Source organism: Actinia tenebrosa, unplaced genomic scaffold, assembly GCF_029948245.1.
Source record: "Actinia tenebrosa isolate PJP-AT-01 unplaced genomic scaffold, QUT_ActTen_1.0 PGA_scaffold3__52_contigs__length_22856419, whole genome shotgun sequence".
NCBI classification, from domain to species: domain Eukaryota; kingdom Metazoa; phylum Cnidaria; class Anthozoa; order Actiniaria; family Actiniidae; genus Actinia; species Actinia tenebrosa.
Window position 1 is genome coordinate 2,220,419 of NW_028292580.1, and position 118,078 is coordinate 2,338,496.

Sequence of the window (118,078 nt, forward strand, 5' to 3'; positions counted from 1 at the left end):
TAGAAAACCATCAAAGAAGAGGTCTTACCTGCGATACCTGAGAATATGACAATAAACTTATTAAAAGCCGCTCGGTCTAGCAGCGCAGCATTGGTCTGAGCTATTATATATGGCGAATGAACAACCCCTACGTAACTGGAGTAGATTGCGTTTTATACGACTTACACAGGCGAGAAAAATACACCCAAGCATCTTGGGTTGATGTCACGGGCATGTCCGTGGGATCTGAACTACTCAGGAAAGAAGCTGATAATATGCAGTATTTGCATTGGTACGGCGAGTGATGCAAAACGTAGGAGTTCGTTTCTTGCGACGACAATGGAGTATTACAGCCATGCGCGCGAAGATTAACAACAGAGAGCCTACACATTTCTCGGTAGAGCCGCCCGACACCAGCACCGAAAATCTCTCGGTTTGGACTTTTCACGTGGTTGCTGATTGCCATGGGAAGGTAAAGTTGCAAATACGCGTAGATGACACGGCGTCGGCGTGCATAAATAGCATAGAAGATCAAAGAGATCGACCTTATAATCACGCGACCATCAGCACTCTTACAGTGTAAGCCTGTGAGAATCTGTGATTCTTAAATTATATGAATCCGCATTAAGTGAAACGCATTACGTTCACTACTTAGACGTAAAGGAGTACGCAAGGCATGAGTGGTTTGATATGGGAATGTGGGTTGAAGTTGGAGGTCCTGCGTTAGTCATTTGCACCATTAGCATTAACACGGGAGTGAGCGCGAATGTGGGGTTTAGGCTTGTCGATGAGAATGACGAGCCTTTGCCCCCCCTATCGAACTTCCCCGAACAGCAGAAGAGCGGCCCACTTTTCGATGGAGCCAAACAAATTTAGCGGAGAAGATCTGACGCCGGTCACGTTTCATATGGTAATTAATTGTAAATATGCTAAGTTACAAATTATTCCTGATGACGGTAGCAACGATGGGTCGACGCCGGGCAGCGCAAGGATAAACAGCATTGGCGTGGGTAGCAATATTATCGATGCGGTTTGGAGTCATAAACCCATTTCCACTATGAGCGTGCTGCCGCTAGCCCCAAATTATCAGGGCGGCGCAAATACTATCTTTCATCATCCTCAATCAAGGACGCGGAAAGAGCGCAGCAATTCTAAGGACAGGAAATCCAAGGTCCCTTCATCGACCTAGCTTCTTCAGGAGTACCCCCCCAATAGCGACAACCAAGATCCAAATGTTATTCCCCACGAACTTCAACAGTTCTCCGCCAGCCCTAAGTGCCAAGGAAACAACCGAACCCAGCAGCCCAGGCAAGCCGGCTGCCATCTTTTTTCCCAAGTCCGTCAGCCCATTGCCTAATTTCTTTACGCCCGCGCCTGTAGCCTTAAGCGCGGATAGGATAACTCCTACTACGCTTGAAATAGCGACCGTAAACGCCAGCGGAACGCCATACTTCAAAAGGGCTCTTTTTACCTTTTCCTTGGTGGTAAGCCCCAGCTCCTTTTCCAGGTTTTCCTTTTGCGCCTGTAATTCCGCAAGGTGTACCTGAAGGGTTTCTGATTCCCTTTGAGCTGCCTCCCTTTCCTCTTCGGGACGAGTCTGGTCGTTGATTATTTCCTGCTGCCGCTCTATTTGCCCCTCCAGGTCTTCGATGGCCTGATCTCTTTGCCGGATTTGTTCTTCCTTAGTGTTAATTTCGGCAACCAACTGCCGCCGTTCCTCTAAAGAGCCGGTTATGGTGATATGCAAGTTTTTAGCTTCTTCCTTGCTCATATCCAGGTCTTTTAGAGCAAGATTGAAGGCGTGTCGGGCTTGGTCTCTTTCGTCTAAAGCCGTTTCAGCTTCTCGCCTGAATTGCAGTATGACCTCGTTCTTGCCCTTGGTTTCTTTCTTGTGAGCATCGGTTAGCTGCCGTATTTGTTTTTCGTAATTTGCTTCCTTTTCCTTCAACGTTTCTTGTAGTTCCTCGGCGTGTTTTTCTAGTGCGACCCTTTCATTCAGGGCTCCCAACCTTTCTAACGCACTTCTGGTAGCTAGTTGAAAGCCTCTTAATCTTGCCACGTTAACCTTGACCGAGCCATTTTCGTCAAAGAGGACTTGTGGTTTGGTCCAACGGTTTTTGTCGGGATATCTCATGTCTTGAACGCTTATGAGGACTTTGTTTCCGCGTTCTGTGAGCCTTACGTCGTCGGCCTCGAAGTGGGAATAGCGCTGCGTTAGCTCTTGCGTTGCCCACTCTACGGTTTCCCGCGCGGTTGCTCCCTGCTCACCCATGTTTCGAAGTTCTATGTACTCGGGGGCGGACTTACCCGGGTTCTTTTCGTGCCACATGCGATTCAAGGAGGTCTTGAAGCTTTTCCACCTACTGCCGTACGTGTTTTCTAGGGCCATGTCGTAGATTAGGGGGTCGGTTTCCGCGCCTTTAGTCCATGCGTCGTATTCTTCGTCGTTAATGTCGACTTGACCTTCTTCGGTAAGGGGATCGAAATCCGTTCCTTCTACTTCCATTATATATGATAAGCTCAAAGTTAAACCCCAACATATTACCTAAGCAGGTTGGCGGACTGAAAGCAGAACGCACCTTTCACCGGGTCACCTTTACCCCCAGCAGCGCTAAACCTGGAGAAACGCTGTACGTAGGCGTGCCCCGCCTAACGGATAACCTAGTCTTAGTTCCTGGCACCTTGGCTTTAAGGTTCGACCTAGCGGTGCAGTCAAGCCCCACAGATGAAAGGATTATCGTTAACAACGTGGGTCGCAACATTGTTTCTAAGATGCGCGTAAAGTTCGCCGGGGAATCCTTGCTGGACTTAAATAGGTACGATCTGTATACCACGTACAAAGACTTATGGTTGACAGCCTTTGACCGCGCGCAAAGGATAGAACAAGGAATTGGTAGTGTCATCCTACGTAAGGTCCGCACACCTACGAAAACGCAACCTACTGACGGCAGCGGAGAAACCGCAGTGGCAGACGCAAAGCGAATAAAGACCGCCTATGGTAGTAAGTATGTCATACCGTTGGACTTTGAAGTGATTACGAATCACGGTGTGTATTACCCAAGACAGTTATCCGAGCTACAGTTTGAAGTAACCTTAGCAGATGCTAATAACATCATTGGTGGGCTAAGCACTGCACTTACCACAACAACCCCATACTCTATTACCAACTTAGAGCTGCAGTACGAAACGGTATACAGCGAAGAGCTGGCCCGTAGCGCTGGCATGGAATATAGCGCCGGAAAGGCATTCCTTTACGACCACGTAGTGATGTATAAGACATTTAGCTTCTTGGATAAGACGGATGAGGTTATCAACCAAAGCATTAACCTCCCCCGAAGAAGTCTCACGGGGTTGATGCTGGTGTTCGCCAAACCCTACGAGGCCGGTAAGCGCGACTCCGAAGCCTTTCATAACCCCAACATTACTAACGTCGGCGTGAATATCAACGGAGTCCCAAACAAGGTTTACTCCCAGGGGATAAAGCCCGCAGACGTGTACAGGGAGGCAAAGCGCAAGTTTGGCGACCAAATTAGCCCTGAGGAATTCTTTAATGATAAGTACGCGCTGTGGATTGATATGCGCACCATCAACGACGAATCTATGCACGGTCAGGGCTTACGTCTAGTAAATACGCAGGATGGCATAACATTGGAGATCAAGCGCACCAAAAACGCCAGTGCGGGCGACGGCGACAAAATAAACTGCTACGTTTTCGTGGTGTCTGACGCGCAACTGAGCGTAGAAATGAATCAGCTAAAGAGTGTTGCCTATTGATGGCCATAAAAAATATGCTATATATACAATGCTTCGCGTATTTCAAAACAACGAAACCAAACTGCAATGCATAGTGCAAGGCGAAACTTTGTACTTCAAAGCAAAGGAAGTGGCGCTAGCGCTGGGTTACGAGCGCCCAAAAGATGCAATTAAGGCGCATGTTCGCGATAAATACAAGGTAAAGCTTAGCGAACTTAGAGTGGAGGTGAATCGCCTCCCCTCTTATTCACAGCCTAATTCCCTGTATGTAACTGAATCTGGGTTGTATCAGTTGATATTTAGCTCTAAGATGCCAACGGCAGAGACATTCCAGGATTGGGTTTTAGAGGAAGTTCTCCCTACCCTCAGGAAAACAGGTAAGTATGAAATAGAAAGGCGCTTTGACGGTCCAAACAAGTTGGTATTCAAAATAGAAAATGAGTTTGACCTGCATAAAAAGGTAGTGGACTACATCCGCAGGTTTTACCCCCAAATGCTCATAGCCCCTGGTCTGGGTGAACTGCAGGATTCGGTTGGCAAACGTATAAAGTGCTGGCAGAAAGGATATCAACGCGGTCAACCCGACTTAATGATCTTGAATGCGCATACACATTACTGTGGATTCTGCATAGAGCTAAAGACCCCGAAAGGCAACGGCAGGTTATCTGAAGATCAGCAACTACTCTTACAGAGGTATGAAGAAAACGGCTATAAGGTGCTCGTAGGCAGCGACTACGACGAAATCTGCAGGGAGATCACTGCGTATGCTGAACACCTACGAATTCCCTGCAGGTGGTGTTGTAAGGTCTTTAAAACCTCGGAGACTTTGGCAACACACTTAAAGATATTTCATAGAATATATGGACAAGGATAAATTTAACGAGTTAAAGTTCATCCAAACACACTGGAAGGATTTAGGAATAGGGGAAATCTACGAGATAAAGAATTATGTGGTCTTCGAAGACTTGGACCGCCTGCGCTTGGTCTTAAAGAATAAAAAAAGAACATACACCCTTTGGGCGCCCGATAGGATAAGGTACGCCATCGAAGGGCAGGACGTTACCCATGTTATGAGTCATGGTAAAAAGGATGGCAGGTGGGTATTTGACGTAGTCAAGTATGAGCCTGAGAGTCCTCTGCATTCGTAAGGACGTCTGTTAAAGTCCGCTGCTCCGCAGAGCACCAATGCCCCACAAAGGATCCTTCGGAGAATACCCTGTCGCAATGAAGGCAGGTGTATTTTTTACGTGTTTTGGGAGTTGTAATGCAGTCGGCAGGTAGTTCGCAAGTAATACAGTCCATATATTGAAAGGGTAATTAGAATGCCTCCCAGAAAGGCAGCTGCGTAGGCTAGCATATAACATACCTCAAAAAAAGATGTCTGATAACGTTGACATCTAGGTTAAGTCTTTGTTAAGACACTGGGAACCTCGAAATAAAGACACCCAATAATGTTAACAATTAGGTTAGATCTTTGTTAAGGAATAACATACCTCAAAAAAAAGATGTCTGATAACGTTGACATCTAGGTTAGATCTTTGTTAAGACACCCGGAAGCTATTTCAAAGAGTGTCTTAGAATGTTAACAATTAGGTTAAGTAATTGTTAAGCAGTTGAAGATATGTTCTTCTTCTCTGACACAACCACAGCGATCACACTCCTGCCTCCAATACTCCCTTTTAGTCCACGGAACGCCTTCGGCGCGTTCAAAGGAGGGGAAAGTACGGACTATTTTCTTATGGTAATCTATGCGATTCCTTAAGTAATCCTCTTTATGCGGGCAGCGACTCATCAAATCCGCACATTGGTAGCAATCCACGCCTTCTAAGTCGTAGCTCCTAAAGTGGAACTTATAACTTAGTTCATGCGTTTTCCGGTGCGTTTGAAGACGTTGTCGACTACTAAGTATCTTATTGCAGAAACCACACTGCCTGGTCTGATCACGAACTCCTCTCTTTAAGTGTTGCTGCATTCCCAAAGGGAATTCCTTATTGCAGCCCTTGCAAAGTATGCAAATACGCTTGTCCTGATGTTGTCGCATCTTTTGAACAGTACTGAATTCCTTACCACAATCCTTACAAACTTTACTCAATTTCTTTGTGCAAACACCATTACGGACATGGTATTGTAGTCTTTGCTTGGAGCTAAACTTCTTTTTACACGCCGCGCAGTCCATCTATACATAACAGTACGATAACCACTATATAACATCTTAACAAAGATCTAACCTAATTGTTAACATTCTAAGACATCTTTATTTCGAGGTATGTTATTCCTTAACAAAGATCTAACCTAATTGTTAACATTCTAAGACATCTTTATTTCGAGGTATGTTATTCCTTAACAAAGATCTAACCTAATTGTTAACATTCTAAGACATCTTTATTTCGAGGTATGTTATTCCTTAACAAAGATCTAACCTAATTGTTAACATTCTAAGACATCTTTATTTCGAGGTATGTTATTCCTTAACAAAGATCTAACCTAATTGTTAACATTCTAAGACATCTTTATTTCGAGGTATGTTATTCCTTAACAAAGATCTAACCTAATTGTTAACATTCTAGGGTGCCTTTAATTCGAGGTATGTTATTCCTTAACAATTACTTAACCTAATTGTTAACATTCTAGGGTGCCTTTAATTCGAGGTATGTCATTCCTTAACAATTACTTAACCTAATTGTTAACATTCTAGGGGGGATATTGAATGAAGTCCTTAACGGACTCCTTAGCCCACGTCGCCATCGTCAACAAGGCGCCAAACCGTTCTGCACGCTTCAGACCGCACATTTCATCGTACAATTCCTGCACGCGCTCTTTTAACCGGTTTATCTCCTCCCTTTGCATTTCTATGGTGTCTTTTTTATCTTTTGCGTCGGCTACGATTCTTTGCATTGCTTCCACTGGTTCCATCTATATATGAACCCAGATCACATACCTTGTAACGCTCTGATAGTAGGACCCACCGGCTGTGGAAAGACACAATTTGTCGTGGAGCAGCTATTAGGACCCTTTAGATACCGCTTCGACTATATCGTGCTATTATGCCCCACCTACAGGAATAATGTTACCTGGGAAGGCATAGGCAGGAATGATGACGACTTCTTCGTAGATATCTTAGACCCCAACGAGTTATCCAGCCATCTTAAGTTCTGGCACAAGCAATTCCCTAAAGATACACAGACTTTACTCATATTGGATGACATTGCCTGTGGGGATGACGTAAAAAAGCGCACCTCCGAATTGGTGAAGCTTGCTTTCAGCGGTAGGCATGACAATATCAGCGTTTGGTTACTCTCGCAGCAGCTTACCAGCGTCTCTAAGCCCTTCAGGGAAAACATAGGCTCCCTGGTCGTATTTTATACTCCGAGCAAGTCAGACCTGGAAACCATCTTAAGCGACTACGGCGGTGAGATAAGCAAGGAACAGTTGCATGAATACATGCGGCATTTAAAGACGCATCAACATTCCAAGATGATCTTTTCTTTGAGGTTTCCTTATGACGTTAATGTATATGGAGATTGAGCAGCTCTTAGATGAAGTCCCCACGCAGTTAGATGAAAGTAACCTCAAGGAACAACTCAACATCCTTGTGTCTTCTGGGAAGTGTAAAGAAATGATAGGTAAGGAACTTACCCATGAGCAAGTTAACAAGTTGTCGGAAGAGGAGGTTAAGAAGTTCCATAAGAGGTACGAGGCTGCCCTTGCAAGTAAGACCACAGACGCCGTCGCAGACTCCGCTATCCGACTTGCAACTAAATTGCTTGGACTTGCACTGCCTATAGACGACGTGGAGCAACTGCGGAAGGACATAAGCGAGGACTATGTCATCGCCCAAGAACTTAAGATAACCTGCGGCTGGTTGTCTTTGAAGTGCGGTAAGTTAATGGCAGTCGCCTCTGCGGCACTTCACGTAGCTCAGCACGTCGACTTGAAGGAACTTACGGCCTCTTGGAAGGACTTCAAGAAGAACAGAGACGTTGAAAAGGTCTTCCAGGCAGCACTTACTGAGGTACCTGATCAAGTCGCCTCAAGTACCTAGTCAAGTCGTTGTCAAGTCACCTCAAGTACTTAGTCAAGTCGTCCTTAAGTCATTCTCAAGTACTTAGTCAAGTCGTTGTCAAGTCACCTCAAGTACTTAGTCAAGTCGTCCTTAAGTCATTCTCAAGTACTTAGTCAAGTCGTTGTCAAGTCATTGCCAAGTCATTGTCAAGTCGTCATCAAGTTACTTGTCAAGTCCTTCAAGTCCCTTAATATAAGATGAGTGACACCGAAGAACAACCAGAAAAGGCTCCCGTAGAAGATACCAAGATTACCAAGGCTAAATCTCCGGGCAGAGTCGCTGCCGGAAAGAAGCTCGCGGAGATGAATAAAAAGAACAAAGCAAAGAAGGAGGAAAAGGTGGAGGAAAGAGAAGAGGAATCCTTTATCAATCCTGGGTACGTCATTGGCGCGATAGGAATTGCTATAGCAGCAGGCAGCCTCTACTTACAATGGCGGGCTACGAAGCCAGAAGTAAAGTGGGAGGCCCCAACATATCGCGCACCTGTGGAGGTTAGAAAAAGCAAAATCCCTGAAATGGAGTAATAACCTTCTCGCTTTGTAATATAATGTCAACCGCGTTATTGAAAACTGTTGAAGAGGCAGCTATCATTACTTCCATCGTTGCGGGTATTGGTTGGGTAGGTAAGAAAGTGCTCAAAGAAGACTTTACTGAAGACCCAAGCAAGAGCTTCGCTAATTTTGCTAAAATGACCGCTGCCGTAGGCGGGGCTATCATGCTAAAGGATTACCTACGAAAGGAAAAGTACCTGCCTAATGTATAATGGTTAGCTTAGTCGCAGGTGGAGTCATTGCAGCTTTAGCATTCACTGGAGCTAATTATGGTGGTCAATATTTAGATAGATTAGTTAGAGGCGACCGCAGCGGAGATTTAGCCGCTGAGAGGAAGAGACACGATTTGGCGCTGGAGAAATATCAAAGGGACGTGGCAGCTTGGAATGAAAAAAGACAAGCTTACAGGGATTGGTTGGACAAGAACTACCAAGACAAAATGCAGGCGGATAAGAACTTTGAAAATACAGACTACGCCTTTAAGCTCTATGCGCAGGCGCACCCCGCGGCATTAACGGGGTTGAGAAAGCCTCAGTTTAAGAATTACTACCAGCCTTCTAAGAAACAAAAAGATAGTGAGTTGGTGTTCGTGGGAGTTGCAGGGCTGGCGGGAGGCGTGGCCTTGGCGTATCTAATATAATGATCGTCTTTTTGGAAAGCGACAAGAATAACTTTACCACTTGTCTGAATCCTCCCATCCGCGCGGAAAGGGTTCGGTTGGTTAGTTGCTCTTTGTACAATTCTTGGTATAATTTAATTAATGGCTTTGTCATCGGAACTTCCGGCACCAAACCAAAAATACCAGATTCCCATTACACCCCTATAACACTGGCTAAGGAGCTAGCAAAGCACGGATATACTCTTACCACAGGATTACCCCATGAAATGAAATTCAAGAAAAATAGTGGAAGCGCTAATTTAATGGGCAGTCCATTGGTAGAACTCCTAGGTCTTACTAGTACCACGATAAATAGCGGCAGTACATATGATGTGAAATGGAAAGTCGCATCCTCTTACGAAGTCTATTGCGACTTGGTTCATAGTTACAACAATGGAGAAAAGTCTTCTCTTATGTCCAAGTTTCTACCCAAAGGTAATCCATTTGACCCAGTAGAATACACTCCCATTTCTTTGGAATATGATTTGTCTAATTTGGTAGAAAGCATAAACATTACCATTAAAGTGGACGGAGAGACGGTGGATTTCAACGGACGCAAGATCAATCTTGTTTTGGAATTCATATAATGGGCCGCGTAGAGGACAAACTCAAAAGGATTTACTATGGGCCTGAAGGCTATTGGAAAGGAGCGTCGGCTATCAAGAAACTCGCGACCGCGGCCAGGGTATCAGAAGAAACGACTAAGAACTGGTTAAGAAAACAAACCCTCTGGCAGGTTTATCTTCCCGTGCCTAAGTACATTCCCAGGCCCAGCTTTACCGTAAATGCCCCCAATGAAGTTCATCAAGCGGATTTGCTTTTCTTGCCGCACGATAAGGTGAGAAAGAAGACCTATAGGTACGCTTTGACCGTAGTCGATATCGCAAGCAGATACAAGGACGCCGAACCTATAACCAGCAAGGATTCTGGGGAAGTCGCAGAAGCCCTAGGTAGGGTTTATAAGCGCGTCTTGAAATGGCCTAAGCTGCTGCAAGTGGATGCGGGGACGGAGTTTATGGGCGTGGTTACCAAGACCCTGAAAGACCACGACACTAAGATTAGAAGAGCTAAAGCAGAGTACCACAGGGGTCAGAGCATCGTCGAAAGATTCAATAAGACCTTGGCCGAGCGTCTCTTTGGGTACCAGTATTGGAAAGAGCTGGAAGATCCCTCCAAACGCAACAGGGAATGGACCCAGAGGCTCCCCCAGGTCGTCGCGGCTTTGAACAACGAGGCGGCCAGGGCTACGGGAATGAAACCCAAGGATGCTATAAAAAAGAAACACGGGGAACATAAGTCCTTCGTCAGAAGTTCGAGGGCAGTCTTCCCCCAGGAAAAAAGATTAGGCGATGTCACGGTTCGATATCTCTATGAGTCGGGTGAATTAGAAGGAGGATCCAAAAGAGCTACGGATCCTAATTGGTCTTTGGAAACTTATCAGATCCGAAGTGCGATAGCTAAGAAGGGCCAGCCCATCTTGTATTATCTTCATGATGGTCCCACGCGTGGGTTCGTCAAAGAAGAACTGCTTATCGTGTGATGTCCGAATGCTATCGTATGCACTCCGTCATCACACATCCATCGCTTACCGTCAAATGCAGACAGTGACACCTTCTCCTGCGTGACGTTATGTATCTGATGACCATAGCTGCGCAGGCTGTTCATCTTATGCCGCTGTTCCTTGCGTGTTCGTAATACGTTGAGGTAGGACTCGTGCGTAATGTCCTTCTTAACCACATACTTTTTTACGCCTTTAGCTTTCTTTTCTACGCCGTCTAACTTTAGCACGCTGTACATCTTTGGTTTCAGACCCACGTACTCTACTATGGGTTTTCCTAACATTTCGTCTTTCATCTTCCCAATTACCTTCTTATTCTTCGCAGAGTAAAGGAAGTGCTCCTTCGGGTAACCGCTGGTGTCGTACTCGTCTATGTCGGGGAGGCAGTCTTTGTAAACGTCTTCCGTTTGCACTTCTAGAATTAGCGAGTCGGTGTCTGTGTACAGGAGGCGACAGCGGTCTCCGTACTTTGGCTTAAGCTTATCGTAGTAGAACTCGTACATAAGCAGCTTCGATAGATCCAGCACCGTAAAGCCTGTGTAAACGGGCTTGTTTAGTAAGAGGTTTGCCCTTTTCATGTGAATCACGTAGAAGTTCAGCATTTCTACGTATCTAACGAAGCCTGGCTGTGACACGTATGCTTCTGCTTCCTCTTTGGTGCTGACTATTTTTACGCTTACGCGCTTGCGGATGTTCTCCATTGTCTTTCCGAACACGCTGTTGTTCATCAGTTTGAAGAGGTTTTTCTCGAAGTCATTTTTCGCTGCGGTACGCTTTTGCGTGTTAAAGTCAATGTAGGGGCGCATCCAGGGTTCCTGCGTGAATTTTAGGACTCTGTGGATCTTCTCTACGCGCATTCCGTGTCGCACGTAGAACTGCAGGTTGCGGTAATGTACCACATACTTCTTCTTATCCATCAGGTTCATAGTTAGTTTCCTGTACGGTTTGTAACCAGGGCACATTTGCTTTTGCAGCGGACTTAGCTGCTTAAATGGTATCTCTATCGCTTCTGGTGCTAAGGGGAACTCATTGTGTTCGTCGTGCAGGCGCTCTGGGTACTCCAGATCCACTTCTAAGACGTAACCCTTGTCTTCCTCCTTTCCTACCTGCATGTAGAAGTCTATCGGCTTCACTGGATCCCATTCGAAGTCTCTCACAGGTAGGTACTGTGACATTGCCCAACCATAAAGGTTATTCGCATCCAGGTAGTAAATGTATGTGGTTGGTTTCTCTGGGTCGTGCTCTACTAAGGGGTTGTTTGCGCGGGCGTAACGTCGGCTGGGTCCGCATACGCCGCCACGAATACCGTCTTCCATAAACCGATACATGTCGTATTCCGTTAGGAGATCCAACTGCGCATTTGTCTTCTTTAACAAAGCACTCCAGCTGAGCCCAGGAGCCGTGTAGAAATTAGCGGGATCCAATCCGTAATATTCCATAGCCATCTTTCTGAAGCTTTGGAAAACATCTGCAAGCAGCACTACGTCAGACCTTAGGTAGATGTCGTGGTAGTCACCCATGTTCTCACAGGAGTACTTTTCCCACACGTCTAACGCATGCTGGTACTCCTCATCCTTTATACCGGACTCGTTTAGGGTGCTGTAGAAGCGATCTTTGGGTGGTAGGGACTCTTTGAATCGATCCCAGGAGTCCATGTATTCGTATGGGTAGACTCCTTTCCTTTCCGCGCCGTATTGACTGGAAATGGGAAAGTTGGTGTTATACTTTACGAGGTTTGCTAAGGAGTCCGCCATAAACTGCTGCAAATCTAAGAACTTTAGCTTACCCACAGTTACGGACATGTAGCGCTCTTTGTTGTTGGGTATGCATTTGACGTCGGAGCCGTCTGTTCCTTGTAGTAGCAAATGGGAGTCGTAACCGCGGAGGTTGTGAAAGAACACCGGAATCTCCATGTCTGGATTTACTTTGAAGTTTATATTGCATTTCCAATGAGCCGCTCCTCTGTATTTACCCGTGATGTGGCAGTGATCCCTAACCTTATCCACATAGAAATCCTCAACAAATGCTTTGTGGCAGTGAATGCAGTGCGTGGAGGGCTTTCCCGGCTTCTCACCTTTCTTAGCATACTTCCCGCATTTAAAATGAGCTTCTCCTAGATACTTTCCATCTTCATCCCACGCTTTCTTGGCTCGTCTTCCAAACTGAAGAAGCGTATGTTGGCAAATGTGGCATTTTTTTGCCTTGTTAAAAGCCTCCTGGTTCTCTTTGGTAAATTCCATCTTCTTTGGACGTCTTAATTGTTCTCTTATCTCCCCCTCCTCTTCTCGCAATGCTTCTAGAAACTCATTAGCTGCGTTCTTACCTCGGTAAATCACAGGAGGGTTTGCTTTACCGTCTGATCTGACTACTATGTAACCAAAGGAGCAGATCTCGTGTAATCCCACCTTATTCGTGGCACCACTTTTCTGCTCTTCCTTAGTTATCAACGCTTCAAAGTCTGCATATATCACGTAAGGCACCTGCATCTGCTTTTGATGGTCTGAGTAGGATAGGTTCTTATCTGTAGGCATCTGGATCCGTTGCGCCACTTCTTCGACTCCGCGGCAGATCTCATCGTGTTTCTTTAGGGTATTTAAGGATGTAAATGACAGCAAGCAGCAGTCGCAGAAGTACTTTTTACCTTTGTGCTTAGTATGTCTGTAGAATAGTCTGCTAATGTGTTTAACCCATGAGTAGTGTCCGCCGTGGTAGAATAAATGTACGCGCTCTCCTTTACTTTTTGACAGAACTAACGGTACTATCGTCTGCTCTCTGACTCCGTAAACGTTAATTGCTAGATCGTTTATTTCCTCAAATATGGGGATGTCTATCAACTGCATGGGAAATTCCACACCATCCCACTCTAAATCATCTGTGGGATACTTACTTGTCCTACAGGGATCCTTCTCTGCTGGATACAGTGCAGACCTGATTGCCCACATAAAGCATCGATTGTCTTCATTCTTCACGTTTACAATAGCCTTCTTCCTTTCTACCCACGTTGGTAGCGGTACGTAACTCCCCCCTCGTATGGGTACGTACCTGGCTATACTTATCTCTATTCCTTCAACCTCCTCTACTGTCCAACCCGATCCTTCTTTCGTGTAGTTAGACAGCGACTCCATTATTGCTTCTAAGGCTTCACTGAGTGACCTATCCAGATTCGTGGATTCTAATATCACTAACGACTTTGATCGCAACATTGCTGTCGTCATTACCTCGTCTTTTGACAAACTTACTTCTACCATTATGCTCGCTTTCAGGGCTCCTAATTCTTCTATACCTTTTCGGAGAGTCCTTTTAACCTTCCTTTCTGACTGACGCCAAAACTGTCTAACGTCAATCTCACCGTTACCGGGTATTGACACCGTGCTGAAGTTGCTTTGGGATTCCATCTATATAATAGGAAATATTTTATACCTAATACCAAGCACTTTTTAAGTCGTCGTAGTCGTACTCACAGTCCTGACAATGCCAAAACAATTTAACCTTAGTCTCAAACTTCTTACCACATCCACAATCATAACTGCTCATACACTTCGTCTTCATTTTCAAATGCTTTTTCAAATCCGCTTCTTTCTTAAAAGTTCTCTTACATTCTTCGCACTCCATATATAGACTAACATATTTGCGCTGTTGCCCCCAACCACACTTGGAGTGGGTTGTTTCCGTAGGTGGATTTTTGACACGGGTCTTGCCCGTGTTCAGATTGCGCTGGAACCCCCATTCCCTATACTACTGCTGAAGACCCACGAGGTAAGAACACGTTCCCAGTTCCAACCTCTATTCGCCAACTTCCACCTAAATATAAACCAAATAAATATCCAAATCAACATATACGTATACTTACGACATTTGTTTCCTAATTTTCCTTGATGTTTCACCACAACATTGTAGTTCTTACCATTTTCCTCCCACATTTTCTCCTGTTTCATGAACGAACCTTCTACCTAATAACACAATAAAACCGTCAACACCACAACGGACTCTACATAATTTATTCCGCGCATTCCAACGTGCATTCCTCTACCTCTACAAGCTATACCCATGGGGGAGGGGGTTATCATGCACTTCAAACATGCTCCAATATTCCGTACTTTTCTTCTTTTTTTTTTATTTTCCGAATTTACCCTCTTTCTTTTTTTCTAATTTTCGTTCTCAACCACACATCTTTTCATATTCTTTCTTACATACCTCCGTGCAATCTCATTGATAACACCCTTCCTTCTGTATCTTCTCTACTTCTTACCATTTCTTGGTAACTCTTCTATAGCACTTGCGCCGAGAAGCCTAGAAACATAACGAGGGTCAAGTTTTAAGGTCTATCCATTTCTATTCATAACGGAAAACGCTCTTATTAATTCTTATGTTTAATAAATAACAAACGTGTGAAGTCTATTTTACAGTACTTTTTACCTCAAATTCACATTTCATTAATTTGTCCCCCATCACTTCCGTTAAGTCAATACTGCAATCCCTATTGATGTTTTAGGGTCCAGCTGGGTCTCCTTCGTTGTTTTAGCAGACTTGTTTCGGATCTGAAAACAGTGCGACTACCATGGTCTTGAATGCATCTACGCAAAGTTTTGGATACACCATCTAAATATCATAGTAAAACTGTTGTTCTGTAGGCTGGTTGGTCTTGTTGGCTGGCTGTTCTTGTTTTGATGACATCGCAAAACATTTTTGAGATATTTTTTTACAGCCTTTTTTCACGATATCGCTTGGCATGCTGACATTTTGCAGTGAAATATCCCAATTTGTGAAACAACGTTTTAGTCTGTTAAAAAAAGGTGAAACTACGCAAGCACCGTTTTCATAGGAGAAAATACGAATACATCAACTATCACAAACAATGGCTAGATAACAATCCTAAGTATGGCTTTCATTGTGGAAAGACTGCATCTTACATTTTAAGATAATAGATATGAATCTTGTGTTATGCGTTTCTTATCAATTTCAACGTTTTACTGTACCTTTTTACCGACTAAACATGATCATCAATCCATTCGTAGGAATGCTCGTACAGCCCTGCCTGAACGGTCACACCATCGTCTTCAGCGCGTCTCATTCATATTCCTCAAATTTGATCAGTTTTTTTAACTAAAAAAAAAAATTTTTATCCACTTCTTGATTGAATGCAAGTGCCGTACGGGAACATATTCGGCTCCAGGTTATGCCGTACAAAATACAGACAGCCGTATATTTTCCCGCCAAATATAGTAATAATACGGTCGCAGGTTTCGAGCAGGGCCCTACGCATTCGTACGTACGGCCCTGCTTACGCCATTTTCCCAAAGGTTTTTTTAACAGCGCGCACCCGGCCAATTACGGGTCATATTATCCATATATATATTTCAACATATATATATCTTTCTTTCTGTGACTACCTGCTGGGACAGAGAGTTACTTTATAAATGCCCGTGTATCAACAAACAAACTAAATAACAGAAATAACGTTTTTACGCATACATACCGTTTAATTCGTTCGTTTCTCACCCACAAGAATCAGTTCTAATGCCCACTGACTATCACTATTAAATAATATGGCGTAGTCTGTCATCTTTCCTGGCACTTTTAAAAGCCGCTAGAGCTTTAAGTGAAAACTCCCAAGAAAGACCGTGCGTTGTTGCCTGCTCCTTGAGGCCAATAAATTCGCCTAAATGCTGTTTCAATTTTGTCACAGAGGATTCTAAACCAAAGTCAATGAGTAATCCACTTCCGCGGCGCTCGAACGGAGCTTCCTCGTCCTTTCTATAATACCTAACAAAAACTTTAACAATTCCACCATTCATACCGACTGGCCAAAGCGTCCACCACATCGACGGAATAAATACATAACAGAGTATCAACTGGCACAAGGCAATATCTTGGTGAATGGCCTCAAAAGGCTTTTGAATAAAAAACAATCCATTTTTTTTTTTTTGTATCTATGAATGAAGAATAAACAGTTTTCATTTTTCTCGTCTACACCTACTTGCAATAAGGTTGTCATACAAGAATAGGACATTTGTAATTGAGTAAATTTGTGATTTAGTACATTTACCGATTAGGAATAAATTACTTGAATTCATTAGTAAGAAAAAGATAATTTTGGATGGCATGCAGATGAAGATGTTATTTCAAAGTTAAAACGAAAATGAATCAATAAAATATAAGATCAGTATTTGTTTTTTGTACGTTTCTGCTCGTGTTATATTGTGGCCATCATTCAGTACATAAATAATTACAATAAATAGAGGATATTACATGGGCGCGTGGAGATACGAATTTTATCTTCGAGTGTTGAAAACATCTCTCACCAGTGAACGCAGCGAACGAGTGAGAGATTTTCAACTCCAGAAGAGAAATTTCGTATCTCCAAGCGCTCACATAATATTCTGTTTATTTTTATATTTATCCAAAAAATCAAATCACCTTTTTATTATTATAACCAACTAATAGCTTAAATACGCAAGGTAACGATATTTTCACATGTGAAAATAACATGTTTTTTTCACATGTGAAAATATCAGTTTTTCGAAAAGGATAAATTTACGTATTTTATGGACAATTATATGATAAAACATAATAACAGTACTAAGATCATTTTCCTTTAGACTGGGAAAACTAACGTGACTAAACCTACGAATTCTAGCGCTGCCACGCGTTTCGATATGTTTGTAGTTAGTCTGGCGTCAGTGATAATTTTTTCCTAATCGCTAAATTTACTACATCACTAATTTACTAAATTACTAATGTTCTATGTGTATGACAACCTTCTTGCAAGTAGGTGTTTCTCAGTTATCAGCTACAAAAATACGGAATTCTCAGTTAACAGTTAACCCCATTCAGACCCCGAGTACTGTACATACAAACTATTTAGTATTCATCCAAGTCCACATGGACCCAGTACCAGAATTCATTGGAAATATTCCGCCGCTTATTCCACCAATATCTATTTCGACCAACAACCAACTTGGGACTTTCCCAGCGCGCTTCCCTAACACACAACACATCTATTTTTCTGACTTTCTGTTGGGATAACACATTGCAAGCCTTTTGTATCTTTTTACGTTTTTTTATTTGTTTTCGTTCACTATTTCGTCAATTATTTTATCTGGATCTTATCACTATTGGTAAATTGAGTGGCAACGGTACACTTAAAGATACTGCTTCGCTAAAGTACGGAATAATGAAGCTTTTCGGATGCTTTCAGCGTGGTCCAGAATATCCTGATTGTTAAAAATATTCAATTCCGCTTGACTTTTGGTTTCAATCTACAACAAGAAGAAATAACGTTCTAAGTACTATATTGTTATCTTAATGTAATATCCTAATAATTATTATTTCTTACTGATGGAGGAAAAAATCTTAAAACGGGCTAAATTCAAAAAATAACCACGCAGAAGTGCTATTTCTCAATGATCGGGTAAAATTGAAATGAACAAAATTGACTGACTGCGAGCTCACCTCAATGTATGCCTTCAGCTCCATACAGCATTCAACCATCTTCTTGAATATCTAATAAATAACGATCAATAACTATTTTAATAAGCATTACACATCAGCAAATGGCTGATATGCGTAATTCATATACAAAATACTAATTAAATAGGAATGCCAATATAGATGTAGTTCATACAATTTAAGCATTGTTATTTACTGAAGGCAACTATTAACTAAAACCTCTGGCCTGATTCAAGTCAGGTTACGGCAAATTCACTTCTTGAATTCCAATTCAGTGTAATAGCTTTTACGGAGATAGCAAAACAGAAGGAAATCCCTTGATTCAGTCGAGAGACCTAACACACTCTACTCGCATGTTATTCAGACACCGCGAACCAAGTCCAACACCCCAGAGGTTAGTGGCAAGTGTACTACCTCTACAACACTCTACACACTTGTGTGTCTAACACACTATACTCACATGTTATGCAGAGACCGGGAACCAAGTCCAACACCCCAGAGGTGAAAGGCAAGTGCACGTGTACTACCGCTACCACACTCTACACACGTCTGTCTACACATTTCTGTGTTTCTTTTTGAGGATCACAGCTTTGCCATTACGAACCGATATAAATTGCCAATGTTGTGTTTTTTAAATGCACTACTGCTTTATCAAACTGATGTAGTGCTAACTAAATAAACTTACTGACCTGAGTGTCCCAGACGGTCACTGGGATGGACGAATAAGACAGACACGATGAACATGCTCCAGCCTCAATGTAACATTTCAGGGCCGAGGAATAATTTTTGGAATCTGTAAAGAAAACATTAATAATGGTTATATTTCTATAACATGACTGCAGGTAGGTAGTCTTCAGTCCATGTTGGACTTCCTTTTTTGAGGTTGTTTAATGTTGTTAAATCGTTTACTGAAATCGTTGTACTTTATTGCTGAAATATAAAACGCACGTGCATGTCAATGTATTGTGATCTAACACTCTGGGAGCCGTAGAGCACGACATAATCAAGCGTCAAGACACGAGGCGTAGCCGAGTTTATCCAGTCTTGCTTTTAGCATGCTCTGCAGCTCCCTAAGTGTTCCTCTATCGCAGTAAGGCATAAGCAGCCGCGTTATATTGCTTTTATGACTAGTCCAATCCTTTTTTTGAGGTCCAATCCTTTTTTTGATATACATGAATGATGCTCAATTTCTCACAAAAACAATTCACTTATTGCTCTACGCTGATGATATGAATCTTCTATGCAACAATAAATGCCTTAGAAAAGCTACTAATATCCTAAACAAGGAGCTACTGTCATTAAATGATTGGTTTAAGGCCAATAAACTCACAGTCAATTTGTCAAAAACAAAATATTTCTTATTTGGAACGCAGCAACGGCTTAGAAATATCGTGGCTGGTGGTGTTCAAGGTCAGTTGTCCCTTAAAAATGGTCAAAATATTGATAACACGTCACATACTAAATTCTTAGGTGTACTTTTGGATGACAACCTTATACATAGAGTCCTCAAATTTCTTTTGTGTCAAGAAAAATTGCAAAATCAATTGGAATTCTCTATAAATGCAGACACTATCTTTCTCTTGAAGCTCTAATAAATCTTTATTATAGTTTCATATATCCGTATCTTTCTTATGGCACCTTGATTTGGGGTAGTAACTACAAATCAAGGATTAAACCCATTCACATTCTACAAAAATGAGCTCTCCGTGTAATTGCGTTTTCAAACTTCAGAACACCCAGCAGACCACTTTTTAAAAAACTTGACATCCTAAATATTTTTGAAATAACTAAATTTCAGCTCTGTCAACTAGCTTACAAACATTCAAACTCCAATCTACCAGATATTTTTGGTAACCTTTTTCAAGGTACAGATTTGATTCACAATTACAATACGCGGTCTAAATCAAATAAGAATCTATATGTCCCTCCAGTAAACCTGAATTATGGGAAGTTTTGTGTTAATTATGCAGCTGTCACAAGCTGGAATGATTTACCACATTATATAAAAACCAGTTCAACACATAAAGTCTTTAAAAATAAGCTTAAAAAACATCTGTTGCTTTAGAATTTTGATTCTATTTAGGTTTTGCTTCAATGTAACTTTATTTCCTACTTTAATTTAGTTCAAACTTCACTTTATTATATATAACTTTTTATGTGTATTGAATCTATTTTAATTTGCTACTTTCCCCCTTGTAACTTCTTATTTCAAAGTATTATATAGTTTCAAGGTGCAGAAATATTCTCTTAACCCTTTTGCGTTGTTTTCTTATGCTCCTCCCAGTTAATTTTTTTTAATACAGCTGTAGTGATGTAAAGTATAAAATTCTCATTCTGGGAAATAAAAAAACCTTGAAACCTTGAAACTAATTTTTGAAAGATTTTTCGCGACACAAATATCTAGCTATCAAGTGACCGATTTTGGTCATCCAATATGGCACCTCCAATCAATCATTCATTCCATTTCTTACGTGAAGATATAGAAATATAGATAAGTCATAGTGCTTGGGAACGAATTCCGGGCGAGAGACCCTTGGAATTAAATTCGGAAAAATTAATTTCCGATCTCGCTGGGAATCGAACCCACGACCTTCGGAATTGTACTACCGATGCTCTACCAGCTGAGCTAGACACAGGCAGCCCAAACAGGGTTCCTGTGTATGGTTTATAAGGGAATGTATGGGAGTTATGATTAAGGTCATGAAAATAAAATGTTTCACTCAACAATTTGCCTCTAAACTTGCTGCAGTTGTTGCTTTTTTTAGGTAGAGAAGAGCGGATTTCGAAAAAACCCACTAAACGGCCTAAAATCGCGCTGAAACGTCGCCAGAAGACTGAACAAAGTAAAAGCAACGACTGCAACAAGTTTTGAAGCAAATTGTTGAGTGAAACATTTTATTTTCGTAACTTTATCATAACTCCCATACATTCCCTTAGAAACCATACACAGGACCTTGTTTAGGCTGACTGTGAGCTAGAGGTCAGACCGATAGCAGGCCGGGGTGAAATAGATGTTAGGTCGCGGTAATTATGATGTAAAGATGAAAATATATGGACCGCGTAGCACTTATGAAATACATTTCTTAATTCTTTCTAGGGTGTCCGAGCAGGATGTACAGTAGCAAGGGTGTGCAGCTACCTTACATATAACAGGAACTTACCAAGATATATATCACCCAATGTTTGTAGCCACACGGCATTGTATGGGTAGGCTATAACAGCATGTTTGGTAGTGTGCAGCATGGCATGGTCTATCTGCTCAAAATTCACGCTACTTCGGCTAAAGCAAAAGTTAAAAATACTTTATAAATACGTATTAAAATGGCTATTACAATTATTGTTGCAGTGCGACACGCGAGGTTTGATTTTCGCCAACTATGCCTTGACAAAAACCGTCAATCAAAGAAGCGCAATAATAACAAATCTCGGGAATTTTTTAGATGGAATTAAATATTTTAAAGGAATAGACGATTTAAGTCTTTATTTCAGTCGACAATCTTCCTCAAGACATTTTTTTGCTGTTTCTTCTTTGATTCATTGAAGGTAGTTGAAATGGTAATCGGCTACCGAAACATCAATTCCAAATATAGCACATAGCAACCAACTTGAATAACTATTGTTCTGCAGTGACTAGCCTCTGTACCCTAATGCTTGTTAGAACGCTTTTGTTTCCAGATGAACACAAGGCTAGTCAGTTATATAGTTATTCAAATTGGTCGCCATATAGTTTTCAATCAGTGCATATAAGGGAATGACACGTGGTCTGAAATGGGAAAATATTGCGGCCATTGAAGGTGGAAGTTAGTCAGCCTTTGCACTTTTGATTGACTTACTTTGTGACAGACGTTGGCCAAAGGTAACCATGTGAGCTGAAGATTTCTCTGGCATTCTCTTGCCCTTCCTGTAATAGTAACACCAATTTTACCTTTTTCGTTTTGGGTTTCAGAACCAAAATCAGGTACGGTTATTTTTCCGCTTCCTTGACTACGTTTAAGAATTAGTAAATTTTGATTTATGCATGAAGAACAAAAAACACAAACACTTAACATATAAACACAAAGTACAAAAAACATCAAAAAATAAAATAAAATAAAGAAAAACAATAACAAACAAACTTCAACACCAAAACCAACAAATAACAACAGATGTTATGGTGGTCGCAGAAAAATAAAAAAGCGATCTAAGGCTAAGGGAGCATTTATTTCTTAGGAGGGGGTAATAACTGATGCTTGCCTTTGATAAATTGTGCAGCCTTACGAGACATGATACAACAACTGCTAAACAAGTCTCTTCCTGAAAAAGAAGAAAATGCTACATTTAAAATACAGTTTTAAAATCTTCAATTTCTTTGGATACCCTTAAAACCTCTCAGACAGATTTGGAATTAAGGTTTTGTTACCATTATTAAAAGGGTTTCAATAAAAAATCATTTCGTCAAATCCACATTTTTTATTGTTATTTCTACTGATAATAAATGCAAGTCACTCTACTGTTCAAGATATTATGACAATCATAGCATGATACAAAGGCTGTTCCAAATAACATGTTTGACAATTTTATTGAACCGAAAAAAGATCTATCAACATTTTCTAATAATTAATTGCTGAATTAGGATACATGTAGTCGCATGTGGTATTCCATTATATTATTTTACTCATGATCACTCTCTTAATTTTGATTGGGTGAAAACATAGATTCTTTTAAATAGCTCTTGATGTCGAAAAGATTAATCTATTATGCAAAAAAAAAAAAAATAAATAAATAAATAAATTGCAGGTAATATATATTCATCCTGTCAGGTTCACTCAAGGGCAGACAGACAGACAGACTTACCTGGATGTGGTCATCAAAATCTAGAAAGCTTGATCTGAAGGTATCAAAAAATTAATAGGCAAAATTAACAACTGATAAGTAACGCAAAAATATGTGTGTAGTGATAGATATCTACATTATTTGTAGCCCGGAAAAAAACCCCTCTCTGCTGATCTAAATCTGGGCATTGATATCTCACAGATCTTGTTCGTGTTTTTGGAGTGGAGTGAGCTTACACATTTAAAAACCTAATAAAACAAGCTATACTTCTGTGGACTAGAATACTAAAAGTTATATAAAAGTTAATTGATAGTGCATCATCTTTTTTTTTTTCACAATAAAACGAATGTGTCATACAGGCAAAAAGTATGCATGTGCAGTCTGGCAGTTATTGAATACTTACACACTCATATTGCTAGCCTCTCTCCTTATTGGGATTGTAGGTCTGCCATCTTGGGGTCTCTTGTGTTGTACAGTTGAGCTGAATATTCTGAGCACTAAGAGAGATCAGAACTGTCATTACTGAATAGCATGATTTATGTGTAGTGCTATCCCTCTTCAAAGCATGTGTGATTTCTTTTGAGAATAAGATTCTTTGTTAAAGGGAATGGAAAGTATTGAAAAGTGGGAAAATATCCATGTATCTTTTCTCAAAAAACAAGAAAAGAAAGAAATGATATTACAAGGAATGGCGCATGGTCTGGAGTGTGAAAACATTAGGTACAGGCCTAAATGATGCATTATCCTAAAGATAATAACAGAATGCAATCAAGTATAATTGAATGTCATTATTCTAACTGAAGCTCAATATTAGTTTTTTTTACTTATTTTTCTTTTCCTTTCTCTCTTTGATTTCGATTTTAAATAAATATTTGTATGGATGTATGGCGTTGTTATTTAAGTTTATTTAAAAAAATAAAAATTCAATAACATAAAAAATAAAGAATAAAGAAATAGAAGAAGGCCCAAGCTAAAAAGCTTTATTTATTGGGGTGCAACCACGTGACTGAATATCTTGTGTAATGAGATATTGATACACTAACTAACAATGAAACAGCCACCAGGTTGGTTGATCTAACTAGAGAATGTAATGAGAGATGCTTTGTTATCATCAACCAAGATGGCAGCTATGACATAACATGAACTTTAACAATAACGAACACACCGTAATCTTCTGATTCGCGAAGGCAATAGATCATTTGAAAACATTCGAATAAGAATAAGACTTTGAACAGGATTCTGGTGGTCATGGAATCAAGCCGTGATGATGGGAAAAGAGAATTTGAAGCATGGGTAAAGTATCTTGTGTGGGTGCTACCGCACCACATGAGTCAATCCCTTGACATATAAGTAACAGTGAAATGGTCTCCATGTACATAACAAGACATTCAAGCTAATGAGAAATGCTTTGTTATATCTTCAGCCAACATGGAGCTATGATGTAACATGCACCTCAATAATAGAATGTCAATCAAACATTATATACTATATAATATTATATAGTATATATGATCATAGTTTTTTTCCTTTTTTATATATACCCTATATCTATTTTATTGTAAAGCTTGATATTGTATATAATGCTTAATAAATTATTAATATTCTTATTCTTATCATTATTATTATTTTTAACAAACCTCCATCTCATAGTAGGCGTATGTATTTGCGCCACTGCTGAGGCTTCATAACAGACAGACAAGAGGCTGCCAGCAAAGAACCAAGCTGGAAAACAAAACAAAACAATAACATCAATCATCAATAATTATATCCCTTATTACTAACGAAGAGTGACTGCCGTTTACAGAAAGAATAGAATAACATTTGATGGTTGGAAAATATGTGGCAAATACACAAATGTTTTTACATTCCTGTGTTTAGCATTGCATTTGACTATTTTTCTTGATTTTCTCTGTATTTCCAGTAAATGCATGTACTAAACTTTTATTTATTGCAAGTCAACTTCACCTGCCATGTGTGCCACAAATGATCTGTCTCTAATTTGTGTGCCATGCATGGATGACTACATAAGACTAGATACTGATTACATTCTGATTGAATTAGCACATTCTTTTGGCAAATATTTCTTTTGTTATTAGCTTGTTGCCTTAAAACCAGCTTGTCCAACGGATCTCATTACTGATCCTGGCTTTATGTGTGCACACAACTGATAGTAACACTTCATGTCATAAACCCAATGTGAAGCCATGTTGATTTGATGGTAAACCTTATGTCAAAATTCAGCTTTCTATTACTAACTGTCCAACTAGTTTGTTAATACTAAATATAATGGACCTTGTGTCTTCAGGAGCTCAGGTTAAGTGAGTATGCCTGATGGGATTTTAATCCATAGCCAATATGCACTGTCAACAGTTCCTGTATTTTCTTGCTCTCTGTTATGTTTGGTGTTTGCTTTGTCAATTTTGCTGAGTGAGAAGTAGTAGACAGTCTATTATTCATGGGGGATGGTTGGGGGTTTAATGGGTTCCATCAAACAGTAATCAAATGAAAATACAGGGAGTGCTTGCAGTCCAATATAGGTAGAGGTAAGATAAAGTCAGATGAGAGGCAAAACCTCTCTTCTACTCTCCCTGGATGGAATGCAGGAAGGTTTTCACATACAGTTCTATAATCTATAGTAGTGGATTCTTCCGTGTCCATTTTCAGGTCTGACAGGAAGGTCAGGTCTTTGCTGTTTAATAGATATACCACTGCAACTCTTTCCATGTGAGGTAAGATATCTAGTTCTGTGGATAGAAACATTTTCAGTTGGTTTACTCCTCTAAATATCTTCTTCCCTCCCTTCTCCCTTTCTTTCAGTTTCTTTCTTCCTTTCTTCCTTCCTCCCTTCCTTTCTTTCTTTCTCTCTTTCTTTCTTTCTGTTTCTTTCTTCCTTTCTTTCTGTTTCTTTCTTTCTTTCTTTCTTCCTTCCTTTCTTTCTGTCTCTCTTTCTTTCTTTCTTCCTTCCTTCCCACTTAAATCAGGGTTTTATTACACCCCACAATATTTTTTATTCACTCTCATTTTTTCTTTCGGTCCTCCTTTTCTTCTCTCCTCATTTGTTGGAATTTTCAGCGGTGAGGTTGTGATTGGAGTCCCAGATGTACCAAACCTCAGGGTCTTTATAATAACTGAGGATAAGGTGCTGTCTTTGTAGATAAATCATCTACAAGTACTTATATTTTTAATTGGCACAGATGACAACTTTCAATGGCAGTCCTGTCTCTCCACACTTTATTAACTTACCAATATCAGAGGGACACAAAAGAACCACCAAGGCATAAAGAAACCCTGTCAGTGACCCCCCCTCAGTACCTTCACCTCATACTAACCACTTCTCATTATTGTACGTGCCTTTGGTCATATACACATAGAAAAGGGTCTATTTACAACTCATAAATCATTATCAAATGAATATGTATGACAGGGACTTACAATTACTGGTTTGATGAATGTATGACTTGACTTGATTAACCAAGTCTTCTTTTCTAAGAAATGAAATTATAGTGCATTGAACAAATATATGTCAAGATTCTTAAAGTCACTATTATATTGAATCTGAGAATCTGTAACATTTTACTCACTTGCTTTTGTTTTTCTTTAAGTTGATAACTAGAAGCTCTTGGTTGATCGCCATTTTAACCCTTTCAATGGCTGACACTGGTCCGGTATTGGTTGCGCCTAACCTTCCAATGGCATATTGCAATAGGGCCATAGATACTTCATATGCCTAGAAAAATATTTTGTTGTTCGTTTGTCAAATTCCTTGCAACAACAAGTGCAGGACCAATATCAGTGCAACTAATATAAGTCAGTCAATGTGTTGCCATGACATTAGTAAGGTAGCACAAAGTTTCCAAGTCACAAGATTATGGAATGTAATGGAAATGCCTCGCTAGTTGATTTTTAACAGAACCTACTTTGACAAGATGAAAAATTGTGCAATTCTTCACTCATGACTATAAAGAGCTATAATCATATTATTATGGTATGAGCTAGTTCCTACTTAGGGGTTAGTGATACACCCAGAACACATGACTATTAAGGGTATAATGAGCTAGTTCCTACTAAATAGGGTTAGTGATACACTCAAAACACATGACTATTAAGGGTATAATGAGCTAGTTCCTACTAAGTAGGGTTTGTGATACACCCAGAACACGACTATTAGTATAGGAAATTGCACGATCTCGAGTACAATTTGGAAATTAATACACACGAGTAATGTTTTGAAAGTTCTTATAATTGCATGAGCCTTTAGGCAAGTAATGTTTTGAAAGTTCTTATAATTGCATGAGCCTTTAGGCGAGTGCAATTAAAGAACTTTCAAAACATTACGAGTGTCTATTAATTCTAAATTGTACCAGAAGATCGTGCTATTTTTAGTTTATAGTTCACTCAACAAAATTTCAGTAAAAAATGCGAAGCGACGCTGTTCATCTTTGTCTATTTGGCGGCCGATTTTCAGTCCATCACGCAACTGAAATGCATAAAGAAGATTAGTTCTTACGGCTTTATAATTTTATTTATGTTTTTTAAAGTACAAAACGATAGAAAATAATTGTTTTGACATTGTTTTGGCCGTGTTGCCATAGTGACTTAATTCGGTACTCCTACGGAGTACAATTAACGCTATAATTGTACTCCTCTCGACCAATCAGAGTTGAGTAATTTTGTTGAGTGTACTATAAAGGGTATAATAAGCTAGTTCCTACTTAGGGGTTAGTGATACACCCACAACACATGACTATTAAGGGTATAATGAGCTAGTTCCTACTTAGGGGTTAGTGGTACACTGACAACACATGAATAGGTAACCGGTTGTTTCGCTACCACACACTTTCGCTACCATGAATATTAAGGGTATAATGAGCTAGTTCCTACTTGGGAGTTAGTTAGGGGTTAGTAAGCCATGCTTAGTTACATACAACATGCAGCTGTAAAGAGTTTTCCATAGCCATTACTACATCTTGATACCACTACTAACATTATCCTTTCACATGCTTTCAGTATAGTACTGAGTTCGACCCCTTTGACCTGCGCTGTAGTACTGAGTTTGACCCCTTTGGCCTGCGCCACTGCTGTACTTTGTGGTGGTGGTTAGTGATGACAAGTTTTTGTAGTTCCTTTTGTTCGCCTAACTAACACCATTATCTTGTGTGATGAAAGTACCTTTCAAACCTTTTTCTTTCTGTATATATAATATTGAAATTCATCCTGAAGTGTGATTGAATGTGAGGCTGGATGGGCAAAAATGTATTGTTCCAGCCAATACGGCTGCAGCATGAAAATGATCTTGAAGAGGATTCTTGTAGGAGTGGTATAAAGAATGAATATGGGAAATAATAATATTAAATCATATTTACATTATAACAATAATGCATCCTAAATGAAGAATGTTTCATGAAATTAATGCTTCATGCTTTACCTTCACTCTATGATATTAGTCATTATGTATAACTGTTATGGTCTGATGCCATAAAACTTATAAGTACCTTTTTTGAAGCACACTGCATGGTTTTGGAAAACATGATGTGTAATATTTCTTGTAGAAGAGGGTCTTGGATGTCATCAATGTACGCCTTGTATGTCATGCAGGTCAAATTCTGAAAAATCCAAAATAATGGTTTTACATCAGGTTTTACAACTATTGGAGTACATCCCTAATATGCTTTTTGTTTCCATGGAAACCTATAATTAGTACTAATGAGGTGGTTGGTTGGTGTGTTACCTGTAAGTGAACCCTTCTTGACGGCTGAATCTTGTGCAATTCCTCAACAATATAGTTGATCTCTTGTGGGTCAAAACTCAACCGGAGATTTTGCTGTAGGTAGCCACACTTTAGATCCTTGTCATCTGTATCAAACAGTTCCAAAAAAATGGACCCTTTCAGCATGGGCGTAGTGTTTCTCCATTCAGACAACATCATTCCCTAGAGTATCCTTTCTTTGTTTAACATTGAGAAGACACACGGATACGAATACAACTCAAGTTTGCAAATTATCTAATTCTCAAGAGAATGAGATTATCAATGAATAATGAAATCATAATAAATAATAACACATGGTCTGATAGAGAAAACATTATGCTCAAGCTGAAGGGGTCTATTAACAACATGACCAGCACAGCCCCTAACATCTGGAAACACTTAAGCTTTTGCTTTAGAGTAATGCACCACATGAAGTAGGCTGTGTTTGACATAAAAACCATAGTATTCCATAGCAAGGTGTGGAAATGTTATTGAAAAGCCGATAATGATGTTCAGTGACACCAATTGTAACGCAAAATGTCCGATTCCTCGCGTGCTATTTATAGAGCCTTTCACTTGTGATATATTTCTGGCTTATTACAACTCCTAACAAAAACTGCTAATTAAAATAAAACTAACTTTGGACGAAACACATGTCATGAAGATAACTAAAATGATAATTAAATATAAAATTTCAACTACAAATTAACTTAAGTTTTAACTAAGAGCCATACCACTTCTAAACATTGGGTAAGTATTGACTGAACTGTACTTCACTGGATTCACTTCCATCTTCTTGTCAACTTGGAATTATCATCAGCCTATTTCAAATAATATTTTGTGAAGAGTATAATTATAAGAAAATGGGTTTAAATTATGACTTTGAAATGCTTCCCAAGGGCGTAAAATAATACAATTTGCTATTTGCAACAAAATTTGTCAATCAAGTAATTTCCATGACTTTGTCAAAAGAATTTGTTTTAAAACACAATCATGTGCCTAAGAAGTGGCAGTATGAGATGCCTTGACTGACATCCAATAACACCTACTTTGTTGTCGTAACACCAAATTGTCTCGATGTGTAGACTCAGAGATTATCAATACCCACCCCCTCACCTAGCTCCCCCATGGAGGAATTTTGAATTTCAGAGGGATGGGGAGTCAGAGAAAGAACATAATTACAGTTTGTATGGAATGAAATGGGAATTTTCAGGGGTAGGGGTGGGGTCTTAAAAAATCCCCCATGGGGGAAAAGATAATTTCTGGAATGACACAATATCCATCACAATTTGAGTTGGATTGATTGGCATTGATGATTTTGGAATTTTTAGATGACAGCCTAGTATTATTGAAAAACACCAAATAAGAAAGTTTTCATACTAAAGTTAATAGAGTCACGCAAAATCTAAGGTTTGGGTTCTAATTATAAATGTTGCTATGCCAATTCAGTTTTTATCGAGCGTGCATGGGCTGAATTGAAATGTTCAATGTAACTGGATTGGTAAATACTTGCTTACCTTAAAATCACTAAGAAATATTTTAGCTTCAGAGTTTTGTGCTACTTTGAATCCATCTTCAAAACAGCTACACAACAAACTACAAATAAAGTATAGATTTAAAAAATCAACCCTCATCAGTGTTTACGCCCCTCATTGAAGGTTTTTGTTATCTTGGTAACCAAATAAAGTATATCAGGTGCGGATGTAAGGAGGGGCTGATGGGTTTCAGGCTGACTGGGGCAATCTTTCATGACCAAAATATCCAGAATTCCGGTAATATAATTTCTGGAAACCATAATTATTCTGACCATATTCCATATCAGTTTTGTTGGGATCATGTGCCCCTAGACCTTCTTTGGTTTTATTTGCATAGTCTGGTGTGTGAATTATCAAGGGTGTATTCACACTAGGCCGACAAAATTTGTTCAGCCCAAAATTGCTACCAAAGTTTGTGCCAACCAAAAATCTAGATTAATAATATTATATTTGTCCAAATGCAAATGCCCATCTTTTTTTTTTGTCTTTCAAAACCTATGAAAAATAAGTTATAAAAACAGTATGTTTTGATGCTTGTCCCAGATTTGGAGGCCTCTAGACAACAGCTTTAAATTTAATTTTTTTATTTGGTTGACTGGGATTTTTCCCAGCAGGATGATGGCAGAATTTTTAGTTAAACAAACAAAAATTGGTCTAGTATATTGTCTATTGCAGAATTTGTATGGCCCCCCTTTCTCAGATTCCAGGATTTGTCCCTACTAAGTAAGCTTTCAATAACTGGGCTAATATTTCCTTTACTTACCAAACAAATGACTTCAAGATCTGAAATATTGAATCCTTGTCCAGGGATTGCTTGAATGTGTTGGAATCCTTAATTTGTAATGTCTTCGCACACAACTGATAATGGAAGAAAAAATGCATTCTTGGCAAATAAATTAAGACTATATTATTTTACTAGAAGTCTATAATTCAATTGACCTAGTCCACATAGGAATAATATCATCCAATGTCAGATCACGTCATTCTCTTGAGAATAAGATTCTTTGTAATTGTTTAAGTTGTATCAATATTATTCATGACTGTGTTTTCTAATGCACAACAATTAAACAAAGAAATGATAGTAACTCTATACTAGAGAATGATATATGGTCGTGAATGGTATAACAGTGGTTCAGGTCTATTCCTCATGATCTCACTCCCTTGTTTCAGCTTCTCTCAACATTGAATGACCTTATTAAAACACAGCACTAATGTAAAAAAGGGACACTTTGTGCTTTATGGAAGACTAGCTACAAGTACCAGGGTCTGAAAGGATATTCCCAGGAGGAAGGAATAGATAAATTATAGCACAATGTCTGGGAAACTAGAAAAAAAATCTTATGTTATTTGGGATATTGGCAAGGGCCATGACTCGGAATTGCTGCAGAATTAAATATCCGGAATGTGGGATTTTGCTAGTTTGTGATTTACGGGAAATACCATGAAAACATTAATAAATAAAAACAAAATCATGCTCTTTAAATATGTTGAATGTGGGCAAGATGTTATGGGCCACAGGATTTTGGGGGAAAATAGGGAGTGATTAGGGATCAGGACCCCCCTTACAGACCCTGAAGTACCAGTATGTTGAAGGAACTACACTCAATTAGAACATTACCTTTACTTAACATTTCCTTAAGGTAAACAATAATAGTGCCTATGATGTCCAATAACAACACTTACTGACAAGATGCATTCAAGGTAATCTTTGGTGCTTGTCTTTAAGCCACTCCAAAAATCAGAGTCAGTCAGTTGACCCTCTAGAACTAGTCTTATAATATTACAGGCTTCAATCTGCTGTTGCAGGCTGCAGGCTGTGTGGAAACTCCAGTCTTGGCTTGGAACTACTATAATATTATCTAATCAGTGGTCACTGCTTAGATTCCCACAATGGAGTATTATTATGTATTAACCACAAACATTTGCTGCAATATACTAACAAGGAATGCATTTGGGCTCCCTGTGCATTTATTATCCCAACTATTTTAATTACATTCTCAACCCTGTAAAAACCTTTGATAACCCACCTTAAAGGATGAGGATTTATTATGTTGCACTTATTCCAGCAAAGAATTGCTGTGTTGTCTTTCCTCAGACATGGTATCTGTTGTATTATCTGTTGTATTGTCCAACAAACCAGAACAAGACATGTAATAGCCATGTAACATATCCTCTTGGACTGTATAACACGATGACCTACAACACTATATGGAATTAATAGTGCTCGCATGTCATTATTACACCATTAAATCTCTATCAGCTCCTTTGTGTTTGTTGTGACACAACAACATGAGATGAGAGGCAAACCAACAGACTACAGAAGACAAGAGAAGAATACAAGACAAGACGATAGTACAGTTATTTATTTATAACATTCAACTGCACACACGCAAAAAAAACTACACAATTTATTTGTTATGGTAAATAGAATTTATGTCACAGAGTAATTTTCTAGATCGAATTAGAAATATTTAGAAGTTGTTTTTTTTCAGAGGGAGGAAAACCGGAGATTTCAGAGAAAAACCCTGGAAGCAGGAGAGAACCAACAATCAACTTTACTCACATACAACGGATCCAAGAATTAAACCCAGGTCACATTGGTGAGAGGCGAGCGCTCTCACCGCTACATCACCCATGCTTCCAATGTGCTTCACATTATAAAGTGGATTAAATCTCTGCAGCTATTTGTGTTTAATGTGAAACAATGAGTCAGTGAGATGGCAAAACACAAGACATGACACAAAACAGCAATAGATAAATACCCAGTAAGAAATTTTTGCTTCCGCGATAAAAACTGTTAATTTTTATGTGAAACAACAAGGCAATGAGATGGCTAGATGAGACAAGAGACACACAACTACATAATATGTAAAAAAATTATTTTAATACGAAAACAAATGCTAAAACTCACACTGATTGCTACATGTATTATTTTATATTTTAATGCAGTTAATGTGACAAGACTGTGGCAAAAATAGGACAAGATGACATGTCATGATGCAACAAAAGATATCACAACACGAGACGACCTAAGATGAATCAACACTAAACACATGAGACAACAACACCCATCTATTGTTAATTTTACTTTTTTTAAGTGGGTTCAGCCACAGGAAAAGCTCAACCACCATACCAAACTATATCATTTTAAAATGCCTACCTTAGCTTCCTTGCAGTGCTGGAAAAGTTTGGCAGCTTTTCAAATTTTTCTTGGTATAAATATAAACTCCCCAGATCAAATGACACCTGAAATGAAAGCAATGGAGTGTTACGACTAAGTTTCAGGAGGGTAAAAATTTAATAATCAAAATGAAAAATAATAGTTTGAACTGAGAAAATGTGTTCAAGTGCTAGTGAAATTAAAATGTTCTTAATCCAATGAAAACCTTTAGCATCTTTGGTTTAGAATATGGATAAACCAGATAATCTCAAGGCAACTTTATAACAAAATTATTATATTTAAAGTCTGTTTATTCCATCATCCATATATTCACACAATATCTGTGTTTTACTGACTGAAACAGGGGTCTTGCTTGTGTTTCATGTGCTATACTGTATGTTTTGCTGGCTTCATTAGGCAAGCATTTGTTATACTCCCCCCCCACCCCACCCCCCAGTAGATTTTTGCCTCCTTCATGTTGTCGCTGTATTCGTGGTAAATGGGCTACACCTGTTAGGCAATCATTTGTTCTACTCCCCCCCCCCCCACCCCACCCCCCAGTAGATTTTTGCCTCCTTCATGTTGTCGCTGTATTCATGCTAAATGTGCTACACATGTATGTTTTGCCGGCTTCATTTTGCAAGCATCTGTTCTCCTCCCCCCGCCCCCCTCCCCAGATTTTTACCATCTTCATGTTGTCACTGTATTAATTTTATGCCAAATGTGCCTGAATTGTACATGTTGCAATGTGTGTATTTAAACCCTATTCATATCTGTTCTAGGATTTTAAACTGTGTGTAAAGGGATATTAAAACAGTTGTCATGATTGGCATTTAACTGCATAATTACAGTGGAAAATTAGGGGGCTTTCATTTATTAGCGCATGGAGGGGAGGGGTAAGAATGATTGTAGGCATGGTTACAATATTTTGAGAAAATGGTTGTCACCTTTTTAGGGGGGTTGAGAATTATAAGAGGGGCTATGCAATTGTAAGCAAAAACAAAAACCAAACAAAAATGCATGCAAAAGAAGTTAAGAAAAATGCACACAGTATCAAAGTATTGGCCATCTTCTCATTCTTTGTCAGTAGGATAACTGAATTACTACATGTTTGCCAGTGACATAGTTAAACTTGACGGACTAATAATAATCAGCATACCTGTGCCTTGATGTCTGCTAATCTCACTGTTTCTACTTCATCTAGTCTTTCTTTCTTTAATTTAATGTCCTTCCCATCAGGTTCAGGTTATCATTCTTGTCTTCAGTATCTGATTCTTTGGCAGGTGTTTCTGTTGTAGCAGTGTTCTGGTCTAATGGACAAGGCAACTCAAGGTCTTTTAGTAAGGTTCAGAGTATATCCTCAAGGATGGAAATGCAAGTGGAGAGTTGTTCTTTAAGCTAGAAAACAACATTAGAAATAATGGAGGTTACCATTAGCAGGGCTTCTGACAGGATGCGCGGGTGCGGATCCGCATAATTTGCCTTTTTCCGCACAATCGAACGATTTCCGCATAATCCGGCAAAATCCCGCATAATTCGTCAAAAATCTAAAGAAAACTTAATAATCAAGAAGAAATGTATTATAATGTTTTCTTATTTTGATGAAATTACGAACTTTTTATTGTTTACTTACCAAATTTCAAGCAATAAACAGCGTTTAAAACTGTATATTGAATCGTGTAATGAAAAGGAACAAGGCGTTCTTAGTTAAAAAAAATTGAAAGAGCCTGGTAACTAGCCTTGAATAAAACGTACTCTCTGATTGGCTAGAAGTCAAACAATAGCAGACATAGATAGCAAATGAGAGTTCTGGTTAAATACATGTATTCGCAGACAAGATTTTCGCGCGTAAAATAATATTTCTCTCGTATACATTTGACATGTAGCGACTTGCTAAAACATGCTCAAAATGGATAAATTAAATTAAATGCAATTACGTTACAATTGTTGGCTCTGGGCCATTTACATTTCCACAGCTGCATGAATTAGACCAAGTGTATCTGTGTTTGCGGAGAAATAGAAAAGTCTAAACCCTTCTATTTTCTTTCACCAGAGCCGCATTTTAATAGCACCCCGAGACAATTACATGTAGGCAAATGCGGAGTCTTTTGATGTCTAGAAACTGATTACGATCGTTAATCGTTACCATCGTAAACAAGTATATTTAAGCCTAGGGTTAGCTTAACTGGCACTGTGATGTTCAGTTTTAAAAATATAATATTTCAAAAGCAAATACATCATATATAAAATTGAAGAAATTAAAACGACTTAAATTATGCTATTTAAGGATTTTTGATTTTGTGGAGCGAGTTAATTTCCTATAAATAAGGCGTACATAATAGATAATCTATTTACTACGAATATGCAAACGATTGTTGTGCAAGGTGAGGTGAGGTGGTAAATAACGTTGAGATTTTTTGTTGAGCTTCAAAAACAGATCATAATTTAAGGTTTCGAAAAAAAACAACATTCAAAGCAATGTTTTGGAGAGAAGCATATCGAGAAGAATTGCATGTAGTGCGAAGAACATGGCGATTACACGTGTGGATTAAAAACCTGAGATAAACAAGACCAGTGTCAAATAAAGAAGCAAAATCAAGGTAAAACTGTAAATAATTGCGTAAAACTTTAGTTAAGCAAAGTTTGGAGTTAAATAAAGAAGCAAAATTTTTAAAAAACGTGTATAATCCTGTAAAAAAAATTCAGAAATTTTTTCGATCGTGACGTCATCCCGCATCCTATTCCGCATAATTTGCCATTTTCTCCGCATAATCCGGAAAAAAATCTCGCATAATTTCAATTTTTTTCCCGCATCCTGTCAGAAGCCCTGTTTGTTTAAGTTGTATCAATATTATTCATGATTGTGTCTTCTAATGCACAACAAATAAACAAAGAAATGATAGTAACTCTATACTAGAGAATGATATATATATGGTCTTGAATGGTATAACAGTAGTTCAGGTCTATTCCTCATGATCTCACACCCTTGTTTCAGCTTCTCTCAACATTGAATGACCTTATTAAAACACAGCACTAATGTAAAAAAGGGACACTAATTTGTGCTTTATGGAAGACTAGCTACAAGTACCAGGGTCTGAAAGGATATTCCCAGGAGGAAGGAATAAATAAATTATAGCACAGTGTCTGGGAAACTAGAAAAAAAATCTTGTTATTCGGGATGTTGGCAAGGGCCATGACTCGGAATTGCTGCAGAATTAAATATCCGGAATGTGGGATTTTGCTTTGTGATTTACAGGAAATACCATGAAAACATTAATAAATAAAAACAAAATCATGCTCTTTAAATATGTTGAATGTGGGCAAGATGTCATGGGCCACAGGATTTTGGGGGAAAATAGGGAGTGATTAGGGATCAGGACCCCCCTTACAGACCCTGAAGTACCAGTATGTTGAAGGAACTACACTCAATTAGAACATTACCTTTACTTAACATTTCCTTCAGGTCAACAATAATAGTGCCTATGATGTCCAATAACAACACTTACTGACAAGATGCATTCAAGGTAATCTTTGGTGCTTGTCTTTAAGCCACTCCAAAAATCAGAGTCAGTCAGTTGACCCTCTAGAACTAGTCTTATAATATTACAGGCTTCAATCTGCTGCTGCAGGCTGCCAGAGTGTTCTTTTTCTAGTGATTTTCTGTAATCCATGGGAAGTTCTTATTGTATGTTATCAGTGATGAGAAGCTGCAAGAGGTCCTTCAAATGAAGAAAGAAAATCTTACACTAGCTATTAAAACGGGCAACAATTTCACATTAAAGAATAATATAATAATGCTGCAATACTAGTAGTACTACTTAATTTAAATTGTATATTGATGATGATAATGATGATGATTATGATTGCAGATTCTCATAATTATAATACTGTATCACTAAAAAAGATACACAATGATAATGAAAATAATTATAATTATAACAACAATGGACATTTTAGTGATTTTAATGATAGCAATATAATAATGAAAATGATAGCAAACATTCAAGATACATACAGTATAATAGCAAAAATTAAGGAAAGTAAAGATATATAATAGTGCAAGGGTTCAGGATTGTAATGACACCATTACTAACAAGCCACTGAGATAAAATGAAAAAATAATTTATAAAGAAAAAAGATAATGGAGTCATGATGACCTTTGCTCTATTAAAGGTTAGTATTGATTGAACTAAAACTCAGTTTTAAATAAGAACAGAAAACAAAAAGAAAGATAGATGAAAATATAATCTCAAAAGTTCTAAAAAACTCATAAAAGGAAACAGTTATTGTGAACAATCCTGAACAATCCGCACCGTACGGTAAGGTGTCGGTAAGTTGTCAGGAAGGTGTCGGTGAGTGGTTGGTAAGTGGTTGGCCAACCGCTTACTGACACCTTATGGTATAGTATGGTGTGGATTGTTCACAATAGTCAAAAGAAACAATACTAAAAAGTAAAAAGTATAGTTTTGCTATGTGTGGAAACTCCAGTCTTGGCTTAACGCTGATACATGAAAATGAAATAAGAAAATTACCTAATACATAGCATATATATATACCTATAATATATTTGGAATCAAACACTCATGTACTATTAGTATAAGGTGCCAAATAAAATTGTATTGTATTGTATATTGTATTGTACTAACCACAGAGTACACCCCTCTCCCCCTAGCAGTATCATGCAGGGTAAAGTTATCAGAAACCTAATATACTGCTCAAACTCACCAGCAACAATATATAATAAGAGCCATGGCAGATTTTTCATTGAGTTCCTTGAGTGATACCAATCCATTCTTCACCTTTAATTAAAGACATTTAATTAACATTTGAATATCTCCAGGGTATGTATCGCTACAGCTTTGGCTTTTGACATGTACTATATACAGTACATACATGATATATCCAACACTACATGTAAGTCCTTTTCCAGCTAAAAATATCCTTGGATGCATCAAAGAGAAACAAGGGAACTGGCAGTCTTAAGTGGTTGTTTCGATACCTCAAATGCATTCCTTCCATAAATTTGGTATCCTTCTGAAGGAGTTGGTCATGTATGACATGTTTAGATAAGTACTAAAGGGAGTGGTTTGTTGGGTTTCTCCATGTGTGCCGAACTGGGCTTGTAATGTATCCCTCCTCAATTCAAAAACCACTGTAATGTAATACCATAAGCTGCTAATTTTAAAAGTTTACAAGTTATCTATTAACTTTGATTTATACCCTTCACTGATAGAATACAACATTTTTTCACATGAATTACATGATCCCTACTTACATTTTGGTATAATGGTGTTTGAAGCTTTAATAGTTCATTGAAAAACAGGTTTTGCCAGTGCAATGACAAACTAGAAAAAAGAAGCTCACACTCATATACTGTAATATATTGAGGCAAGGACAAGTATGTCAATTAATGCATTTAAGAATGAGTGGGTAGGTGGTGATCGTTGGATGGATTAATCACTGGATAGAAGAAGGATGCCAATAAATATCATTGGGATAAAGAGTAATAGCTTTATTTAACGCTAATTGGGCTTTGAACAACTGGGCCCTGCTATATTACAGCGCCTTTCATAATCACCAAATTTGGTGCCAGCCCAAAACATGGATTTTGGCTTCTGTCAATCAAACTCATGGAAACAAACTGAATGAAATCTAAGCGGATAGAACAAATACGAATACTTATGATCTATATCTATAGCTAAACCAGAGCTAACCAGCAAAAAGGGGAAGCACAGTCTGTAGTTTTCAAGTCTTGTGGTGATTTCATCAGCTTTTTGAGGCTGTAAAAAGAGAAAAATGCTATAGTTCAGATTCAAATGCTGCATTTTTTACAACTTGCCAAAACATAACAGCACATATCTATAGAACTCAACATTTAAATAGTTATTAAATTTAAAAAACCTACCTCCACTGAATAATACTGCTTGCTTGAATACAACTTGAACCTTCATTTTTAATTCTTGTCAATATACCCAGGGTTTTTTCGTTTGATGTCTTCGATTTTACTTCAGCAGAGGCATTATTTTGAGTAAACATATTTGCTCTCATCTCAAAAACTTGTCATGAGATCTTTTGTTTTAAGAGCTTTGAAGGCTATTTTATCTTCTAACAAATAGTTTTTTCTTCATTACAAATCAACCAAGGAAGGTTTCTTTGCAAAAATGAGCGAAAAAACTTTTGATTTCCTGCCTTTTTGCTTTCTAATGCCAACAGCCAATCAATGATCGTGTTTCGTCATGTGACCAAGAAAAATCTGCTGACTAATGAAGCGAACAGCATATTCAAAATGGTGGTGAGGGTTGTGGTTGTTTTTTCTCGCAAAAGAAGGGGAAAAATCAAAAAGTCAGCCAAAACAAGGTATTAATTTAATTTTATAGTTAAGCTTTCAATGTGTTATGTCCATTTTCTAAAATTTAAAAAATTATCAACGCTTTATCAGAATGAAACTTACTAGTAAAAGTTTTAAAAGTTTTTCTTTCAAAAGTTTTTTTTCGACACTGAAGCAGCAAGACATCAGCTAAGCACATTATTATTAAAAATAATAATAAAGCAAATACAACATGTTTGAGCATTAGATTTCACTTGGAGGATTTCAGGAACAGGAGAATAAGTTTCTGGCAGACAGCACCATCTGATAAATGTCATGCATTCTTCAGGTTAATTTATTCAATTTTATAAAAATGTATTGTCATTATTGCTAATAAATGTTTTAGCTTGTAGTTGTGATCAATTGCAAACCCGGAAATTATTGGGATATATAAGCGGTATTGTTGGAATTGAAGCAACCCACCCCATATCTGCAGAGTGTTAGTACACCTGTAAGTTTTAAAAAGTCAAAATTGCATTTAAATTATATATTCCATTTAATGTTCACTTCAGTCCATCATGAAATATTAACACTGGGTAGAGACAACAAAGTCTTTATCCTCTTTTAGTAGCATCAGCCAAAATTTCCATTCCAAAAATCAACTTTTAAATTCCAATTGGAATTCAGTGGATGAAGAGCCACATCTGTGGAAAATGCTACTGTTATCCTTAAGTAGGATTGTAAGCAGGATCGTGCATCCTATGTGAGATCTTTTAAGGATTTTTTATAAAGTAACTTTTATAATGTCAAGTTAAATTTACTGTAGCTGTTCATTAGTGTCATAAGGATGATCATAGTGCCTTCAAAATATGCTGAGGAAAATTAGAATTATATAAAGGCATTTCAGCTGTTTTCGCAGATTTTTCACAGGTATATCTGTTTCAACGAGTTTTTATCTTGCTGAAATTCACAGGTTTTTCACAGGTTTCTGTTTCAACAAGTTTTTATCATGCCCAAATTCACAGGTGTTTCACAGGTTTCTGTTTCAACGAGTTTTTATCATGCCCAAATTCACAGGTTTCTGTTTCAATGAGTTTTTATCATGCCCAAATTCACAGGTTTTTCACAGGTTTCTGTTTCAATGAGTTTTTATCATGCCCAAATTTACATGTTTTTCACAGGTTTCTCCACAGAAAATAAAATTCACAGGTTTTTCCCACACAGGTTTAAAATGTTCACAGGTTTTTCACAGGTTTCAAAACTTAAGATTTTTCCAAGAATCGACATGAAATCGGCCGTGTAAAATTTGCAGGTTTTTTCACAGGTCACTTTGATGTTACCTGTGTTTTCACAGGATTTTCACAGGATTTTCACATGTTCTCAGCCAGTAGTATACAGTGCCTACAGTAATTGCCAGTGTGTGCTGTTGTGGTGTGCTTCACAGGGAATAAATCCATAAATCAAATCATAAGTCATTGCTGAATGGATGTATTTATTAGGGGACGGGTATGTAAAGTCCTGACTTTCTTAGCCTCTCAGAGGAGGAGGACTGTCTTTTATTAGTCAAGAGTACATAGAAGTCTAAGAGTGTTGCAGGGTGTGACAGCTGAAGTGCATTACCTTCAATTCCCAACCCCTTCATGATAATTTGTAACTGCTAAACCATCTTAATATCTTGTCATGATTACTGTACCTGGTGTATTTGCTCAGCTGTACAATCTTTCGTGAATGTTGGCTGCATAAACGGGTAAAGATTGAAAACAAAAGCTTAATTCATTTGTCCAGAAGATGAAAATTGTATAATGCAACTATTTATTTTACATGACAAAAACATACCTCATTGCTTAACAACTTTTCGAGTTCTTTAAAACAATCACTGACGTAGTCATTTATAGCATTGTAAACTGTGAAAAACAGAAAAAAGTTAGTTTCAAACCATTTAGTTTAAGATTATCGATTTGAAGGCACAACATAGCTGCTTCGTTTAATTCAATATCTTACCATCCACGAAGGATTTGGGCGTAAAACCAAACAATTGTGTTTCATACTTATAATTCTTGTCTTCTTCAAGATTATAAGCCATGTTCTACCTCAAGAGATTGCAGTTTAAGAGAGAAAAACAATCAACAGGTTGTCAAGCTTCTAGTCTCCCGCCATAAATCCAAATGCAGCATGCCGCAAAGCACTGAGTGGGGGAGGGGTAAGATACGATACTGTTTTATTTTGTAGGTAAACAAATAACAAGAAAGTTCAACAAAAATTGGTCAATAAGGAGTAAAAGTCTTCGTCAAAATGATTTTGATGCAATAAACGTTTAAGTGAAGACTATAATGATTTTTTGGAGCAAAAATCGACCATCGTTAAATCAAACTTCCCCTCCCCCTCCCCTACGAATGCTGTGTATTATCGTGTCAGCGGCTTGTCTTAGTAGCTTGTTGAACACGTTCAACACTTTCTTCTTCTCTTTTCGACATAAAGAACGGACCAAGTCAACTTGATCACAAGGTTAGTACCTTGCTACTTCCTACACGAAAAGTCTTGCTGTGCTTTGAGTTTAGTTTTGTATAGAAATTAGCTATACTTGAGTTTGTTTGCGAGTTATGACAGAACTAACAGAACTGGACATAAGAAAACTTAGTAGGATCTTATTTAGTTCTTTTGGTTTGTTTTTTGAGGTCCTTATATTTGTTACAAACTATTTTGGAGCTGTAGATTATGTATAGCACTAAATTAGTAGAATCCTTACAGTATGAATCTCATGTTTTATGCGATCCAGAAATCCATCCTACAGAACAGAATCTGTTCGAACGACTTCAGTTGGGACTCAGGTTAAACGTGTGTGCTAAAATATATACCACGTTTTAATCATCATCTATTATTTCATGTCTTATTAATCTGCGATACTTTCTTCAGTGTAATAATTCTGGTTATTATTACTGCTAGCTGGTGACGGAGAATCATCGAACCACCTGTTGCTATGCTAACCACAGTATAATCTTGAACTATTGTTTTAGAATATGAATAACTGTATCTTCTTCGTGTTTGCACATTCATAAAACTTGGCTGCTTATCCACCTTGTGAAAAGATATCGTTGGTTTCTTATTTACAAGAAAATAATTAAAACATAAAGCAAATAAATAAACTCGTTTGGTTTGGTGTACATATAGGGAGTTTAACACTACACCTCTATCTTCAGGCTGCATGATGGTCAGGTGATGTTGCTGTAGATGGATATTAATGGATACTAGCCTTCATTCGACATTAGGAATACCCTACAACTCTGAGAACAATATGCCCATACCAGAAGAAATCAAATCACAATCATATAAGTTTAACCCCGTAACACCTGATGTATCACCTCCACAACCACCAGGCAGAATGTCGCAGTTATCTACACCAAGAAACCAACAGGTATTCATTTTAATAATCTAGAAATATGAATAGTAAGAACACTTTTGATAACCATGCAACCCAGACTATCTCCAGACGCACCATTCATCAAATTTACAATGGTCTTAAAAGTATAGCTGTGTGGAGGTTACAAAATCATGAAAAGCACTATCATGCAATGATTTTTCATTATTTTCTGTGTGTTTTCCCCCTAGAATTTTTTAGATTCAAGAGCTTTTGGCGACATCAGCAATGTAACAAGTATGGATATCCATGAAATGGAAAATGTTGGCAATCATTTACAGAATATGCTAAAAACCTCAAAAGATTTGATTATTGACAGAGATTATGAACCAAATGTTCATACAGGATCAGCTGATCAGAAAGATGTGCCAAGAGATGGTGCTGAAAATCATTCCATGTCAAGTGTTGATACTGCTGCTTTCTTTCAGAAGATGTTGCCAAATTCATCACCTCTTGAAGAACTAAAAGTGAGTAACCGGATAATGGCTGCCTCTAGATCTGTTGCTAATAGGCCTTTTCCAACAAACAGTAACATGCTGATTTATGACTTTGATAACAAATCAATTCAGCTCAAGGTCCCCTGGGGCAGGCTCTGCTGAATGGCAAACAAACTTTAAACTGCTTCATATCTTGAAATTGAAAGTATCTTTTAAGGGGAAAAAGTATGCTTGAAAAGGTTTTGGATACCTCATTTATTTAGTAATCCAGCAAAAAATCATTAAATAAAGGAAGTCCATTTTTTTTTGCCATCCAGTAACAATCATTATTTTTCAAGCAAAAGAAAGCTAGCTACCATTATGGACTATCAAAATCATCATAATTATTTTTCAGGTTCACTTAGAATTTGGTGATCAATCAAGAGGAGCACATGCAAAAGATGACACTTCACAGACATCTCACAGCAGCATACGACATGCATCTGATGTTCGAAAACAAGTTGCACATCCCCAACACCCAACATCAGGTGCTAACAAAAGCTTGATGTTGGAGAATACTCTCCTGAGGGAACATCTTGACGGAGAGAGGTCTAGAAGGAAGGTAATGTTAGTTACTAGATAATATGCTGATTTTTTTAAAGAATTGATCTTAGTCTATCAATAAATTAGAAAAGGCTAATAATAAGATATTGTATAGTTGTGGGGTACCTGTGATGGTCTTCTGCAATACATAACCACAAACAATAGCACTTATTATGCCCAGCATTATTCTAAATTAGGGTACAACAAAGTGAGAGTATCATGTCAAGCTTGTAATATTAATTTCAAGAAAAACTATGTACTAAGATATATTGAGTTTGTTTTATAGGATAATTTGTAGCTCATGCTTGAAAGTGTATTTCATGTCTTACTTAAAACAGTGCTCAATTTAAAAATGTACTTCTCCATTTAAAAATGTACCTTTAAAAACCATTACCTACCACTGTGGGATTATCCCACATCAGAACCTTTCAGAATTTTATTAAGTATAATAATTGATTTTTAGGTATGCGGACCTATCGCACTTATAGACTAATCACTGGATTGCCAAGTAATATGATATATCACTACAGTAAATGGGGGACATAAAAGAACCTGTTGAATTGTTCGTGTAAGAGTATAGGGGATTGTCTCCCAGTTTAACAGCCTATCCCAATTTGGAGGCATAATATCAATGTACTAATAATTCACACTCATGATTGTAAGCTGCATGGCTGCGCCTTAATATGCAGACCGTAAAGTGGACCCTCCTCTGGTTATGAATGTAAAGAGCATTGAGATATTTGAAATGTGCTATAGAAGTACCCCATTATTATATTATTATTATTTGTTATTATTATTATTATTATTATTATTATCTATACGTCGTAAATATCTAATTTAAATTATTATTATTATTTTTAATATTAAAAATTATCACCATTTTATTATTATTATTATTATTATTATTATTATTGTTATTATTATTATTATTATTATTATTATATCACACTTGCTAGATAAACCTGCAGATTGTCCCATCTGGAAAGTAATAAGTAACCTGATACTCACAATCTGTTGGATAGACTCACAGTATAGCAAATCATGACCCATGTTTGGTTGTTGACTTTTTCAGCCATTTCATGTCAAGTCAAGCATTTCAACACAAACTGGCTAACACTTCCCTATGAAATGTACCTTACCAATCTTTTAGTGGAATCCACAATTTTTTTAGATTGTTGGCTTCTATGTTGTTCTATGTTCTGCTTCATTTACTTTTAAAAGGGGTTTTGTCAAATGATGTACATAGTGTTTTTAGTTTAATAGTGTGTGTTCTGTTTATGGCTCTTAATTTTTATCATTTACTAGCTTTCATTACTTGTGGTGCTTCACTTACTTCATGTGCTTGACTTGCTTGTGGTGCTTGACTTGTTTGTGGTGCTTGACTTCACTTACTTGAGGTGCTTCACTTACTTGAGGTGCTTCACTTACTTGAGGTGCTTACAATTACTTGAGGTGCTTCACTTATTTGAGGTGCTTCACTTACTTGAGGTGCTTCACTTACTTGAGGTGCTTCACTTACTTCAGGTGCTTCACTTACTTGAGGTGCTTCACTTCAGGTGCTTGACTTAGTTAATTCCCATGGGTGAAATCATAAATTCATAAATTGAATGGTCCATCTAGCTTGGTATTAGGATGGTGTGTGATGGGTTTTCGGGAGTGCCCTTTCTTAGATAGTTTATACCATAGAACCAATCATATTCCTCAAAGTTTCACATGCCACACTGGTCGCTGCCAATATAGCCACCAAAACCAAAACAAGAGGAAAAGAAAATGAATATGGCACTGTATAATACTTGTGATTTTGTTTTATAATCTTTGTTATAAAAACTATTTAGCGCATGGAAACATTTGATTTGACGCATGAAAAAAACCATAACATTGTGTTTTTAAACTGAATAAAATCAAAATTCGAAGATTTGAAAACCAACATGTCATAGAGTAGCGTCAAAGTTTTCAGACAAAAATTAACATCAGCAGTGATTAACTCCAAAATAAACTATTATATATTTAGAAAATATAAAATATATATAGCACCTCTAGTAAGTGAAGCACCTGAAGTAAGTGAAGCACCTGAAGTAAGTGAAGCACCTGAAGTAAGTGAAGCACCTCAAGTAAGTGAAGCACCTCTAGTAAGTGGAGCACCTCTAGTAAGTGGAGCACCTGAAGTAAGTGAAGCACCTCAAGTAAGTGAAGCACCTCAAGTAAGTGAAGCACCTCAAGTAAGTGAAGCACCTGAAGTAAGTGAAGCACCTGAAGTAAGTGAAGCACCTGAAGTAAGTGAAGCACCTGAAGTAAGTGAAGCACCTCAAGTAAGTGAAGCACCTGAAGTAAGTGAAGCACCTCAAGTAAGTGAAGCACCTGAAGTAAGTGAAGCACCTCAAGTAAGTGAAGCACCTCAAGCAACGAAAGCACCTCAAGGAAGGCAAGCATCCCAAGTAATTAAAGCACAACAAACATACCAAGCAACAAAAGAACAAGTTTTAAAACAAGGAAATCAAGGCAAGGGCACTAGGACACCGAATGTGGTTGGATTTCTATAGGTTTTTTTCCTTTCGATTATTTGAATTAAATTAAACATACATGTATATACTTGTTTACTGATCTTGCGTCCGTGTTCCTTCGGTGTTATAATGCAGACGTTTTCATTCCAAAGGTCAAACAGTTTGAATAGCCGATGAGCGTTACTTCTTTAACGGCCGTTCCGTACGGGGCTCTGTTTGTACCAAAGACAACAACGCGACCGCACGATGCTCCTTACGTCAGTAATATCCAACCGTTCATAGTTATGGTTAATCAAATTCACCTTAAGTTCAAGGTGAATTTCATTAACCATATTAACTATGGACGGTTGAATGAAGTAGTAACTTAGTAGCAGCAGCATAGCCTGTAATGTAACACTAGATTACTCAGCTGCTGATATTTCATCTTATAATGGACCTATGACAATATCCATGTTCACCAATCATGGATCTCCTGAATGAGGTGCCATGAAAAGTTGAACCTACATATTTTTAAGCTTTCAAGTCAACTTAATTGCCATCAAATACTTTTTCCTATCGTATCTTTAAAAGTTTCTGAAGGAACTCTTTCTAGGGATACTAGAGTGACCAGAGATTGACATTGCATAGCACATTCCTTGGTTGATGAGGTCTATATAGTAATTTGATTTCAAACTAGCTCAAACAATCCAAATAGACGTACCAACCTTTGAAAAGTTGAACCTGCATATTTCCAAGACGTTTTTCTCAAAATTGATGTATATATATATTATGAAGAATGTTGGGTTTCCTGAGATCTCTAATATTATCTTTTCTTGAACATTCACAGCATTGTGAGCAGCAGATTCAAGAATTACATACAAAGGTAATGTAGAGTTATATTTCGTTTTGCTGTTATTGAGATCATAATAACAACACTGCATACTGTAGTTCCATTATTTATCTGTATTATTTACAACTTTGCTTTTTCTGACAAAAATATAATTTCAGTTACTTGAGATTCACCAAGATTTGGCTGTTTTAGTATCATCAGAAAGAAAAAAGGATGTGATGATAGAACAACTTGACAAGGTTCGTAGTACACATATAACAAGTACTGATTGATGCCAGGATATACAATACACACTACCATTTGCCGACCATTTGCCATGGTGTTTATAAATTGTTTGAATAATGGCTACTGACAGTGTTTACACATTAGAGGAAAGATACACACTTCTGGGATTATGATGATGACTCAAAACCCAAGAGGAACACTTGGCTACACCTTGTGTTCCTAGTAAGCAGTTGCATCTCTTGAGCAGTGCAAAGAGACATGCAGTAAAAAATTATTATATTAAGTAGCTATCTTATATTATTTGAGTCAAGACCAAAAGTATTTATGGGAAGCATGGGTGGTTTCGCAGTGAGAGCCATCATGTGACCTGGCTTCAATGCCATGTGATCAAAGTTTTGCTTGTTGGTTCTCTTCTGTCCTTGAAGGGTTTTTCTGTAGGTTCTCCAGTTTTGCAGAAGAAGAGCCACTCTTTGGAACTACTGGGCCCAGTTGTTCAAAGCCTGATTAGTGCTAATCCTGGGTTAACTCTTAATAAGACCTATAGAGTTAATCCTGGATTAGCGCTAATCCAGCTTTGAACAACCCAGCCCAGTTAACTCCCATTAAGTATTAAATTGTTCATTCATAGAACAACTGTATTTTTTTAATGACAGACACTAGCTAAAGTAGTTGAGGGATGGAAAAGACATGAGCAAGAAAATTTGCTCATGGCCAGCACATTAAAACCAGAGAGAGAGGTGCAGGAACAGTCTCACAAGAAGCAGCAAGAGGTATGATTTACCTGAGAAAATAACACATATTTCAATCTCGAGTCTAAACAAACCAATAAGGAAAGCACATTGATTAATACGTTGTTGCTGACGTTTTGCTTGCAGCACACCACAGGGAAAAAGTAATTGCTAACTTAGATTTCAATTCCAAAAGTTTTGAAACTTTGCCATATATATAAAGGGCCACAGTTGTATTTTGTTTTTGTTGTGGTTTTGAGAATTTTAAAGGGGAAACGATGTCACAAATTTGGAAACAAATTTTCAATTTCACATAGTGATAAATGTGAATTGTGAATAGTTTTGCTAGTTTCTAAAAAAAAAAAAAAAATTTCTTTCAAATGTTATACAAAATTGCTTTTAATAGATTCTGCTTCAGTTTGAGAAAGAGTTGGCACAAAGGGCCACTGAGGCAGAGAAAGAAAAACAATTAGTGGTGAGTTAAGTGCACTTGACATATCCTTCCATGGTTTTCCAGCCACCCACACACCCACCTACCTATACAACCTTGAATTCAATCCACCAAACCACCTATCTATCCATTCATTCATTCAATCCACCCACCCTACTATCCATTCATTCAATCCATCCATCCATCCACCCACCTATCCATTCATTTATTCCATCTGTCCAACCAACTGTCCTGTCCAATCCATTCAATTTATCCACTCACCCATCCATTCATTCAGACAATCCACCAACCACCCACCAATCCATTCGTCCACTTGCCTACAGCTGTATCCATTCACTCAATTAAGGACGTTCATGGCAAAAGATCCCATTGTCAGTTTTTTTTAAACTTTGCTTAATGAAAGTACATCATGCTAAAAGTAAAATAAGTAAGTAAAAAGAGGGGGTCCCAACTTCGTTTAGCCATCAGAATACATGGAAGTTCACCCTTTTTTACAGTGAAAACCTTTTCGTCTATCCATTCATTCCATCCATCCATCCAGCATGATCCATCCATCCATCCAGCATGACCCATCCATCCAGCATGACCCATCCATCCAGCATGACCCATCCATCCAGCATGACCCATCCATCCAGCATGACCCATCCATCCAGCATGACCCATCCATCCAGCATGACCCATCCATCCAGCATGATCCTTCCATCCAGCATGATCCATCCATCCAGCATGACCCATCTATCCAGCATGATCCATCCATCCAGCATGATCCATCCATCCAGCATGATCCATCCATTCAGCATGATCCACAATTCAATGTCATATTGGTAAAATGTAATGACTTTTTATACTACTTTGGTTTTGCTAAGATTGAACAACAAAAAGAAGAAAGAGAGCAACTGCTCCAGGTCCTCACAAAGGAGAAAAACAAGGTTAAACAGATGGACGAAGAAAAGATGGCCATTATAAAAGAAAAAGAACAGGCGCAACAAAAATATATGGAAGCACAAATGAGAATCAATGAGGTGGGAAAATATATGAATGTATCACCAATATTCAAAAACATTTGGTTATAAGACAGTAATGTTATAGTAATAGTGAAAATTTTGTGAATAATGCAAATGAAAGTAATACTTAGGAGAATGTCTTAAGTAATACTGTCTTAATGAAAATGGGAAAAGGGATAGCAATAATATTATTAATACAGTAGAAGAAATCCTTGAAGACCCACTTTGTGATAATAAATGATAGCAGATGGTCAGATTATCCATCCTTCCTGCGCCACAGTATAACAGTTGATCAGGTATTAGTGATGGTAATTAACATTGTGCCAGCGAGTTTTATTTTAATATCTTGGTGAACCAATTTTTCAGCTCTCAGAAAGAAATAGCAAAGCACAATCAGAGTTGACATGTCTAAAAGAAAAATTTTCAAGCTCTGTAAGTGAGGAAAAGGTGAATAAGCAATAAATAGCATTTTCCATATATTATCATCTTGCATGGTTTGTTTGAGTATAACTTAAATTAAATTGTTAATGTTCTGAGACAATGTTTACCTTCTTTCTATTGTGGCAGTCCAACATGGAGTGTAAATTTAAACCATTCTTCCTTTAATATTTCAGAAAAGAATTCAAGAAGAAAGAAAAGTAGTAAAGGTAATGTTCACAAATTAAAATTATTTTTTTCTTCAAAAGCTATTAGAATGAGACTAAAAAGACAAAGTGACTATGCCTAATGTTCTTCATCTACTTTGCTTGGAACTCCAAAGATGCCATATCAGTACTGGAGAAGGACATTCAAAGACTTGGGATGGATCTTGATACAACAGTTACTGTTAGAGAAAAGGTGCATGCAAATTAATCATGCACTAATCAAAGTTAAGCCCCAAGAATATTTCCCTTCCCTGAGGAAGCAGTTATTTTCAAATTAATGACCCAAGTTTAATTTTCAAAACAACTGTTTAAAAGTTTTGAAAACAAGAAATGTCTTTATCTAATAGTATATAAATTATTGTGTTTGAATAGGAGAGTTTGAAAATGGAGATGAATCTCATGCAAGCAAGATACGAAGCAAGTAAGGCTAAAGAAGATTATGAAAGACAAGCAGAGTTAGAAAGACAGGTAAATCAATACCTGAATGTCTGATTCGTGTGATCTACAGTCTGAAATACTTTGGTAGGTGTTCATCTTGTTCTTCTGGTTGAATCACAGGTTACACAGAAACTAGAAGAACTTCAGAAACAAATGACAAAATCAGAAAAAAATTGAGAGACAATCATACACAGCAGGTTAATAGCTGGTTACTATGAACCAAAACAGTACTATTCTCCCTGCTAAACCTGTTGAGAAAACCATCAGAAATCTTGCTCCATGTTTATATTGTTTTTACTTACTTGTCAATTAACAGATTCAAGAGGTAAATAACAAACACAAGGAAGAGATGAGACAACAACTAGAAACATTTCATGAGGTAAACTGAATATGGAGGAAAATGCAATTGACATTCATTTGATACAATGCTGAGTTCTTGTAGAAACTTTTTATTCATCCTAAACCCTCTATTTTTTTAGGAAATAAAAAAAAAAGATATCAAACTAAAAACAGCTGCAACGGAATATGAAGAGAGGTAGAGATCATGCAGATCACTTGAAACTTCCTTGAGATAAGGGTATTTGTTTCTACTCTCATTCTTACTCCTGGGATTTCAAACTTTTTTAAAGGCTGACAGATGCTCAAGATAAGATAGCAGCACTTTCCAACCAAAGACAGCAACTGGAAAACGAAAGGTATTGTTGAGAATGTTGGTGGCGACACAGGTTTTCCTGCACAGGAATATTTACTCATCCCTTCCCACCAAAACAAATCATAAACCCCTCCCCCTTGCAACACAGACATAAAGACACTGAAAAATCATTGATACATTTTTTGAGAGTAATCCCACAGCTGAATATATATGCATGGCACATGGGTTCTCAGCATTATTGTATGATTTTAACTTTCTTCCCTCTATTTTAGGCACAATCTTACCATTCGTATGCATCAAATGATGCAAACTCATTTTGATGAAGCTCTTCGTCTCTTGACAGCAAACAAGTCTCCAGCAAAGGCAGATATTAAGGTAGTGAGAATAACAAGATAGATACGAAAACACCCTGTTTTGTCTATAAGTTCCTGCCATTGATGACTGTTAATTGTGATTCTAGGTTGAGTCCATGCTCAAGACAAATATCCAAGGAGGAACTTCAAAATGGCAACACCAAGCAGTCTCCCTCCTCAGTCTTCACTAACCCAATAAACAAGTACCCAGTAACAGACACCAGCAGCTCTATTCAGCCCATCACAGACTATAGCTCTAGGCACAAGGATCCCAAGATGAACCAATACTCCCTCCTCAGTCTTCACTAACCCAATAAACAAGTACCCAGTAACAGACACCAGCAGCTCTATTCAGCCCATCACAGACTATAGCTCTAGGCACAAGGATCCCAAGATGAACCAATACCCCGCTCATCGTGGGCCAGCTAAACACAGGATGCCCAGTACCAATTACCACTCCACTGAAGACATGTCAACCGTCATAAATCAACAGCATACACAGCAGTTCCTACACAGTGACCCAAAACACTATTCCACTGAGACAACATCAATGAAAACACCTTGTTCTCCTGGTTACCAGGTTAATAAAGGGTCATATCCAGAGAATGTTATGTTCTCAGATAGTTTCCTGGAGGGTGGGGTAGGTGTTGGTGGGACAGAGGTCAATACACCAGGATTCATTTTTGTACCCTTGAAGGCTGTTCAAGATACAGATAGTGTAATAAGTGGCCTCCATGAGTCTCCTGGCTCAGGTCATGGTACTTATGGCAGAAGCACTTTCCAAGATATGGGCTATCAACAGAAGGTATGATAAACGGAAGCAAACATTCATTACTTGTTTAAAATGAGATCATGCTGAATTAGTTGTTGGCCTAGGAGGGTTATGAAGTAACTTCTGATTAGACAATTTGATTGCAGAGTCAAGTGCTAATTAGTTGTCTATTGGCTGCTTATTATTAATTGAAATAAATAAGAACCTCTGTTTGCATATAGACATTTGAATTTTAATGTATATGGAAAATCCAGATACTGTTAAGTTTAGAAAAGTTCAAAGTAATATTGTTATGTTGATCATGACTATAGTGGAAGACATAACCATGATTATTTATTTTCTCCATTCCAAGGTAATATCAAGTGGTGGTAGTAATGTTACACTACTAGAGCAAGACCTGGATGAAAGTCAGTTGACAGTTACCTCACCTGAGATTTTACAGAAAAAACGGTAAGACAGATAGACTGCCCTGTTTTACTCCTCATCTCTTTTGTTCTTTTTTCATACAAACATGACATTTGCATTCAATGATATGCATGACATTTGTATTCATTGATAGGCATGCCATTTGCATTCATTGATAGGCATGACATTTGCATTCATTGATAGGCATGACATTTGCATTCATTGATAGGCATGCCATTTGCATTCATTGATAAGCATGACATTTGCATTCATTGATAGGCATGCCATTTGCATTCATTGATAGGCATGACATTTGCATTCATTGGTAGGCATGACATTTGCATTCATTTATAGGCATGCCATTTGCAATTATTAATAGACTTGACATTTGCGTTTGACAGGCATGAAATTTCAATAAAACTCCAAGAACAAGAACAGAGCCAAGCAGAACTAAATCATGATGACAACATGGTAAGTACATTAAACATTATGCACCATTTTCACTTAATCTTAAACTGATCCAAAATTAAGTATCTAATTGGATTTACCACTGCAACATAATGGATGGAAGCCTAGTAACAGGTTTTGCAACCCATTTGATAGGGCTACTGATAATCGAAGAAAGTTGATGAATTTGCAAAAAAGTTAGGAAAATCTGGGTGAGAAAAACAGAGAGAAAACCCTTGAATCAAGGAACCAACAAACATCTCTGCTTACATGCAATACAAAGTCCAGCGAGAATCAAACCAGATCACCTTGGTGAGAGATGAGTGCTCTCACTGCTACTCCATCTGTACTTCCCTGAATTAATTGATGTTAAAGTAATATTCTTCATCTTATCAATTCCTTTTGCTTCCTGCAATAAGCTTTTGAAGAGATCACCAGGTCATCCAGTAGGTGAGGTGGGTGCTTAATTATCTTCAAAACATTATTTTATTATGGCCATGATAAATTGAAGCCTAAAATTCTATTTTATTCTTGCAATCAGGATATAGAGGTTTTATCATCTGGACTCATGGCTACCTCAAGTTCTGTTCAAGGTAAACTTGTATATTACTGTCAAACCATGTCAAGCGTGGACACATAGAGGTCATTAATGACTCGGGTTCTTGGTTTCATTATTCCATTTTAACATTCATCATTGAAAATGAATCTTCAAAGCCTTCTAGCATATACAATAGCCAATCATATATGCAGCTGAAATGCAAGAGCAATTTCTTGTGCAAGGAATATGTAATATTAATGACTTACCTTCTATTTCCACTATAAACAAGAGCCTAGAGTGCAAACAATATAACCGTGAAACTTTAGTAATACTAAATAGCACAATTTCATGCAAATTCCATTGTTTTCTATTGCTTAACAAGCACTATTTTGTACTGTTTAGTAATTAGTGTTTCACAGATTAATTGTTTGCACTCTATGAGCCAAGCTAATCAAATTTCAAAACTATTATTATTATTTTAGTATTGAAGATTCGTTTTCAATAATGAATGTTTGAATTGAATAATGAAATCAAGAATCCAAAGTCATTAGCATCATGTGTTCACGGTTGTGCTGCGAAGCGAGTTTTATGTATGTATGTGGTGTCTCTGGAGATTGATTGGGTGTTTAAGAGCAGACCATGCGGCTGGATCGAGAATCAGAAGCTCGTAGTGATTTTTTAGCGGCAAACATTCTAAGGGGAATATAGCGAAGATTTATTGTGAAGCACCCTTCTCACAAGCTGGTCTGAGCCAACATCAGAATCAGAAGCTCGTAGTGATTTTTTAGCGGCAAACATTCTAAGGGGAATATAGCGAAGTTTTATTGTGAAGCACCCTACTCACAAGCTGGTCTGAGCCAACATAACTCAGAGAAACTAAAGTGATTAACAAAGAGGATTGTTACATTTGGCGCCGGTAAGGGACTTCAACTGTAAAGTACTATCGGAAACGTCTTGGACTTCGCCGAACGTTAGGTCGTGGTCCTTAGAAGACGTTGCCTTCAAGATAAGCCGCTTTAAGAGCCACCACAGATCAAAATTGGAATTGCAGGATATAATTGAATTCCTACAGAATCCTTAGGATATAGAGGAACTTTAAACGCGAGTTATGAACAGTAGTAGTATCAGCGTCACAAAAGAAGATCTGCTGTTCTACTTTGGACAGTCCCTGTTGTATTAAATCTCTCCAAGTCGAAAGAACTAAATCGATTTTTTGGAGAAACCTATACTAAAGCGCAAGCTGACAAAAGAAAAGAAATTATCTGAACGTCCTGAACTTGGGTCTATCAAAGTAAAGAAGCTGTGGCCGTTTGAAGTAAACCTCTGGATATCTGATAAAGTTCCGAAGTTATTATTGAGATTTATCTTGAAAAGCAGCCACAAAAGTAATCTTTGGATACCTGATAAGTATACGTAAAGAAAAGTTGCACAAGAAAAAACAGTTACACAAGATTGAACAGTTAAACCAAGTTTGAAGAAGTTTGTTTAAAAAAAACCTCAATTTATTGTAAAAGAACTAGTAGCTAAGTATTTATCTATTCATATTACATTTAATTTGTTTTTGTTTTATTTTTCTGTACAATCATCGTTTACTTGCCATTTGGACAACCGAATTTGAAATGTTAACATCTTTAAGTTTAAGTTAAGTCTGATAATTAGTTAAGTCTTTAATTAGCTGCTATGCTATATTGTTTCATTAGTCACCTTAATATTGAACATTATCATATCTTACTCTTATTATATGGATTAGTATTAGAGCAAGTGATATATAATAAATTCAAGAAATATCAAATTAAGTTATATTTTTCAAGGTAAGAAGGGACATTTTATCTTATGTGCGTTGATTGGCATCGGATTGGCCTGCCGCCACTGCACCTCTGGTTTGCTTTCTTTGCCTCTTGTTCTGCTCTTGAACACGATAAAGGAGGGAGCTGTCTGTGTTGTAGATGTTTTTGTATGGGAAAAGATAACCGAGTTTCACGTCGGTAAGTATAAACATGTTTTTGTTAATAATATCAGGGCGTAATATTAAATATCCCACACATAATATGGCTGAGCGTAGTGAATTTGACGAGAACAAGATTACTCATATAGCTGAGGCCGTTATGGCTCTCAGACAGTCAGGATTGTTTTCAGTACAGGCAATAGATCACGATAATCAAGGAAATCCATTTGATTTTCGTTTTTCAAATGACCTAATAAGCACTCAGTACCAAATGACGCCAACGCCAACACGTGTCTATACCGCCAGTCAGAATCAGACGGCATCCGGAACCACCAGGCTCCTGCCTCCAACGAGCTTTACCTTACCGGAAACGTATGCAGTAAATGGAGTGAATACTTCCACGCCACGGAACGGGAAAAATCAAAAAGACGACCTTCCCGTGAAGCCAACTAATACTGACATAAAGCCCCTTGTACTCCGCCAAACCCCTAGAATCTCGAACTTCACAGGCGAAACCTCTAAAGGTGATTTGGGTTTCGAGGCTTGGATGTTCGAAGTAAAATGCCTGATAAAAGACAAAGTGTATCACGAGGACTTGCTGCTTCAAAGCGTTCGTCGGACTTTGAAGGGAGAGGCAAGTCGTCTTGCTATGCATCTCGGTGAGGATGCTACCTTAAAGGAGATCCTGCAGAAACTCGAGATGGTTTATGGCATAGTGGAAAGTGGTACAACCTTGCTTCAGCAATTTTATAATTCCAAGCAGGAAACAGGTGAGACGGTCGCAGCGTATGGGTGCAGACTGGAGGACATACTAAGTAAGGCGATCAAGCGAGGAGCTGTAGATAGGATGCAAGCCTATGAAATGCTAAGAAGTAAGATATGGACGGGACTCAGAGACGAAAGAGTAAGAAACGTAAGTATGAAAGTATTCGTGATTTCGACATACTCAGAGCCGAACTGAGGGCCGTGGAACAAGAGATAAAAGAACTGGAGCGTGTGCGCACAAAGTTCCCACGAGAACAAAAGACACCATATATGTAACAGACAAAAGCTGAAAGCTTAAAGATGACGAGTACAGATGTAAATGTAGAGAACAGTGCCATAACCGAGTTAACAAGAAAGGTACGAGCGTTAGAAACTAAAGTAAAAGAACTTCCAGACAACACAAAGTTACTCAACAAGATTCTACAAAAGGTTGAGAATTTGGAGAAAAGTAGTGGACGTGAGAAAAAGTCGCACAAGTCTACGTTAAACTCCGAAAGACCTCTGCCAAGGGACAGTTTGTAGGTCCAGGTAAGTGTAGAGGTCCCACAATGCCTGAACTGCTAGGAGACATAAACGTAAGTTTGTCGTATGTAGAGAATGTACCCTGTCTGGCGTTAGTTGACAGTGGTTCGCAAATTTCCACTGTCAGTGAAAATTTCTTTGATGAATTACTTAGGCCGCGTTGTCCTTAGGCCGCATTGTCCATAGGCCGCATTGCCCTTTGCAGCACCTAGATAGTATACTAAAGATTGAGGGGGGCAGGAGGCCAAGATGTGCCATATCTGGGTTGTATCGAAGCTGAAATATCATTTCCGGATCAGAGTAGTGGAGTCGTCGAGGGTATCCAGACGTTACTTCCAGTTATCCCGAAAACAACATTTAATAAGCAAGTGTCATTGGTCATAGGGACAAACCTAATTAAACACTGTAAGCAAAGATGTATAGATAAACATGGAATAAGTTACATTCGTCAAGCAAAGCCTGACTTGGCTTGGAGACTGGTCTATCAGTACCTGACGCAACAGAGCAAAAAAAAAAACAAAACAGAAAAGCATTCAGGAGAAACAAGGTAAGAACAGGTGGGGATCCGCAAGTTATTAAAGCTAACGAGACCAGCATAATCTGGACAACATTCAAAACTGAGAAGATCGGCGCGTCTCTCTCCACCTTGATAGAAGCTGGGGACGATGAGTTATTTTCTCCATTAGAAATTATTCCAGCTTTGGTTGAAGTGAGAATGGATGGAGGAATGAAAAGACTTCCTGTCAAAGTGCATAATTCATCGTCTAAAGATGTGACAATTCCATCTAAGGCATTTTGGCACATTTGGAGCAAGTAAACGTAGTCGACAGTTCCGAGGGTCTTATTAGGGCTAAGGAGACACAGAGCCAGATTTTGAGTTTCATTTCCACGATTCACCCATGGACGAGCATCAAAAAGAGAAAGCTCTTGAACTCTTGAACTTGAAAAAGTGGGAATCCAGGGTGTTCGCTACGGGCTTTAATGACTTGGGATGTACTTCTGCTGTAAAGCATAGGATTGAGCTTACTGACAATGCTCCATACCACCCGCGCAATATGACGAAGTCCGTCGGAATGTGGTGTCGTACGAGATTCGTACAGCCCCTGGTCTTCACCTGTGGTTTTGGTGCGAAAGAAAGATGGAAGCCTGAGATTCTGTATAGACTACCGCAAGCTTAACTCCCGAACTGTAAAAGACGCATATTCTTTACCTAGCGTAGATGAAGCCTTGGGTACTGAGCGGGTACTGACAAATTGAAGTGGAAGAAGAGGATAAACCGAAAACCGCTTTCACGGTAGGTCCATTGGTTTTTTTTGAATGCAAACGGATGGCATTGGGGCTGACGAATGCCCCTGGCACGTTTCAACGATTGATGGATCATTGCATGTCCTTAACTTCAAGAAATGTGTTGTTTACATTGACGACATAGTAGTTTATGCCAAAACATTTGAAGAACACCTTGAAAGATTAGAAGATGTATTTGCTCAGGCTTGAGCAGTATGGTTTGAAACTGAAATCCTCAAAGTGCTCATTTTTCCGTAAAGTATTTAGGTCAGGTGATTTCCGCAACAGGTATAGAAACTGATCCAGAAAAAATCGAAGCTATCAAGACCTGGCCGAAACCACAGAACCTTAAGGAATTGAGGACATTCATTGGATTTGCTGGTTACTACCGTAAGTTTGTGCCAAACTATGCAAGGTTGGTTAAACCTTTAAATGATCTTGTGACGCGGTTGTTGCAGTCTCCCTCCAGCAAGAGTGGTAAAGCCGGCAAAGTCTTTACTATTTGGCCTGAAGAATGCTAGCAAGCATTTGAGAATATAGTGAACATGTTGTCATCACCTCCTGTTCTTAGTTATCCAGACTTTAGCAAGTCATTTGTTTTGAATACAGATACTAGTGGAAATGGATTAGGAGTGACCCTTAGCCAATTGGACGGTGGTAATGAGAAGATAATTGCCTATGCAAGTAGAGCCTTGAGGAAGTCTGAACAAAGGTGTCCCGAGCATAAGCTCGAATTCCTGTGTCTGAAATGGGCTATAATCGAAATATTTCATGACTACCTGTATTGTAATATGTTCACAGTCCATACTGATAATAACCCGTTGACCTACGTCACGACCACCGCGAAACTGGACGCCACTGGGCACCGATGGTTAGCGGCATTGGCCACATATAACTTTGACATTGTGTACCGCTCCGGGAAAATGAATGTAGATGCGGATGCTTTGTCGCGGAAACCGCACGAAGACACGCATGTTATCATTACCGATGCCATCAGAGCCATCTCTCAGTCTCTATCCTTTAGAAGTGAGGTTCCATATATTGAAAGCTATCTTACTAACATTGATGCTGACGCTACAAAAGATGTTGGCGTATGCTATCAGCCCCAGACTACAATGCCTCCTTTGAGTGATGAGGATCTTCGTTTCATGGTGCAGAGTGATAGAGTTCTGGGAAGGGTAAAAGCTTATCTTGAATTAGGAAAAAAGCCATCCAGAAGAGAAACGAGAAACGAAGAGAAAGAAGTATTGAAGATACTCAAGTTCTGGGATAAACTCGTTCTTGACAAAGGCGTACTCTATAGACGTGGGAGATCAGGTTCTCAGGGGGAACAGGTACTCCAGTTGCTGATACCAATGAAGTTAAAAGAAAAAGCCCTTACTGGGATACATGATGAAGTAGGACACTTTTCGACCGAATGAGCTTTAGATTTGGCTAGGATGAGGTTCTATTGGCCTGGAATAGCCAATGATGTCGAGAACTGGATTAAGTCCTGCGTTCCACGTAAAATCCCAGAGCCACAAAGTGCTGCGCCTTCGGTTACCATGACGACGACAGATCCTTTAGAGCTGGTATGTATGGATTTTCTCAAATTAGAAAGAAGCAGAGGAGGATACGAAAACGTTTTGGTCACCACGGATCATTTCACCAGATATGCCCAAGCAGTGCCTACCTTAAATCAGACGGCAAAGACAACAGCTAAAGTTTTGTTCAATTCTTTCATCGTGCACTATGGATTCCCAGCTCGAATCCATAGTGATCAATAAAGAAACTTCGAATCAGAATTGTGTGGTATCGCAAATGTTTCAAAAACCAGAACAACATCTTATCATCCTATAGGAAATGGTATGTGTGAACGCTTTAATCGAACACTTCTTCAGATGTTAGGGACCCTGGATCAAGAGAAGAAGTCAAACTGGAAAGATTACGTGGCACCTGCTGTGCACGCGTATAATGCAAGCAAGCATTCCAGCACCGGCGTGTCGCCATTCTTCCTTATGTTCGGACGCCATCCTAGGTTGCCAATAGATGTTTACTTTCGCCATGACCCAAATGGATTTCAAGTCAAAAAACGATCTAACTTTATAGAAGATCTGAAAGAGCGTTTGCGCTATGTTTATAAACTTGCTCAGGATAAGGCAAACGTTTCAGCCAGGCACCAGAAAAGGACATATGACAGTCGCAAACCCCCCTCAAGTACACCTAGACCTGGTGACAAAGGTCTCGTGAAAAACGTGACCCCTAAAGGAAAGCTTGACAATCTTTGGGAAGAAAACATTTTCGTCGTGACAGAAAAACCTAATGAAGATATCTCGGTATATCATGTTTAGCGTGAGGACGGAATAGGGCGGAAAAGAACTTTACACAGAAAACCTACTTCTTCGTTGTCCTTCTGGATTACGTGTCCAAGAAAAGAAGACGAAACCCCAGAAACGCTCACATACAAATAAACCGAAACACAACAAACGACCCATGAGATCTGAAACCATTGAATCTAGTGATGAGGATCTCGAAGAAGATCGTCCGAAAAGACCCAAACGAAATAGACGAAGACCTGCCTGGATGTCGGATTCAAAATAAATATTTGATTCTGGGCGCAAGGGTAGGTCCAACCATAATACTAATTTTTGTATCATGGGTCATAATATTTCTTGACGAAAAGAAAAGGTAAGGAAGCTACTTTCTTCTCATTGGTCAGTCGTTAGTTTAAAAAAAGGGAAAGGTGTAGCGAAGCGAGCTTTATGTATGTATGGGGTGTCTCTGGGGATTGATTGGGTGTTTAAGAGCAGACCATGCGGCTGGATCGAGGATCAGAAGCTCGTAGTGAATTGTTAGCGGCAAACATTCTGAGGGAATATAGCGAAGTTTTATTATGAAGCACCCTACTCACAAACTGGTCTGAGCCAACATAACTCAGAGAAACTAAAGTAATTAACAAAGAGGATTGTTACACGTGAGGTGGTTTGACTGTAATTGAAAAAGATGATGTTTGGATTCAAAATAAATAGCTACTGTTCCCAGCAGACCGAGGCAGTCGTCCTTTTTTTATCGCGTTCGTAGCTTCTTTTATGTGATCCAGAAGTACATTTCAAATCGACCACTTGATGCCAATGTTGTAAGTAAGCAGCAGTTAGGTGGACTCGCGAAGCGCCGACAATGCCAAAAATCACAAGTCGAAAAACCCCACCCCCCCTGGGGTTTTTGGGGGTCGGTAACCCGCCCTACAGGGGGTCTTGCGCGATCGGCCGACACGCGAAATGTGCCTAACTGCTGCTCTGTTGGGGTCGCAAACGGAGGTAAAAATATCTTATAAATATACGATGCATGAATGTAAGAAGTTTGTTAACGACTTTTGCATAATTTGTCTAAGACCTAAAGTTATCGTACCTAAGCCAGAACCCTTTTGGTGTTGTGGTAAAAAAATGCAGATAGAAGACGACACGTCAGCACAGTGTTACGAGTGTGGTAAGAATATTCGTAATGCCGTACCAAATGCTACCAAAGAGCAGTATTACGCCAATGGAGGTCGTACGAAGACCCCATATAAGAGAATAAGATACTTCCGAGACTGGATGAGTCATATCCAAGGTTTACATCCGATATATTTAGACACGCAGAAAATCATAGACCACTTAGAAGAGCCAACCCCACAAAGTCTACGAAAGACATTGAAAAAATTAAAGCTAGGGAAATATTACAAAGCTATTCCCTATCTTTTGTCTGAAATTACCGGTAGGCGTATTCCTCATGTCCCAGATATGCAAAGGGCCGAGTGGTTATTCTGTCGGCTGGATAAGGATATTCCTTATTACCCCGACGTAATTTACGAAATAGACCCCAACCACCCCCTATTAGGATGGATTCCGAGAAGATGAAATGTGTAGATGAAATCCCGTCGCGCTCTTTTCGAAGCAGATGTCTACTGAGCGAGCTTTCTTTGGAGCTCCTCTTTTGCCTCCTGGTAGATCTTTTTGCGAGATTCCTCGGAAAGATCTTTCACTATGGTTTTTTTATTACCTGACTTTAACTCCCCGTATTTCTTTTCCTCCGCGAGGATCAAAGAAAACTCCGCGTCGTCTATGCGGCGGTCCCGCAGAGCCTGAGACACCAAGTCGGCGATGGTGTTAGCCTTTGCTCTTGCTAGGGCTATGTGTGTGTCGTGCTTGGATATCTTACCGGACAATTGCTTCATAATGCCTGTCGTAACAGCGGAAACGATGCCGCAGACGGCCCCAACGCTGGCCAAAGGAACGCCAACGACTATTCCAGGTCCGGTAAGCGAAGTAGCAACGCCAGTGCCTGTTAACGCCACGGACATGGAGCCGGAAGTTATCGCGATTTTATGTAGTATGCTTCGGGCTCTGGCGTACTTTTTCCTGACCTCTTCGTAGTGTTTCGCTTGCCCTTCCAAGTAAGCCAGGATTAAGTTTGCTTTGTTGAGCCTAAAGTTTTCAGCGTTTAATTCGTTAGGACCTGTATCCTTAGTGGTAGCGTGATAATTGGGAACATCTGGGTACAACTGAGGTGCTGAAGGTATAACATCCATTATATACTAATGTACGACGCTTTTGGGGATGATATTGAGGAGCAGCCACATCACGACAACCGGGATTATGCCAACTGGGGAGCATTTAGGAAGATGTTTCCGCATGCAGACCCTAGTAAGTTCGAAAGAAGACCCGATGGGATTTACTATGAAGGCTCCAGAATGTACAGCAATGCGGACTTGGAGCCAAAGAACCCAAAACCCGAGCATAAAGAAAGGCAGCCTAATTTTCCAGAGAATTTATTACCGGCAACGGAGGATTACCCATTTTACGATAACAAAGGTGGCGCAAATGACTTTGCTAAGATGGTTACCTCCTTAGAAATCCCCGTGGGCCCTACGACTTTCAAAATAAAAGTCAGAGACATCTTTAGAGAAACTGCCATGAAACATACCTCAGGGAAAGAATCCAGAGAATGGTTATCAGGTCCCAACATGCGGTATTGGCCGCAGCAGTTAAACTTTGCTGTCTGGGCTGCTACTAAAGGATGCGGTATAGCCGCGGACATGTTCCATATTCCTTTCCTGCGATTTCATGTTGCTTTTACTATTCGTAGGATATTGTTTGAGTTAGGAGCACCGCTTCCTAGTGACACTATCTTTAAGCCGAAGGATAACAAATATGACAAAGTCGCATGGGAGCGATTAAGGAATGAGTTTAAGCTTACCAACCCTGATTTTCGCAACAAAGAGGGTGCCGCCCATGGTTTAGGAGAGACTTACACCTATGCTTCGTATGTTGGCGCCAGCATAGAAACGCCGGGTATGGGGTATCCTAGCAGATGGGAATTCTCCGACTTAGGGGGTAAAGCGTCAAAAGGTGACTTGATTTACTTCATAGAAAGCAAAGAGAAATATCCTTGGGCGCCTTTCTTTGCCGCAAAGGGCATTGGACTGAAAAACCTAGCAAGGATTAACCGCAGCATTGAAGCCTTTGTTTACTGCATTCTAGGGGCCCAGGTTAGCACTCGCAGCCCCATCGTAGATGCCTCCGGGGCGTCGCAGGAAACCCAACAAGTATTCCTCGTCCTCTTTGAAAGCGCTGTTATTGAGAATGTGATTTCTAAGTCAGTTCAAAGATATCAACTTGCGGTGCAGCAGTCTAAAGCGCGGCTGGATTACGCCCTATCACCGGGTTGTTGGCTAATGCCAAGTAATTTGGTCATCAACGCCGATTCCGTCGTGGGTTATAACAACAAGCTTCAACGAGCTACTAAGGACATGAAGTTTGGGGTGAACGACGTGAACTCTGACACTCTCAGGAACATTCCTCACTTCGTAGAGAAGCCAAAGAAGACGCACGTAGAAACCCCATCGAAGAAGCCACCAAAGAAACCAGTAAGAAAGGTTACCGAGAAATATGACCATGACTTATTAAAAGCCGGCTTAGCCGCCGCAAGCGTTGGTCTGAGTTATTATATATGGCGATGAACAACCCCTACGTAGCTGGAGTGGATTGCGTTTATACGACTTACACAGGCGAGAAAAAATACACCCAGGCATCTTGGGTGGACGTCACGGGCATGTCCGTGAATTTGAACTACTCGGGAAAGAAGTTAATCCTTTGTAGTATTTGCATTGGTACGGGCAGTCATGCCAACGTGGGCTTCAGGTTCCTGGATGAGAATGGCATACTGCAGCCCATGCGCGTAAAAGATAATAACAGGGAGCCCGTACATTTCTCCGTAGAGCCGACGGCGAATAGCGCTGAGAACTTGTCGGTTTGGACTTTCCACATGGTCGCCGATTGTCATGGGAAAGTGAAGCTACAAATAAGAGTAGACGACAGTGGAAGTGTTTGCGTGAATAGCATAGAGGATCAAAGAGATACGGCTTATAACCATTTAACCATTAGCACTCTTACGGCAATGAGTCTATAGGAGGGAATTTATTCCCTGAAATATATGAACCCACACATAAAGGAATATCGGTTTCTTCATGACTTTGAGGAGAGAAAGTACGAAGGTGATAATTGGTACGACGCCGGATTGTGGGTAAAGGTTGGGGGCTTAGGAATGATAATGTGTACTATTAGCATTAACACGGGGTGGAGTTGTAATGTCGGCTTTAGGATCGTGGACGAGGCCAATACCCCATTGACACCTCATAGGACGAAAGGCAATAGGCATTCAGTCCATTTTTCATTCGAACCTGATCCATTTAGCGCAGAAGATCTAACGCCCATAACTTTTCATATGATAGCTAATTGTCAATATGCAAAGCTTCAGGTTCGCCCCAGCGATGCCGCCAAGTCTGGCGCCAACCCCGGCATCCTCCGAATAAATGGTAAGCTCGAAACGGCTGTAGACGCTGCTTGGTGTCATAAGGCCATTAGCACCATAAGCGTCTTACCTTTAACACTAAATTATCAGCCCGGGGCTAATACCATATTTACTTATCCCCAGCCGAGAATGCCCAGGGCCCCCAATGAGAAGGACAAGAAACCATCTAAGAAGGCGGCGCCTGTCGGATAGGAGTTACCTCTTCATCTTCTTCAGGAGTACCACTCCAATAGCGACGACCAAGATCCAAATGTTATTCCCCACGAACTTCAACAGTTCGCCGCCGGTTCTAAGTACCAGGCTAAGAACGCTACCAAGCAGCCCAGGAAGACCGGCTGCCATCTTTTTTCCCAAGTCCGTCAGCCCACTGTCCAACTTGCTTACGCCCGCGCCCGTTGCCTTAAGCGTGCTAAGGATAACTCCTACTACGGTGCTAATAGCAACCGCAAATGCCAGCGGAATACCATACTTCACCAGAGCTCTTTTTATCTTTTCCTTGGTGGTAAGCCCCAGCTCCTTTTCCTTACCTTCTATTTGCGTTTGTAATTCCGCCAGTCTTTCCTGAAGGGTTTCTACTTCCTTTTGGGCTGCCTCCCTTTCTTCTTCAGGGCGAGTTTGATCTTCGATTATTACTCGCTGTCGATCTATTTCGTACTCCAAGTCTTCGACGGCCTGTCGAAGTTGCCGTATTTGTTCCTCCGCCACTGCCTTGTCCACCATTAATTGCCTTTCTCTGTCAACAGACTCCATTAATTCTTGTCCTAAGCGCTGTAGTTCCGTGTCTTTTCCCGCCGCTTCATTCAAAGCAGCCCTTAGCTGATTCCTTGCGTCGCTTTTTTCGTCCAACGCCTTAGAAAGTCTATTCCTAAAGTCTACGATTTCGTCTGCATGGCTTTTAGTAGTTAGTTCATTTTGTTTAATGAATTCGTCTTCCATTTCCTTAAATCTTTCTTCGAGGACGTCGTTTTCCAGCTCTAGATTCTGGAAAGACACCTTAAGAGCCGCCAAATCCTCACTTGCCCTTAAGAGGTCCTCGCGCTCCCTGGTGATTCGTTCTAAGTCGTTATTAACTGCCTCCGTTCGGCTAGTAATCTCGGCCAATTCTCGTTGCGCTTCCGCTAAATCATATGCAGAAGAGGCTTGCTCGGCAAGGCGTGCTGGTAAGGTCCGTATTTTATTTATCTTGGCCTCCAATTCCCGTTTTTGAGAGTTCAGCGTAGCAACTTCCTCTGTCTTGGTTTGGAGTGACTCACTTAGCGTTCCTACTTGCGCCCTTAATTCTTCGTATGTTCCATGGCCGCCTGCAAAGGCCGGTAATTTAGCTGCCGCCTTAAAGATCTTATTGAAATCCAGTCGCATTTCCTCCCTAGTCGAGCCTCGCTGCATGGTCAAGTTGGGCGTTCCCAGCGCATTTGTGACTCCTTTTGGAAGCTGGTTGTTAAGCAGGTGGGAATTCTTCCTTTGATACAGGTTGTGCCATTTTTCCCTACCCGATTCTCTAACTTGAACCTGCCCTTTGTCTCCTATTTGGATGTCTAAGAGAGCCAGGTTTAGGCTTGGGTATCGCTCCCTTAGGTCCTCGATGAGGTCCGCCATTAAGTCCGACCGCACGCCAAGGGATTCCATTTGTAAGTATTCTGGAATGGGCGTGTGGGGGTTCTTAGACCTAAATTTATCTCTCAAGGAACGCATAGCATCGCGGGCCCTCCTACCATACTTACTACTTAATTTCTCAAAGAGACTTCGCCCGTCTACGTTGTCATTAGGAAGTAAAGACTCGTATTCTTCATCGTTAATATCAACTTGGCCTTCTTCGGTAAGGGGGTCAAAATCCGTTCCTTCTACTTCCATTATATATGATAAGCTCAAAGTTAAACCCAAACGTATTGCCTAAGCAGGTTGGCGGGCTGAAAGCAGAACGCACCTTTCATCGGGTCACATTCACCCCCAGCAGCGCAAAGCCAGGGGAAACCCTGTACGTAGGCGTGCCCCGCCTAACGGATAACCTAGTATTGGTTCCTGGTACCTTGGCTTTAAGGTTTGACCTAGCAATACAACCAAGCACCAAGGACAAGCGCTATACCGTCAATAATGTGGGTAGGAACCTCGTCTCTAAGATGAGAATCAAGTTCGCCGGGGAATCCCTCTTAGACTTAAATAGGTACGATCTGTACACCACGTATAAGGATCTGTGGTTGACGGCCTTTGACCGTGCACAAAAGATAGAGCAGGGAATTGGAAGCGTTATTCTTCGTAAGCTTCGCAGCGATACTAACCCGGCGCCTACTGACTCCAGTGGAGCAACCGCAGTAGCAGACGCAACAAGGGTAAAGACCGCCTATGGTAGCAAGTACGTTATCCCTTTGGACTTTGAAGTAATTACGAACCATGGCGTGTATTACCCCAGACAGTTATCCGAGTTACAGTTTGAAGTAACCCTGGCGGACACTACGAACGTCATAGGAGGAATGGACAGCGCAATTAGCGGAGCCGTGGATCCCTATTCTATCACCAACTTAGAGCTACAGTACGAAACCGTGTACAGCGAAGAGCTGGCCCGTAGCGCTGGCATGGAATACAGCTCCGGGAAGGCATTCTTATACGACCACGTAGTGATGTATAAGACGTTCAGCTTCCTGGATAAGACGGATGAGGTTATCAACCAAAGCATTAACCTCCCCCGAAGAAGTCTCACGGGGTTAATGCTGGTGTTTGCCAAGCCCTATGAGGCCGGTAAGCGTGACTCCGAGGCCTTTCACAACCCCAACATTACTAACGTCGGCGTGAATATCAACGGCGTTCCAAACAAGGTCTACTCCCAGGGAATAAAGCCCGCAGACGTGTACAGGGAGGCAATGCGCAAGTTTGGCGACCAAATTAACCCTGAGGAATTCTTTAAGGACAAATATGCGCTGTGGATTGACATGCGCACCATTAACGACGAAGACCTACATGGCCAGGGTTTACGGTTGGTAAATACGCAGGATGGCATAACATTGGAGATCAAACGCACCAAGAACACCAGTGCCGGCGACAGCGACAAGATAAACTGCTACATCTTCGTCGTCTCAGACGCGCAACTGAGCGTGGAAATGAACCAACTTAAAAGTGTTGCATATTAAGGTTAAAATATTCCTTAGATATACGATGCTGCAAATATTTGAAAACAACGGTACGAAACTGCAATGCATAGTGCAAGGCGAAACTTTGTACTTTAAGGGAAAAGAGGTGGCAGCTGCATTAGGATATGAAAAAACGAGAAACGCAATCAGGGAGCACGTTTCTGAGAAATACCAGAAAAGGTCGAGTGAGTTAGGAAGGGCCCTAAAACAGGGCGCTTCTATGCACCCACATTCTGTGTTCATATCTGAGCCAGGTTTGTATGAACTGATATTTAGCTCTAAGTTACCCCAAGCCGTTAAGTTTCGCGATTGGGTCTTCGAAGAAGTCCTACCCGCGCTAAGGAAAACAGGTAAGTATGAAAGGCGGTTTGACGGTCCAAACAAGTTGGTATTCAAAATAGAAAATGAATTCGACCTACATAAGAAAGTCGTTGATTACATCCGCAAGTTTTACCCCCAAATGCTCATAGCACCCGGTCTAGGTGAACTGCAGGATTCAGACGGCAAACGTATAAAGTGCTGGCAGAAAGGATATCAACGCGGTCAACCCGACTTAATGATCTTGAATGCGCACACACATTACTGTGGATTCTGCATAGAGCTAAAGACCCCAAAAGGCAATGGCAGGTTATCTGAGGATCAGCAACTGCTCTTACAGAGGTATGAAGAAAACGGCTATAAGGTGCTCGTAAGCAGCGACTACGATGTCATTTGCAGGGAGATCACTGCGTATGCTGAACACCTACGAATTCCCTGCAGGTGGTGTTGTAAGGTCTTTAAAACCTCGGAGACTTTGGCAACACACTTAAAGATATTTCATAGAATATATGGACAAGGATAAATTTAACGAGTTAAAGTTTATACAAACGCACTGGAGGGATTTGCAGGTGGGGGAAATCTACGAGATAAAGAATTACGTGGTCCTCGAGGATTTAGACCGCCTGCGCTTGGTCTTAAAGAATAAAAAAAGAACATACACCCTTTGGGCGCCCGATAGGATAAGGTACGCCATTGAAGGGCAGGACGTTACCCATGTTATGAGTCATGGTAAAAAGGATGGCAGGTGGGTATTTGACGTGGTTAATTGGGAGCCTGAGAGTCCTCTGCATTCATAAGGACGTCTGCTAAAGTCCGCTGCTCCGCGGAGCACCAATGCCCCACAAAGGATCCTTCCAGGAATACCATGCCGCAATGAAGGCAAGTGTATTTTTTACGCGGTGGAGGAGTGGGCGTAATGCAGTCGGCTGGTAGTTCGCACGTAATACAGTCCATATATTGAAAGGGTGATTAGGAATCCTCCTAAGAAGGCTGCTGCGTAGGCTAGCATATATTGCAAGGCCTTTAAAGGGGGTCCTTATTTTTTCTTGTTGTTTTGTTGATGATACTTAACAAACACAAGAAAAATAAGAATGGGATTTGAGACTCTTTGCGCAAGTCGTACTTTACTACCTAGGAATATGAATCGACGTCTTTTGGGACACGAAAAGAGGCATAGACCTCTTTTGTTCTTAGTGCGCAACCTCCTTTAAAAGGGGTTCCTATTATTCTTGTTGTTTTGTTAAACGTTGATGATACTTAACAAACAACATAAAAAATAAAGTCGTATTTTGAGACTCTTTGCACAAGTCGTACTTTACTACATCTCTTGACGAAAAAAAAAGTAGTGACGATCCGCTCTTCTTTTAAAAGGGTTCTTATTCATTATCCTGCAACCTCCTTTAAAAGGGGTTCCTATTATTCTTGTTGATTTGTTGAGGTATTGTTGATCCCTAACAAAACAACATAAAAAATAAGATCAGGATTTGAGACTCTTTGCACAAACCCTATCTTACTATTTTAGGTCCCTTTCTAACTTCTACGGGCTTTCCTTGCCACCTCGTTACTGGCATGCCAAGCATCAAAGCGATCTAAGTACTCTTTAAAGCCGCCTTGACCGTCGTAGAGGCACTGCCAAATATGTTGGTCACTTCTTTGACAGCCGCAGCGCTCACAGTTGGCCTCCCAATATTCCCTATCCTCCCACCTTACGCCTTCTACGCGGTCAAACTCCATAAACGTTTCGTCTATTTCTTTCTTCCGGCGCGTTAACTTCCTTTGGGTTTCCTGCGGACAACATCGGGCGGCAACGTCACCGTGCTCCTCACATGCTACGCCCAGCAGATCGTAATTACCGTAGCATCTATGTCGGTGCCAGGCGTCGGTAACGTTCTCGTCGCAGCGCACGCATACATTCTTTAAACAAACCCTTTTATTACGATGGTACTCCAAAGCCTGCGCGCTGCTAAACTGCTTATCACAGTCTTCGCAAACGGTAACGTTGTTTACCTTCTTACTGCATACCCGTCTTTCGACGTGATATTGCAATCTTTGCTTGCTGCTGAACTCCCTTTCACATTGCTTACACTTCATTATAACTAAGTGTTATTTAAGCCTTATATGGGATACCGCATAAAGTCCTTAATGCTTTCTTTTGCCCAACCGGCCATCGTCAACAAGGCACCAAACCTTTCCGCGCGCTTCAGGCTGCACATTTCATCATACAATTCCTGCACGCGCTCCCGCAGCCGATCGATCTCCTCCCTTTGCATTTCTATGGTGTCTCTTTTATCTTTTGCGTCGGCGGCAATCCTTCTTACTGCTTCCACTGGGTCCATCGTATATATAATGGATCCGAACCATATTCCCTGCAATGCTCTGATAGTAGGACCCACCGGCTGCGGAAAGACCCAATTCGTAGTGGAGCAGCTATTAGGACCCTTTAGATACCGCTTCGACTACATAGTGTTATTATGCCCCACCTATGTGAATAACCGCACCTGGGAAGGCATAGGAGTGAAAGATGACGACTTCTTCGTGGATATCTTAGATCCTAATGAGTTATCCAGCCATTTGAAGTTTTGGCACAAGCAATTCCCCAAGAATACGCAAACCCTCCTTATACTGGACGACATCGCCTGTGGGGACGACGTAAAAAGACGCACTTCCGAATTAGTGAAGCTTGCCTTCAGCGGTAGGCACGACAATATCAGCGTTTGGTTGCTCTCGCAGCAGCTTACCAGCGTCTCTAAGCCTTTTAGGGAAAACATAGGCTCCCTGGTCGTATTTTATACTCCCAGTCGGAGTGATCTGGAAACCATCTTAAGCGACTACGGCGGTGAGATAAGTAAGGAACAGTTGCATGAATACATGCGGCATTTAAAGACGCACCAACATTCCAAAATGATCTTCTCTTTGAGGTTTCCGTATTCCATTAACATATATGGACATTGAGCAGTTGATAGATGAAGTCCCCACGCAGCTAGATGAAAGTAACCTCAAGGAACAACTTAACATCCTTGTGTCTTCTGGGAAGTGCAAAGAAATGATAGGCAAGGAACTTACCCATGAGCAGGTTAATAAGTTGTCAGAAGATGAAGTCAAGAAGTTCCATAAGAGGTATGAGGCCGCCCTTGCAAGTAAGACCACGGACGCCGTAGCAGACTCCGCTATCAAGCTGGCCACCAAACTCCTCGGACTTGCACTGCCCATAGACGACGTGGAGCAACTACAGAAGGACATAAGAGATGACTATGTCATATCCCAAGAACTTAAGATAACCTGCGGGTGGTTGTCTTTGAAGTGCGGTAAGTTAATGGCAGTCGCCTCTGCGGCTTTGCACGTAGCTCAGCATGTCGACTTGAAGGAACTTGCGGGCACCTTTGGTGCCTCTTGGAAGGACTTCAAGAAGGACAGAGAAGTCGAAAAGGTCTTCCAGGCAGCACTTACTGAGGTACCTGATCAAGTCGCCTCAAGTACTTAGTCAAGTCGTTGTCAAGTACTTAGTCAAGTCGTCCTTAAGTCATTCTCGAGTACTTAGTCAAGTCGTCCTTAAGTCATTGTCAAGTACTTAGTCAAGTCATTGTCAAGTCATCCTTAAGTCGTCGTCAAGTTACTTATCAAGTCCTTCAAGTCCTTAGATATAAATGAGTGAACCAGAGTCGAAGGTAGAGCAGCCCGAGCAAAAGATTACCAAGGCTAAATCTCCAGGCAGAGTTGCCGCGGGGAAGAAGCTCGCGGAGATGAACAAGAAGAACAAAGCCAAAAAAGAAGAAAAGGTGGAGGAAAAAGAAGAGGGATCCTTTTGGAATCCCGGCTACGTCATTGGCGCGATAGGAATTGCTATAGCAGCAGGCAGCCTCTACTTACAATGGCGGGCTACGAAGCCAAAAGTAAAGTGGGAGGCCCCAACATATCGCGCGCCCGTGGAGGTTAGAAAAAGTAAGATCCCTGAAATGGAATAACCTTCTCGCTTTGTAATATAATGTCGACCGCGTTGTTGAAAACTGTTGAAGAAGCAGCTATTATTACTTCCATCGTTGCGGGCATTGGTTAGGGTGGGTAAGAAAGTGCTCAAAGAAGACTTTACTGAAGACCCAAGCAAGAGCTTCGCTAATTTTGCTAGAATGACCGCTGCCGTAGGCGGGGCTATCATGCTAAAGGATTACCTACGGAAGGAAAAGTACCTGCCTACGGCGTAATATATAAATGGTTAGCTTAGTCGCAGGTGGAGTTATTGCAGCTTTAGCATTTACAGGGGCTAATTATGGTGGTAGATATCTGGATAAATTAGTTAGTGGTGATAGAAACGCAGAATCTAACGCTGAGAGGAAGAGGCACGACTTAGCGCTGGAGAAATATCAGCGGGACGTGGCAGCTTGGAATGAAAAAAGACAAGCTTACAGGGATTGGTTGGACAAGAACTACCAAGACAAAATGCAGGCGGATAAAAACTTCGAAAACACAGACTACGCCTTTAAACTTTATGCGCAAGCACACCCCGACTTTAGGTTAAGAAAGCCTCAGTTCAAGAATTACTACCAGCCTTCTAAGAAACAAAAAGATAACGAGCTGGTCTTCGTAGGAGTCGCAGGGCTGGCGGGAGGCGTGGCCTTGGCGTGGGCATTGTAAAATGCCCCTAATATAATGATCGTCTTTTTGGAAAGCGACAAGAATAACTTTACCACTTATCTGAATCCCCCCATCCGCGCGGAAAGGGTTCGGTTGGTTAGTTGTTCTTTGTACAATTCTTGGTATAATTTAATTAATGGCTTCGTCATCGGAACTTCCGGCGCCAAACCAAAAATACCAGATTCCCATTACACCCCCATAACACTGGCTAAGGAGCTAGCAAAGCATGGATATACTCTTACCACAGGATTACCCCATGAAATGAAATTCAAGAAAAATAGTGGAAGCGCCAATTTAAAGGACAGTTCATTGGTAGAACTCCTGGGCCTTACTAGTACCACGATCAATGGTCAACTTGACGTGAAATGGAAAGTTCCCGCTAACTACGAAGTTTACTGCAGCCTAGTAAGCTCGTACTTTAATGAAGGACCCAGTAATCTAATGTCCAAGTTTCCACCCAAAGGTAATCCATTTGACCTGGTAGAATACACCCCCATTTCTTTAAGCTATGACTTGTCTCATTTGGTAGAAAGCATAAACATCACCATTAAGGTGGACGGAAAGACGGTGGATTTTAACGGACGTAAGATCAATCTTGTTTTGGAATTCATATAATGGGCCGCGTAGAGGACAAACTTAAAAGGATTTACTATGGGCCCGAAGGTTATTGGAAAGGGGCGTCAGCTATCAAGAAACTCGCGACCGCGGCCAGGGTATCAGAAGAAACGGCTAAGAACTGGCTAAGAAAACAAACCCTCTGGCAGGTTTATCTTCCCGTGCCGAAGTACATTCCCAGGCCCAGCTTTACCGTAAATACCCCCAATGAAGTTCATCAGGCAGATTTGCTTTTCTTACCGCACGACAAGGTGAGAAAGAAGACCTATAGATACGCTTTGACCGTAGTTGATATCGCAAGCAGATATAAGGACGCCGAACCCATAACCAGCAAGGATTCTGGGGAAGTCGCAGAAGCCCTAGGTAGGATTTATAAGCGCGTCTTGAAATGGCCTAAGCTGCTGCAAGTGGATGCGGGGACGGAGTTTATGGGCGTGGTTACCAAGACCCTGAAAGACCACGACACCAAGATTAGGAGAGCCGAGGCAGAGTACCACAGGGGTCAGAGCATTGTCGAAAGATTCAATAAGACCCTGGCCGAGCGCCTCTTTGGGTACCAGTATTGGAAAGAGCTGGAAGATCCCTCCAAACGCAACAGGGAATGGACTCAGAGGCTCCCCCAGGTCGTCGCGGCTTTGAACAACGAGGCGGCCAGGGCTACGGGAATAAAACCCAAGGACGCCATAAAAAAGAAACACGTGGAACACAAGTCCTACGTCAGAAGTTCGAGGGCGGTCGGACTGAAGGAAAAAAAGCTACCCCGCAACATAGTGGTCAGATACCTCTATCAGCCGGGGGAACTCGAAGGTGGCAGTAAGAGAGCCACGGATCCTAACTGGTCTTTGGAAACGTATGAAATTTCGAAGTCCATCACCAAGGAAGGGCAGCCCGTGTTGTATTACCTAGATGGCCCAAGTCGCGGATTCGTCAAGGAAGAGCTGCTCATAGTCCCCAAAGACTCAGAGTAGCGCAGCACCACGCGCCCGATTGCACTCTAGGCATGTCAGTCTTACGTTGCCTCTGCAATGCCCGCGTTTATTATTTATACGATCCACGGAGAACTGCTGATCGTCATTTGGGTCAAACCTCCATAGTAGAGGTATGTTACACTTGGCACACCGTGCCCCTTTCTTATAGACGTCGTCCACGCATAGGTCGAACACCATGCCTTTTTCTTCGTCGTGTCTCTTATAGCGAAGGAGTTTCTTAGCAATGTTCTCCTTTGCTATATCTTCTGGCGTTTTATCGTAACGCAATTGCGGACCCCAAGCCCTCCGCAACTGTTTGGCATGCTCCACACGGCTCACAGCGGTATATATCAAATTACTCCAACATAACCGCTGGTCTATGATCCATAAGGTTTCTTTTATGGTAAGCCCTTGCGCGCTGTGGACTGTCATACAATATCCCAAACGCCAATCTGGATGGGAGGTTATTTTTTCAACCTTTCCCATAGGCACCCAGACTTTATCATGAGTTACCGCGTTTCGCAGTTGGACGTCGGTGCCCGGCACCCACACGTTTCTCTTCTGCATGCGGGTATCGTGGGGCTTGTAGCAAACGGGCACCAAATGGCCAGGGAATCTTTCGCGGTGTACGCTTAACAAATCTTTCTGTATTCGCGATTGTGCTGCGCGCTTGCTGCTCAACACCAAATCCTCTGGATGCCACGCGCAAAGGAAGTCCTCGTAAGACTTCGCTCGGATGCGTTTACGCAGCGTCTTGTTTTGCTCGGCATCACTGAGGCCCCTCAATGCCGCCTTTAAGTCTCTTACTTCGTCCTTACTGCGGTAGTCAGCATTGATTTCCACTGCATGGTCTACCATTCCTTTTAACCATTTATGGGGCATTTCTCCGCAAATGGGAGGAGGTTGGCATGGATCTCCGGCAAATATAACTTGACACTTTCCGCGGAGGAAGTCTACGAATTCCTGTAAGATCTCTAATGGCACGGTGCAAATCTCATCCCATAATATAACCGACGGTATGTCGCGTATTGCTTCTGGCACCCACTTTTGACCATTCCAGCGAAAGAAGCTGTGGTACGTTTGCGCGTCGTGGCCCATCTCCGTCAATTCCCTCTCCAGACGGTGCGTCGGCGTTAACACCTTCACGCGGGGGAATAATTCCAAAACCCTGGTGGTTTTACCGCTGCCTCCCGGCCCGTACAGGTACGAAAAGCGTTGGTAAGAAATGGGGTCCACAACGGACGGCAATGGCTCCACGGTGGGGGTTATGGCACCTTTCGTATGTTTCCCGTGGTATTCCACACGTTCTCTCCAGGCTTTTATCTCTTCATTTTTTACGCGCCATTGACCACTTTCCGCGAGTTCATCGGCCGTGTAGAACTCCCGCATTCTTTCTAACACTTCGGGCTTCACATAGAGGGAATCCGTGGCCACGCGTGGGATATCCTCTTTGTCAAAACGCAACAGCATCGCAAGGAGATTGATATGCGCATATGCAAGCATGCTCGCCCGGAGATGGTAATATTGCGGGCGATGATCTTGGTAATAACACAACGCATTCCATTGTCGTTCACCTTGGCCTTCTATGAAATAATTCCACTTTTCTACGGACACCATTGATCCTTGTTCATGCGCGCGTTTTACGAGGAAGCTCAACTCTCCGTCATCGGTTATCAAACGCCGCTGCATGTGCTTTTCTCCTTCTTTTGCACCATGGGTGAACTTTCCTATGACGATCCTAGCAGTGGGGTTATGCTCCGGTAACCATTGCGTGAAGGCGGAGTGACAAAGTATGGCTTCATGCGCCGTGTACGTGAGCAGCCCGCGTTCTTCGAGAAACTTCAACAAGGGTATGGGAATCCATTCTTTCTCCTGCAGATGTTTCCCATACCACGCGTAAATTATCGGATGTAAGCCCTTTGCTAACTTCCACGTGGTCAACCGCACGAACCCCGTAGCTGGGGCGTCGTATTTACCTGGCAAAGACACACGAAAGAACTGCGAATCTGGATGCCCGTAGCGGTCGTAATACTCCTTACAATCCCCGAGGCCTTTAAAACTGGCGGGGTAACAATGTTTCATGTCCAGGGATACGTATTCGTTCTCGTCATACTCCATGTTCCATAAACCTCCATGACCATGCTCTACGCAGGCTTTGGCTATGTCTCCAAATTCCTTAGGCGTGGACTTCCATCCATTTCTTTTCTTCGCGGCTAGAAAGTCCAAACTACGGATGCTTAAGACCTCGTCTGAAAAGTCTTCCCCTAACGTCGCACAAGCACTTTGAATGCGTTGGTGTTCTACTAGAGGCCTGTAAAGAGTACCATCCTGCGTCATAAACTGACTTCCTTCCGCGTCCATCAACCAAACGGAATTCTCGTGGACCAATTCTGCCAACGGCGACATCTTATAAACCTTAGTTTCCTTCTTTTTGGGAAACCTAAGTTCTCGCCAAGCGTGTCCATTGTGTTGGTAGATGACAATAGGGGCACCTCTACCTCCATATTTTTTCGTCCCTTCGTAAATGAGACCGTCAGTAATGTCCTTCACGTGTATGCGGCGTTCTAAGGCCGTCTCTAACTTCTTGATGTTCTCAATGGAGCCTCCGGTTTTATTAGTATCTCTTTCCCATTTCCTGATGGCTTCTCTTCTTTTTGGCGTAAGCTTACCGCCACGAGAGGAATCTTCGAAGAACTCTCTTACCAACTTCGCAACACAATTACCCGGATGTCGCATTGGTCGCAACTTCTTAACGTCTGGCTCCTCGATCTCGTACGCGCCGTAAATGACAACGGTAACCGGGTAAGCGACCTCATAGAATAGCATGTCAATCCCCTCTAATGCCCCTGGTCTCGTTTGCTTATTCAAGACGAACAAACTCTGCTTACCAGACGCCCTGATGGGATTACGGCCCTTTTCTATCACCCACTCGCCGTCCAAATACTTCACGAACGTCAACTCCAAACGGTAGTCGCCGCCCGGCATTCTGTCGATTATCTTTTCAGCCATCTCGTGATTCATCGTCTTGTCTGTCTTTCCCTCCATAAACGTCGCGAAGACAAAATCCGCATCTGAGCTATCCATCACCTGATTTCCCAGCCTGCGCACAGTTTCGTTTTGAATGTCGTTGACGGATGCCATGTATATCTAAAGGATATCTTTCCCTCTGTTTGCGACCCCAACAGAGCAGCAGTTAGGCACATTTCGCGTGTCGGCCGATCGCGCAAGACCCCCTGTAGGGCGGGTTACCGACCTCTAAAAACCCACCCCCCCCTGATGTTTTTCGACTTTCGATTTTTGGCTTTGTCGGCGCTCCGCGACTCCGCCTAACTGCTGCTTAAGTAAGGCATCCATATAGTGGACTATAATATTTGTCCTTACCTCTTCCCACTGATTTGTTGCTGTTGTTATTTCAGGGCTTGATGATTTTTCCCCTTTCAAAACCAATGGCCCTGATTATGGCTATTCAACCCAGTCTCAGAGCATGTTCATGGTTGGGTCTGATTCTGTAATCAAGGATCATTCACAGGTTTGTATATTAAAAGTTATTTTAAAACTAGAAATCAAACATGTATTATTTTGTGTTACCTTACTTAGTTTGCTATTCAGTTTACACTGGTTTCTTGTTAGCAATCTCAAAATACTGTACCAGCTTTTACCAAGACAACAGTCCCTGTGGCATTTAACGTAAAACAGATGCAATCACAGCAGCATCAGGTAAACATCACATGGCTTTGCGTGTGAATTGTTTGGGAGGGGTAGGGGTGGTTCTGCTTGCATCTCTGATACAGCTACTTTTATTGGGACAAGGTAGCTAAGAGAGGAAAGCAATAACCAAAGTTACCAGCAGGGGCCTCAGACTACCACTGGGGGGTTAATTATAATACTGCATATCCCCACTTTACCAGATTCTCTTTCTCTTCAGTATTGAAAGTGCTGTCATTCAGCATTTTGGATCATTGTTGGGATGGTACTGTAGTTAGAGTTACATGTGTATACAGGCAATATAATTTATATTAATTTCATGTGCTTGTTTTATTCCCAAGGGCCCCGAATACAGACATCCAATATCACATCCTCAGTCTCCACCCAGAAGAAACAGGAATCCCATCAACCAGGACACCAGCAAACAATCACCTCTGTCCCCCAACCAAGTGAAACAGTTGTCCAAACTTCTATCTTTAATGGAAGAGAGCAAGTCAGTCTTAAAAGAAATGCAAAATAAGTGAGTTAGTGTGAATAGTTTAACAAAGAATATTATTAAATCGTTAAAATTAATGAGATCCTAGGGACCAACAATCTCATTATCAGTCAACTTGTCAAGACCTTTTATTCAATGAACTGTTACAGTAAGAACAGAGTAGTTCCCAATAAATCTGTTTCTGTACAGCTTTAACTTTGAAGAAAAGTAGCTTTTATTTATTCTTTGGGATGGTTGTGAATAATCTCTTGTTGTAGGTCAACCACAGTGCTGAAACCAGTTTTCTGTTCTGAGTGAATCACATTGCCATTGTTTTTAAATGGAAATGTGCTTTTTTTGTTTTTAGAAGCATATCTAGTGGAATCCAGCCAACAATTGCAAGAGATACTTCTGGCATTAGCACAACAAATACCGGTAAACAAGAAAATGTCAGCAGGGTAAAACGAAACCTTTACACAAGTTATCCATCGTCAGGAGAACCGGTTAGTGAACATATTCATTGAGTATATAAAATAAAGATTATAGAGGAGGGGCAAGGTGTTAAACTTGAGTACAGTCAATTCAAATATTGTTGTCGTCGACCAACTCAAGCCTACGCGACTGGACCGAAAGGAAGTAATGGGTAGTAATCATTGAAGCCGAGTTGACTCCTTAATTTTGTCTGACTAGGTATGCCTGAGCGGGAAGTGTTGAAGGAGACGTTTTTTTAATGCCTTCACATTTTCGAAATTGTGAACTGAATCATAACTACTTTATTTTTCTTTCCCTAAACCCAATGACATGTATTTGATGGATTGTTTCTCGCCATTATCTTATTACTAGCGGGAACAATTAATTCAGAACGAATATTTAACCGCTTCAGTGAATTTTACCTATATTCCTTTCGGTCCAGTCGCGTAGGCTTGAGCCGGTCGACGACAACGTTTTTTGAATTGACTGTATACATTTCTTTCACTCTATATTTCTCGGTATCCGGTCTTTTCGCTAGCTTGCACTTTCGCTACTTACCTAAAAGGTCGATTCGCAACTTAATAGATAGAGATTACTTAATGGAAAATGCGCGCGTACGGTTTTTATGCACGAGTTGAGAAGTATCAGAAAACGAACGAGTGAGCTTTCTGATACGCATTAACTAGTGCATAAAAACCGTACAATCATTTCCCATTCTGTAATTTATTTATCTCATAGATACTGAGATTTCAACGATCAAAATTTGTTGTTGGTCTACAGGCCAGGCGACCATATTGACTGATAAGCTTATTGACTAAAAACGAACAATGAAAAACTTGGACACTACTGCACTAAAAAAAGGGTTTTAATAAATAAACTGAATTTAATTTTGTTTTATATTACATATAGTTTATAAATTCAAGTCAGAAAGTTTGACAATTGAAATAAATCTGGTCATTTTTTAAGACACAAAAACAGCATTCATGTTTACAGAATGAACTCCAAGTATTCAGTGCCGCTGTCATTTTTGCACAGTTTTACATCACCCCAGCGCATATTGTGATGCTCTTCTACTCCTCTTAGGCCAAAATGAAGAAAGTTATTGAGCCAAACGGTATTCACAATCGTTTCTGGACTTGATAAACCAAGCTGTCCTTTGTCGTATAATATCTTAATTTCGTCATCTGTAATGGCGACGAAAGCGTCAGGTTTGTTTCCCTTCCCTAGTTTCTTTAGCTGTTTCTGCTTGGAGGATAGTGCTTTTCGCGTTTTTTCAAACACAAGATCATTGATAATGCTGTTTGGATAGGACTTTGATTTAAGATGTCTTTCAAAACTAGACAACATCCCTCGTAGCGACGACGGTTCGTACTCTTGGTCTTCTTTGGTTCGTACACACACGAAAAACTCACTGAGAAGTTCATTCAGCTCGGCAGGAGGAATGTCGGCTATCTCGCTGCGAGTTTCACCTTTAGTTTGAATAAACGACTCTACTGAATTGTCGAGTGACACAAATCTGGAGCTTTCTACAGCCATTTTCGATCAAGTTGCAAAGGCGCCAGTTTGTTGACACAGTGAGGCTTCGTCGATCTTGTTTCTGATCGGACGAACGATAAATTTTCACTAGTGAAAAACATCGTTCGACTTTCTCATTGGCTAAATTCAGCACACGAACGAGAATTTGCTAACGTAGATTTCCGTGTGTAAATCTCAGTATCTATAAGATAAAAGTCGATTCTCTACTAATAGAAGTCGATTCGCTACCTTATCTCAAATGTTAAATATCACAATATCAGGAATATATATTTTGGCTTGCTTCGTAGCAATGTAGCGATTGGACTCTCGGCGTTGTGTGACAACAAAGAAATCGAAAGCTATGAGAAACGAAGGCTTATTTTTATTCCCGCTTTTGCTCGATGATTGAAAGTTTGACTTCAAAATAAAAGGGTTTATGTCAAGGAAGAATTTTAGCTACAAAACAAGCAATCTAGTGAAGCTTTTTTTAGAGTTTTTTTAGCTTCGTAGTAAAGTAGCGAATGGACTCCCGGCGTGGGCATTGTGTGGTATTTATTTGTTTGTTGTCACACAACGCCATAAGTCCGTTCGCTACTTTACAACGAAGCTAAAATAACTCCACTAGGTTGCTTTTCTCGTAACTTAAATTCTTCCTTGACATGAATATCCTTCAAAACATTTTCTAAGTAAAGAGAGAAATCAAGAAACCTGTTCGATATAACAGATTACAAGACGGATATTCGGCCGACTTGTCCATTACGCCAAATACGCTTTGAAATTTCTTTCTTTAAAAAAACATTCAAATAATAACAAATTACTTAGAAATACTGATAATAAACGATCTAAAACGTTATATAGGAGGTTTACAGGCATCTTGAGATAAAGTAGCGGTTGTGCTACCACAAGGTAGCGAATCGACTTCTATTAAGTAGCGAATAGACTTCTATTAATAGCGAATGTGCAGTAGCGAAATTGCAAGGTAGAGAAAAGACCGTAATTCGATTTCTAACTCTAGATTTTAAATTCCCTCTGTAATAAGAACAAAGGAATTGTTAATTAATGAAAACCATGCATATTTGGAATATTTTTGTAGCCAATATTACTTTTTCAGAGACATCATGAGCCAATCCCCCTTCCTACCATACCTTCAAGAAGTTAGTTGATGTATCGAATTAGAAATTTCTTTCTTTCAGAAAATCCAAGGAGTAACACAAAGTAGTCATCCAAGCCATCCGCATGTTAATACAAACCCAACGAAAACAAATGACCATCAAAAAAAGAGGCCCTTTTCTATTGATGGTGAGCCAACCCAAAGAACGGGAGCTGATGCAGATGTTCCTAGACACCAGTCTCCCACCAAAGCAAGCAAGCTGCCCCACCAAAGGTAGACAAAAAAAACTGCTCCACCTCCTAGGGTAAAGCAGACTAAACCTTTGACAGCATGGAGATAGAATTAAGCCTACTAGCTTCACAAGACTTTATTTGTGTGCGACATTCTGTATTTATGATGGAAAATTATGAGATCTACGGCAGTATTGAAATGCTAACATCCATTCCACAGTTAATATTAATAATGACGGTATAACACAGTACCGTAACAGCGTCACCGTAACCTCACAACACATTCTTACTATGCATTTATTTCCTTCGTCCAAATCTTCTCCCTTATCTCAACGCAACGTGTACATATCATATTAATGGTTGACTGTTTTGGACAGTGGACTAAAGAAATAAAGACAGCTCTACAAGATGTTTGTTACATAACCAGTTTAATATCCAACTGTACATAGCCTGTCATACACATACAGCATTCAAAACCTTACAGGGCAAGACTTGCTTATATCCCAAATACTCATAATAATATCTATTTTCCATAAACTAACAAAAGACTCATTAGCTAGGCAAAGTTCCCAAATCAACCATTTGGTTAGAACTGTGTCCAACAACATTCATACAAATTTAGAGACAAAAATTAACTAGAGCTCTATATATATTTTATTGTCTTATATGACTATACATGCTTTGGAAACAACTAAAGTAATAAAGTATCCTGGTAGTGCCAAAAATTGGTTTCTTGTTGACTTGATAACTATAATTTGCACCAAATCTACATTCTAGCATCTGTGAATACTTGTTTTATCCATATAAATCTGATATAAATTTCACTATGACATCACATTTATTAAAACAATCTATTGTTTTAACTTTAAGAATCATGGTTGCCAGAAGGGCATAAATGGCAGCAACACAAAAGAAATCAAAATAAAATTTGCTTTATGGGATAGTGAAAAGTGAGAAAAAGCTAAATGGTATACTAAAATTATGTAACAAATGAATCAAAGAAGATTAACTAAGCAGCAGTTAGGGGGATCCGCGGCCACCCCCCGGAATTACATGGGTATTACCCGCCCTCACGTACGTGCGTCCGCCGTGGGTATTACCCGTAAGGTTCCTATGTGTCTACAGGTTTTATTAAGTTAAAATATTTGTTCTATATACGATGCACGAATGTAAAGAGTTTGCTTATGACTTTTGTGTAAAGTGCTTGAAACCCAAGCTTGTACCTACTAAACCAAATAAGTATATTTGTTGTGGTAAAAAAATTCAAATAGAAGATGACACGTCAGCACAGTGTTACGAGTGTGGTAAGAACATTCGCAATGCCGTACCAAATGCTACCAGAGAGCAATATTACAACAATGGAGGCCGTAAGAAAACACCTTATAAGAGAATAAAATACTTTAGAGACTGGATGAGTCATATCCAAGGTTATCGACCGGTATATCTAGGAGATGAAACGATGGAAATGATTGCGCTTGACTTAAAAGAACCAACCCCGCAAAGTTTAAGGAAAACGCTGAAAAGACTAAAGCTAGGGAAATATTACAAAGCTATTCCCTATCTTTTGTCTGAAATTACCGGTAAGTCTATTCCTGAGGTTTCTGATATGACAAAAGCAGAGTGGATGTTTTGTCGGTCGGATAAGGATATTCCTTATTATCCTGACGTAATCTACGAAATATTTTACAAAATAGACCCCAGCCACCCCCTGTTAGGATGGATTCCGAGAAAATAAAAATGCAAAACTGGCGTTTGTTTTGCCAGAAACCCCACTGGGGAATGCATCGCGCAGAACACCAAGCTATCCCCAGTGGGGTTTTTTGCATTTTGGGCTTACGGGGCTTATTTCATCCCGCAACAGATGCCCTCTAGTACATACACATATATCTTTCTTACGACCCACCAGAGGGTGAACTCCGGACAGCGTCCCGAGACACCCCCTGACTTTTCCAACTTTTCCTCGCGAAACCTCCCATCGCGGGGTTGAATCGCACTTTCTGTCTTTCCTTTTCCACCCCTCCCCCCACGGTTGCTGTGAGTGGGGGAGGCTTCCGGCCCAAATGTGTCGGCAGCAAGGCTTGAACTCTGGGCCTCCCCAGATCCAAAGTCCAAGAACACAAGCGAACGCCAGACACACAGGACGCTTACGTATGTGAAAATTACACCTTTTGCTGTTCATTAACAGAAAATGTACATTCATTTGTGCCAATAGTTGTATCAATAACGTATAATGTATTTTCATCAACACCACAAGTAACATCATTAGCGCGGATCAACTTCCAATAACGACAATTGAATATGCGTGTACATTCATAGGCATCAATGGACAATCAATAGCGCGTTCGTACATTCATATGCGCGGAATGTATTTTCTTGTGCGCGAAATTCAACTTCAATAACACCAAATGACAAACAATTGCATTTATGGACAATCATTTACCCAAAAGTGAAAATTCATTAGTGCTATTAGCATAACCATTGACAATGTATAACGCGCTTGGACAATCATGAGGGTCAACGTTATATTCTATAGCGTGGTTCGACAAACATTTGCATGATTCGAATAAACAATAAGAGAAATAAAACAATCATTAGCGTTTTTTTTAAATTTTTTATCACTTTAATACATATAAAAAACTCAGGAAACTGCCTCCATAATAGCGGCTGCGTAGGAGAATAGCAATTAGCTCACTCAAAGCAGCAATTAAAGCCGACATCAGCCGTCCAGAGATCCAACAACATACGAACTATTGGGCTGCGGCAAGACGACAAGGGATTGCTCTATAGGTCTCTACAGAAAGCAGTTGCTAATGGAAGGGTTCCAGAGAAATGTGGAGACCATCACTATCGCTAAATGTGATCAGTGGTTCAGATATATGCAAACGTATTTGCTACGATGTATAAATGGCGAAGAAATTGAAGGCTAAAACAGTTTTTTTTTTAATCGCTAATGATTGTTTTATTTCTCTTATTGTTCATTCGAATCATGCAAATGTTTGTCGAACCACGCTATAGAATATAACGTTGACCCCCATGATTGTCCAAGCGCGTTATAGATTGTCAATGGTTATGCTAATAGCACTAATGAATTTTCACTTTTGGGTAAATGATTGTCCATAAATGCAATTGTTTGTCATTTGGTGTTATTGAAGTTGAATTTCGCGCACAAGAAAATACATTCCGCGCATATGAATGTACGAACGCGCTATTGATTGTCCATTGATGCCTATGAATGTACACGCATATTCAATTGTCGTTATTGAAAGTTGATCCGCGCTAACGATGTTACTTGTGGTGTTGATGAAAATACATTACACGTTATTGATACAACTATTGGCACAAATGAATGTACATTTTCTGTTAATGAACGTCAAAAGGTGTATTATATTTATGTCTTACACTAATTTGCATATGAACGGCGTTCAATATGTAAATAGAATCCTGTCACGCTCTTTTCAAAGCAGATGTTTACTGAGCGAGCTTTCTTTGAAGCTCCTCTTTTGCCTCCTGGTAGATCTTTTTGCGAGATTCCTCGGAAAGATCTTTGACGATCGTTTTTTTGTTTCTTATGTCCGACTTTAATTTCTCGTATTTGTCTTCTTCGGCCAGAATAAGCGAGAATTCTACGTCGTCTATCTTTCTGTCACGCAAAGTCTTTGAGACAAGGTCAGTAATTGTATTTACTTTAGCCCTTGACAGAGCTATTGTCGTGTCATGTTTTGATATTTTGCTAGACAACTGCTTCATAATGCCCGTAGCAACAGCAGAAATAATACCACATTCTGCCCCAACGCCGGCCAAAGGAACTCCAACAATTATTCCCGGTCCAGTAAGCGAAGTAGCAACGCCGGCGCCCGTTAACACAACAGATATGGATCCTGAAGTTATCGCAATCTTATGTAGCGTACTCCGGGCTCTGACGTATTTCTTCCCAACTTTTTCGTACTGTTTTGTCTGCCCTTCCAAGTAAGCCAGGATTAAATTTGCTTTATTGAGTCTGAAGTTTTCGGCATTCATTTCGTTGGGTTCCTTAGGAAGTTCAGGATAAAGTGGAGGTGCTGATGGTATAACATCCATTATATATACTAATGTACGACGCTTTTGGGAATGATATTGAGGAGCAGCCACATCATGACAACCGGGATTACTGGAATTGGAGAGCATTTAGGAAGATGTTTCCGCATGCAGACCCTAGTAAGTTCGAAAGAAGACCCGATGGGATTTACTTCAACGGCGAAAGAATGTACAGTAATGCGGACTTGGAGCCAAAGGCGACCGCCAAGCATCCTAAGATTTTACCACCCGGTTATGTTAAACCAAAACCCGTGCATAAAGAAAGGCAACCTAATTTTCCAAAGAATCTATTAATAACCAACCAGGATTACCCATTTTACGATGCTGAAGGTGGCGTAAACGACTTTGATAAAATAGTAACACATTTGAAGATTCCAGTGGGTAAGCAAACGTTTGACGTAGTAGTAAGGAATATCTTTAAGGATTTTAACCTTACGCACACTTCAGGAAAAGAAGCCAGAGAATGGTTAAAGGGACCTAACTTTAAATATTGGACGCAGCAGTTAAACTTTGCAGTTTGGGCAGCCATGAAGGGCTGTGGGGTTGCCGCGGATATGCTCAACATTGCTTTCCTAAGGTTTCATGTGGCTCTTCCTATGCGCCGCCTATTAAAGGAGCTTAACGTACCATTACCGGGGGAGAAGCTTTTTAATAGAATGAATAGCCACTACGATTCCGCTGCCCTAGAAAGGCTAATGAATGAGTTTAAGCCGCAGCAAAGAGACTTTCGTTATCGGGAGGGTGCCACGCATGGTTTAGGTATTATTTATCTTTACCATCCGACCGGAACATACCCCGCAGACATGTATCATCAAAAATACCCAGGTAAGTTAGAGTTTGCAGATTTAGGTGGTAGTAGGTGGAACCTTAATCTTATTGAGAAGATTAAGACGATTTACCCCAGTCCATGGGACCCATTTGTATTATTAAAAGGAAAAGGCATAAGAAACCTAGCTCGAATTAACCGCAGCATAGAGGCATTCGTGTACTGCATCTTAGGAGCGCAGGTAAATACCCGCAGCCCCATTGTTGGTTCCCAAGGTGCTTCACAGGAAACGCAACAGGAATTCCTAACCTTGTTTGAGTCCGCAATAATAGAAAATGACATATCCAAGTCAGTTCAAAGGTATCAATTGGCGGTGCAGCAATCTAAAGTGCGGTTAGATTACGCCTTGAGTCCCGGTTGTTGGTTAATGCCTAGTAATTTGGTTATCAACGCTAATTCCGTTATAACAACAAACTTCAGCGAGCTACTAAGGATATGAAGTTTGGGGTGAATGACGTGAACTCTGACATGACCAAGGGCATTCCACACTTCGTAGAGAAGCCAAAGAAGGTACACGAAACGAAGCTACCCGTAGTTAAGAAACCATCAAAGAAGGTCCACGTTATGCCACCTGAGGAATATGACCATAACTTACTAAAAGCCGGCTTAACAGCTGCAAGCATTGGTCTGAGCTATTATATATGGCGATGAACAACCCCTACGTAGCTGGCGTAGATTGTGTTTATACGACTTACGCAGGCGAGAAAAAATACACCCAGGCATCTTGGGTTGATGTCACCGGAATGTCTGTGGACTTGAACTACTCAGGAAAGAAGCTGATAATATGCAGTATTTGCATTGGCACGAGTAGTCACGCCAACGTCGGCTTTAGGTTCCTGGATGACAATGGCATACTACAGCCTATGCGCGCGAAAACGAACAACAAAGAGCCTACGCATTTTTCCACAGAGCCGCCAACGAATAGCGCTGAGAATCTTACGACTTGGATTTTTCACGTGGTTGCCGATTGCCATGGAAAGGTAAAGTTGCAAATACGTATAGATGACAGCGGAAGTGTTTGCATAAATAGCGCAGAGGATCAAAGGAATAAGGATTATAACCACATGACCACAAGCACTCTTACGGTGCTTAGCCTCTAGAAGGTAACTTTGTTACCTGGAATATATGAATCCACAATGGAAGGAAACTCGTTACGTTTATTTATTAGAGGATAAAGCATATGCAGACCCCGTTTGGTCTGATATTGGGATGTGGGTCGAAGTTGGAGGCCTCGCGCTAATCGTTTGTAGCATTAACATTACTGCGGCGCGGGCTGGAGTCATAGGGTTTAGGTTGGTTGACGAGAACGATAAGCCTCTAGTTCCTTATAGGGTATCGACTAATAATCGGAGACCTCCCCATTTCACGGTGCAGCCATATCCATTTAGTGGCGAGGCGTTTTATACGGCTACGTTTCACATTGTGGCCAATTGTAAATATTCTAAGTTACAGGTTTACCCCGATGGTGGAAGTAGTGATGGAAAAAGAAATGGCATGGTTGGTATAAGTAGTACGCACACGAGCCCCAGCGAAAACGATGATGAAGCCTGGAATCATAAGACCATTAGCACCATGAGTGTGTTGCCCCTGGTGCCGCATTATCAAGGCGGTGCGAATACTATCTTTACTTATCCCCAGTCGAGGATGCCTCGGGCGCCCGACGACGATAAGCCCGATGTAATACACAAGGATAAGATTAACCCTTCATCTTCTTCAGGAGTACCACTCCAATAGCGACAACCAAGATCCAAATGTTATTCCCCACGAACTTCAACAGTTCGCCGCCGGCCCTAAGTGCCAGGCCAAGAACACTACCAAGCAGCCCAGGCAAGCCGGCTGCCATCTTTTTCCCCAAGTCCGTTAGTCCATTACCTAATTTCTTTACGCCTGCGCCCGTAGCCTTAAGCGCGTTAAGGATTACTCCTACTACGGTACTAATAGCGACCGCGAATGCAAGAGGAATACCATACTTCATGAGACAGTAATGATGAAAAGGTAAATTATACACCGTGAAAAGATGAAAAAACTTACTGACGTTTCGGACGCTAGTCCTTCGTCGGAGTAAAAGAGAAAGAAGTGGTAGAAAGGAGTGTATATATGATAGAATAAGACAAAAGAAACCAATGAGAGCAAGGTAGGCAAGGAAACAAAAACAAACAATCAAAAGACAAAAGAAAAGGTTAGTTGAAAATAAAGCGTTCATTAATCCCGTTGGGACTAAGAGTGCCCAATAGGTGAATAAGCCGCATTTCTTTGGTCTTGCGACAATCATTGTTGCCGTTAAGCAAAGAAAGACCGAAAACAATGAAGTCAGAAAGAGAATGGTTAGCTAGATTAAAATGGCGGGAAACTGGTTTGGTGGGATCGTTATTGCGAATATCATAAAGATGATTGCAAATGCGATCACCAAGACGGCGGCCAGTCTCGCCCACATACAAAAGATTACAGCGGGTACATTTAATACAATATACAACATTAGAAGTGGTACAAACAAAATGGTCAGTGATTTTAACAGTTGATTTAGGACCGACAACAGAAGTGTGAGAGGCTATGTGAGGACAAGTATAACAACGTTTACGAGAACAGCGAAAAGTACCAGGTTCTTTGTTAGAGGGAAGAACTCCCTTGACCAAGAAAGAACGGAGATTACGATCACGTTTATAGGAAAAGAGAGGGCGGTTGTTGAAAATAGCAGAAGTGCGAGTATCACAGTCAAGCAGAGAAAAGTTGCGGTTAACAATGGGTTTAATGGAAATGTTAATAGGATGATACGTAAGAGTGAAAGGAATGCGGTCATTAGAGGGACGAGTGTGAGGAGTGAGAGCGGTGGTACGATCAATAGTAGAAACTTTACGAATGGCGCGATCAATAACATGAGCAGGATAATTACGCTTAAGGAAGAAGGAACGCATCTCAGAACATTTAACAGAAAAATCAAGATCATCACTACACAAACGACGAAGACGAAGAAATTGCGAGAACGGAATAGCGTTAAGAGTGTGCTTAGGATGAGAAGACGAGTAGAGTAAATAAGAATGAGAGTCAGTAGGTTTGTAATGGACACTAGTGCTAAGACGGTCGTCATTAACACTAAGCAAGATGTCAAGGAAAGTGACTGATGTTTCACTAACCTCCCACGTAAAGTCTAAGGCAGGGTGAAAAGAGTTAACAAAAGAGATGAAAGAATCTAAGTCATTACGCGAACAAGAAGTAGCACCAATACAATCATCAATATACCGTCCAAAAAACTCAGGTTTAGGTCCAGTATATTGTTGAAAAACAAGGTTTTCGATATAACCAACAAACAAAATGGCATAACTAGGGCCCATCTTAGTACCCATAGCAACACCGTTTACCTGCCGATAATACCGATCGCCGAAAGAAAAACAATTAAGAGTAAGAACAAGTTCAGCTAAGCGTAACAAAGTGGGAGTGCTGGGCTCGAGGACAGGACGAAGATCGAAAAAATGCTGAAGAGCACGAAGGCCCTCATCATTAGGAATAACAGTATACAAAGATTTGACATCCATAGTAAACAAAAGCTTAGAAGAGTTATCAGGAAAGCGAAAATCATTAAAAATACTAAGAGCGTGATTAGTATCCTTAATATAAGTAGGTAAAGACTGAACAATAGGCAACATGAGAGAATCTAGATAGCTAGAGATGAGTTCGGTAGGACAACTACAAGCAGAAACAATAGGACGACCAGGGTTGTTAGCTTTGTGAATCTTAGGAAGAAAATAGACGTGAGAAGTACGAGGAGTAATAACAAAGAGGTTTTTAGCAGTGGAAGGTAAAGAGCCATCAGAAATTAAAGAGTTAACAGTGTCTTTAACTAATTTTTGATTGTCAGGGGTAAGATCCTTATCCACTTCACAATAAAAATTAGTATCAGAGAGTTGACGTAAAGAACGCCAGACAACAACTGCACCGCCTTTGTCAGCGGGCTTAATAACAATGTCAGAACGATTGCGTAATTGACGTAAAGCCAACCACTCGTCCTTAGAAAGATTAGAGTAACTGAGTTTACGGTTAAGATTGAGATTAGAAATATCACGGCGACACTTATTGACAAAAAGATCAAAAGAAGAAAATTGTCCCTCGGGAGGGACCCAGTTAGACTTACGAGGACAAAGGCGCTCAAAGACATCACGTTCACAGTTAGAGTTAGAAGAGTCGGAGAAAAAAGCTTTAAGGCGAGTACGGCGAAAAAAAGATTCAGAATCTTTCTTGACCTGAAATTCATCAGATTTCTTAGCAAGAGGAACGAAGTTCAAACCCTTGCTAAGAACTGAAATTTCAGAATCAGAAAGAGGTAAATCTTCGGGAATGGTGACAACGGAATGACTGAAGACATTGTGATTGCTATGTTCAACATGTGTAAAAGGAGCTAAAAACTAGTGTGAGCTGCGTCGATGTTTCTAATGAAACAGTAATGATGAAAAGCTAGTTATATCTTTTTATTACTATATACTGCGACCTTTTTTATTCTATTTCAGATGCCGAACATCATCAAGGAACTCCGCAAGGAAATGGTAAGTTTTTTATTTCCTTTTCCTAACATTAGCTCTAATCTCGCTCTCAAACTCTTTAACCTTACTCTCGCTAAAACACGCTTTGTTAGTCATATCTATTTCATTGGTCGTTGTCTTCATGCTAAAGTCATTCCTGTTGGTTTTCGTGTTAAGTTTCATGCTTCTAATTTTGGTGTCAACTCTACTCAGTATTTTTCCGATGTTTCTTCTGCTTGTTCCACTTTCTCTCGCTCTGTCATGCGTTCCACTATTCGTAGTATGTGCTGTAAACGTGATGCCCTCACTCTTGATACTGCTGTTTGCCTCAGAGACTTGTCTAATGTCTGTCGGCAGTGTTAGTTTCCTCCATTCGTAATCACATTCATATTCTTAACCGCCGTTTGTACCAGTCTTTGTTTGTTACTAAGCGTAATAAGTTTGTGTCTCTTGTTGGTTTAGCTCCTTTTACACATGTTGAACATAGCAATCACAATGTCTTCAGTCATTCCGTTGTCACCATTCCCGAAGATTTACCTCTTTCTGATTCTGAAATTTCAGTAGCAGCAGGTAGGGGGATTCGCGACGGGGGTACCGGGAACGCCGGGGATTACCTGCCTTAAGTGGCATTGGGCCCCCGCGGGAATTACCCGTAGGCAGGTATTTTGGTAAAGATATTTGTTGGATATACGATGCATAAATGTAAAGAGTTTGTGAATGGTTTCTGCGTTGGGTGTTTGACTGCGAGGGTGTTCATACCCAAGCCCAAGGGTTTCTGGTGTTGTGGTAAGAAAATGCAAATAGAAGACGACACGTCAGCACAGTGTTACGAATGTGGTAAGAATATTCGTAATGCCGTACCAAATGCTACCAGAGAGCAATATTACGCTAATGGAGGTCGTAAGAAAACACCTTATAAGAGAATAAAATACTTTAGGGACTGGATGAGTCATATCCAAGGTTATCGACCGGTATATTTAAACAACGAAGTAAAGGGGAAAGTCGTAGACCATTTAGAAGAGCCAACCCCGCAAAGTCTACGGAAAACGCTAAAAAAATTAAAACTAGGGAAATATTACAAAGCTATTCCCTATCTTTTGTCTGAAATTACCGGTAAGTCTATTCCCGAGGTTTCTGATATGACAAAAGCCGAGTGGATGTTTTGTCGGCTGAATAAGGATATTCCTTATTACCCTGACGTAATTTACGAAATATTTTACAAAATAGACCCCAACCACCCCCTATTAGGATGGATTCCGAGAAAATAAAAATGCAAAACTGGCGTTTATTTTGCCAGACACCCCACTGGGGAATGCATCGCGCAGAACACCAAGCTATCCCCAGTGGGGTTTTTTTGCATTTTGGGCTTACGGGGCTTATTTCATCCCGCGCCAGAGGCCCTCTAGTACATACACATATATCTTTCTTACGACCCACCAGAGGGTGAACTCCGGACAGCGTCCCGAGACACCCCCTGACTTTTCCAATCGCGAAACCCCCCATCGCGGGGTTGAATCGCACTTTCTATCTTTTCCACCCCTCCCCCCACGGTTGCTGTGAGTGGGGGAGGCTTTTTTTTCACTCACAGCAACCGGTCCAAATGGGTCTACAGCGAGGCTCGAACTCGGGACTTTAGGCCTCCCAGCTCCAAAGTCCACGATCACAAGCGAACGCCAGACACATCTGGACGCTTATGTGTGTGAAAATTATTATATTTAATCTGCATAATTTCTAGACTGACGTTCGATATGTAAATAGAATCCCGTCACGCTCTTTTCAAAGCAGATGTTTACTGAGCGAGCTTTCTTTGAAGCTCCTCTTTTGCCTCCTGGTAGATCTTTTTGCGAGATTCCTCGGAAAGATCTTTTACGACTGTTTTTTTATTCCTTATGTCCGATCTTTAATTTCTCGTACTTTGTCCTTCTTCGGCCAGAATAAGCGAGAATTCTACGTCGTCTATCTTTCTAGTCACGCAAAGCCTTTGAGACAAGGATCAGGTAATTGTATTTACTTTAGCCCTTGACAGAGCTATTGTCGTGTCATGCTTGGATATTTTGCTTGACAACTGTTTCATAATACCCGTAGCAACAGCCGAAATAATACCACAGGCTGCCCCAACGCCGGCCAAAGGAACTCCAACGATTATTCGCGGCCCAGTAAGCGAAGTAGCAACGCCGGAGCCCGTTAACACAACGGATATGGATCCTGAAGTTATCGCAATCTTATGTAGCGTACTCCGGGCTCTGACGTATTTCTTCCTAACTTTTTCGTAGTGTTTTGTCTGCCCTTCCAAGTAAGCCAGGATTAGATTTGCTTTATTAAGGCGAAAGTTTTCAGCATCCGTTATTGGTGCCGTAGTGTGATAATTGGGAACATCTGGGTACAACTGAGGTGCTGATGGTATAACATCCATTATATATACTAATGTACGACGCTTTTGGGAATGGTATTGAGGAGCAGCCACATCATGACAACAGGGACTACTGGAACTGGAGGGCCTTTAGGAAGATGTTTCCGCATGCAGACCCTAGTAAGTTCGAAAGAAGACCCGATGGGATTTACTATAACGGCTCTAGGATGTACAGCAATGAGGATTTGAAACCTACGCCTCAGCTGAAGCATCCTAAGCCCGTGCAAGGTTGGTCAAAGGAATTATTGCTTGGTACCAGTACTTATCCGATACCCGCAGTTGCGTTTAATGAACATCCAAGCTTGGACCTAACGTTGAACATGCGGATCTCTAACAACCATTCCTTTCCGTTAAAGGTGCGAGATATCTTCAAAAACGTTCCCATTGTTCATACCACCGCTAAGGAATCTCATGAATGGTTAAGTGGTCCTAACATGCGTTATTGGCCGCAGCAACTAAACTTTGCGGTTTGGTGTGCCACTAGCGGCTGCGGTGTAAGTGCGAACTTGATGAAGAATTCAATATTCATGTTTCATTTTCACTTCACGGTTAGAAGAATACTGCATGAGATGGGAGTTACCGCTTTACCAGGAGATGCTGCGTTCTATCCAAGAGATAACAAATACGACGTTCCGGCCTATAACAGGCTTTGTAAGGAGTTCGGTGTTGTAGGGAAGGATTTTAGATGCACTGTCGGTGCTAACAATGGCTTGGGGCATATTTGGGCTTATTGGGGGATTGGTGGACACGAGCTAAGCGATAAGGAAGTTCATGCATTGAATCTACGATGGAACACTGGGTATCATAAAGAAACTCACGACAGTAGCACCTTCTTTGAACCAAATGCTAAGACCACTAAGGAAGTTAGAGACGGACCTCTGTTCAAAGACGAGGGTGGTAAGTATGCAGGGGCCAATCCACTGATTATTAAGATTACCAACGACGAGAAAACGAAGCAATATTTTAATTTCATACCCCCAGAAGGTAAAGGACTAACCAAAGCCGGCCTTGCCCGTTTGAACCGCAGCATAGAAGCTTACGTGTATTCTATCCTTGGAGCCCAAGTAAATACCCGATCAAGCATAGTGGGGAATACCGGCGCCGCAGAAGAGACGCGAGCCGAAGCCTTGATCTTATTCGAAAGTTCGATCTTGGAGGGCGACATTAGCAAGGGCGTACAGCGTTACCAACTAGCTATACAAAATTCTAAGGCAAGGTTGGACTATGCAGTAGCCCCGGGTTGTTGGTTAATGCCTAGTAATTTATCTATAAATACTGGCTCTGTAGTAGGATACAACAACAAGCTGCAGCGAGCAACCAAAGACATGAAGTTTGGGGTGAATGACGTGAACTCTGATACTACCAAGGGCATTCCTCACTTCGTAGAGAAGCCAAAAAAGTCCCACGAAACGAAGCTACCCGCAGTTAAGAAACCATCAAAGAAGGTTTTGCCTACGATACCTGAGGAATATGACCATAACTTACTAAAAGCCGGCCTAGCAGTCGCGGGTGTTGGTCTGAGCTATTATATATGGCGATGAATAACCCCTACGTAGCTGGAGTAGATTGCGTTTATACGACTTACACAGGCGAGAAAAAATACAACCAGAGCTCTTGGGTTGATGTCACGGGGATGTCCGTGGATCTGAACTACTCGGGGAAGAAGTTGATCCTTTGCAGTATTTGCATGGGCGCGAGTAGTCACGTCAACGTGGGCTTCAGGTTCCTGGATGACAATGGCATACTGCAGCCTATGCGCGTGAAGACGAACAACAGGGAGCCTGTACATTTCTCCGTAGAGCCCAACCCCAACAGCGATGAAAACTTATCGGTTTGGACTTTTCACATGGTTGCTGATTGTCATGGAAAAGTAAAGTCGCAAATACGCGTAGACGATACCGGGAGCGTTTGCATAAATAGCATAGAGAACCAAAGGGATACTATCTATAACCACGCAACCATTAGCACTCTTACGGTGATTCGTCTTTAAATATATGAATCCACACTTAAAAGAAACACATCATACTTGCTTTTTAGATGAAAAGGAGTATAAAGAAGGGAACGAGTGTCTTGATATCGGAATGTGGGTTGAAGTTGGGGGTTTAGGATTAATAATATGTACTATTAGCATTAACACGGAATTGGGTGCAAACGTGGCGTTTAGGTTCGTCGACGAGAATAACCACCCATTGCTGCCTTACAGGACAAAAAATAATGATAGGGTTCCAGCTCATTTCTCGTCGGAGCCCTCTGCAACGAGTGGAGAAGACTTAACGCCGGTTACTTTTCATATGATAGTCAATTGTCAATATGTCAAGCTGCAAATTCTCCCCAACGATGGTAATGTAAGTATAAATCATGTCGGCGAAGCTAACAAGCCCAACGCGGTCTGGAATCATAAGCCCATTAGCACCATGAGCGTGCTGCCGCTAGTTCCAAATTACCAGGGCGGTGCTAATACTGTCTTTCATTATCCCCAGTCGAGGACGCCTCGGGCGCCCGACGACGATAAGCCACCAGTAACGTACAAGGATAAGATTAACCCTTCATCTTCTTCAGGAGTACCACCCCAGTAGCGACGACTAATATCCAAATGTTATTCCCCACAAACTTCAACAATTCTCCGCCGGCCCTAAGTGCCAAGGAAACAACCGAACCCAGCAGCCCAGGAAGACCGGCTGCCATCTTTTTTCCCAAGTCCGTCAGCCCATTGCCTAATTTCTTTACGCCCGCGCCTGTAGCCTTAAGCGCGGATAGGATGACTCCTACTACGCTCGAAATAGCGACCGCAAATGCCAGCGGAATACCATACTTCAAAAGGGCTCTTAGTACTTTTACTTTGGTGGTAAGCCCCAACTCCTTTTCCAGGTTTTCCTTTTGCGCCTGTAATTCCGCAACTCTTACTTCGAGGGTTTCTACTTCCTTTTGAGCTGCTTCCCTTTCCTCTTCGGGACGAGTCTGGTCGTTGATTATTTCCTGCTGCCGCTCTATTTGCCCCTCCAGGTCTTCGACGGCCTGATCTCTTTGCCGGATTTGTTCTTCCTTAGTGTTGATTTCGGCAACCAACTGCCGGCGTTCCTCCAAAGAGCCGACTATGGTAGTTTGTAAGTCCTTGGCTTCTTCCTTGCTCATATCCAGGTCTTGCAGGGCAAGTTCGAAGGCCTTTTGGGCTTGGTCCCTATCGCGTAGGGCTTTGTCTGTTTGTTCTCTCATTTCTATTATTCTTTGATTCTTGTCGTCAAGTTCTCTTTTTTGAGCATCGAGGAGTAGTCGGTTTTGCCTCATGTAATCTGCTTCCCTTTCCTCCATTGTTTCCTTTAGTCCTTCGACTTCCCTTATCGCTTCGATGCCTTTTTGTTGCCGCTGCATTAGGGTCTTGAAATTTTCAAAGGCTTCCCTGGTGTTTTCATCGTTTTCTCTTAGTCTTTCCACCAAATTAGGCCTTCCTAATGCGTCTTTGATTTCTTTTGGGAGATTACTGGTGAGCCTGTCGGAGTCTCTCCTTTGGTAGAGATTATACCACTTATCCCTTCCTTGGTACTGGATTTGAATTTGCCCCTTATCTCCGGTTTGGAAATTAAGGCGGGCCAAGTCCAGCAGCAGTAAGGGGGACTCGCGGTCAATGTCAATGATTTACGGGTTTTACAGGCGGTTTAAGGAAGGCGCCGGCAGCGGGAAATACCCGTGTCTCGTTATTTGTTGCTGCTATGTTGGGAATATTTGTCTTATATATGCATGAATGTAAAAAGTTCACCAATGACTTCTGTATAATTTGCCTAAGATCCAAAGTTAACATACCCAAGCCCAAGGGTTTCTGGTGTTGTGGTAAGAAAATGCAAATAGAAGACGACACGTCAGCGCAGTGTTACGAGTGTGGTAAGAATATTCGTAATGCCGTACCAAATGCTACCAGAGAGCAATATTACGCTAATGGAGGTCGTAAGAAAACACCTTATAAGAGAATAAAATACTTTAGGGACTGGATGAGTCATATCCAAGGTTATCGACCGGTATATTTAGACAACAAAGTAAAGAAGAAAATCATAGACCATTTAGAAGAGCCAACCCCGCAAAGTCTACGGAAAACGCTAAAAAAATTAAAACTAGGGAAATATTACAAAGCTATTCCCTATCTTTTGTCTGAAATTACCGGTAAGTCTATTCCTGAGGTTTCTGATATGAGCAGAGCCGAGTGGATGTTTTGTCGGCTGAATAAGGATATTCCTTATTACCCTGACAAAATTTACGAAATATTTTACAAAATAGACCCCAACCACCCCCTGTTAGGATGGATTCCGAGAAAATAAAAATGCAAAACTGGCGTTTATTTTGCCAGAAACCCCACTGGGGAATGCATCGCGCAGAACACCAAGCTATCCCCAGTGGGGTTTTTTGCATTTTGGGCTTACGGGGCTTATTTCATCCCGCGCCAGAGGCCCTCTAGTACATACACATATATCTTTCTTACGACCCACCAGAGGGTGAACTCCGGACAGCGTCCCGAGACACCCCCTGACTTTTCCAATCGCGAAACCCCCCATCGCGGGGTTGAATCGCACTTTCTATCTTTTCCACCCCTCCCCCCGCGGTTGCTGTGAGTGTGGGGAGGCTTTTTTTTTCACTCATAGCAACCGGTCCAAATGCGTCTACAGCGAGGCTTGAACTCGGGACTTTAGGCCTCCCCAGCTCCAAAGTCCCACGATCACAAGCGAACGCCAGACACATCTGGACGCTTATGTATGTGAAAAATATTATATTTAATCTGCATAATTTCTAGACTGACGTTCGATATGTAAATAGAATCACGTCACGCTCTTTTCGAAGCAGATGTTTACTGAGCAAGCTTTCTTTGAAGCTCTTCTTTCGCTTCTTGGTAGATCTTTTTGCGAGATTCCTCGGAAAGATCTTTTACGACTGTTTTTTTATTCCTTATGTCCGTCTTTAATTTCTCGTATTTGTCTTCTTCGGCCAGAATAAGCGAGAATTCTACGTCGTCTATCTTTCTGTCACGCAAAGCCTTTGAGACAAGATCGGTAATTGTATTTACTTTAGCCCTTGACAGAGCTATTGTCGTGTCATGCTTGGATATTTTGCTTGACAACTGTTTCATAATACCCGTAGCAACAGCCGAAATAATACCACAGGCCAAAGGAACTCCAACGATTATTCGCGGCCCAGTAAGCGAAGTAGCAACGCCGGAGCCCGTTAACACAACGGATATGGATCCTGAAGTTATCGCAATCTTATGTAGCGTACTCCGGGCTCTGACGTATTTCTTCCTAACTTTTTCGTAGTGTTTTGTCTGCCCTTCCAAGTAAGCCAGGATTAGATTTGCTTTATTAAGGCGAAAGTTTTCAGCATCCGTTATTGGTGCCGTAGTGTGATAATTGGGAACATCTGGGTACAACTGAGGTGCTGATGGTATAACATCCATTATATATACTAATGTACGACGCTTTTGGGAATGATATTGAGGAGCAGCCACATCACGACAACCGGGACTACTGGAACTGGAGGGCCTTTAGGAAGATGTTTCCGCATGCAGACCCTAGTAAGTTCGAAAGAAGACCCGATGGGATTTACTACCAAGGCTCCAGAATGTAGAGCAATGCGGACTTGAGTCCTAAGCCTAAGATTTTGCCACCTGCAAAGCCTAACGTTCCTGCGAATTTGTTGTCAACAACGGAGGATTACCCATTTTACGACAATAAAGGCGGATCAAGCAAATTTGCTGAAATGGTGACTAACTTGGAAATTGACGTAGGTTCTGGAATGTTTAAGACGAAAGTTAGTGACATCTTTAGATTCACTAAGGTAAAGTTTACTTCCAAAAAGATGGTCGATAAATGGTTATCAGTAGGAGAAATGGGGCATTGGCCAATGCAATTGAACTTTGCTGTTTGGGCTGCAACCAAGGGGTGTGGGATAGCGGCCGACATGTTTGACATTTCGTTCTTGAGATTTCACGTAGCGTTTACGATGCGTAGGATATTGAAGGAGTTGGGTGTGCCTCTACCAGGAGAAACAGCGTTTAGTGAATTGAGTAATGCGTATGATAAGACGGCATTTGAGCGCTTGAAGAACGAGTTTAAGCTTAAGGATCGAAGCTTTCGTTATAAGGACACCGGTAGGGATGGTATGGGAGTAGGTTACTACATTTGGGATGGTAAGCTTACGGAGGTATCGAAGAGAAACATACCGTATTTTAAGTTTGCCGACGATGGAGGTTCATCGTCTAAGAATAACCTACTTTATTACATACAAAATAAAGACGATTGTTGGGCGCCATTCTTTGCCGCAAAGGGTATTGGTTTGAAGAACCTTGCTAGGATTAACCGCAGTATAGAAGCATTCGTCTACTGCACCCTAGGAGCGCAGGTAAATACCCGCAGCCCCATCGTTGGTGCCCAGGGCGCCTCAGAGGAAACGCAACAAGAATTCCTAGCCCTGTTTGAGTCCGCAATAATAGAGAACGACATATCCAAGTCGGTGCAGAGATATCAATTAGCGGTGCAGCAATCTAAAGTGCGGCTGGATTACGCTTTGTCGCCTGGTTGTTGGTTAATGCCAAGTAATTTGGTCATCAACACTAAATCCGTTGTGGGTTATAACAACAAACTTCAACGAGCTACTAAGGATATGAAGTTTGGGGTGAATGACGTGAACTCTGACATGACCAAGGGCATTCCTCACTTCGTAGAGAAACCAAAAAAGGAACACGCAGAAAAACCCGAACCAAAGAAGAAGCCTCAAAAGAAGGTTATGCCAACCATACCCGAGGAATATGACCATAACCTACTAAAAGCCGGCCTAGCAGCTGCAAGCATTAGTCTGAGCTATTATATATGGCGATGAACAACCCCTACGTAGCTGGAGTAGATTGTGTTTATACGACTTACACAGGCGAGAAAAAATACAACCAGGCATCTTGGGTTGATGTCACGGGGATGTCTGTGGACCTGAACTACTCAGGAAAGAAATTGATCCTTTGTAGTATTTGCATTGGCACGAGTAGTCACGCCAACGTCGGCTTTAGGTTCCTGGATGAGAATGGCGTACTGCAGCCTATGAGAAATAAGACAAACAACAGGGAGCCTGCGCATTTCTCCGTAGAGCCCAACCCCAGCAGTGCCTAAAATCTATCGGTTTGGACTTTCCACATGGTCGCCGATTGCCATGGGAAGGTAAAGCTGCAAATGCGCGTAGATGACACCGGGAGCGTTTGCATAAATAGTATAGAAAATCAGAGAGATACAGCCTATAATCACAAGACCATTAGCACTTTAACGGCGATTAGTCTTTAGAAGGGAATTTATTCCCTCAAATATATGAATCCACACGCAAAGGAAGATTGGTTTCTTCATTATTTGGAGGAGAAGGAATACTTAGAACAGCATTGGTATGACACGGGATTGTGGGCGAAGGTTGGGGGCCTGGGATTGATCGTGTGTACTATTAGCATTAACACGGGGTATTCGTGCAATGCTGGGTTTAGGATCGTTGATAAGAATAACCATCCATTACTGCCTTACAGAAAAAAAGATAACAATAGGAACCCAGTCCATTTCTCGTCGGAGCCCCCACCGCAAAGCTCAGAGGACATAACGTCGATAACTTTTCATATGATAGTTAATTGTCAATACGCGAAGCTTCAGGTTCTTCCCAATGACGTTGCCTACCTTCGAATAAATGGCCTTGGTCCTAGTTCCCCTAATGCTGCCTGGTGCCATAAACCCATTTCTACTATGACTGCCCTACCCCTGGTGCCAAATTACCAAGGCGGTGTGAATACTATCTTTACTTATCCCCAGTCGAGGACGCCTCGGATGCCCGACGACGATAAGCCACCAGTAATACACAAGGATAAGATTAACCCTTCATCTTCTTCAGGAGTACCACTCCAATAGCGACGACCAAGATCCAAATGTTATTCCCCACAAACTTTAGCAGTTCTCCGCCGGCCCTAAGTGCCAAGGAAACAACCGAACCCAGCAGCCCAGGAAGACCGGCTGCCATCTTTTTTCCCAAGTCCGTCAGCCCATTGCCTAATTTCTTTACGCCCGCGCCTTTAGCCTTAAGCGCGTTAAGGATTACCCCTACTACGCTCGAAATAGCAACCGCAAATGCCAGTGGAACGCCATACTTCACCAGAGCTCTTTTTACCTTTTCCTTGGTGTTAAGCCCCAGCTCCTTTTCCAGGTTTTCCTCTTGCGCCCGTAATTCCGCAAGGCGCACCTCTAGATCTTCTGTTTCCCTTTGGGCAGCCTCCCTTTCCTCTTCGGTACGAGTTTGGTCCGCAACTACTTCTCGCTGCCGCTCTATTTGCCCCTCCAGGTCTTCGATGGCCTGATCTCTTTGCCGGATTTGTTCCTCCTTAGTATTGATTTCAGCCATTAACCGCCGCCTTTCCACTAAAGAGCCAGCTATGGTAGTTTGTAGGTCCTTAGCGTCGTCTCTTGTTAAGTCCAACTCCTGCAGGGCAAGGTTAAGAGCCCTTTGGGTTTGGTTTCTTTCGCGACGAATTTTGGTTCTTTGTTCTACCAGCTCCCTTATTTCTTGATCTTTGAATTCGACCTCCCTTTTGTGTGCGTCGGCGAGTCGTTGGTTTTGCTTCATGTATTCCTCCTCCCTTTCTTCCAACGTTTCTCGTAGCGCGTCCACCGAGGCGCCTGAGTTTTTAGCTTCTTCTAAGTCCCTTTGTGCTTTATCTCTTTCGCGCAGGGTTTTATCCAACTGGTTTCTCATTTCTTTCATTCTTTCATCTTGATGGGCGGACTTCTTCTCAGCATCAGCGAGTAGTTGACCTTGCTTTGCGTACTCTGCGTCTCTTTTTTCTAACTCCCTTTGCAGCTCCTCGGCACGCTTTTCAATTTCAACCCTTTCGGTTAGGGCTCTCAACCTTTCTAGCATGCTTCTAGTAGCCTGCTGAAAGCCTTTTAATCTTAAGACGTCGCCCCTAACGTCACCATTCTCATCAAAGAGGGGTTGCGGTTTCGTCCAGCGGTCTTTGTCGGGAAATCTCAGGTCTTGGACGCTTATTAGGACTTTGTTTCCGCGTTCTGTGAGCCTTACCTCGTCAGCATCAAGGTGGGTGTAGCGCAGCTCTAGCTCCTGCTTTGCCCACTCTACGGTTTCCCGCGCGGCTGCTTCCGGCTCGTCTATGTTTTGAAGCTCTAAGTATTCGGGGATGGGTTTGCTGGGGTTTTTCGACTGCCACATGCGCCTTAGAGCGTTCTTAGCACTTTCCCATCTACCACCATACTTGTTTTCTAGGGCTGCGTCGTAAACTAGGGGGTCGGTATCCGCGCCTTTAGTCCATGCGTCGAATTCGTCGTCGTTAATGTCAACTTGACCTTCTTCGGTAAGGGGATCGAAATCCGTTCCTTCTACTTCCATTATATATGATAAGCTCAAAGTTAAATCCCAACGTATTACCTAAGCAGGTTGGCAGACTGAAAGCAGAACGCACCTTTCACCGGGTTACATTCACGCCTTCTAGCGCGAAACCAGGAGAGACGCTGTATGTAGGCGTACCCCGCCTAACGGATAACCTAGTCCTAGTACCCGGTACCTTGGCGCTGAGGTTTGACCTAGCGGTGCAGTCAAGCCCCACAGATGAAAGGATTATCGTTAACAACGTGGGTCGCAACATTGTTTCTAAGATGCGCGTAAAGTTCGCCGGGGAATCCTTGCTGGAATTAAATAGGTACGATCTGTATACCACGTACAAAGACTAATGGTTGACAGCCTTTGACCGCGCGCAAAGGATAGAACAAGGAATTGGTAGTGTCATTCTACGTAAGGTCCGCACACCTACGAAAACGCAACCTACTGACGGCAGCGGAGAAACCGCAGTGGCAGACGCAAAGCGAATAAAGACAGCCTATGGTAGCAAGTATGTCATACCACTGGACTTTGAAGTAATCACGAATCACGGCGCGTATTACCCAAGACAGTTATCCGAGCTACAGTTTGAAGTAACTTTAGCAGATGCTAATAACATCATTGGTGGGCTAAGCACTGCACTTACCACGACAACCCCATACTCTATCACTAACTTAGAGCTGCAGTACGAAACGGTATACAGCGAAGAGCTGGCCCGTAGCGCTGGCATGGAATATAGCGCCGGGAAGGCATTCCTTTACGACCACGTAGTGATGTATAAGACATTTAGCTTCCTGGATAAGACGGATGAGGTTATCAACCAAAGCATTAACCTCCCCCGAAGAAGTCTTACGGGGTTGATGTTGGTGTTCGCCAAACCCTATGAGGCTGGTAAGCGCGACTCCGAGGCGTTCTTTAACCCCAACATTACTAACGTCGGCGTGAATATCAACGGAGTCCCAAACAAGGTTTACTCCCAGGGGATAGAGCCCGCAGACGTGTACAGGGAGGCAATGCGCAAGTTTGGCGACCAAATTAGCCCTGAGGAATTCTTTAAGGACAAATATGCGTTATGGATTGACATGCGCACCATCAACGACGAAGACCTACATGGCCAGGGTCTGCGTTTGGTCAACACCCAGGACGGCATCACTTTGGAGATCAAGCGCACAAAGAATGCTGCTGCGGGCGACAGTGACAAAATAAACTGCTACGTCTTCGTCGTGTCTGACGCGCAACTGAGCGTGGAAATGAATCAGCTAAAAAGCGTTGCCTATTAAAATATTCCTTACGTATAATATGCTTCGCGTATTTCAAAACAACGAAACCAAACTGCAATGCATAGTGCAAGGCGACAAACTGTACTTCAAAGCAAAGGAGGTGGCTTTGGCGTTGGGCTATGAGCGCCCTAGAGATGCAATTAGAGCACACGTATCTGAGAAATACCAGAAAAGATGGGTTGATGTACAAGGGGCTTCAAATCACCGCTCCCCTACTACGCAACCACATTCCGTGTTTATATCCGAACCTGGTTTGTACGAACTGATATTTAGCTCCAAACTACCCAAAGCTGTGGAGTTTCGTGATTGGGTCTTTGAGGAAGTCCTACCCGCGCTGCGTAAGGACGGTCGATATGCAATAGAAAAGCGGTTTGACGGTCCAAACAAGTTGGTATTTAAGATCGAAAATGAATTCGACCTGCATAAAAAGGCAGTGGACTACATCCGCAGGTTTTACCCCCAAATGCTCGTGACCCCTGGTCTAGGCGAACTGCAGGATTCGGACGGCAAACGTATAAAGTGCTGGCAGAAGGGCTACCAACGCGGTCAGCCCGACCTTCTTATCTTGAATGCACACGTGCAATACCGCGGTTTCTGCGTAGAGCTGAAGACCCCTAAAGGCAATGGGGTATTATCTGAGGACCAACGTCGCTTGTTGCACGAATACGAAAGAAATGGTTATAAAGTAATGATCAGTAACGATTACGACGACATCTGCAGAGCCATCACGGAGTATGCACAAGGAATTCGCCTGCCATGTAGGTGGTGCTGCAAGCGCTTTAAAAGCGCGCAGACTCTGGCAACGCATTTGAGAATATTCCATAGGTATAATGGATAAGGATAAATTTAACGAGTTAAAGTTCATACAAACACACTGGAGGGATTTAACCGTGGGGGAAATCTACGAGATAAAGAATTACGTGGTCTTCGAAGACATCGACCGCCTGCGTTTGGTCTTAAAGAATAAAAAAAGAACATACACCCTTTGGGCGCCCGATAGGATAAGGTACGCCATCGAAGGGCAGGACGTTACCCATGTTATGAGTCATGGTAAAAAGGATGGCAGGTGGGTATTTGACGTAGTCAAGTATGAGCCTGAGAGTCCTCTGCATAGCTAAGCTTCGTTCCTCAGCTTACTAGCGCGTCTGCTAAAGTCCGCTGCGCTTTAGGATCCGCGGAGCACCAATGCCCCACAAAGGATCCTTCGGGGAATACCTTGCCACAATGAAGGCAGGTGTATTTTTTCTCCTCACGAATTGCGGGGGTTTCAGGGATTATGCAGTCGCTTGGTAGTTCGCACGTAATACAGTCCATATATTGAAAGGGCGATTAGGAATCCTCCAAAGAATGCGGCTGCGTAGGCTAGCATATACCTTTAAAAGGGGTCCTTATTTTTATTGTGGTTTTGTTAAATGTTGATCCCTAACAAACAACAAGAAAATAAGATCAGGATTTGAGACTCTTTGCGCAAACCCTGCTTTATTATTAAAGGCCCCAAGAAATGCTATTGCGTATCATATATTTCAAAAGTGTCTCAGAATGTTGACAATAAGGTTAAATCTTTGTTAAGACACCCCGGAAACTATTTCAAAAGTGTCTCAGAATGTTGACAATAAGGTTAAATCTTTGTTAAGACACCCCGGAAACTATTTCAAAAGTGTCTCAGAATGTTGACGTTTAGGTTAAATCTTTGTTAAGACAGTTGAAGATATGTTCTTCTTCTCTAACACAACCACAACGATCGCACTCCTGCCTCCAATACTCCCTTTTAGTCCACGGAACGCCTTCGGCGCGTTCAAAAGAGGGGAAAGTACGGACTATCTTCTTATGGTAATCTATGCGATTCCTTAAGTAATCCTCTTTATGCGGGCAGCGACACATCAAATCCGCACATTGGTAGCAATCCACGACTTCCAAGTCGTAAGCGCGGGAGAGAAATCGATAATTCACTTCATGCGTTCTACGGTGCGTCTGTAAACGTTGACGACTACTAAGTATCTTAATACAGAAACTACACTGTCTGGTTCGATTACAGACGCCCCTTTTCAGATGCTGCTGCATTTCGAAGGGGTTGTGGAATTCCTTATTACAGTCCTTACAAAGCCCACAAATGCGTTTATCCTGATGTTGTTGCATCTTTTGAACGGTGCTGAATTCCTTACCGCAATCCTTACAAACCTTACTAATTGGCTTCTTCGTGCAAACTCCATGCCGAACATGGTATTGCAGTCTTTGTTTGGTGCTGAACACCTTTTTACACATCAAACAGTCCATATATACTTAACAGTATCTTAGCCTCCATTTAACATCCTTAACAAAGATTTAACCTTATTGTCAACATTCTGAGACACTTTTTAAATAGTTTCCACATATACTTAACAAAGATTTAACCTTATTGTCAACATTCTGAGACACTTTTTAAATAGTTTCCACATATACTTAACTAAAGATTTAACCTTATTGTCAACATTCTACGGGGGATATCGCATAAAGTCCTTAACGGACTCCTTAGCCCACGTTGCCATCGTTATCAGCGCGCCAAACCTTTCCGCGCGCTTCAGACCGCACATTTCATCGTACAACTCCTGCACGCGCTCTTTTAACCGGTCTATCTCCTCCCTTTGCATTTCTATGGTGTCTCTTTTATCTTTTGCGTCGGCGACAATTCTTTGCACTGCTTCCACTGGCTCCATCTATATATGAACCCAGATCACATGCCTTGTAACGCTCTGATAGTAGGACCCACCGGCTGCGGAAAGACCCAGTTCGTGGTAGAGCAGCTATTAGGACCCTTTAGATACCGTTTCGACTACATCGTGCTGCTTTGCCCCACCTACGTGAATAACCGCCACTAGGGAAAAAGCTGCGTTTTACCGAACTTTTCATTTTGTAAAACTTGAGCATTATTTGAAATTTTACCGAATTTTACGGAACAGGAAATATTCCTTGCATTTTACACTCATTTTCCCGCACGTCGGAAAACTTTGGATTTTATGTGTTGTCAAAACTATTGGATAATCCCAAATTTTCCCAAAAATTTTCCCAAGCGGGAATATTGGGATTTTTCTAATGTTTCCAGAGTCTTACACCTGGTAAAATTCCGAGTTTGACACGAATTTTCTGGTAGCGTAAAACTAAAGTATTATTGAAGATTTTACCCGAATTTTGAGGCATTTTATCTATTGGACTATTTTACATTATCCCGTGTTTTGGCTTGAACCGGGATTATTTTAAACTTTACTGGGTTTTCCAACAAATGAAATTTTACCTGGTTTTCCTAAAGGGGAGTTGAATTTATAAAATATGTATATTCACCTTCAATTTTCATTGCTTAGACAAGGTATGAAAAACATTTTTTTCCAGTTTTGCATTACAGTAGCGCAGGTGATATATATATATATTTTTTTTTTCTGTGACGGAGGCTGAACATAGAACTGCGAGTAATAATCGGCCATATTTTCCCTCTTGAAAACGCACGTAAAATGAGCACTTCGTGATGTTAAATAATAATTTCTCACAAAGCAAAATCAAGGCATGAATTATCTTGCGCTAGAAATCAAAGAAAATGCCCAAGATTCGACCAAATAGGTTGATAATTTCGGATTCCTTCTCGATGTTAAATGTCGAGAAATGTACGAGTAATTCAAAGAAGTGGTTTCTTTTTCCTTAAGTTTGCAAAAATAGCGATAATTCATGCAAATTATCCACAAAGATTTATTTAACTTTTCATGTCCGGCCGACGTGAGGTGGATTTGCTCTCTGCTCGTGAAACACCTTGGGCCGGCCGTGCGGTAAAATCAGGGAAAACTAACCCCGATTAATCACCCCCATTTGTTGCGTTTTACCTGCATTATCCTGTTACGGGATAATTCGAATTTTACCGATGTGTAAAACGCGGAGATAACTTCGCATTTTCCGACACATTTGCCATTTGTATTCCAGGGCTGGAAAAATTGTGTAATCTCTTACGTTTTACCATAGGGATTATGCACATAATATACTAATTATCCCGTGCGGTAAAATCAGGGAAAACTAACCCCGATTAATCACCCCCATTTGTTGCGTTTTACCTGCATTATCCTGTTACGGGATAATTCGAATGTTACCGACGTGTAACTCTCGGTATTTCAACTACACAATTCAGGAATTATCCTGTAATGGGGCTCCCTGTGGTACATACCGCTGAAATGATATTCGCGCCGGCGCGCTTGCACTCGTATATTGAACTATTGACGTTTATAGTTACTAGTTTAATTATTTCGAAATATATAAGCTTTAAAGTTGTCCAAGATCGACCATTATGTCAACAGTATCACGTTCAAGATCTTCACAGAGGCTAAATCGAGCTTTTCGACTGAGTCGTGCCAAATGGTAAGCAAATATTCATTGTATAAGCATAGTTAAGATTTGGCCGATGTTTTTCCAACTTTAAACTAACTCAAAACATTGTAGCTCTCGAAAATGAGATCTTAAACAAATGGGATGTTATGAAAGCAATACAAAATTACCGTTGATTAATTTTGGGAATGTTTTTTTTGGAGAGAGAAGGGGGGGGGGGGGGGGGATTAGTGTCTTTTTAGTCAGATCAAAAAAAGAACTATATACCAACAATACCAAAACAATGTTGCTTCAGAAGTGACAATTATGCCCTCCACCACTCCGACCTCTGGTTACTCCCTCCCCACATTGGCCAATATACTCCTATTTTAAAAAATTAATCTTTGTCGCATCAAATATCCCAAGTAACCAGCCAAGAATGCAGAGAATGTTGGTGTAATTTCTAATCAATCAACTCCACAAATCTCTCAAAACATGGCTGCTTCAGTTAATAATATTGATAATATTGTAGAGCTACAAGTGACTTGCGTTTATCATGATCTAAGTTAATTATGAATAGAAGTAGCCACATCCTCTGCAATCTTTACTTGATGCTCAAGGCTCTAGGTTGTGACAGCAATTTTTGAAATAGGATGTATATTACACATAACAAAATAAATAATGATCACTTTTAAGAAGTATTGTAAGTATATCCAGTCAAAATCAAGCTCTTGATGAGTTAAAATCTTCTCATGAAACAGCATTTGTAGAGAAACAGTAGTCATGGTTTGATACTAAAAACCTATTGTATAAATGCAGTATATTATTTAATCAAAATAATTAATTATTGTTCACTATTTATTTCCAGGCTTAAAACACAGATCTTTGAAACTAAAGGGAGGAAAACTGCATGTGAGGAAATTAAATACATTATTACAGCTTAATATGGAGGAATATCTGAGCAAGAAATTGGTCGGATAGTAAGACTAGCTTTCCCAAATATTAGGAGAGGAAAGCATTCCTCAGGATACAAGTATTTTTACCAAGACCTTTCTCGGAAAACAGCAGTTGAAAATGACTGTGATGCAGCAGACAATTCCATATATTCATCAGACAATATTCTCAAAGAAGAAAATGAAGAGTTGAGAAAGCAAGTTAAGTATCTAAAAGCAACAAATATAAATAAAACATAATCATATTCAAAAAGAACTCAAAAATACCAAGAAAGAACTTCAAAAAGCACAGAAACAATTGCAAGATCAAAAGCATCGTTATTCATGTAGTGATAGAAACAGGCTTAACAAAAATGTGATAACATCTACACCATCATCAAAAACTGTGAGAGATGATTTCACACAAATCCCATGTCAATTGCTTCTTGATATTGAAATTGCTGACTATAAAAAGTCAAAACATATAGGAAGTGGAGCATTTGGTATGTGTCAGCTTAAGCTCTATCGAAACATTGAGGTGTCAGTGAAGTACTTAAAAGAAAGTTCATACCAAGATTTACTTCATGAAGCCAAAGTTACCAAAGTACTTGAGGGACACCCCAACTTACCAATATTGTTGGGCATAAGCCCAAAAACCACAAGTGAAAAATACCTTGTGACTAAGTTTCATGGGAAAAATTTGAAAGGAATTCCATTATGGTATGTATTATTGAAGGGTAAGAGTTGTGATATTGAACTCAAAGATTTTCAGTTAATCTGCTATGGAGTTGCACGTGGACTTTTACATATGCACATAAAAGGTTATTTGCACAACGACTTGAAACAAGACAATGTGGTCATTGATTTTATTGAGGGAAAACCAACTCCTGTCATAATTGACTTTGGAAAAAGTTGTACCTTATCAGCAGGAAGAACTAAAAATATACCACTAGGAGAAAGAGAGATGTACCTTAAAAAGCACAGCCACATTGCTCCAGAACTGGTTGATGGTTATCATGAACAAACATGTTCTTCTGATGTATATTCTTTTGGCATTCTATTGAGCATGATTACCAAATATGTAGGTCCACATGAAAGTGCTGCAGTCATTGGTCTTGTGGCAGATAAGTGCATTAAGCCAATTCCAAGAACTCGTCCTAATATGGACAATGTTGTAGAAGAACTGAAATGATGTATATGACCAAATATATCACTCATCAATGCTTTTAGGCCTGGCCTTCATTTCAGACATATACACCTATTTCAAAAAAGCATTGTCACAACCAAGAGGCTCAAGCAACAAAACAGGACAGCAGAAAATGTCGGTAATTGAGAGTGCTTTATTCATGTTGCACACAAAATTGTAAAAATACTGTTTAAGTGAAAAATAAAACAATTTTATTTACTACCGATATCTGCAGATAAAAATGAATCAAAACAATACAATGCAAGGGCATATCCAGGATTTTTCATAGGGGGGGTCCCTATATACCAAACTTTTACTATGATGTCATAGCAGTCTGGTCAGATTTGCTCTTTTTTATTGCTTTTGTGGCTTACCATATAACCCCTTAAATACGCCCCTGCAATGCCAAGGAAGAATTATATGTGTATGTTCTAATGAACATAAGGAATATGGTAACAACATTATGTGAATATTATACTAATAATCTTCTAGGTGTTTTTGGCTTCTAAAATGAGAATATAACCAAATTGAATTATCAATTGATAAAATACATAAAATTCAGACTAGGGAAATTAGCTGGTCTTTTAAGCCAGTTTTTACTCAACCTTATTTAGACTTAATATCAAAGTGCACCTAACTCCTGATATAATACTTTCAGTATTGATTCTACAGGAGCTGGTGAATAGTTGAATGCATCTTTAACTTATAAAGGTTTATATTTCCAATATGCAAATGACTGTGTTTTAATTGTAATGCTAAACACTGGCCATTATCAGACACCAAATTAACGGTAAACATTGTAGAAACCATGATTATATTGATAAATGATGCTTTTTAAATAATGTTTTTGTGAACCAGCTTAATTTTGTATATTTATGAAGCCTGCAGTGACTTCACAGCCACATGCATATTGGAAGTATAAACCTTAACTACTTAAAGATGCATCACTTAAATGAAGAAATATTTTACCATTCAACTATTCACTTCATGTAGAATCAATAGTGAAAATTAGGGGTTAGGTGCACTTTAAGTTACACAAGGGATTGCTCAGTTTCATGGCTGATGATGGATGCAAGCATTTATTCACGGATTTCTTCTCTTATATAAATATTTGCTCTTGTGTGCTCATAGCTTTCCCCTAGTATGGTGGTGGGATTTTGCCACTGATCAGCTGTAAACCCACCAAAACTATGAGCTATTTTACCTGGAATGTGTCCAATGTCTTGTGGAGTAATCATACAATCTACAATTAATTGCATTTTTTTGAAGTCCTCATCACTGATCAATGGACGATCCCTCCTTGAGCCAGATATTTTTCATCATGTGTTTTGCTGTTCCAAGGTATAAGTTGTGCATTGGATCGATTACAAAAAATCTTATGCTATCAAAATAATTCAGATCATGAAGAACAGAGTATCTTGCACCATGTTCAGAACATTTTGCTTGTTGGCTTGTAGGGGACGTTTCATGCAGAGTGTCGCGTGCTAAATTCTTGTGTTCATCTGAGGTCCTAGAAGGCCACAAGTCACGGTTAAAGCCAGAAAAATTTAAATGTCCATCTTGATAAAATTTTCTTTTACATCTAGAACAACCCTAATTTGCCATGTGGCCCATAAATCCTCCAATAATAGGCACTTAAGGTGGCTGCCTACTTTTGAACGTTCGAATTGAGCCCACGATGAGAGCGCGCTCAAAAACCGCTGAAATATTTTATTGAAGAACCATACGCGTTTTGAGCTTCAACAGGGCAAAACCCTCAAATTTTGCACTGGACTCTCTATTTTTTAATGGCTCATTCGAAAAAATTCTCAAAAATCTATGTTATATCAACATTTTGGAAAAAAAGTTTAAATCAGCAACACATGAAAAAATAGATTTTTGTAGGGATTTTTGTTCGACTTTATGAGATTTTTAAGAGCACCAAAACTACAAAATATGAGAAATCAATTTATCTTTTTGTCTTTTTGTTGAAAATATCCATGTATTATCGTAGAATGATTGACTAGCCTTCATTCGTGCAATCATATAGTCTAGAAATAACTATGATCTTATGGATCTTAATTTTTTTCTAATCACTTCCGGTGATGCAGTTTTTACTCCAAAAGGTCGTGCGTAGGCTTCCATTAAATGCTGGTTATCTCGGAAACAAGCTCGGGACACCCTATTTTTCTTTCCAGATTTGGAATCAGTATTAAATTTCAATTCGGAAAATCGAAGTTTAAAAAAAAGCTTAAATCAATTTTCAAAAGTAGGCAGTCACCTTAACGTAAATCGCATTTGCTTAAAATTAATACGTCATACGTCTTCGACTGACCAATGGGAAAAGCGTATCATAAACAGCACGTGTTACTTGTCAGACAAAATTGTTGTCGTCAGCCAGACAGTTGTCTACAGTCCATGGCAAAGAACAGTACTTGTGAATATTTGGGTTCAGTTGAATACGTCAATTTAGAGAGAGAAAAAGAAATACAGTGGGTACTACAGTACTTGATAGTTAGCTGATTAATCTCCAGGCAAGGTTGTCATTGTCATTACTTTCTCCTTGTTGTAGTGGATCTTACCCATAGCAAATCGAGAGTGGAACCTCTGAATGGGGATGAAACAGCATGGCCCAAAGGCATCAAAATAATCGCACCATATTTCCAAAGAATTCCCGAATGCATGCCTGTTTGGATGTGCTGCGAACCAATTTACTCTGGCTATGTGAAAAAGGTGTGTTTTACTCTCAGGAAAAAATGAGGGATTGCTCGATCTTACTTTAACACGATGACGAAAATAGAACTGTACTTCGCCTGGTCTTGGGTGACCTTCGTCGCGATCGCCTATACTCATTCGACCTTCTGAACCAGCCCAACTAGCTAGGAAATACGAATTTCTGCAACTTCCTTTGCTCATAGAACCAAATAATGTGGAGCCAATTTTGACGGATCCAAACTTAGCAACTGTGTAGGGAATATCCAGGATGTCATTTTCAGTAAGTCCCAATAGTTTTGCATAGACGACTTTAAGGTATCTCAAGTCGTCACTGTCTATAGTATGGTCCTTGATAGGAGGCAGTTCTTCCAAGATAGAACTACGGGTCCAGTCGCAACTTTGGAGCTCGGTTACAGGCGTCGTTCTCTCCATTTGAAAAGCACTCTGAGCCACAATTGGATCAAGTGTGGTTTTTAGAGAACCCACCATCTTACTCTCACTGAAGAACTCTTTGAATTCTTCTTCGTAATCGGAGGGAAAAGTAAAAGATTTGGGCTTGATTTGCGCCAAAAATTTTCTCATCAGCTGCACTTCTAACGATTTGTTGTTGGTTGTGTATGCCCCAAGGACTCCATTATACCTTTCAAAACTGTAACACCAGAACCCATGGAATGGGCCATAGTCCAGCAAGCATTCTTTTAGATGGCCATGCAAATGCATATTTGGTGTTATGAAATTGGACCCATATAAATCTTCTGCCTTTTTAAGGAACTGTATCAAAACATTATCTCCTTCTTCAATTTCCCCTGTTGTGATACATTTCTTGCTCAGTATTTTGCATGCTTTGGCAAACAGTTTCCAGCAATCCAGATGTTTATCTGGAAGTATTCCTTGAAGAGCATTGAGTGAGTATACCACAACCCAGTTTTGCCATTGATCAGCTGTAAATCCACTAAAATTGTTGGCAATTTTACCCGGGATTCTGCCAATATCTTGGGGAACTACCATTGAGTCTACTCTTTCTTGTATAATTTGAAGCTCATTTTGGCCCAAGAGAGGTGCATCTGGGTGGCACCAAACTTTTTTGAATATGTGCTTTGCTGTTCCCAAGTACAGGTTGTGCATCGGGTCTATAACAAAATATCTGATACAGTCAAAGTACTCTAAGTCCTGCAGCACTGAATATCGGGCACCATGCTTGGAGCACACTGATTGTTGCATGGTTGGTGTCACCTCAAACAAAGAATCTTTTGCCAAGACTTTGTGTTCTGCAGAAGTTCTCTTTTGCCACTCTGACCGATCAAATCCTGAAAAATCTAAATTTCCATCTATATAGAAATTTTTCTTGCATCTTGAGCAACCCTGGTTTGCCATGTGTCCCATGAAACCACCAATTTTTCTTATGGCTGGAATGTCACAAGTGACACAAACCAAACCTACTTTTATTGGTTTTTTCAAGAGACTTCCTGCAACTGAGAAGCGAATGTTAGTGTTCCAGAGTTGTTTAAGTTCTTCAACCAATGGTTTAAGGAATGTATTTGCTGTGAGCTTTGGCTCACTTGGTCCTGGAAGAATCCCTGCTATTATGACATTTTCCAGCTTATATCTCTCATGTCTAGGTAAATCCATTACCACAAGATATATAACGCCGACAGATCCAGGAGAATGCTTGTGTGGCTGAAACCAGTCAACATTCAGCATCAGGCCAAGACTGTTTACAGATGACAAGAAACCAGATGTTGCTAGCTCTTTCCACACATTCCCATCATAAATGTCAGTTTTAATATCTATGTTTGCAGGCCTTGCGGTATGCCTCCACTTTTGACATTCTTTCCAAAATCCTGGCTTCTTTAGAAGATCCTGAAGACATCCAATTAAGGATTGATATGGATATACCATTCTTGGATAAAATCTAGTTTTACCTCCACTTCTAACGGTTTTTAGAAGGAACTCTCCACAAGGACCTAAAAATGGTAAGTTTAAGATTTACTAAATTTTATAGTTTTTATTATATTTTTAGAAAACACATTGTTTAAGCATATGTTCGTGCCAGACTGTTGCCAGTTACCAAGAGTGGATTCAGGGAGTTCAAAAGGGGGCTAAAGTCCCCCCTCCCCCCCCCCCCCCCCTTCAGCAGAAAAAAAGATGCTTTTTTATATTGTTTTTCCTTGTGTTGATGGAAGAAAGTCAATTAGCCCCTCCTAAACTCAATTATCCCCCACTAAGATTTTGGCAGGATCCGCCCTTGGTTACAGTACAGCAGTATAACAGTGTTCAAATCAAAAAGTGACAATTGTAGTAGGGGAACATAATGAGGCTAATTCTCAAAACACCCTAAAAGAAAAATCAAGAAAACACTGCCAAAAACATATGACATGGGTCAACATGGCATGATATCATTAACACATGAATATTATATAAATATATAGATAGATCAAGGTTAGCTATGTTCTGTCCTCTGATAAAACACTCCTGAAGCTGTAGAACATTCAAAGGGTTATTATATAACTTTTTCCATGTGCTTAACAGCTCCAGTCATGTTTTGTCAGAGCAAAGAACATAGCTAACCCTAATCTATTCATTAAATCAGTTCTACATAACAAAACACTACTGTGTTTCCTTCATGAATTATTAATTATGAGTTTTTTAAACTAAGTTTGCAATTTTGGTTTACCTCTTCTACCTCTGTGTGGGTGATCAGGCCATGGTACATAATTGCACCTGGCAGACACACAGTTACCACTTCTAGTTTCAATGCAGTCCTTCAAGTTATAGAGGGACTTGCATTTGGGGCAAACCACAAATTTCTTGAAGGTGTCCTCAGTGACCCCAATGAATTTCTTCAATTTGTACACAGAACCAGGAAAAAGCTTTTCAAGAGTAGATATCGTTGTATCAAATGTCCCAATGAGCCAAAAGAACTTGCAGAGGAACTTTATGAGCACACTGACTGCACTATCAGATATCCCAAAATTGCTTTGCCATGTTGTTATAAATAATGCCAACCATAGAACTAATGCATTTATCTTGGTGCTCAAAGCTGATCTAGACGTTTCCTCTTGTGGGACTTCTGAATGGTCATCTCCTGTATCGTTATTTATATTGTCAGGCTCTAGGTCTTCCATTATATCGTCATCTGATTCCATACAGCTGTCAACATCTTCATCATCCCAAGTCTCAGTTGGTGGTGGTTGTGTCATTTCTTGACTGCCTGCAGGATCCTCTTGAATATCTTCCTCATTATCGTCACTATCAAAAAAGCTGACATCTTCTTCCTCAAACCTCCTTTTTTCAATTAATTCGCTAAACTGTTTTGTGATGTTTGGAGGTAACTCCATATCTATTGTGCCTCCATCAGCTGGTTCACTATCAATTGGTAACCCACATTCCTTCACATGAAACCTTGACCAGGAGTAAGAAAAAGATTTGCCACACTTTGGACATGTTTTTCTACGTCTCTTCTGGGCTCTTTCCATGATTGTTATTGTAAATCAAACCAGCCTGCATTTAACATGAAAAAGTAAATAATGAGACTATATCTAGCTAGATAGGCAGCCTAAGTGACTTACAAATGAATGAACAGCACATTAATAAGGAACTTGAATATTGATGAAATATTAATTTGCTCAGTTGCATTAACTTGCCAATAAAGCAAAAAAAAAAAAATTATCATGGCCGTTGATTAAATTAAATAATGTATAGTCGGTGGTATTCATCAATGAGGCAGTGTTACTCTACAAGATATACAGTAAAATGAAGATTAATTTCTGGTATTATAACTAAACTTAATAAATAATTATAAAGGAAAGACAATAGGACAAATTATAAAGATATATAATTGCATATGTAGTTAGCATAATTTTAGCCTTGAATATACTTGAATGTATAGTGTCCTTATGCCAGATTGGAACTAATAGACTGAATCATGTTTATCTTCGAATTTTATTTTCTCGATACTTCAAGTCTAAA

The 118,078-nt window shown here is 40.6% G+C and overlaps 6 protein-coding genes across 22 annotated transcripts; 3 read left to right on the forward strand and 3 right to left on the reverse strand.

Moving 5' to 3' along the window:
• Positions 1 to 17,592: 17,592 nt before the first annotated feature.
• On the reverse strand, positions 17,593 to 36,909 carry LOC116288325 (integrator complex subunit 8-like). 11 transcript variants are annotated; one of them, XR_016120647.1, is made up of 15 exons: positions 34,898 to 34,962; positions 34,424 to 34,662; positions 33,265 to 33,350; positions 32,132 to 32,220; positions 31,723 to 31,951; positions 30,868 to 30,962; positions 30,087 to 30,165; positions 29,304 to 29,390; positions 28,552 to 28,676; positions 28,316 to 28,426; positions 26,405 to 26,550; positions 26,256 to 26,308; positions 25,443 to 25,567; positions 24,461 to 24,545; positions 23,232 to 23,320 (listed from the first exon to the last, which is right to left on the reverse strand). XR_016120647.1 is itself a non-coding variant. In XM_089034866.1 (11 exons), the coding sequence occupies exons 4-11, from the start codon at positions 23,232 to 23,234 to the stop codon at positions 17,705 to 17,707; spliced, it is 561 nt and encodes a 186-aa protein (XP_088890992.1). In that variant the 5' UTR covers positions 23,235 to 23,320; positions 24,461 to 24,545; positions 25,116 to 25,246; positions 25,443 to 25,566; the 3' UTR covers positions 17,593 to 17,704. The 11 variants fall into 11 exon arrangements, 2 of the variants coding, with proteins under 2 accessions (XP_088890992.1, XP_088890991.1); XR_016120646.1 differs by having other exon boundaries at positions 31,723 to 31,948; positions 32,132 to 32,785; XR_016120643.1 differs by having other exon boundaries at positions 32,132 to 32,785.
• LOC116289880 (uncharacterized) lies at positions 36,847 to 41,737 on the reverse strand. Of its 2 annotated transcripts, XM_089034868.1 has the most exons (7): positions 41,573 to 41,611; positions 41,408 to 41,475; positions 39,170 to 41,306; positions 38,979 to 39,044; positions 38,540 to 38,609; positions 37,990 to 38,063; positions 36,847 to 36,983 (listed from the first exon to the last, which is right to left on the reverse strand). In XM_089034868.1, exons 3-7 carry the CDS (start codon positions 39,310 to 39,312, stop codon positions 36,914 to 36,916), a joined length of 423 nt encoding a protein of 140 aa, XP_088890994.1. In that variant the 5' UTR covers positions 39,313 to 41,306; positions 41,408 to 41,475; positions 41,573 to 41,611; the 3' UTR covers positions 36,847 to 36,913. The 2 variants fall into 2 exon arrangements, with proteins under 2 accessions (XP_088890994.1, XP_088890995.1); XM_089034869.1 differs by lacking the exons at positions 36,847 to 36,983; positions 37,990 to 38,063; positions 38,540 to 38,609; positions 38,979 to 39,044 and having other exon boundaries at positions 39,314 to 39,524; positions 41,265 to 41,306; positions 41,573 to 41,737.
• Positions 39,568 to 52,075, forward strand: LOC116289878 (uncharacterized). 4 transcript variants are annotated; one of them, XM_089034860.1, is made up of 17 exons: positions 39,568 to 39,621; positions 42,769 to 42,983; positions 43,178 to 43,453; positions 43,818 to 44,024; positions 47,333 to 47,368; positions 47,494 to 47,574; positions 48,214 to 48,330; positions 48,695 to 48,763; positions 49,606 to 49,761; positions 50,110 to 50,190; positions 50,358 to 50,390; positions 50,760 to 50,855; positions 51,142 to 51,204; positions 51,305 to 51,360; positions 51,455 to 51,520; positions 51,750 to 51,852; positions 51,938 to 52,075. In XM_089034860.1, the coding sequence occupies exons 2-17, from the start codon at positions 42,810 to 42,812 to the stop codon at positions 52,019 to 52,021; spliced, it is 1,698 nt and encodes a 565-aa protein (XP_088890986.1). In that variant the 5' UTR covers positions 39,568 to 39,621; positions 42,769 to 42,809; the 3' UTR covers positions 52,022 to 52,075. The 4 variants fall into 4 exon arrangements, with proteins under 4 accessions (XP_088890986.1, XP_088890983.1, XP_088890987.1 ...); XM_089034857.1 differs by lacking the exon at positions 39,568 to 39,621 and adding an exon at positions 41,990 to 42,076; XM_089034858.1 differs by lacking the exon at positions 39,568 to 39,621 and adding an exon at positions 42,008 to 42,076 and having other exon boundaries at positions 42,740 to 42,983.
• Positions 52,076 to 52,224: 149 nt separating this feature from the next.
• Positions 52,225 to 83,220, forward strand: LOC148907698 (uncharacterized). 3 transcript variants are annotated; one of them, XM_089034862.1, is made up of 10 exons: positions 52,225 to 52,635; positions 52,955 to 53,052; positions 53,409 to 53,478; positions 53,874 to 53,909; positions 53,996 to 54,047; positions 78,405 to 78,517; positions 78,619 to 78,705; positions 79,035 to 79,213; positions 79,536 to 79,671; positions 82,348 to 83,220. In XM_089034862.1, the coding sequence occupies exons 1-10, from the start codon at positions 52,225 to 52,227 to the stop codon at positions 82,540 to 82,542; spliced, it is 1,377 nt and encodes a 458-aa protein (XP_088890988.1). In that variant the 3' UTR covers positions 82,543 to 83,220. The 3 variants fall into 3 exon arrangements, with proteins under 3 accessions (XP_088890988.1, XP_088890990.1, XP_088890989.1); XM_089034864.1 differs by having other exon boundaries at positions 82,331 to 82,514; XM_089034863.1 differs by lacking the exon at positions 78,619 to 78,705.
• A 25,686-nt stretch (positions 83,221 to 108,906) lies between these two features.
• On the forward strand, positions 108,907 to 111,641 carry LOC148907699 (uncharacterized). Its single transcript, XM_089035083.1, has 2 exons — positions 108,907 to 109,351; positions 110,166 to 111,641. Exon 2 carries the CDS (start codon positions 110,735 to 110,737, stop codon positions 111,419 to 111,421), a length of 687 nt encoding a protein of 228 aa, XP_088891209.1. The 5' UTR covers positions 108,907 to 109,351; positions 110,166 to 110,734; the 3' UTR covers positions 111,422 to 111,641.
• Positions 111,642 to 113,917: 2,276 nt separating this feature from the next.
• On the reverse strand, positions 113,918 to 117,765 carry LOC148907700 (uncharacterized). Its single transcript, XM_089035710.1, has 2 exons — positions 116,784 to 117,765; positions 113,918 to 116,073 (listed from the first exon to the last, which is right to left on the reverse strand). Exons 1-2 carry the CDS (start codon positions 117,583 to 117,585, stop codon positions 113,918 to 113,920), a joined length of 2,958 nt encoding a protein of 985 aa, XP_088891836.1. The 5' UTR covers positions 117,586 to 117,765.
• Between the last annotated feature and the right edge of the window lie 313 nt (positions 117,766 to 118,078).

Coding starts and splice junctions, on each gene's coding strand:
- LOC148907698 (XM_089034862.1), top strand. CDS start 52,225: ATGAACCAATACCCCGCTCATCGTGGGCCAGCTAAACACAGGATGCCC. Junction 78,706..79,034: donor TGCAATCACAGCAGCATCAG/GTAAACATCACA, acceptor TTTATTCCCAAG/GGCCCCGAATACAGACATCC. Junction 79,672..82,347: donor ATCCATCGTCAGGAGAACCG/GTTAGTGAACAT, acceptor TCTTTCTTTCAG/AAAATCCAAGGAGTAACACA.
- LOC116289878 (XM_089034860.1), top strand. CDS start 42,810: ATGGATACTAGCCTTCATTCGACATTAGGAATACCCTACAACTCTGAG. Junction 43,454..43,817: donor CACCTCTTGAAGAACTAAAA/GTGAGTAACCGG, acceptor ATTATTTTTCAG/GTTCACTTAGAATTTGGTGA. Junction 44,025..47,332: donor GAGAGAGGTCTAGAAGGAAG/GTAATGTTAGTT, acceptor GAACATTCACAG/CATTGTGAGCAGCAGATTCA.
- LOC148907700 (XM_089035710.1), bottom strand. CDS start 117,585: ATGGAAAGAGCCCAGAAGAGACGTAGAAAAACATGTCCAAAGTGTGGC. Junction 116,074..116,783: donor CCCACACAGAGGTAGAAGAG/GTAAACCAAAAT, acceptor TACCATTTTTAG/GTCCTTGTGGAGAGTTCCTT.
- LOC116288325 (XM_089034865.1), bottom strand. Junction 22,305..22,844: donor ATTTTGATGACCACATCCAG/GTAAGTCTGTCT, acceptor CTTCTTTTTCAG/GAAGAGACTTGTTTAGCAGT. Junction 21,913..22,244: donor GGCTGCACAATTTATCAAAG/GCAAGCATCAGT, acceptor TTACTATTACAG/GAAGGGCAAGAGAATGCCAG.
- LOC116289880 (XM_089034868.1), bottom strand. CDS start 39,312: ATGAGAGCAAATATGTTTACTCAAAATAATGCCTCTGCTGAAGTAAAA. Junction 38,064..38,539: donor AAACACCATTATACCAAAAT/GTAAGTAGGGAT, acceptor CTTTAATTAAAG/GTGAAGAATGGATTGGTATC. Junction 36,984..37,989: donor CTTATTATATATTGTTGCTG/GTGAGTTTGAGC, acceptor CTTCATTTGAAG/GACCTCTTGCAGCTTCTCAT.
- LOC148907699 (XM_089035083.1), top strand. CDS start 110,735: ATGTGTCAGCTTAAGCTCTATCGAAACATTGAGGTGTCAGTGAAGTAC.